This window comes from Stegostoma tigrinum, chromosome 5 (genome assembly GCF_030684315.1).
Source record: "Stegostoma tigrinum isolate sSteTig4 chromosome 5, sSteTig4.hap1, whole genome shotgun sequence".
Taxonomy (NCBI): Eukaryota; Metazoa; Chordata; class Chondrichthyes; order Orectolobiformes; family Stegostomatidae; genus Stegostoma; species Stegostoma tigrinum.
In genome coordinates, this window is record NC_081358.1 from 67,860,506 (window position 1) to 68,004,684 (window position 144,179).

The window sequence follows — 144,179 nt, forward strand, 5'->3', positions numbered from 1 at the left end:
CGTGGATACACATCTTGCGGTGGACTTGACACTGCGCACATTAATGCTCGCAACTCGTACCCCCATTGTGGGCAGCGACCGCAGTATCCTCCCCAAGTCCAAGGTCCAGCCCCTCCATCTGTCCCTTCATGCCCATTGCCCGGGCTAACTGCTGGACGCTCTCTGGGCTCAGGAAACCGTCCGCGCTGCCTTCCAGGTGGCATCCCCCCATCGTGGGTGCGGAGGCAGGACGGTCCGGCTCTGGGTCAGGGTGGGGACGCGCTGTCTTCTCCTTCCCACCTGGAAGTTCCGGGGGGTCCTCCAGTGCCCCAGCGGCACTTGACTGGGTGTCGGAGGGAGCCTCAGGACGCCTCCCGTCACCTGGAAGCGGGGTGCTGCTTTCCTTCTCCCTTGAGATCTTTAACTTCTGCTTCGGGCAGGCCCTCTCCAAATTCCCCTCGTCAGAGGAGCTCTTATAGACCCCTGTAGCTGCCTCTTCCCACCTGATGGTTGCGGTTCCTGGGGCCGTCGACGCACCTTCCTCCTCGCTTTCCAGACCGTCGTCCACTCCCCTGGGTCGCCTGTCGCTGTCTCCATCGACTCCGGGTTGTTGGGCAGGAGCGGAGCCTGCAGGGGCGCTTTGCTGGCCTCGGGCCCATCCTGTGGGCCTGGGCCCTCCTGCACGACCTGGCCCTCCTGCACATTAGTGGGGTCCTTGCTGGGCCCTGGTGCCTTCCTCTCCTCCGGGGGGGCTGGCCCCGCATTGCCCCTGCCGGCGACCTGGCCGTAGGTGGTCCCCCACCGCAGGCATGCCCTATAGAGGTGGCCCGCTTCCCCGCAAAGGTTGCAGCTTTTCTCTTGTGGGCAATCCTTTGCAAGGTGTCCCTCCTCCCTTCAGTTCCTGCAGATGGTCGCTTTGCAGTCGGCCGCCACGTGACCTGACCTACCACAGGCATGGCAGACTTTAAGTTGCCCTGCCTAGGTCAGGTAGCCCTTGCTACCGCCGATTGTAAAGCTGGACAGTGAGTATACGATGTTCCCGTCCGCGCCCATCCTCAGTGTCACCTTGACCTGCCTCTTACTGGTCCAGATGCCAAAGGGGTCCATGATGTCAGTTAGGTCCCCTTCCACCTTCACGTACCTTCCAAGGAAGGTCAGGACATCAACTGCTGGCACATGCGGGTTGTACATGTGTACAGTCACCATACGGCTCCTCTGCACTGGCATCACAAACAGCGGGACAGCGGTCAATACAGAGAGGGGGCCCTCACCTCCTTTCTCCTTGAAAACCTCCAGGAAGCGCTCGCAAAGCTTGGCACTCCTGAAGGTCACATCGTAAAAACCTCCTCCGGGGAAATCCTGCAGGCAGTAAATGTCCGCAGCAGCAAACACACAACAGTCCAACAGGACCCTCTTCACGAAGAAGGTGCGGTCTACAGGTACATCTACCTTCTTGACGGAAACACGGATGGTGTTCCGGATCCCCTGACCTGGGGCACGAGCACTTGCCGCAGCCATCGTTGCAGGTTGGCTGCTCCCCTGAACCAGCGTTAGGCCGAAGCCAGCATTAAGATCCACTGGTTGCAAGGGTGCACAGCCAACCCGACGTCCTCCTTTCACCTCCAACACAGCACTTTCCTCCTCTCGGTCCGCAGACGAGTGGGTCTTTATTTTGTTCCAGATGTAAGCTGGTTCACTGAGCTGGAAGGTTTGTTCCCAGATGTTTCATCACCATTCTAGGTAACATCAACAGTGAGCCTCTAGTGAAGCACTGGTGTTATGTCCCGCTTTCTATTTATCTGTTTAGGTTTCTTTGGGTTGGTGATGTCATTTCCTGTTCTTTTTCTCAGAGGATGGTAGATTGGCTCTAAATCAATGTGTTTGTTGATGGTGTTCCGGTTGGAATGCCATGCTTCTAGGAATTCTCGTGCGTGTCTCTGTTTGGCTTGTCCTAGGATGGATGTGTTGTACCAATCAAAGTGGTGTCCTTCCTCATCTGTATTTAAGGATACTAGTGATAGTGGGTCATGTCTTTTTGTGGCTAATTGATGTTCATGTGTCCTGGTGGCTAGTTTTCTGCCTGTTTGTCCAATATAGTGTTTGTCACAGTTCTTGCAAAGTATTTTGTAGATGACGTTTGTCTTCTCAAAACTCGCTAAATATGAAGGCAACACAACAAAATAGTCAGATAGATGATAGTGAAGACGATGCTGTCAGCTGTAGAATGATGTCAATAGTCTGAGTCGGCAGAAAAGTGACAAATGGAATTCAATTCTGTGAAGTGCAAGGTTACGCATTTCAGGAGTGCTAACAAGGCAAGGAAATACACTATAAATGTAGGTTATTGAGAAGAATAGAGGGTCTTAGAGACCTCAGAGTGCATGTCCACACACCACTGAAAATAGCACAACAGGTAAAAAGGTGGTATAGAAGGCAGAAAGATACATTCATTATGGGTAACATATAGAATATAACGGCTGGAGTGTAATGTTAGAACTACATAAAACATGGGTGAGGCTGCAGCTGGAGATTTATGTACATTCTGGTCACATTACCGGAAGGATGTAATTGTTCGTAAGAAAGAGTACAGAGGCGATTCACAAGCAAATTAGCAGGGCATAAAATTGCGACAATGAGGAAAGCCTGGATAGATGAAGGTTGCTTCTCTTCAGAAAACTGGAGACTCATTGGTGACTCGATTGTTGTTTATCAAATAAGGCAGAGCTTGGTTCTGACAGACAGGGAAGATCGATTTCTCCTCACAAGAGATCGATGGATACAGGACACAAATTTAAGGTGACTGGTAGAAAGTTTAGAAGGGTCATGAGAAAATATTCTTCACCTAGAGGGTGATGGGATCTGGAATTTGCTACCCAGTCTAATGGTTGTGTTGTGGCAGATATTCTCAACTCATTTTAAATGAGTCTGAAATGCTTTAACCTGCAAGGTTACAGACCGAGTGGAAGAAACTGGGATTCGAATGAGAACAAGTTCAGAAATGACATGCTGAATGGTATTTGTCTGTATTGTAATTGTATAGGTCTATATTCTCAACATTGGGGCTTAAATGGTTGAGGCTTAACTGATGGCTCATTCCTGGCTTGAAACTTGTGAAATGGTGTGCAGGTGTGCTTTAAAAATGGCACCAGAGGCAAGAACATTGTTGGCCTGACTGATGTTAGCAGTCCTGCTTTTTCATCCACACAGTTCCCCAAGAAAAGCTTCAAACAGCTCAACTGCATAACTAATGAGCTGGATTGCTCAAGAAGTCACTCTTAATCATGGCGGACCAGGCACAATGCGATAAGGTTAGCGTTCCAGTTAGCCCTATTCCCAACCAATGAATGTCCCTTGACCAAGCACTTTAACTGGAAATGGTAAAGTTTCACTTACAATCTAGGCTTTGCTGATTGTTACTTTGATTACTATAGTTGCTACAACAAGAATGCTACTGTAAGTGAGACACAGACCTTTATACAAAAATGACACCAGTTGTGATGATGTGGAGGGTCTGGAGTTGACTGGGGTGGTGGGGGCGGTGGGGGGAGGTGGTGGACGAGGTCAGAAATCACATGATACCAGGTTTTAGTCCAATAGATTTTCAAATAAACGTGTTGGACTATAACCTTGTGTCATGTGATTCTTAAGTTGTGACATCATCTGGCCATTTTGAAGACTCTGCAAATTTTGTTTGGAATTTATACAATTACACTCTTGCCCAAGCTAAAATCTCTTTTACCTTGCCAATGTCCTTCAATATGTTCTTTTAAACTATTGTAAAACAGATTTATTGTATGTGCAAATCTTAAGCTATTAAACAGCTCTAATGTCAATGAACCTAAGTTTTTGTTAAGTCATAACATAATCCAAAAAAAATCAACAATGCCACAGATAAAATTTATGAATGTAATTTTGACTTTTTGCTTTGGGGAAGGTTTCAGCCTGACAGCTATCCAAACATAGAAAAGTCAAGTTCAAAATGTCAAGTGAGACCTGAGGACATAGCCAAAATGTCTCTATGTCACTGAACGAGCAATGCTGATGCTCAGACTGATGATATTATATTACATGATTTGAACCCCAGCAGAACAGACGGTGCAACTTCAATTCAGTTTAAAAAATTGGGAATTAAAAATTAGCCTAAGCTTGACCATGAAACGACAGTTTGTTGTAATAAAAACTGTTGGTTAATTAACACCCTTTTGGAAAGGAAATTTGCCATTCTGACATAATTGTGACCCGAGATCAACAGCAGTGGGCTAGTAAGCCATTCAAGATAATAAAGTGTGAAGCTGGATGAACACAGCAGGCCAAGCAGCATCTCAGAAGCACAAAAGCTGACGTTTCGGGTCGAGACCCTGCATCAGAGAGGGGGATGGGGTGAGGGTTCTGGAATAAATAGGGAGAGAAGGGAGGCGGACTGAAGATGGAGAGAAAAGAAGATAGGTGGAGAGGAGAGTACAGATGGGGAGATAGGGAGGAGATAGATCAGTCCAGGGAACACGGACAGGTCAAGGAGGTGGGATGAGGTTAGTAGGTAGGAAATGGAGGTGCGGATTGGGGTGGAAGGAAGGGATGGGTGAGAGGAAGAACAGGTTAGGGAGGCAGAGACAGGCTGGGCTGGTTTTGGGATGCAGTAGGGGGAGGCGAAGAGCTGGGCTGGTTGTGTGGTGCAGTGGGGGGAGGGGAGGAACTGGGCTGGATTTGGGATGCGGTGGGGGAAGGGGAGATTTTGAAGCTGGTGAAGTCCACATTGATACCATTGGGCTGCAGGGTTCCCAAGCGGAATATGAGTTGCTGTTCCTGCAACCTTCGGGTGGCATCATTGTGGCACTGCAGGAGGCCCATGACGGACATGTCATCTAAAGAATGGGAGGGGGAGTGGAAATGGTTTGCGACGGGGAGGTGCAGTTGTTTATTGTGAACCGAGCGGAGGTGTTCTGTAAAGCGGTCCCCAAGCCTCCGCTTGGTTTCCCCAATGTAGAGGAAGCCACACCGGGTACAGTGGATGCAGTATACCACATTGGCAGATGTGCAGGTGAACCTCTGCTTAATATGGAAAGTCATCTTGGGGCCTGGGATGGGGTGAGGGAGGAGGTGTGGGGGCAAGTGTAGCATTTCCTGTGGTTGCAGGGGAAGGTGCTGGGTGTGGTGGGGTTGGAGGGCAGTGTTGAGAGAACAAGGGAGTCACGGAGAGAGTGGTCTCTCCGGAAAGCAGACAATGGTGGGGATGGAAAAATGTCTTCGGTGGTGCGGTCGGATTGTAGATGGCGGAAGTGTCGGAGGATGATGCGTTGTATCCGGAGGTTGGTGGGGTGGTGTGTGAGAACGAGGGGGATCTCTTTGGGCGGTTGTGGCGGGGGCGGGGTGTGAGGGATGTGTTGCGGGAAATGCGAGAGACACGGTCAAGGGCGTTCTCTACCACTGTGGGAGGAAAGTTGCGGTCCTTGAAGAACTTGGACATCTGGGATGTGCGGGAGTGGAATGCCTCATCCTGGGAGCAGATGCGGCGGAGGCAGAGGAATTGGGAATAGGGGATGGAATTTTTGCAGGTGGGTGGGTGGGAGGAGGTGTATTCTAGGTAGCTGTGGGAGTCGGTGGGCTTGAAATGGACATCAGTTACAAGCTGGTTGCCTGAGATGGAGACTGAGAGGTCCAGGAAGGTGAGGGACGTGCTGGAGATGGCCCAGGTGAACTGAAGGTTGGGGTGGAAGGTGTTGGTGAAGTGGATGAACTGTTCGAGCTCCTCTGGGGAGCAAGAGGTGGCACCGATACAGTCATCAATGTAACGGAGGAAGAGGTGGAGCTTGGTGCCTGCGTAGGTGCGGAAGAGGGACTGTTCCACGTAACCTACAAAGAGGCAGGCATAGCTGGGACCCATGTGGGTGCCTATGGCCACCCCCTTTGTCTGTAGGAAGTGGGAGGAATCGAAAGAGAAGTTGTTGAGGGTGAGGACGAGTTCAGCTAGGCGGATGAGGGTGTCAGTGGAGGGGGACTGGTTGGCCCTGCGCGACAGGAAGAAGCGGAGGGTCTTGAGGCCATCTGCATACAGAATATAGGTGTATAGGGACTGAACGTCCATGGTGAAAATGAGGTGTTGAGGGCCAGGGAATTGGAAGTTCTGGAGGAGGTAGAGGTTGTGTGTGGTGTCACGGACATAGGTAGGGAGTTCCTGGACTAAAGAGGAGAAAGTGGAGTCCAGATAGGTGGAGATGAGTTCGGTGGGGCAGGAACAGGCTGAGACAATAGATCGACCAGGGCAGGCAGGTTTGTGGACTTCTCTTTCGATTCCTCCCACTTCCTACAGACAAAGCGCGTGGCCGTGGGCACCTGCATGGGCCCCGGCTATGCCTGCCTTTTTGTAGGTTACGTGGAACAGTCCCTCTTCCGCACCTACGCAGGCACCAAACTCCACCTCTTCCTCCGTTACATTGATGACTGTATCGGTGCCACCTCTTGCTCCCCAGAGGAGCTCGAACAGTTCATCCACTTCACCAACACCTTCCACCCCAACCTTCAGTTCACCTGGGCTATCTCCAGCACATCCCTCACCTTCCTGGACCTCTCAGTCTCCATCTCAGGCAACCAGCTTGTAAATGATGTCCATTTCAAGCCCACCGACTCCCACAGCTACCTAGAATATACCTCCTCCCACCCACCCTCCTGCAAAAATTCCATCCCCTATTCCCAATTCCTCTGCCTCCGCTGCATCTGCTCCCAGGATGAGGCATTCCACTCCCGCACATCCCAGATGTCCAAGTTCTTCAAGGACCACAACTATCCCCCCACAGTGGTCGAGAACGCCTTTGACTGTGTCTCCCGCATTTCTCGCAACACATCCCTCGCACCCCGCCCCCGCCACAACCGCCCAAAGAGGATCCCCCTTGTTCTCACACACCACCCCACCAACCTCCGGATACAACGCATCATCCTCCGACACTTCTGCCATCTACAATCCGACCCAACCACCCAAGACATTTTTCCATCCCCACCCTTGTCTGCTTTCCGGAGAGACCACTCTCTCCGTGACTGCCTTGTTCGCTCCACACTTCCCTCCAACCCCACCACACCCAGCACCTTCCCCTGCAACCACAGGAAATGCTACAGTTGCCCCCACACCACCTCCCTCACCCCTATCTCAGGCCCCAAGATGACTTTCCATATTAAGCAGACGTTCACCTGCACATCTGCCAATGTGGTATACTGTATCCATTGTACCCGGTGTGGCTTCCTCTACATTGGGGAAAACAAGCGAAGGCTTGGGGACCGCTTTGCAGAACACCTCCACTCGGTTCGCAATAAACAACTGCACCTCCCAGTCGCAAACCATTTCAACTTCCCCTCCCACTCTTTAGATGACATGTACATCATGGGCCTCCTGCAGTGCCACAATGATCCCATCCGAACGTTGCAGGAACAGCAACTCATATTCCGCTTGGGAACCCTGCAGCCCAATGGTATCAATGTGGACTTCACCAGCTTCAAAATCTCCCCTTCCCCCACTGCATCCCAAATCCAGCCCAGTTCGTCCCCTCCCCCCACTGCACCACACAACCAGCCCAGCTCTTCCCCTCCCCCTACTGCATCCCAAAACCAGCCCAGCCTGTCTCTGCCTCCCTAACCTGTTCTTCCTCTCACCCATCCCTTCCTCCCACCCCAACCCGCACCTCCATTTCCTACCTACTAACCTCATCCGACCTCCTTGACCTGTCCGTGTTCCCTGGGCTGACCTATCCCCTCCCTACCTCCCTACCTATTCTCTCCTCTCCACCTATCTTCTTTTCTCTCCATCTTCAGTCTGCCTCCCCCTCTCTCCATATTTATTCCAGAACCCTCACCCCATCCCCCGCTCTGATGCAGGGTCTAGGCCCAAAACATCAGCTTTGTGCTCCTGAGATGCTGCTTGGCCTGCTGTGTTCATCCAGCTTCACACTTTATTATCTTGGATTCTCCAGCATCTGCAGTTCCCATTATCACTAGTAAGCCATTCAGTTGTATCAAACCACCATAAATTTGTATAAAGGAATCAAACTGGACAGATGACAGGGCAATGACCAAGATACCAGAAACACAGCAGCAAACAAAGCAATACTGACTCTATAAAGTTCTCTTTGTTAAAATCCTGAAACTTCTGCAAACGTTGCCCAATAAAATATTAATCAAAATCCCAATGTAGTTATACGCTTGCAGATGTTTTAAAGACAACATCCAAGACATATCAGCACTATCCCTGGGTAAATGCTGCCCAAGTAGCAGGACAGACCTTCAAAAGACAGTGACACAATGGTACAATGTCAGGAGGAAGATTCCCTAGGAGTCTTCAACACTGTCTCACGACTCTACAAAATCTCATAGTAAAAGGTCAATCATGGACAAAGAAATGTTCCATTGATCAGGCACTACACCCTCTCATTAATATTCATCCAGTGAATACTGTTGAACACCAATTAGACTAAGCATGGCGCATGGTGAAGACTTAGAATGAATTCTTGGTAGGATATTTTATTGTCCATCACAAAGTGTGACTCAGTAACAGTGCTGCTGATTGAGCTGGCCAAATTCCAAAGGATATAACTTCTAGGTGAGGCCTGTGGCAGTTATGAGGCAATCAACAAGAGGGAAAATCCCATTTGGTCCAGTTATCATCAATCTACTGATCGCAGATTCACCTATCTGTGATAATATTGATTAGATTGCCCCTGCACAGTCTTTGTGGAGAATAGGCCCTACGTTCACTGGCAGAATACTTTTTATTGTATTGCATGGTTGTACTGTGAAGAATTCTGGCTTAAACAAAAGGTTGATTGAGAAATAAGTGTAACTATTCAGGTAGGATGCAGATGCTGTTAAATAAATTATTACTGAGCACAGACATAAATAAAGGGCATAGACAATTAAAAAACAAGTATTTAGCTGAGTGTGTCCCCGCCAGTTTAAAAACAACCACATAACTGTTCCAATACCATTTCTGATACTTAGCCCATGACCTTGTGTGCCTTGGCATTGGAAGTGTGCATTGAAGTACTACTTAAACGTTATGAAGGCTCCTGACTTTACCACCGTTAAAGGCAATGAGTTTCAGATTTCCATCACCCTCTGAGTGAAAAAGTTTTCACATCTGTAAACCTCTGCATCTCACCTTAAATCTTTGACCCCTGGTCATTTATCCCTCCATCAAGTGCATAGGTTTCTTCTTGTCTACCCTATCAATGCTCCTCATAATTTTATACATCTCAATCTTCACTCCTCTAAATCTTCACTGCTCAAAGGAAAACAACCTCAGTCTGTCCAAAATGAAAACACAAATTGCTGCAGAAACTCAGCAGGTCTGGCATTATCTGTGGGAGAAAGCAGAGTTTAGCTGCCAGGTTTTGAGTCCAGTGACCCTCCTTCAGACCCTCAGTCTGTCCAATCTCTATAACTGAAATTTCCAGCCTAGGAAACATTCTTGTAAATCTCCTCTGTACCCACTCCCGTCCTATCATATTCTTCCTATAACGTAAATTGCCAGACCTACACACTCCAGCTGTGGTCTAAATGACATTGCGTATAAAATGTCCTTAATTTAAAATTCTGTGCCTTGGCTATTAAAGGCAAATATATTATGTTCCTTCTGAACCATTTTATCCACTTGACATTAAGAGACTATCCACTTGACATTAAGGGACGTACAATGATTCCTCTAATCCTCAGTGCTTCTCAGGGTCTTACTAGTTATCATATTAGTCCTGCCCAAGTGTGTTTCCTTCACTTATCCAGACTGTATTCCATTTACTACTGATCAGCCCATCTGGCTATCCTGTTTATATCCTCTTGCAGTCTAAGTTTACATCCACACGGTTTATCACCCCACCAAATTTTGTATCATCTGAAAAGTTTATTGATCAACCCTCACACAGTCAAGTCTAAATCATTTATACAAACCACAAATTGCAAGGCCCCCAACGCTGATGCCTGTTGACCCTCACTGTACATAGATTTAGTCAGAAAAAATACCCCTCAACCAAATTGCCCTACTTCCTGCTACTCAGCCAAGTGGAGATTGAATTTGTTAAATATCCTTGGATTTCATGGGGCTTATACCTTTGCTATCAGTCTCCCATGCGAGAAGTGATCAAAAGCCTTATTGAAGCTCAAGTACACCACATGAAAAGCATTACCCTCATCTCATCATCATCAGCAATCAATCACTAATGATTATGATTGTTCACCCAAGAAATTCTGTGTCATCAGTCATGGGCTTGCTTATGTGGCTGATGAGCCCAATCCAAGAGCCACAGCTCCAACCACATATTTGGCAGGTGTTTTGGGTGGCAGAGATTGTCCTTGACCCAGAGACTGTTGGCATATCTTTTCTGTAATTCCTCTTATTGCCAGTTGTTCTCAAAGAAATATATCCCTTTTTTCAGGAGTTTCCTCCATGTAGACTTCTTCTGAACAAGGACTCCCATGCACTGACAACTTTGTTGCAATTCTTGAGGAAAGCCTTCCAAGTAGACTTCTTCTGAACAAGGACTCCCATGCACTGACAACTTTGTTGCAATTCTTGAGGAAAGCCTTTAGGGAGTCTTTGAAATGCTTCTTTTGACCTCCTCTTGTTTGAGTGCCTTCCTTGAGCTGGGCAAAGAGGATTTGCTTTGGGACTTGGAACTTAGGCATCCTAAGCACATGAATTGCCCAGCAGAGTTGGTTTCAGATGATCATGGTCACAATACTCATGCTGGTGCTGGTAGCTGCTTCAAGGATGCCGATGTTAGCATGTTTGTTCTCCCAGTTGATTTTGAGAATCTGTCTCAAACAGTGTTGATGGCACTTCTCAAGGATTTTGAAGTTTTGGAGCTGCATAGAAGAGTTGGAAGCACGATTGCCCTATCATCAAAGATCTTGTTATCAGCATGGTTGTCACAGTCATTGAAGACCCTCTTATTTAGGCATCTGAAGGTGGCACTCACAGATTGAATACAATTTTAATATCCCACGTTTATGACAGCTTCAGTTGAGTGTCAACTTTTCAGGCAGGGAAAGTCCTCCCCATCTGTAAAGATTTCTCCATTGATCTTAATGACGGGATGGATCAGAATTTGACCCTGAACAGGTTGGTGAATGATTTGAATCTTTGCATAATCAGGAAGAGCAAACATATTCAGAGTGAGACATAGCCCAGTTTGAGGAATCTGGAGGCACATGGGAATTCAATGCAGAGGAGAAAGAGGTGCATTTTGCTTACTTTTTTGGTTAATAGTTTGTAAGAGCTTTTGCAGGTTAAATTGAAGCCAATGTTCTGGAGCCCAGCAAAAAGTAGTGACATCACAGGAAAACCATAAGTTCGATTGGTCGGTGGCAGCTGTTAATTTCTCTTTCTATTATATATTGAAGGCAAATAGGGGAAATACCTATAGGTTACAAATGAAAGACTAGCAAAAAAGACACTAACTTTTTTTATTTCAAAAAGTACTTTATTCATAAAAATGTCTTTATTGACTTAGTCCTGATATCAGTTTGATTGTGTATAGTAGCATATGAGGAAACAAACAAACATTGGAATTTGACACTATCTAACAAACAAACTAATGTCATTTCTGACTCGTACAAGTCTATATTTACATATGTTTAAGAAACAGAGGGTGGTATCCAATAAATTAATGGATCACCATTTACCTTCAGCAGAAAAAGCTTGAATGGTGGTCTTTTCCCACTGTGCCTTGGCAGCAACTGCTCCAAACTTTAGTGTGTCCTATAGCCCTTGGCCTTGGAATGTGCCAGTCTGCAACACTCAGTCAAGGTCAACTCCTTGCTTTGGAAGACCAACAAGCTTTGGGCAGACCAGAGTGTACTTCACCAAGTTGATGGTCCTCCAGGCAAAGTTGATGGTTGCCTTGGCATGCCTGTTTGGGAACAGACCATACAGCATAGAATCCTGCACTATGGAACTGTTCAGGATGAACCTCAAAAAAAAAATTGCATCTTTCTCCAGAATTCCTTTGCAAAGACATATTCCAGAGGGAGGTGTGTGACAGTCTCTATACACCCTCAAGCCCCCCACTCCACCCCTGCAACTACTTTGAGGGCAGCATGCAGTGGTGCAGACTGATCAGGCATTTATAAATGGTCTCACAGGTAGTGCCCTTCTCGGCACCCGCCAATCGATATATTAGTGTTTGTTGGAAAGTTCTCGTGATGAGGCTTTTTGACAAATGTGTTTCACAGTTTGCTCAGCAAACAACATGACAGGATTCATCCTTTCCTTTTCCCACAGCGTCTGAGGACATGACATGCTGACTACCTCCTAATGTATTTGTGGTTACTTCAGGGAGAAGGAGAGTTATCGGGATGCTGTTTCAGCAGACAGTCATACCTCTTAGATTAACTACCTTGAATTCAGTCAGGAACACGGGGGTGTGACTACCAGCTAAGCAGGTAGACAGATCCAGGAGCCTCAGCCCTTGGGTTTGTCTAATAGCCTATCGGTACTTGAGATACTCCTTCTATCTATGAATGAGAGTGAAGTCTGTAGGGAGCATGAGCAAACATATGGTATCACGATGGTCCAGGGAGCCATTCAGGAGGACAAGAGATAAGAGAACTTTAGTTGTAATTGGTGATAGTATAATCAGGAGAATAGAAACTGTACTGTGTGGCCAGGGTTGAGAGTCATAAGGGTTATGCTGCCTGCCTTCAGAACATCTCATCTGGGCTGCAGTGGAACTCAGAATGGGAGGATAAAGAGTAACTTATCATGGTCCACATATTGTGATGATGCTGACACATTAAAATGTTTATTTTGTCATCGGTTTTATTAGATTGGACTAGATTTGATTCACTACAGTGTGGAAACAGGCCCTTCGGCCCAACAAGTCTACGCTGCCCCTTGAAGCATCCCACCCAGACCCATCCCCCCTATAACCCACACATCCCTGAACACTATGGGCAATTTAGCATGGCCTATCCACCTAGTCTGCACATCTTTGGACTGTGGGAGGAAACCAGAGCACCCGGAGGATACCCACGCAAACACAGGTAGAATGTGCAAACTCTGCACAGACAGTCGCCCAAGGCTGGAATTGAACCCGGGTCCCTGGCACTGTGAGGCTGCAGCACTAAGCACTGAGCCACCATGCTGCCATTTTCTTGAAGATAGATTGTAAAGGCAGAGGTATAGAATTGGCTACGGAAGATGACCTAAGCAAACAACTTAGGAGTCTTTAGCTGATTTTTAAAATATCTTATGTCCAAAATGTTGGAACAATGGAAGCAGCTTGACTGGGAGTGGTCAGTTCTCACAGGCCAGTCATAGAGTCATAGAAATGTACAGTAAGGAATCACAACCCCCGGTCCAACTCGTCCTTGCTGACCAGATGTCCTAAATTAATCTTGCTCCATTTGCCAGAATTTGCCCCATATTCCTCTAAAACCTACCTATTCATATACCCATCCAGATGCCTTTAATATGTTTTGACTGTACTGGCCTACACCACTTCCTCTGGCAGTTCATTCCATACACGCACCACCTTCTGTCCCTTAGATCCTTCTTATATCTTCCAACTCTCACATTAAACCTATTCCTATCTTCTTTTGGATTCCCCCTACCCCAGGGAAAAGACCTTCTCTATTCACACTATCCTTGCTTTTAAACCTCTATAAGGTCACCCCTCAGCCTCAGGTGCTCCAGGGAAATAGTCCCAGCCTATTTAGCCTCTCCCTATAGCTCAAACCCTCCAACACTGGCAACATCCTTGTCAATGTTTTTTGAACCCTTTCAAATTTCACCACATCCTTCCTATAAAAGGAAGACCAGAGTTGCATGCAATATTCTAAAAATGGTATAACCAATGTCCTATGCAACCACAATATGACCTCCCAGCTCCTACACTCAAAGCACTGGCCAATAAAGACAAGCGTACCAAACGCCTTCTTCACTATCCCATCTATCTGCAACTCTGCTTTCAAGAAAATATGAACCTGCACTCCAAGGTCTCTTTGATCAGCAATACTCCCCAAGACCCTAGCATTAAGTGTATAAGATCTCCCCTGATTGTCCTTTCCAAAATGTAACACCTCACATTGACCTAAATTAAACCCCATCTGCCACTTCTTGGTCCATTGGCCCATCCGATCAAAATTCCATTGCAGCCTGAGGTAACCTTCTTCATTGTTCACGACACCTCCAATTTTGGTGTCATCTGTAAACTTATCCACCACGCCTCCTACATTCATATCCAAATCAGTTATATTAATGGTGAAGAGCATGGACTCTGCACTGATCCTTGTGGCACACTTCTGTTTAAAAACCTCCAGTCTGAAAATCAACTGTCTATTGCCACCGTCTGTTTTCCACCTTCAAACCAGTTATGTATCCAAACAGCTAGGTTTTCCTGTATTCCATATGATCTAACCTTGCTAACCAGTCTATCATGAGAAACACTGTCAAATGCCTTACTGAGGCTCACATAGATCATATCCACCACTCTGCCCTTGCCAACTCTCTTTCTAGGATTTTTAACTTTAGCAGTCAGAAGTTGTTCAGTGTCCCAGAAGAGATGGAGGCTTCAGTAAATGATTCCTAGCTGCTACTTTCTCTGAAATCTCTCTTGATGTTGTTTCCTCCTAGATTGGATAATTGCATGTCAGAATCTGTGTCTGCATTTACCGTTTACCTTTTGCCAAGGGTTTAATTTATGGAATGTTACTATATTGGAACAACTAATCAATAATAGGTACCGTATGTATTATTCGATTAAATCATTATCTCATTATAAATGATCTCATTTTAATAAATTATATAAATTAATAAAGTAATGAACTAAGTAGAAATGGCTGGACAGATGATGTGTTGTAGCTGTATGATGTGGGAGCTGGCTGATCCCATTGCGAACTGCAGTGACCACATCTACAGCAAGTGTTGATTGCTCGAGGAACTTTGGCTCAGAGATTCAAACACTGCGGCACATCTGGGAGGGGGAGAAGTACATGGACAATTTGTTTCAGGAGGCAGTCACACCTGGTAGATTAAGTAATTCAAATTTGGTCAGTGGCCACGGATAGCAGAGTGTGACTGTAAGTGACGCAGATAGAGGGATCCTGCCATCAGGAACAGAGGAGCCTCAGCTCTTGACCTTGTCCGACACGTATGAGGTACTTGCACCCTGTGTGGATGAGGAAAAGGGTTGCAGAGAGGATGAGCCAACTGACCACTGCAGTGTGGTACAGGAGGCTATTCAAGAGCGGGGAGCATAAAGACAGGTGGTAGTTGTAGGGGATTCTATAATTAGGGGGACTGATAGTACCCTTTGTAGGCAGGATTGAGAGTCTTGCATGGTATGTTGTCTGCCTGGTGTCAGGGCAAGGGATATCTCTGACCGGCTTGAAAAGACATTAGAGCAGGAGGGGGAAGATTCAGTTGTTGTGGTCTATGCTGGAATAAACAACATAGGCAAGACTAGGAAAGAGGATCTGTTCAGAAGTTATCAGGAACTAGGAACCAAATTAAAGAACAGGTCCTCAGGGTTATAATCTCCAGATTACTGCCTGAGGCATGTGCTAGTTAGCATAGGGATATGAGAATAAAGGAAGTAAACATGTGGCGAAAAGAGTGCTGCGGGAAAGAGGGGTTCCTTTTCATGGGGCACTGGCATCAGTACTGGAACAGGAGGGATCTGTACCGTTGGGATGGTTTCCACCTGAATCGAGCTGGGACCAATGTTCTAGTGGAAAGGGTAAACAGGCTGGTCAACAGGACTTTAAACTAGAAAGCTTGGGGTGAAGGGAATGGGGAAACTTGCCCCAGTGGGAAACTAAGCAGCAGGTTAACATCTGTAGTGGTCGATTCAACTAAGTGGAAAAATGTGAAAGAAATGACAGGGAAGGAGAATTCAGGACAGTTTATTAAAGGCTCCAAGACAGAGTGTTGGAAAAGCCGAGCAATCAAACACTGGAAAAACAAATGAAAATGAGAAGAGGGAGGGTAGGTGTTACATCTGAATGCACGCAGTATAAGGAATAAGGTAAATGAGCTTGTGGCGCAGATCGAAACTGACAGGTATGACATAGTAGGCATCTTGGAGATGTGGCTGCAAGGGGATCAGGATTGGGAACTGAATATCCAAGGATATACATTCTATCAAAAATATAGGCAGGTGGGCCGAGGGGGTGGCATTGCCTTATTAGTGAGAAATGAAATTAAATCAATAGGAAGAAACAAAGTAGGGTCAGATGGTGTAGAATTTGTGTGGGTAGAATTGAGGAATTGCAAAGGTAAAAAAATGTAGTTAGGGTTGTATACAGGCTTTCAAACATTAGGAGCTGTGGTGCAAGATACACCAGGCGAAAGAAAATGTGTGTGAGAAAAGCAAAGTCACAGTGATCATGGGGGATTTCAATATGCAGGTGAACTGGGAAAATCATGTTGGTAGTGGATTGCAAGAACAGGAGTTTGTGGAACGTCTACGAGATGGCTTTTTGGAGCAGCTCGTGGTGGAGCCCACAAGGGAACGGGCGATATTGGATTCAATGTTGTGTAATGAGGTAGACTTGATAAGTGAACTTAAGGTAAAGGAACCCTTAGGAAGCAGTAATTATAAGATGATAGAATTTACTCTGCAATTTGAGAGGGAGAAGATAGAATCAGAGGTAATAGTATTACAGCTGAATAAAGGTGACTGCAGAGATATGAGGGAGGAGCTGGGCAAAATTGACTGGAAGGTGAGCCAAGCAGGAAATACAGTGGAACAGTAATGGCAGGAGTTTCTGGGAGTAATTCAGGAGACACAGCAAAAATTCATCCCTAGACAAAAGAAGCATGGTTCAGGGAGGATGATGCAACCATGGTTGACTAAGGAAGTCAGGGATAGCATAAAATCAAGAGACAAAGCATATAATGTGGTGAAGGGCAGTGGGATACCAGAGGATTGGGAAACTTACAAAGGCCAACAGAGGGCAACAAAAAAAGAAATAAGGAGGAAGAAGATTAAATATGAGAGTAAGCTAGCCAGTAATATAAATGAAAAATATATAAATGAAATTGGGAGGAATAACAGGAAGGCAGAATACCGGGGCAATAGAAAGATTCTTGGTAGTGCAGATATGCAGAGGGATCTTGGTGTCCATGTACATAGACCCCTGAAAGTTGCCACTCAGGTTGATAGTGCTGTTAAGAAGGCTTACAGTGTTTTAGGGTTTATTGATAGAGGGACTGAGTTCCGGAGCCGTGTTGTCATGCTGCAACTGTACAAAATGCTAGTGCGGCCTCATTTGGAGTATTGCACGCAGTTCTGGTCGCCCCTTTACAGGAAGGATGTGGAAGCATTGGAAAAGGTGCAGAGGAGATTTACCAGGATGTTGCCTGGTCTGGAGTGCAGGACCTATGAAGAAAGGCTGAGGGACTTGGGTCTGTTCTCATTGGAGAGAAGGAGGCTAAGAGGTGATTTAATAGAGATATACAAGATGATCAGAGGATCAGATAGGTGGACAGTGAGAGTCTTTTTCCGAGGATGATGACTTCAGCTTGTACAAGGGGGCATAGCTACAAAGTGAGGGGTGGTAGTTTTAAGACAGATGTCAAAGGCAGGTTCTTTACTCAGAGAGTGGTAAGAGCGTGGAACGCCCTGCCTGCCAATGTAGTGAACTCAGCCACATTAGGGGCATTTAAACAGTCCTTGGATAAGCTTAAGGATAATGATGGGATAGTGTAGGGGGAGGGGCTTAGATTAGTTCACAGGTCGGCGCAACATCGAGGGCCGAAGGGCCTGTTCTGCACTGTATTGTTCTATGTCCTATGTTCTATGTTCTAAAACTGGAAGATTTCTTTAGGTATATAAAGGGCAAAAGAGAGGCAAAAGTGGACAAATTGACCAATGGAAAATGACAATCGAGAGATAGTAGTGGGGAACAAGGAAATGGCTAAGGAACAGAATAATTACTTCGCATCAGTCTTCACGATGGAAGACACGAGTAATATCCCAAAAATTCAAGACAGTCGGGGGAGAGCTGAGTATGGTGGCCATCACCAAGGAAAAGGTGCTAGGAAAACTGATTGGCCTGAAGGTAGACAAATAAACCTGCACCAGATGGACTATACCACAGGATTCTAAAGGAGAGAGCTGAAGAGATAGTGGAAGTGTTAGTGGTGATCGTTCAGGAATCGCTAGAGTCAGGGCAGCTCCCAGAGGACTGCAAAATCGCTAATGTAACACACCTGTTTAAAAAAAAAGGGAGTAAGGCAAAAGATGGAAAATTTCAGGCTGATTAGCCTAACTTGGTCAAGGGTAAGATTTTGGAGTTCATTGTAAAGGATGAGATTTCTGAATACTTGGAATATATAGTAAAATAGGGCAAAGTCAGTATGGTTTCAGGAAGAGGAGGTCATGTCTGACAAATCTGCTAGAATCCTATGAGGAAGTAATGAGCAGGGTAGACCAAGGAGAGCCAATGGATTCTATCAACATGGAATTCAAGAAGGCCTTTGATAAGGTGCTATACAGGAGGCTGAGTCAGATAAGGGCCCACGGTGTTACAGGCAAGGTGCTAGCACGGATAGAAGATAGGCTGCCTGGCAGAAAGCAGACAGTGGGGATAAGGAGGTCCTTCTGAGGATGGCAGCTGGTGACAAGTGGTGTTCACAAGGATCAGTGCTGGGACCACAACTATTCACTTTGTACATTAATGATCTAGATGAAGGAACTGTGGGCATTTTGGCTAAATTTACAGACGATACAAAGACAGGTGGAGGGACAGGTAGTATTGACGAGATGGCGAGGCTGCAGAAGGATTTAGACAGGTTAGGAGAGTGGACAAAGAAGTGGCAGATGGATTACAAGGTGGGAAAGTGTGAGGTCACGCACTTTGATAAGAAGAATAAAAGCATGGACTATTTTCTAAATGGGGAGAGAATTCAGAAGTCTGAAGTGCAAAGAGACTTGGGGTTTCTAGTCTAGGATTCTCTCAAGGTAAACTTGCAGTTTGAGTTAGTAGTCAGGAAGGCAAGTGCAATGTTGGCATTTATTTTGAGAGGACTTGAATATAAAAGCAGGGATGTATGACTGAGGCTTTATAGGCTCTGGTCAGGCCACATTTGGAGGATTGTGAGCAGTTTTGGGCCCCCTGTCTCAGAAAGGATGTACTGGCCCTGGAGCAGATTCAGAGAAGGTTCACAAGAATAGTCTCAGGAATGGAAAGCTTAACATATGAGGAACATTTGAGGATTTTGGGACTATACTCATTGGCGTTTAGAAGGATGAGGGGGGATCTAATTGAAACTTTCAGAATACTGAATGGCCTGGACAAAGTGAATGTTGGGAAGATGCTTCCATTGGTAGGAGAGTTTACGACCTGAGGGCACAGCCTTAGAGTAAAAGGAAGACTTTTTAGAACCGAGATAAGGAGAAACTTCTTCAGCCAGAGAGTGGTGAATCTATGGAACTCACTTCTACAGAAAGCTGTAGAGGCCAGGTCATTGAGTACATTTAAGACTGAGATAGATAGATTCTTGATTATCAAGGGTATCAAGGGTTAAGGGGAGGAAGGAGGAAAATAGAGTTGAGGAACTTATCAGCCACGATTGAATGGCAGAACAGACCCGATGGACCGAATGGCCTAACTTCTGGTCCAATGTCTTATAGTCTGAAGTTTTCTAATCATTACGCTATTCTAAATTCCTCTTTCTTTTGTTTGTATTTTAACTATAGTGTTTAAATAAATTTGTGTTTTACTTGATATCGAGTAGTTTAACTAGTCGCATCACATCTGGAACATACACTTTACATCTCCCTTTCAAATAAGAAAAAGTTAGGGTCTAGGCTACCTTCTTAAAATGTTTTGAGGAAGTCTGGTCTGGTCCATAACAATATGTACCAATGATTTGGTAAAAAGAGGAACAAGGTACTAATGATGGAATTTGAGCAGTGGGAGCTAAATTAAAAAGCTGAGCTGAACATTAAATCATCTCTAGATTACTACCTGTGCTGTGAGCAAATCGGGACAGGTTCAATGAGAGAAGCATACTTGTAGCTCAATGATTGGTGGGGAGAAATGAGTGTGAATTTATGGGACATTTGCACTAGTACTGGGGAAGGTGGCAGCTGTTCTGATAGGATGGGCTTTATCTGAATCAGGCCAGGGCCTTAGTCCTGGCAAATTGTGTAACAAGGGCAATAGATAGCACTTTAAATTAAATTGTGTTTAATTATATGGAACATTCTGAGAAACGGGCAAAGGCTCAGCTTATTAACATTTCCAGAACAAATAATAGGACAGAGAAAATGGAGAGGTTCAGAAATCTAACTTCAGGCACAGCAGATAAGGCAACAATTATGAGAAGGGCAACAGTCAACGCAGGACTGAGGGCATTATGCTTACATGCATGCAGTGTGTGAAACAAGGTAAATGAGCTTGAAGTGCAGATTGAAATTGGACTGTAGGAAGCTGTGGGTATCACGTAGATGTGGCAACAAAGGGACCAGGGCTGGGAACTAAATATCCAATGGTGGACAAATAGGCAGAGGTGGCAGGATTACCCTGTTAGGAAGAAATTAAATTAAACCAATAGCAAGAAGTGATATACATTAGAAATGAGTAGAATTTGTGTCTTTTTTATTCATTCATGGGATGTGGGTATCATTGAATGACCAGTGTTTTACTGCCTCTCCCTAGCTGCTTTTCACAAGGTTGTGGTGAGCTGCTTTCTTGAACCAATGCAGTCTATGAGCTGGAGGATGGCCCTCAATGCCCTTAGGGAGAGAATTCCAGGATTTTGACACAGTGACATTGAAGTTACAACAACATATTTCCAAGTTATGATAGTGAGTGGCTTGGACAGGAACATCCTTTCAACATATACTCTGTCACTTTCCTTAGGAATCTTTCAAGTCTAGATGACTCTTCATTAGAGCTGAAGTGGAGTGTGGAGGGGACAGCATTTATGCTATATTTTCGGGGAGAAAGATGCTGATAGTTCAGATTAAGTGGTCGGAATGTGAGAACGGCTGAACAATAGTGTGTCTCCTGTCAGACTTGGAAGGACAGACACTGGGCTGGGGGAGGGTAGAAAGGACATGATAACAAGCTGAAGAAAAGGGAAGAAATGGTTCATAATTTAAAGGTGTTGAACTCAATATTAAGCCCATAAGGCTATAAAATGCCTAGCCTAAAGATATGTTATTCATCCAGTTTGGGCTTTGATTCACTGGAGTACTGCAGCATGTCAAGAGCAGACATGTGGGCGTGCGAGCAGAACGCTGTGTTAAAATGATCAGTTCCAGTGTAGAGTAGGCCATATTGGGTTCAGCAAATACAATACACAAGATTGAGGGAGGTACAGGTGAAATGCTGCTTCAATCTGGAGAAACCAAATGCTGACTAGGTGACCGCTTTGCTGAACACCACGAGTCTGTGCGCAAACATGATCCCAACCTTCCCATAGTCAGTCATTTTAACAGTGTCTTTCTCACATGCCCACATGTCTGCCCTCAGCTTGCTGCAGTGCTCCAGTGATTACCAACCTAAAATGGAGGAGCAACATCTCAACCTCAGACTAGGCACTTTACAGCCTTCTGGACTTAATATTGAGTTCAACACCTTCAAATAGTGAACCCTGTCTTTTAGCTTGTTATGATGTCCTTTCTCTCTTGCTCCCAACCCAGTGTCTGTCCTTTTAAGTCTGGTGGGAGACAAACCATTGTTCTGCCATTCTCATATCAGATCACTTAATCTGAATTATCAGCTCCTTTCCTCCCCAGCACCCAACACCCACTAATCCCACTACCAGCAGCATCCATCCCCCTCCAAAATATAGAATAAATGCACTCCCTCTGCCCCTCATTTCTGATGAAAAGTCATCTAGTCTTGAAACATTGGCTTGCTGTCTCTCCATAGATGTTGTCTGACATGCTGTGATCTCTAACATCTGTTGTTTTCAATACAGATTCCAGCATATGCAGTAATTTGCTCCTACCCTTGGGAATCTTGTAGCTTTCAATGCGATCACCTCTTGTTCTTCTCAATTCCAATTAGTAGACTCTGAAACTGTTTAACTTCTGCTCATAAGACGATCCCTCCATGCCAGGGATCGCCCTAGTGAAACTTCCTTGAATTGCCTGAAATGGAATAACACCTGGGAAGATAAAGGCATAGTGGTATATAACTGGACTGTCAATCCAGAGAACCTGATAGTGTTATGGGGATTTGATAGGCACATGGTGGAATTTGAATTGAAACAAAAAAAAGTGGAATGAGGAGTCTAACGATGACCACAAATCCATTGTCAATTGTCAGGAAAAACCCCTTTGGTTCACAAATGCCCTTTAGGAAAGGAAATTGCCATCATTACCTGATTCGACTTACAGACTTACAGTAATGTAATTGAGTCTTAACCGTCCTCTGGGTAATTAAGCATAGGCATTAAATCCTGAAATAAGGGGATCAAAACTGCTCACAGTACTCCAGATGTGCTCTTACAGTACCTTGTACAGTTGTAGTAAGATTTTCCTCTTACACTTTAAATTATTTGAAATAAGGGCCAGCATTCCATTAGCCTCCCTGATTACATGTTGCACCTGTTTGCTAGTTTTCTGTGTTTCATGCACTGGTATACAAAGTCATGATGAGTTGCAGCTTTCTGCAATTTTTCTCCAGTCAAATAATACTCTTCATTTGTACTCCCTTCCAAAATGAATTTCAAATTTTCCTACATTATACTCCATTTGCTGACTATTTACCTACTTACATAATCTAACGATATCTATTTGTAAATGGTATCCCTCTTACAACTTGTTTTTCCAATTATTTTAGCATTGTCTGCAAATTTGGTCTTCCTTTTCCCCCCTTAATCCAATGCTGTATATTGTTTGTTATCCAAGGTTCACAAGATTTGATGCTCCCACTCATTTTCTTTATTAGAACATGTTGGTCCTGTGCTGTCCATATACTTTCTTGAATACATTCCACTGTTACACAATCATAGAGTCATATAGCAAGAAGACAGACCCTTCAGTCCAATTAATCAAAGCTGACTATAATCTCAAACTAAACCAGTCACACCGGTCTGTGCTTGGTCCATATCCCTCCAAAGATTTCTTATTCATGTACTTGCCTAAATATCTTTTAAACATTGTAACTATACCCAAATCTATCACTTTGTCTGGAACTTCATTCCACACACAAACTGCTGTCTGTGTAAAAGAAATAATTGTACCTCATATCTATTTTTTTTAATCTTTCTCCTCTCATTTTAAAAGTATGCCCTCTTGTCTTGAAATCTTGAAAAGACAGTGGCCATTCACCTAATCTATACCCCTCATGATGTTACCCCTCTAGAAGGTCATTCCTCAACCTCCTATACTCTTACAGTGAAAAAGTCCAACTGTATTCAGCCCATCCTTACAACTCAAACTGTCCATGTCAGGTAACATCCTGGTAAATCTCTTACAAACATTGTTCAATGTAATAATATCCTCCCTACAACAGGGCAACCCAAACTGGACACAGCACTCCAGAAGAAACCTCACCAATGTCCTTTACAACCTTGACATAATGTCCCAAATCCTGTACTCAAAGGTCTGGGCAACGAAAGCAAGCATGCTTAATGCCTATTTATCCACCCTATCTATAGGTGGTACAAACTGATGTCCCTGAACCCCTGGTCTCCCTGTTCTACCGTGCTGCCTTGCTTCTAATTGTATGAGTTCTATCTTTGTTTGTTTTACCAGAATACAAAATTCCGCATTTATTCAAATTGAACTTTATCTGCCACTCTTCAGCTTGTTGACCTAACTGATCAAGTTCTCTGTGTAATCTTAGATAACTTTCTTCACTGTCCTCTATACCACCAATCTTGATATAATCTGCAAACTTACTAATCATACTTTCTATACTCTCATCCAAAACATTTCTATGAATGACAAATAAAAGTGGGCCCAGCATTGATCTCTGTGGAACACTGATGGTCATAGATCAATTGAGACAGATTTGCATGAAAGTATCTGCTCTTAGTTCACCCTGGCCAAATTATACTTAATCATCTTAAAATCAGCCTTCCTGCGGTTGAGAGCTTTGATTTCAGGCTCATACATGACCCTTTCCATAACAGTCTTGAATTTAACTGAGTTATAACTGCTGTCTGCAATATGCTCCTCCATGGATAATTTGACCACTTGTTCAGCTTTGTTACCTAAAATTAAGTCTCAGACACTAAGCGTATTAGAAACCAAGATAAAACAACATTTGTAAAATCAGTGAAATTAAGCATCTTTACTGATAAACCTGGAAGGAAAGATTATTTTAAGTTTGAAAGAATAAGGGAGAGATTAAAAGACCATCCAGATATGCGTATTAAAAACTTAACAAATGTATTGACTTGATAAAAGCTTACAACTTCAAACAGGAATCTTAACGGAATAATTCAGGAATAATGTTAAATGTTACTGCATCATGAGAAAGTGAAAAAAACCTGTACAGAGTGTTAACATGTATATTTTCAGAGCATTTTAAGCAATATGAAAGAAGAAACTTTCACTAGAAGTCCAGAAGTATTTGAGTCCTTCATACAGTACAGCTCAAACTGTATTTTCCCTGACATAGAGAAAATAACTTACTAGCTCAGGGATTTAATGTAAGATCTAACTTTAGATATTAATAAATTTCCTATTCTTAAATATTGCTACATATTTTTACTCTTGAATCACTATAAATATCATTAAATTCATTTATGTTAGATGTGATATGTTACCTTTTTTTAGTTTTTGACACAGCAGCATATTTAGCAACTTAACCTATATTTCTTGTTAATTTCTGCTAAGAAGAACTGAAAAATTAATAAATAGTCTCATTATAGTTTTTCTGTTGTGACTAAAATGAGTTCTAATACCTTATAAACCTCTCTAAAGAGAGGGAACAGTGTGTTCTTGAGAGAAATCCTGGACACTTCAATTATCTAGGATGTTTAGGAATAGCTAAGGATTATGAAAACTAAATTAAACAAAGAAGTGCTAATGCTAGCAATCTGAAACTCAAAGAGAAATTGCTGGAGGAACTCAGTAGTTCTGCCAGCATCAGTGGAGATAAAATAGAGTTACATTTTGATCAGTGACCCTTCTTCAGAACTGATACAACTAACAAATAAAGGTAATTGTGTTGTTGGCAGGATGTGGAAGGGGGAAAAGGAGTGAGCAGACACGTGGAGACAGAGCTCAAGGAGGCTGAATGAAAAGTTAGGCAGACAAAGAAATTATTGATAGTAAGCCAGAGAAGAAGAAAAGCTAGATAGGTGAAAATAGGAACTATGAATGGGTGAGAAAGGGCTGGTTGTGCTGAAAACAACCCATGTCATTACAGAGCCTGGGGTGTGGGTGCAAGTGGGGAGAAGGAAGGTATTGAGGGTCTGAAATTTCTGAGCTTGATATTATGTTCTGAAGGCTACAGGGTCCCAAACAGAAGATGAAATACTGCTCTTCCAACTTGCGCTGAGCTTTGTTAGAGAACTATAGTAGAACTGTGACACAAATGTTGGTCAGGGAATATGGCAGTGTGCTGAAATGGCAGGAAATTAAAGTCATGGGGTCAGCTTTATAGACAGATTGTAGGTGTTCTCTGAAGCAGTAACCTAGTCTGTATTCTGTCTCCTGGAGTAGTGTTTTTATTAAAATTAACAGCCTGATAACATCCTCAGGCATCTTTCTCTTTTGTGGGATGGCCACTTAAATCATACATCTCCTGACTCCCCAAATCTAGTCCACCATCTTATGAAAAGGCATAAGTCTGGTGTATAATGGAACATTCCCACTTGTCTGGATGGGTGCAGCTCCAAGAACACACAAGAAGCTTGACAATATTAAGGACAAAGCAGCCTGCTTGATTGGCATCACACTGATAAGCATTTATTCCCTCCATCACTGACTGTCAGTTGCAGCTGTCTGTACCTTCTACAAAAAAGCAATGCAGAAATTCACCAGAGATCCTTATACAGTACCTTCCAAACCCACGACCATTTCCATCTAGAAGGACAAAAGCAACAAAGGGTGAACGCTGGGAAGTTGTTTCTGTTAGGCGGGGAGGCTAGGACCCGTGGGCACAGCCTTAGAATTAGAGGGGGTAAATTTAAAACGGAAATGAGGATACATTTCTTCAGCCAGAGAGTGGTGGGCCTGTGGAATTCATTGCCACGGGAGTGGAGAGGCAGAGATCGATAAATTCTTGATCGCACACGGAATCAATGGCTATGGGGAGAGTACAGGGAAGTGGAGTTAAAATGCCCAACAGCCATGATTTAAATGGCGGAGTGGGCTCGATGGGCCAAATGGCCTTACTTCCACTCCTATGTCTTATGGTCTTAAATACATGGGAACACTAGCACCTGCAACTTCCTGTCCAAGTCACTCACGATCCCGATTTGGAAATATACCACCATTCCTTCATTGTGGTTGGGTTAAAACCCTGGGAATTCCCTCCATAACAGCAGTGATTCAACCTACAGCACATGGACTGTAGCAGTTCAAGAAGGCAGTTCATGACCAGCTTTTGAAGGGTAGCTAGGGCCAGGCAATAAATGATGACTAGCCTGTGATGCCCTTGCCCCACAAGTGAATAAAAAATACAAACCCAAAAACTAACCATATGTGAAATTTACTAGCATGAACTCAGCAGACTGATGTTATCAGGAAATTAGCCCAGATCTAAACTCTAAAGAGGAGTCAAAAGCTATAGGTTTCTTCTCCACCATTGCGATAATTAGGATAGATTTTGAATAAATAGAGCAATTCAATACTGGACATCCACAAAACATAAGGACCATCAGCAGCAGAATTGTATGCAAACATATCTTAATTAGATTAGATTCCCTTCAGTGTGGAAACAGGCCCTTCGGTCCAACAAGTCCACACTGCCTCTTGGAGCATCCCACCCAGACCCATCCCCCGAGAACCCACACAACCCTGAACACTACGAGCAATTTAGCATGGCCAATCCACCTAACCTGCACATCTTTGGACTGTGGGAGGAAACCGGAGCACCTGGAGGAAACCCACACAGAATGTGCAAACTCCACACAGTCACCCGAGGCTGGAATCGAACCCAGGTCCCTGGTGCTATGAGGCTGCAGTGCTAACCACTGAGCCACCATGCCGAGATCTGTAATCTCATTGTCTGGTATACCCCCAGTCCATCATTACCATCAACCCATGGAATCAACTTTAATTGAATGGGTGTACATAAGTGTACCTAAAATGAAGTATCAAGGATGGAATACTTCTAGAATGTCAAACAATGTGAGTAACATGTTAGATGCAGAGCTAAATGATTCTGTAACCTTCAGATCTGATATAAGCTTTGCATTCCTGCCTTAACCAGTGGTGAATGGTGGTGGACGATTAAACAATAGGAGGAGGAAGCTCCACAATATCCTCTTTCTCAAAGATGGGGGAATCCAGCAGATCAGTAGACAAGACAAGGCACTGAAGCACTTGGAACCAGCTTCAGCCATGTGTCTATAGGAAGGTGGGCTTCCTCCTGACCTTCCCAGGAACATAGATATCACATTTCAACCAATTCGACAGAGTGGCTGAACAACACACTTGGACAGCACCAATTCAAGAACGTTACTCACTACTGTCTTCTCAAGGGTAACAAATGCTGGCCATGTCAACTATATTTATATCTCAAGAATGAGTTAAATCAAAAACTTTTGACTTTTCTCTTCCCTGTCAGGAGCATTATGATGTAATGCAAAGGAACTAATTCATTATAATGTGGGGTCAATCCATAGCATTACAAATGCATACTTTATCAACAAAGCTGTTCCACTTCATTGTTACAAGAACATATTATCAACAAATATACTGCATTACCAACTAGAGGCTGAATATAGTGACAAATGATAAATTGATTCAATTTCAAGGAAGTGATTGCATTCAGTTTAAAATATATGGCTTTATCTGTTGGTCATCACTGCATTTTGTATCTTCAGTATCCAGACTGAAGAGTTAACAATTGTGCTGAAGTCACTATGTACCCTGTTATTTCAAAATAATACACTTATCTTCATAACAAACCTATGAAAAATGATTTAGTCACTATCTAATCGATCTTTAATTTTTTTTCCATATTTTGTCTAGCCTGGTAAATTTGTCAGCTATACCTTGGGAAGTATTGTTTAATTTTCAGACAGCTTTCCATTTCCAAATTAAAATTACAGAATCTACAGCACAGAAAAGGCCTTTCAGACCATCAAAGTTACAAGACTCTGTGTCTACACATCTGGTTCTTTTGCCCATTAAGACTTTCCACATCAAGCAGATGTTCACCTGCACATCTGCCAGTGGTATATCTGCTGTACCCATTGTGGCCACCTTTCCATTGGGGAAACCAAGTGGAGGCTTGGGGACTGCTTTGCAGAACACCTACGCTCGGTTCGCAATAAACAACTTCACCTCCCAGTTGTGAACCATTTCAACTCCCCCTCTCATTCCTGAGACGACATGTCCATCCTGGGCCTCCTACAGTGCCACAACAATGCCACCCGAAGGTTTCAGGAGCAGCAACTCATATTCCGCTTGGGAACCCTGCAGCCCAATGGTATCAATGTGGATTGCACAAGATTCAATATCTCCCCTCCCTCCACCTAATCCCAAAACCAGCCCAGCTCGTCCCCACCTCCCTAACCTGTTCTTCCTCTCACCTATCCCCTCCTCCTACCTCAAGTCGTACCTCCATTTCCTACCTACAAACCCCATCCCGCCCCCCCTTGACCTGTCCGTCCTCCCCAGACTGACCTATCCCCTCCCTACCTCCCCACCTACACTCACTTCTACAGGCTCCATCCCTGCCCGTTTAACTTGTCTGTCTCCTCTCCAGCTGTCTTCTCCTCTATCCATCTTCGATCCGCCTCCCATCGCTCCCTATTTATTTCCAAACCCTCTCCCCCTCTCCCTTTTCTGATGAAGCGTCTTAGTAACAGCTTTTGAGTTACTAAGATGCTGCTTGGCCTGCTGTGCTCATCCAGCTCCACACTTTGTTATCTTGGATTCTCCAGCATCTGCAGTTCCCATTATCGCTGATACAAATTAAATATGTCTCTGACTACCAACTCTTCTGTCAACAGAAATATTTATCCTTGTCTACTTGATCAACACACTTCATAATTTTGAACACTTCTATTAAATCTGTTCCTAACTTTCTCTACTCTTAGAAGGGCACATCCAGCTTTTCTCATCTCTCCACTCAACTGAAGTTCCATATCTCTGTACAGTTGTAAATGCTGTTGTAGAACATCTTAACATAAAATGTTGACAGGGTGTAAACGTAGCTGCAATTTTCTTTTAATAAACCAATTGTGGTGAATGTATTCGTCAGTGTATTCCATGCCAATGCAGCCCGAAAGATTCCAAGTTCATACTGAATTGCCAGCATTCATCACACTAGACCTAGGTAAGAATCATCCCCTTCAGTGAAGGACAGAGAAAAGTGGCAAATCAAAACCATACAAGAGTCAAGATAATAAAATGTGAGGCTGGATGAACACAGCAGGCCAAGCAGCATCTCAGGAGCACAAAAGCTGACGTTTCGGGCCTAGACCCTTCATCAGAGAGGGGGATGGGGAGAGGGAACTGGAATAAAAAAGGAGAGAGGGGGAGGCGGACCGAAGATGGAGAGTAAAGAAGTTAGGTGGAGAGAGTATAGTCCACATTTCAGCCACCAGATCATCCCCAAGGGACTACAGTCCACATTTCAGCCTTCCCAATTTGGCCCCAACCGTGACCACCTCTACACCCGGAATATTCAGACCCTTCAGAAGCGTTTCTCCCTGCGAGTCCTGAAAGAGACACTTGCAGCCATGCGCCGGCACCTCCAGGCACTGCAATCCAGCCTGCCCCAGCTCAGAGCCTCCTTCTCCCAGACCTGCAAAGGACCCCTGCTGTTTTTCATCCTCCGCAGGATCCACAGACTGAACACCCAGTTCCACTCAGCTTTACTGGACACCAAACAGCCTGCTCCTGCCCCACCGAACTCATCTCCACCTATCTGGACTCCATTTTCTCCCCTTTGGTCCAGGAACTCCCCACCTACGTCCGTGACACCACCCACGCCCTCCACCTCCTCCAGGACTTCCAATTCCCTGGCCCCCAACACCTCATAATCACCATGGGTGTCCAGTCCCTGTACACCTGCATTCCGCATGGAGATGGTCTCAAGGCCCTCCGCTTCTTCCTGTCCCGTAGGCCCGACCAGTCCCCCTCCACCGACACTCTCATTCGCCTAGCTGAACTCGTCCTCACACTCAACAACTTCTCTTTTGACTCCTCCCACTTCCTACAGACTAAGGGGGTGGCCATGGGCACCCGCATGGGACCCAGCTATGCCTGCCTCTTTGTAGGTTACGTGGAACAGTCCCTCTTCCGCACCTACACAGGCCCCAAACCCCACCTCTTCCTCCGGTACATTGATGACTGTATCGGCACCGCCTCTTGCTCCCCAGAGGAGCTCGAACAGTTCATCCACTTCACCAACACCTTCCACCCCAACCTTCAGTTCACCTGGGCCATCTCCAGCACATCCCTCACCTTCCTGGACCTCTCAGTCTCCATCTCAGGCAACCAGCTTGTAACTCATGTCCATTTCAAGCCCACCAACTCCCACAGCTACCTAGAATACACCTCCTCCCACCCACCCTCCTGCAAAAATTCCATCCCCTATTCCCAATTCCTCCGCCTCCGCCGCATCTGCTCCCACGATAAGACATTCCACTCCCGCACATCCCAGATGTCCAAGTTCTTTAAGGACCGCAACTTTCCCCCCACAGTGATCGAGAACGCCCTTGACCGCGTCTCCCGTATTTCCCGCAACACATCCCTCACACCCCGCCCCCGCCACAACCGCCCAAAGAGGATCCCCCTCGTTCTCACACACCACCCTACCAACCTCCGGATACAACGCATCATCCTCCGACACTTCCGCCATTTACAATCCGACCCCACCACCCAAGACATTTTTCCATCCCCACCCCTGTCTGCTTTCCGGAGAGACCACTCTCTCCATGACTCCCTTGTTCGCTCCACACTGCCCTCCAACCCCACCACACCCGGCACCTTCCCCTGCAACCGCATGAAATGCTACACTTGTCCCCACACCTCCTCCCTCACCCCTATCCCAGGCCCCAAGATGACATTCCACATTAAGCAGAGGTTCACCTGCACATCTGCCAATGTGGTATACTGCATCCACTGTACCCGGTGCGGCTTCCTCTACATTTGGGAAACCAAGCGGAGGCTTGGGGACCGCTTTGCAGAACACCTCCGCTCAGTTCGCAACAAACAACTGCACCTCCCAGTCGCAAACCATTTCCACTCGCCCTCCCATTCTCTAGATGACATGTCCATCATGGGCCTCCTGCACCGCCACAATGATGCCACCCGAAGGTTGCAGGAACAGCAACTCATATTCCGCCGGGGAACCCTGCAGCCATATGGTATCAATGTGGACTTCACCAGTTTCAAAATCTCCCCTTCCCCTACTGCATCCCTAAACCAGCCCAGTTCGTCCCCTCCCCCCACTGCACCACACAACCAGCCCAGCTCTTCCCCCCACCCACTGCATCCGAAAACCAGTCCAACCTGTCTCTGCCTCCCTAACCGGTTCTTCCTCTCACCCATCCCTTCCTCCCACCCCAAGCCGCACCCCCAACTACCTACTAACCTCATCCCACCTCCTTGACCTGTCCGTCTTCCCTGGACTGACCTATCCCCTCCCTACCTCACCACCTATACTCTCTCCACCTATCTTCTTTACTCTCCATCTTCGGTCCGCCTCCCCCTCTCTCCCTATTTATTCCAGTTTCCTCTCCCCATCCCCCTCTCTGATGAAGGGTCTAGGCTCGAAACGTCAGCTTTTGTGCTCCTGAGATGCTGCTTGGCCTGCTGTGTTCATCCAGCCTCACATTTTATTATCTTGGAATTCTCCAGCATCTGCAGTTCCCATTATCTCCCTTACAAGAGTCAGCTTGATTTTAAATATGGAGTAATAAAACCAAAGTATAAAATACATTAAAGTTTTGAAATTACAATATAAATGTTAGCAAAAACAAAAAGAAAATCCAAAACTGCAGTAATCTAATGTGATCTAATAAGTAATTTTGAATGCACACTTATCTTGTGCTTACAGTTTTTCCATGTGCGCTTGCCTGCTTTACCATGTGAGCTGCACTCTCCAAGAAAATCCAGCTCCTGACCTCTAACCATTGCCCACACTAACATATCTAGAACTAGTTGCATTGAAGTACTTCCTCGATGTTTACCAGGATTCTATTTTCTACCACAGTTTCTATAGCTGATTGGCCAAATACCAGGATGTATGCACGCTTGGTGTTCCGTGCTCTATTCATGTTCTCCACCCTGCAGCCATGGGTCAGCATGAAAAGACCTTTGGTTCACATGTGAACCATAGACCAAAGTTTGTCCAGGTCTGTTTTAGCTGTTCTGGGCAGGTTCTGTGAATCAATAAAACAGATTAAATCAGAGATTACCCAATTCTGACAAACTGGGCACTAAATGGATATGCAATGTTTTTAGCAATTCGACTGCATGAATTATAGCATTAATTATGTCTCCATATCCTTGTATTAGAAAGACTGCCCTGGGCTCTTAATGTGTAGATATATTCAGCCAAGGCCTTGAGGCCATGCCAGATGTAAAGATTAGTTTGTGCTATAAACTAATAACAGTGATATTAAGCAAATAGCCTATTCTGGTCTTAAAAAACACAAAAATATACCAGAAGTGGTGAGTAACCAAGGGTCTAATGAGAATGAGGAACTTAAAATCTGAAGACCATTCTGAAGAAGTGAACCTAAAACCTTAGCTCTGCTTTCTGTCCACAGATGCTTCCAGACCTGACAAATTTTGCACTAATTTCTGTTTTTGTTCCTTTAGGAAATTCTGATGGGGCATCTTGCCTTTAGGTCTACAAGACACCAAAGTGAGATTACCCAAGTGCAGTGTGGAGCTCTTCCAAATTGTTGAGACCAATGTAACCCCAGTTATGCATGGACCACAGACAGCCCAACTCCACTTAATTATGGTACAAGAGTCAGGTCCCAGCCATTTGGCAAAGACTGGTTACAGAAATTCTGTTTGGATTGGTAACTAAAGTACCAGTGATCTATACAAAGTCATTGAGAAATATCCCAAAATGTTTCAACAGAGCTTTGAAAAGATAAAAAGTGCCTGAGCCAACATTTATGTAGACCAAGGGTCCTGATCTAAATGCTTCAATGCACACTATAGCAAAAGTCACACCTACCTCCAACGGGAGAGGCAGTATGAAATAATGGGTAGGGAGGCAGAGACAGGTTGGACTGGTTTTGGGATGCAGTGGGTGGAGGGGAAGAGCTGGGCTGGTTGTGTGGTGCAGTGGGGGGAGGGGACGAACTGGGCTGGTTTAGAGATGCGGTGGGGGAAGGGGAGATTTTGAAACTGGTGAAGCCCACATTGATACCATTAGGCTGCAGGGTTCCCAGGCGGAATATGAGTTGCTGTTCCTGCAACCTTCGGGTGGCATCATTGTGGCACTGCAGGAGGCCCATGATGGACATGTCATCTAAAAAATGGGAGGGGGAGTGGAAATGGTTTGCGACTGGGAGGTGCAGTTGTTTGTTGCGAACGGAGCGGAGGTGTTCTGCAAAGCGGTCCCCAAGCCTCCGCTTCGTTTCCCCAATGTAGAGGAAGCCACACCGGGTACAGTGGATGCAGTATACCACATTGGCAGATGTGCAGGTGAACCTCTGCTTAATGTGGAATGTCATCTTGGGGCCTGGGATAGGGGTGAGGGAGGAGGTGTGGGGGCAAGTGTAGCATTTCTTGAGGTTGCAGGGGAAGGTGCCGGGTGTGGTGGGGTTGGAAGGCAGTGTGGAGCGAACAAGGGAGTCACAGAGAGAGTGGTCTCTCCGGAAAGCAGACAAGGGTGGGGATGGAAAAATGTCTTGGGTGGTGGGGTCGGATTGTAGATGGCGGAAGTTTCGGAGGATGATGCGTTGTATCCGCAGGTTGGTGGGGTGGTGTGTGAGAACGAGGGAGATCCTCTTTGGGCGGTTGTGGCGGGGGCGGGGTGTGAGGGATGTGTTGCGGGAAATGCGGGAGACGCGGTCAAGGGCGTTCTCGACCACTGTGGGAGTCGGTGAGCTTGAAATGGACATCAGTTACAAGCTGGTTGCCTGAGATGGAGACTGAGAGGTCCAGGAAGGTGAGGGATGTGCTGGAGATGGCCCAGGTGAACTGAAGGTTGGGGTGGAAGGTGTTGGTGAAGTGGATGAACTGTTCGAGCTCCTCTGGGGAGCAAGAGGCGGCGCCGATACAGTCATCAATGTACCGGAGGAAGAGGTGGGGTTTGGGGCCTGTGTAGTTGCGGAAGAGGGACTGTTCCACGTAACCTACAAAGAAGCAGGCATAGCTGGGTCCCATGCGGGCGCCCATTGCCACTCCCTTAGTCTGTAGGAAGTGGGAGGAGTCAAAAGAGAAGTTGTTGAGGGTGAGGACGAGTTCGGCTAGGCGGATGAGCGTGTCGGTGGAGGGGGACTGGTCGGGCCTACGGGACAGGAAGAAGCGGAGGGCCTTGAGGCCATCTGCATGCGGAATGCAGGTGTATAGGGACTGGGCGTCCATGGTGAAGATGAGGTGTTGGGGGCCAGGGAATTGGAAGTCCTGGAGGAGGTGGAGGGCGTGGGTGGTGTCACGGACGTAGGTGGGGAGTTCCTGGACCAAAGGGGAGAAAATGGAGTCCAGATAGGTGGAGATGAGTTCGGTGGGGCAGGAGCAGGCTGAGACGATGGGTCGACCAGGGCAGGCAGGTTTGTGGATTTTGTGAAGGAGATAGAAACGGGCCATGCGGGGTTTGGGAACAATGAGGTTGGAGGCTGTGGGTGGGAGGTCCACTGAGGTGATGAGGTCATGAATGGTGTTGGAGATGATGGTTTGGTGCTCAGGTGTGGGGTCATGATCGAGGGGGCGGTAGGAGGTGGTGTCGGAGAGTTGGCGTCTGGCCTCGGCGATGTAGAGGTCAGTGCGCCATACTACCACTGCGCCACCCTTGTCTGCGGGTTTGATGGTGAGGTTGGGGTTGGAGCGGAGGGAGCGGAGGGCTGCCCGTTCTGCAGGGGAGAGGTTGGAGTGGGTGAGAGGGGTGGAGAGGTTGAGGCGGTTAATGTCTCGACGGCAGTTGGAGATGAAGAGGTCGAGGGAGGGTAGGAGGCCTGGGGGTGGTGTCCAGGAGGAGGACTTGTGTTGGAAGCGGGTGAAGGGGTCAGCGGAGTGGAATGTGCGACATGCTCTGTGGGGTGTCAACTGGAAAATGTAAGGCAAACAAATCCAGAGTTCCCTGGGCAAGAATGGAGACAGAAATAAACATTAGAAAGAAATTGTATGCTTTTGAGAGGTGTAAGGCAGAAAATACAATTGAGAACCAAATGGAATACTGAAGGTTTACAGAGGGAGTGAAAAAACAAATAAGAGAAGCAAGGAGAAGTTCTAAAAAAGACGACAAAATGTGAAGCTGGATGAACACAGCAGGCCAAGCAGCATCTCAGGAGCACAAAAGCTGACGTTTCGGGCCGAGACCCTTCATCAGAGAGGGGGATGGGGGAGAAACCTGCCTGCCCTGGTCGACCCATCGTCTCAGCCTGCTCCTGCCCCACCGAACTCATCTCCACCTATCTGGACTCCATTTTCTCCCCTTTGGTCCAGGAACTCCCCACCTACGTCCGTGACACCACCCACGCCCTCCACCTCCTCCAGGACTTCCAATTCCCTGGCCCCCAACACCTCATCTTCACCATGGACGCCCAGTCCCTATACACCTGCATTCCGCATGCAGATGGCCTCAAGGCCCTCCGCTTCTTCCTGTCCCGTAGGCCCGACCAGTCCCCCTCCACCGACACGCTCATCCGCCTAGCCGAACTCGTCCTCACCCTCAACAACTTCTCTTTTGACTCCTCCCACTTCCTACAGACTAAGGGAGTGGCAATGGGCGCCCGCATGGGACCCAGCTATGCCTGCTTCTTTGTAGGTTACGTGGAACAGTCCCTCTTCCGCAACTACACAGGCCCCAAACCCCACCTCTTCCTCCGGTACATTGATGACTGTATCGGCGCCGCCTCTTGCTCCCCATTGTCTTGGAGTCTCCAGCATCTGCAGTTCCCATTATCTCTGATTCTAAAAAAGACGAGTAGCTTTCATAATGGAGAGCCTCCAAGTCTTTGATAGGCATATAAATAATAAAAGAATGGCTGGAGGAGGAATAGTACTAATTAGAGATCATAAAACGGGGTTAACATGTGGAGGTAGAGGGAAGAGATGACATATTAAATTAATAAATTGTACTTCTCTTTAGGAAAGAGGAGAATATTGCCCTGGTTATGATAACAGAGAGGGAACTCTTTCTTGAGAAGGGTTCAAAATTAATAAGAAAGAAGCCTCAGAAATATTATTGGCATAGAAATTCAGCAAGGCACTGGGAATGAATGAGATGCATCCAAGTATTTTAAAGAAAGTGAGGGTAGAATTTGTGGCGGTGCCAGCTATAATCTTTTAGTCTTCCCTGGAATTGCGGGAGTTACCAGAAGACTAAAGAACAGCAAACATTAAGGCCACTTTCAAGAAAGTTTGGAAAGATGATTCCAACAATTATAGACCAATCAGATTAAATTCAGTGATTGTAGGAACTGCCAATGTTGGAGAGTGTGAGATAACACGTTGTGAAGCTGGATGAACACAGCAGGCCAAGCAGCATCAGAGGAACGGGAAAGTTTGATGTTTCGTGTTGGGACTCTTCTTCAGTGGGATCCTGATCTGAAACGTCAAACTTTTCTGCTCCTCTGATGCTGCTTGGCCTGCTGTGTTCATCTAGATTAAATTCAGTGCTGGATAAGATTCTTGAAACAGTTACTTGGGACAGAATCAGTAGTGACATGGAAAAAGGTGAGTTAATTATGAAGAGTCAGTTTGCATTTCTAAAGGGGAAATTATTTAACCTAACTTTCTTGAAGAGATAACAGGAAAGGTTGACAAGGTCTAAGCTATTGATGTGGTACACACGGATTTACAGAATGTGTTTGATGTAGTGCCACAAAATAGACTTATGAGAAAAGGTACAGGTTATGGTATAAAAGGGACAATAGCAATATGCATACAAAATTGATTGAGTGATAGGAAACAGAATAATGGCCAATAGATATTTTTCAGGTAGGAGGAGAGTTTGTCGTAGACATCCCCAGGCTTCGATATTGGAATCCTTGCTTGTCCTACTATATTAATAATCTAGATCTTGGAGTGCAACAGATAGTGTTAAAGTTTGCAGACAACATGAAGCTTGGAAGAATTGTGAATTCTAAGGAGGACAGTGTGGAACTCTGAAATGACACTGTCAAATTGGTGGAGTGAGTGGATAGATGGCTGGTGAGTGTGAAGCAATGTATTTTAGTAGGAATAACATTGAAAGACAATACAAAATAGGGGGTACACTTGTAACCAAGGTGAAGCAGCAGAGGAACCTGGGTGTGTATGAGCACTGATCATTGAAAGTCAGGTGGACAGCGCAATAAATGAAGTATACAATGTTCTCAACTTTATTGATAAGGGATTAGCGTGCAAAGCAAAGAGGTGATGCTGAATTTACATTAGTCACTGGTTATTGTATTGGAGTATTGTATGGAGTTGTGAGTTCCACACTTTAGGAACAGGAAAGATGTGATTACATTGAAGAGAGTGCAAAAGCAACTTTCTGGAATAGGTCCAGGAATGAGAAACTTCAGTTATGAGGATAGGTTGAAGAAGTTTGGACTCTTCTCACTGAAGAGAAGAAGGTTGAGAGGATATTTTATAGAGGTTTTTAAGTGTGAGGGGTGATTGATAGAGTAGATAGAATGAAGCTGTTTCCACTTGTAAAATAAGCAAGGCTGAGAGGGCATAGATTTTAAGTGATGTGCAAATGAAGCAATGGAGATGTCAGACAAAATGTCCTCACACAATGAGGAATTAGATTATGGAATGCACTGCCTGGAAATGCGGTGCAGGGAATTTACATTGAGGCATTCAAGAGGGCATTGGATAATTATTTGGATAGAAATAGTGTGTAAAGGTTGAGAGCAAAAGCAGGAGATTGTCACCATATAATGATGCTCAATTGAAGACCCAATACAGGCACTATTGGCAAGATAAACTCCTTCTACACCATTACAATTCTATGTTCCTTGTGATAACTCTTCCTCTTCACTCTCCTTTCTATAATTCTTTGACTGCTGTCAGACAATCTGCTGAACGTTTGCTTCAAGAATGTTTCTCCTTCCACCTGGTGTCGTTTCTCTATCTCCAAATTTGGACATGAAATCATCTGTATGCAATGTATTATGAAAAACGTGATTTACATGTAGCTATTAAATGTAACTGCTAACTTTAGCTTTTGAAATAAATCAAATTGAAATTACATTATTTAGCAATAGGGCAAAGATAAAAATTATTTTTAGTTGAGGTCTTCAGTTCTGTCAAAAATTAATATCAAATTCTATTTGCCTGATTATTAAGATCTAAGGTCCTCCCCCACCTTTCATTACTTACTTAAGGCAGCCAAAAAAAGTATTACATTGTTTTTCTGTTTAATTATATGTGGGCAGAAGACACATGGATAATACTTTAAAACTGTAAGCAACAAATCACAGACAAATGAGAAGTTTCAGATGGAATTTTAAATGGAGAAATGTGAATGGTGCATTCTGATGGATGGAGCATGGAATTGAGACTGATTGGATTGCTTCACAGAATGCTTTAATGACTCCTTGAATCTAATTTAGTTAGTGTTGTACTTTTCCCAACGGTGGAACTAGAAAAGAGTGCCACCACACTTTTATGTTGGCAGCTGGTACCCATGCAAATTATATGATTATTTAAAGGGCGTAAATGAAGCGTGGCTTCATTGGATGATCCTAGATCTGGTGCTGCTGCCTGAAAAAGCAGTGAGATTCCACATCACGGCCATAGGTTCCATATATATTTCCATTCGTTCTGCAGTTCGGTCAATATATATTTGTAAACTTGCATATTTGTAGTGCAGCCTCCAATTTATCCTTCTATCTTTTCCCTTTTAACTCCACCTATTTTCTCCTCTATCCATCTTCGGTCCGCCTCCCCCCTCCCTATTTATTTTAGAACCCTCTCCCCTTCCCCCTCTCTGATGAAGGGCCTAGGCCCGAAACATCAGCTTTTGTGCTCCTGAGGTGCTGCTTGGCCTGCTGTGTTCATCCAGCTCCACACTTTGTTATCTCGGATTCTCCAGCATCTGCGGTTCCCTTTATTTCTGCTCTAGCATTCTGACTGTCCATATCACATCTGTTACTTTTACAAGCAATTTGAGCTGTTAGAATCCAGATTTAGACAGGCCCCCAGGCTGTCAGAAAATGGTGGGATGCACTTTCCCCAAGTATTGCCAACAGAAGAGTCTGTTACATAGGTGGTGATCGTAAAACAATTCAAAATTTAATTTAAAAATTCAAATATTACACTGCTCCCAACTGCTTTTTGGTGAGTTGAAGAACTTTTTTCTCTTTTCTCCTTCCAATCTACAGCCAAATTATTTCTAATTTTGTTTTTAACCATTGGAACTCTTCCTTTGGCACTTGATACTTTTTTGTTTCCTCTTCGAAACACTTTAGTTCCAGATGTTGCCACATTGATTTTGCAATTTGTTTTGTTTTCTGATTCACATGTAGGAGATCTTTATTATCTCCTAAATGGTCATGCACTTGTGCGTACATTTTAACACTAAACTTTAACTTACAAATCAACACTATCAATAGTAATCAATCTACGCAAGCTTAAAATGTCTCTTCAGTGAGAACAGTCTCCAGCTCTTTTTTCATTATGTGAAGAAAAATCCACACTACATAATGCTCCCTCGGGCTTATGCTGTTAAACTATTAATCTACAGAAAGGGCTTAATTGCCAGTGAAACAAAGATAAAAGATCTGCTACAGGTGATCAATTGTCTTTCATTGTGAAACATTTGATGCCATTGTATGAGTTTCACATAACTGTTGCCATTTTTTAATCAGTGCATTCAAGTACAACTTACCAAAGGAATTTGAATGGAATTTTCATGTCAAATCCTGTAAAATTGGGCTGGACTGGACAGAAGTTTCAGTCAAGCAGAAGAATTTTTTCCTGAGATAAAGGGACCCTAAATGCCACATCGTATTCCAGGTATGGCGTAGTCAATCTCCTGTACAATCGACGCAATTCACTGCTGCTATACTCAAATCCTTTTGCAAAAAAGACTAACATTCCATTAGCGTTCTTTTGGTCTGCTGTATCTGCATGTTAGCCTTCTGAGACTAATTGGCTAAGATATCTCTACTCTTTTGTCCATCTACACATTCCAATGTTTTGCCATTTAACCAATACTCTGTACATCTGTTTCTCCTACTAAAGTGGATAATCTGCCATTTCTCCCCACTATGCTCTTCCTGCCGCATTTTTCCCAATTACTAAGCCTGTTTAATCCTTCTGAAGCCACTATGCCTCTTCCTCATAAATCTTAGCTTTTAACTTTGTGTCATCCACAAATTTAGAGGTATTACATTTGGTCCCCACCTCCAAATCAATGATTTTTTATTGTGAGCAGCTGGACCCCAAATGCTAATCCTTGTAGTACCTCAATAGTCACAGCCTGCTATTGCAAAAGTGACCAGTTTATTCCTACTCTCAATTTTCTTTCAGTTAACCAATTATTAAACCATGCCATCCGTCCTCTTATCACATGTGCTTTAATTTTTCTAATCAAACTTCTGTGGTGGACTTTATCAAAAGCCTTTGAAAATCTAAATATTCAGCATCAATCAGGGGACTACCTCTAAGTCAACAGACTCTAGTTCAAATCCCACCTGTTGCAATGACGCATTGTAGCACATCTGAAGAGATTGAGTAAAAATAACTACCGTATCCATCAGATCTCCTTTATAAATTTTACAAGTAACTTCAAAAAAGTCCAACAAGTTCATCAAACATGATCTTGCACGTGAAAATCCATGCTGACTGTGCCCAAGTGGATCGTTATTATCCAAGTATCTATTGTAGCATTCAGCTTGCTTTATGTTACTGGTATACATCAGGAATTTTTGCACATTGTTCCGCTCTGCAACCAGATCTATATTTAGTTTTATAAACCTTTGCTCGACAAAAAAATAAAATTGGAACTGAAAATACAAATTGTTAAGAATGGATTGCCGAACGTTACTAAAAGGGATGATGATGGATTAGCAACTGTTCATATTTAAAGATTCTGTGCATGAATTACAACATTTGTTCATTCCGGTCTGGCACAAAAATAAAAGAGGAAAGGTGGCTAACCTATGGATTATGAAAAACGTTAAGGATCATATTAGATCCAAAAGAGGAGGCATGTAAAATTGCCAGTAAAAAAGTAGCGAGCCTGAGGACTGTGAGCATTCAGAATTCAGCATAGGAAAACAAAAGGTTTGATCAAGAGGGGGAAATAGACTGTGAGAGTAAAATTGCAGAGGACATAGAAACTAGCCATAAATATGTGCAGAGAAAAGGATTAGTAAAGGCAAAGGTAATTTCTTTACAGTCAGAAGCCATGGATATTATATTAGAGAAAAAAGAAATGGTAGGTGAATTAAAGACATACTTTATTTCTTTCTTCACGAAACAGGACACAAATAGCTTCCCATAAATGTTTGGAAGCCAAGGGAGAGGATAGAATTGAAATATTAGTAAGAAAATTATGCTGAGGAACTGGATGGTATTAAAGGCTGACAAACCACTAGGCATGATAATCTACATCCCACAGTACAATTGGAATTTGTTCTGGAAATACTGATTTGCTGGTGGTCGTCTTCCAAAATTATATAGACAATGGAGCAGTTCTTCCAGATTGAAGTGTGACAAATGTAACCACACTGTTTAAAAAGGAAGGGAGAAAAAACACAGACCAGCTGCTGAGAAGTGAAATACTGGAGTCTATTATAAAAGACGTAATAACAGAACACATGAAAAGCATCAATGGGATTTGACAAAACCAGCATAAGGTTATGGAAGGCAAATCATGCTTAACAAACATACTATAGAAATTTGAAGGCAAAACTCAAAGAATAGATCAGGGTGAATCGATGATTGTGTGTATTTGGATTTTCAAATGACTTTTGATAAGATTCCTCATTAGAGGTTAGTGGACGTTGTGTATTGGCATGGATCATGAATAATTGATGCAGAGTGTGAAACAAATGAATCTTTTTCTGAGCAGCAAGCAGTTACTGATGGGGACACATGGGAAGGTGATGGTCCAGTAGCATTAGCGCTAGACGATTAATCCAGGAACTCAGCTAATGTTCTGGGGATTCTATTTTACATGTTTCCATTCAGAGCAATAAAATGGTTGCTTCTCACTTGGTCTTTTCCCATGGTACTCACAATTCTTTACCTATGTCTTTTGGAATAAGAATATTGAATACCTGTCTATTGGTCCTTGGTAGATGGTACAACTTGAATTCAATAATAATCTGGAATTAAGTATTTACAGATGACAATTTTCAGAAAATCCCATCTGTTTCACTAATGTCCTTCAGGGAAGTAAATCTGCCATCCTTATCTGGTCTGGGTCCAGACCCACAACAATGTTTTTGACTTTCAACTGCCCTCTGAAATAGATTAGCAAGCCAGTCCATTCAAAGGCGACTAGGGACAAACAATAAATGCTGGTCAGTCAGCGCCATCCCCATTCGACAGGTGAATAAAAAAACTGCATAGATCAGTGGTTGAGCCCCAGCCATATAGATAATATGTATATGACATACACAAACGATTTGGATGAGTGAACAATTTTGCTGATGACACAAAATCAGGTGGTATTGTGAGTTTGTAAAAAGGTAGCAAGTAGGATTCAAGATGATTTAGACGAGTTGAGTGAGAGGACAAATACATGGCAGAAAAACATGGCTAAATGTGAATTTATACACTTTAGTATAAAAACCAGAAGTGAACACTATAATCTAAATGGTGATATGCATGAATTGTGGATGTACAGCAGAATCCAGGTGTCTGTGTACACCAGTCAATGAAATTAGACAGGCAGGTACTGAAAGCAGTAAGGAAGGTAATAAATATGTTGGTCTTCGTTGCAAGAGGACTTTAATTTTGAAGTAGGGATTTTATAGGGTTATTGAGAACTGTCGTAAGAACAAACATGGAGTGTGATGTGCATTTTTGGGCTCCTTACCTAAGAAGGGACATATTTGCTACAGAGAAAATGCAGCTGATACTGGGAATGGCAGGTCTGTCATATGAGGAAATAATGGTTTGACTTGTACAGAAGTCATTCAAGTTTAAAAAGAGGAGCAGGGATCTAACTGAAATATGTAAAATTCTAATAGGGCTGGACAATCTAGATGCAGGGAGAATGTTTTCCCTAGCTGGGGAGTTTAGAACCAAACGGTGCAATCAGGGATGTGGAGTCGACCATTTCGAGCTAATATGAAGCAACATGTCTTCTTTCAGAGACTAGTGAACCAGTGAAATTTTCTACCACAGATGATTGTGGAGGCCATATCACTGGATATATTTAAGAAAGAGATGGATAATTTCATTTAGGAGGATGGGGAGAAAACAAGAGTGTTGGATTGAGGTAGAAGATCAGCAGCCATAATCACATTGAATTGTGGAGCAGGCTCAAAGGGTTGAATGAGAGATAATGGGAACTGCAGATGCTGGAGATTCCAAGATAATAAAATGTGAGGCTGGATGAACACAGCAGGCCAAGCAGCATCTCAGGAGCACAAAAGCTGACGTTTCGGGCCTAGACCCTTCATCAGAGAGGGGGATGGGGGGAGGGAACTGGAATAAATAGGGAGAGAGGGGGAGGCGGACCGAAGATGGAGAGTGAAGAAGATAGGTGGAGAGGGTGTAGGTGGGGAGGTAGGGAGGGGATAGGTCAGTCCAGGGAAGACGGACAGGTCAAGGAGGTGGGATGAGGTTAGTAGGTAGCTGGGGGTGCGGCTTGGGGTGGGAGGAAGGGATGGGTGAGAGGAAGAACCGGTTAGGGAGGCAGAGACAGGTTGGACTGGTTTTGGGATGCAGTGGGTGGGGGGGAAGAGCTGGGCTGGTTGTGTGGTGCAGTGGGGGGAGGGGATGAACTGGGCTGGTTTAGGGATGCAGTAGGGGAAGGGGAGATTTTGAAACTGGTGAAGTCCACATTGATACCATATGGCTGCAGGGTTCCCAGGCGGAATATGAGTTGCTGTTTCTGCAACCTTTGGGTGGCATCATTGTGGCAGTGCAGGAGGCCCATGATGGACATGTCATCAAGAGAATGGGTGGGGGAGTGGAAATGGTTTGCGACTGGGAGGTGCAGTTGTTTGTTGCGAACTGAGCGGAGGTGTTCTGCAAAGCGGTCCCCAAGCCTCCGCTTGGTTTCCCCAATGTAGAGGAAGCCGCACCGGGTACAGTGGATGCAGTATACCACATTGGCAGATGTGCAGGTGAACCTCTGCTTAATGTGGAATGTCATCTTGGGGCCTGGGATGGGGGTGAGGGAGGAGGTGTGGGGACAAGTGTAGCATTTCCTGCGGTTGCAGGGGAAGGTGCCGGGTGTGGTGGGGTTGGAGGGCAGTGTGGAGCGAACAAGGGAGTCACGGAGAGAGTGGTCTCTCCGGAAAGCAGACAGGGGAGGGGATGGAAAAATGTCTTGGGTGGTGGGGTCGGATTGTAAATGGCGGAAGTGTCGGAGGATAATGCGTTGTATCCGGAGGTTGGTAGGGTGGTGTGTGAGAACGAGGGGGATCCTCTTGGGGCGGTTGTGGCGGGGGCGGGGTGTGAGGGATGTGTCGCGGGAAATGCGGGAGACGCGGTCAAGGGCGTTCTTGATCACCGTGGGGGGAAAGTGGCGGTCCTTAAAGAACTTGGACATCTGGGATGTGCGGGAGTGGAATGTCTTATCGTGGGAGCAGATGCGGCGGAGGCGGAGGAATTGGGAATAGGGGCCCATTCTCTTGATGACATGTCCATCATGGGCCTCCTGCACTGCCACAATGATGCCACCCGAAGGTTGCAGGAACAGCAACTCATATTCCGCCTGGGAACCCTGCAGCCATATGGTATCAATGTGGACTTCACCAGTTTCAAAATCTCCCCTTCCCCTACTGCATCCCTAAACCAGCCCAGTTCATCCCCTCCCCGCACTGCACCACACAACCAGCCCAGCTCTTCCCCCCCACCCACTGCATCCCAAAACCAGTCCAACCTGTCTCTGCCTCCCTAACCGGTTCTTCCTCTCACCCATCCCTTCCTCCCACCCCAAGCCGCACCCCCAGCTACCTACTAACCTCATCCCACCTCCTTGACCTGTCCGTCTTCCCTGGACTGACCTATCCCCTCCCTACCTCCCCACCTACACCCTCTCCACCTATCTTCTTCACTCTCCATCTTCGGTCCGCCTCCCCCTCTCTCCCTATTTATTCCAGTTCCCTCCCCCCATCCCCCTCTCTGATGAAGGGTCTAGGCCCGAAACGTCAGCTTTTGTGCTCCTGAGATGCTGCTTGGCCTGCTGTGTTCATCCAGCCTCACATTTTATTATCAAAGGGTTGAATGGCCTACTTCTGTTCCTGGTTTCTGTATTTCTTTGTTTCTATGTTTACGCTTACCTAGACAGAATTTATTTTTAATTTTACTTTATTTGTAAAGCATATCACGTGCAGTGAACATAATGTGTTTGCCAATTTGCTATTACATGTTTCACACTGTTGCTAAAGACCATAATCATCTTCATTGTACCTGAAATGGGAAATATTCCCAGTACTGACAACTGTCACCCAATAAGCTCACAAATCATATGCTCACATTCCTTACTGTCTGCTGACACTTATCTGTTTCCTTGCTTTTCTGTTTTTACTTGCTTCTCTCAGAGCAATCATGATTGCTTGTCTCCTGGTTTTTTCCCATGGTACTCACAATTCTTTATCCGTGTCTTTATCAATAGGGACATTGAATACTCTGTTCTGATGAAGGGTCCTGATCCTGACCGTCAACTTTCCTGTTCCTCTAATGCTGTGTTCCTCCACCTCCACACTGTGTTGAATACTTCCCTATTGGCCCTTGAGTTTTGTTACATAGCTTCCTGAAATGTTTTACTGAAGTCTCAAACATAATTTTCAGAAAGCCACATGGTTTGGTTTTAACATTCTATGTCTAGGCACCTCCACCACTCTCAGCTCTTCCCATCATTGATGCCAGATTCATCTGCTTTAGTGTCTCAGATATAGCTTATGGCCATTTAACAAACTGCAACTCGGCATGATGCTGGAGTTCCATATGATTTTTCTGTAATGAAATCTGTAGTAATCTGGTAAAAAGGTAAACCTGACATGACAACTATGCCACTTAGCTGTTGACTTCAACTCGATCATTCAGATTGTGTTGTCGTGGAAATTGATCAATAAGTGCTGGTAGCTTGTCGTTAAATTACTGCCACCAACCCCTCCATTTTCTATTTATTCTTTTTAATAGAACAATTGGCCAAATGAATCAAATTAAACTTGGCTGTGTCTAAGAAACACTAACAAAAATCAAAGGATAAATGAAACTTTTCAAATTTATTTTAAAGTATCACTTTGGAAGTTTGACAATGAACCTTAACACCACCCCCCAAAAAAATCACCAGCCCAATGAGGCCAATAGTATACCAGCAGACATCAAGTGCTCCTTGTCTGAAGATACTTGAGCATGGATGTAAACACAGAGGACAGCCAGCACTCAGGTGCCAAAATCTCCTCTACAGCTTGCTGTCTGGGTCTGTTAATAGCCAACTTGACTAAACCTGCAGTAGACCAATAAGAAGGCCCTCTGTTTTGCCTGCTTTTCTGCACTAGATACTGAAGATCAGGAATGTGGGGCTGAAGTACAACAAAACCTTTGGGTAGTCCCTTTGAGTAACAGAAAGAGGCTACAGCCTTATATGATTTATATCTCTGTGGTCCTCAACATCCTAAAGGCCACAAATATTATAACATTAGTCCTGGAAAATGTGTTGGTGAGCCTTTTCCTTAGCCACTGCTGCCCATGTGGTGTATCGGCACCCACATTTCTGTTAGGGAAGGAGTGTCCAGAGTTTTGATGTCGTGACAATGAGGAAGCAGCCATAAAGTTCCAAGTCCAAATGGTGTGTGTGTTGGAGAGGAAGTTACAGGCAATGATGTTTCCATGCGTCTGTTTCTCTTGATCATCTAGGCTGTAGATGTTGTGGGTTTGCAATGTTTTCTTAGGGGTGCTATAATGAATTTCTGCACTGCATTTCAAACATACTGCTGCCTCTGTGAGCTGCTTGTGAAAAGAGGCAATGTTAAAAGTAATGGAAGGGGTGCCAATCAAGTAGACTGTTTCTTTCCTTAATTTTGACAAGTTTTGTGAATGTTGCTAGAGTTGTACTCGTCCAGGTAAGTAAACAGTATTTCATCACACACCTAACTTGTGCCATATAGTTGGTGGATAGGCCTAACTGCTAACCTGCTCTTGTCACCACAGTTTGTGTATGTTGGACCAGTTCAGTTTCTGGCCAACAATAACGTGTACAGTGCTGATAATAAGGGATTCAGTGACGGCGATGCCATAGAATGTCAAGAGGTGATGGTTAGACTCTCTCTTTTTGATGAGTCATTATCTGACACTTGTGTGTGGTGAATGTTACCTGCCATTCATCACATCAAGTCTGGATATTGTCTGGGAGTGTAAGAACATTAATTGCTTCAGTATCTGAAGAATCATGAATGATGCTAAATGTTATGCAGTCATCAGCAAACATCTCAACCTCTAACCTAAGACTGGCATGAAGGTCATTGATGACACAGATGAAGATAGTTAAGGCTAGGAAATTACCCTGAGTTGATGGCATTGTAATTTCTGTGACACAGTAAATATGCAGGTCCATGTTACATTAATGGTGAATGGTGAAGAAGATAATGTACTGAATGATGTATTTTCACTTGGTTCATGTTTCTGTGAGCAGCTAAATAGTTAATACTGGACTTTGGACATAGCCCATAATGATCCTGTCGCGTATAAGTTGAAAGCAGTGATGACCTTTCCACACACTGACATTATATTGACCGTGATTAATGTAATTTCTAGGTCTGGAATGAACATGAGGTAATTCTTGTATTATTTTAAGGTGAAGTGCAGCTTCAGGAAACCATTCATACAAAAACTAAACACCGAAAGTCTTAACTCTTTATTCCTCATCACAAAACATGAGCTCTGTTGTGGTTTTCCAAAACTGTTTCAGGAAATTATTGTTCAAGAAGTGACAGAAATGCTGGTGATACACGATAAACCTTTTATCATCTGAATTTCTGCTTGTTACTTTCTTGATAACAACGATAAAAGAGCACACCTAATGAAGAGGCATCTGTTCAATAATGGGGAAGAAACAAGAAATTAGAGACAAGTTGAAGCACTTACAAAAGTTCAAAATTGTTGTCAACACAACATTTATTCTAAATAAAAGCCAAAAGAACTACATATGCTGTAAATCAGAAACAAAAACAGAAATTGCTGGAAAAGCTCAGCACGTTTGGCAGCATCAGTGGAGATGAATCAGAGTTTAATGTTTTGGGTCAAGTGACCCTTCCTCAGAACTTTTCCAGCAATTTCTGTTTTTTGTTTCTGATTTACAGCATATGTAGTTCTTTTGGGTTTTATTTAGAATAAATGTTGTCTTGACAACAATTTTGAACTTTTGTAAGTCACTTTTGTAAATGCTTCGCCTTGTCTCTAATTTCTTGTTTCTTCCCCATTATTGAACAGAAGTTGGTCGAAAGGGATTGTTCCATGATACTACAAATTGCTACATGTTTGCCTTAGATTAAATATTATAAATAAAAACAGAAATTGCTGGAAAAGTTCTGAGGAAGGGTCACTTGACCCAAAACATTAAACTCTGATTTATCTCCACTGATGCTGCCAAACCTGCTGAGATTTTCCAGCAATTTCTGTTTTTATTTTTAATATTTAATCTAAGGCAAACATGTAACAATTTGTAGTATCATTGAACAATTCCTTTCAACCAACTTCTACCCATTAGCAGTACTGAATGCCTCTTATTAACCAACATTCCTCACCAAGGGTAGTCCAGAAGTGCACATATCAGGGCATACGTCCCGATGGAATGGCATGGTGGATCAACAGCTTTTGCTGCTGCCTCATGGTGCCAGAGACCTGGGTTTGATTCCACCCTTGGGAAACTGTCTTTGTGGAGTTTGCATATTTCCACCCCCACCCCCTTGTCTTTGTGGACTTCCTCTAGGTTCTATGCTTTCTTCTCACAGTACAAAGATTTGCAGGTTAGGTGATTAACCATGCTAAATTTCCCATAGTACCAGGGATATGCTGGATAGTTTAGCCATGGGAAGGGTGGGTCTGGGTGGGATGCTCTTCAGAGAGTCAGTGTGGACTTGATGGGCAGAATGGCTTGCCTCCACACCAAAGATTCTATGTACTGAGTTTGTTCAACAATTTCTGTTTTTGTTTCAGACATCCGGCATCCACAGTACTTTATTTCATATTATTATGATGTCAGGACATCTGATAATTAATAAAAATCAACATTTAAGTATAATGTTATATGAGGGCCAATTTTTGGGTGAACATTTCCAACTATTGCTCTCACTGTAAGCAGAATATTTTTAATTCTGTTATTAGGATAAAAATGTAGTATTATGTATGACTTCTAAACCAAAGTTCTAACTTTGAAATTGTCTGGAATTATAAACTGTAATAGATGGAATTGTATCTGTGAAACTGCAAGCAGATGAGTGCTTTGCTAAGGAGAAAATCAAAAGTTGCACCTTCAGAGTCATAATTGATAGCTGCATATTACATAAGGAGAAATGTACCAGGGTCATTGCAAAAGAGGTCGACTGATTTAAATATCCTGAAGTTTCATTATTTTGATGGCATTGGTCTGTGAGTGATGAGCCATTCCAGTTATGGAGATTGTAATTTGAAGGCGCACATACAATACCAGACAGAGGCGCAACATGCTGCCCACCTTGGGTAGTATCAGCCAATTGAATACCAGTCAGCTAGATTACTATGTGAGGCCAATATTGCATTTTAGGAAGTTTACAGCGTCAGACTTTCAGTTGTTTGTCACATCTTGAATTTGTGCCTTCTTGAAATATGGATGTACTTGGCAGGGAAAAAAAGGTTTTTAAAGTTGTCCACAAATCTGGATTGCACCATTAATAAAGGTTTATCAGCTAAAATTTCACAGCTTACATTTTTTAAAAGGTTTATTCATGGAACTTGGCCATTGTTGAATAATTTATTGCTCTTTGTCTTTGTATTGGCTTATTTAAAATCTAATTTATAGCTGCTATTAAATTTGATTTGACTGTTAACTCATGTTTAACTTATCTTGAGTTTGGTTTGATTGTTGAAGTAAGAGTTATAAAAAGTTACATTATGTACATTGGTTTCCTCCATTGGCTTGTTTGGTAAGTTTAGTTCTTATAGCTTATACTTCTCCACAGGGATCAGAACATTATATTCAGCCATATATTTAAATCCTCACAGTAGTACTTTACACACAGGTGTAGTGAGAGATATGGCATCTTTTCATCACCTTGCCAGTCGCCTAGTAAAATCTAGTGGGAGCATTATGCCTGTTCTTGCTGGTCCAAAGCTATTATGAATAAATCCACAGAAATATCACCAGAATTAGACAATGTACATTTCTATTTGAATCAAAGTTCTTTTAAATTGTCTTAGGTTCCTCAAAGTTTAATGTTTAAGTTGCAGCCCCAGCTCATGAAAAAATGGTCAAGTCATTTATGATGCCATAAGGACAAATGCATAGAATTTTCTCTAAGGTACGCTTAACACGCTAGGCATGAATTTGCTCAGCTTTTTCCCTCATGTCCTTGCCTGAGATCATCTTGCTTCAGAGATCACTTTCACTTATTTGGTGCTATTCTTAATAAAGTATTGATCATTTAACATCCTCCTCTAGAAAAGTTAGCTGATATTTATTAATGGTTCATTCTCATTATGTCCTGTTATGTCCTCCTTAGAATTTGCTACTCTCCCCATTTTCCCAAAAATGCAATACTTAATTCCTCTGCCACATCATTCCAACCTTGTTTTTCCCTCTAAAATTATTGAATATGTTATTGCTTCTCGTATCTGTGTTCAATTTTCCTAGAACTGCGTTTGAATCACTTCGATCAGATTTCTGCCCCACCACAGTATAAAAGTGATGCTTTCCATAGTCATGGGTATCACCCTACATGACTGTGCCAATAGCACGCTATCCTTGCTCACCCTCCTTGACCTGGCTATGAGTTTTTAGAAGGTTGACCTCACAATCCTTCTACATTTCACCACTATTATTCAAAATGGTGAGCCAACTCTTATCTGACTGCATTATATATCTCACTGTATCCTGCATGGCTTGCTTACTCCTCCTGAATTTAACTTCAAGTGTCCCAAAAAATCTATCCACAGTCTTTCATCATCTACATATTTCACCTCAACAACCAAACTAGGATTTCAATTTTAACATGGATTCTGACAGTTTCCAGTTGTGGAACACCAATAACTCTTTCAAAATTATCACACTGCTTGTCTGACCTCTAGTTGCTGGATCGGCAAAACTTTCCTTGACCTAACTATTGAGAAGATCAAAACCATTTTCTTCAGACTCTTCTGCAAAATACGTTCAACAGTCATCAACTCTATTTTTCTTCTGGTCAACTATTTAAGGCAGAACCAGGCTGTTTGCAAAATTGAGAGTGTATTTGGTACTGAGATGATCTGACTCCATTTCCATCACGGGTATATCCTTTCCCCCTTCCCAAATATCATCTGATACAGCCTTGTCTTCATTTAACTACTGCTAGAATTCTCTGAACTTGACTATTGCAATGCGCTTATGGCCAGCTCTACCCTTCTTAAACTCGAGTACTCGAGTTACTGTAAAACTGTGCTGCCCATGTCTTTACTCACATTGAATCCCTTTCCTCAATTGTCCTTTGGTAATGTGTATTATCTCTCAGTTAAGCAACACCTTGATTTTAAAATTTTTATTTTGTTTCCCATTCTTCCCTGGCTCTTACAATGCCAACTTGTCCAACTCCAATACTTCTGACACATGTGTTTCCCCAACTGTGACCTCAAGTTAGCATTCTCAACGTTAATCACTTCATAATTGGCAGGTCTGCCTTCATTTTATAAAGTCTGCAACCCTGCAATTCATCTCTTAGGCTTCAATGCATATTTTTTTCTTTCTCCTCATTTAAGATATAGCTTAAAGCCTTCAAATTTGATTTAGGTTTTGCCATGTGTTCCAATGTCATTTAATGTGATTCAATGCTAAACTTAATTTTATCATGCTCCTGGAGAGTGTCTTAGAACATTTTGTTACATTGAAGGCACTAGATGAATAAAAGTTGTTGTTGCTTTTTAATTCACATTCAATAATTATCTACTAGGTAATCTGGTGATTACTAAAATGTAAGGTGCATTTGCAGTCAGCATCAGTGACCTTTCATGCAGTACTCTAAATGGCCTCTTGAGAGATGTTCTTCATTTAATTAATGTAACGTCATGCACACATAAGACATAGGAGTGCAAGTAAGGCCATTCAGCCCATCGAGTCCACTCCTATAGTGCAACTCATATGGTGCATTGGATATATTCAACGAACGGTTTTCTTTGGAGAAGAAAATTGGAGGGGAAAATATAGCAACATCTTTAAGCATGGGAACTAAAATAGCAAAATAAAATTGATTACCGCATTTTGCATGCAATGTTTTTTTTCTGATCACTCAAACTGCAAACTTGGAAAAGGTGATTTTTCATATTTGGCAATAAATTTTATGAAGTAACACATTGTTATGTATACACACAGACAGGATTCTACACTTCCTTGGAAAAAATACCAAAGTACTGAATGCTAAACAAATGTGCTGATTGAAGGAAATGCAAAAATTTTCATGGAGAAATTAATTTTTTAAGTGTAAAAATTAAATAGTTTTCTGAGTGCTTGCTAGATTATCGTAGGTCACATGATAATAGTTTTGAAAAGATGTCAGGCTAGTATAGGTACAGTAAATGTGGATGGGATCCAACAAAAGGTAGCAGGTTGAATTTGAAATTGACATGATGACCGGAAGCAAATATTGTTGCTGATGAGGGATTTTGCAATATGCACTTTGTTTGCAGTGCATTAGAAGCATAGTGTATGTTTGGTGAGAATAAAATCTCTCAGCTAAAGAATGATATTAAAGAGCCTGTTCAGAAAAGTGACAAATAAAATTCAGTCTGGAAAAATATTAGATTCTATCTAATATAGGTGGCATATTGGCTCAGTGGTTAGCACTGCTGTGTCACAGCACCAAAGGTTGGGTTTCAATTCCACCCTCAGGAGACTGCGTGGAGTTTGTACATTTTCCCCATGTCTGTGTGGGTTTTCTCTGGGTACTCCAGTTTCCTCCGACTGTCCAAAGATGTGCAGGTTAGATGGATTGACCATGCTAAATTTCCCATATTGTCCAGGAAAGTGCAGGCTAAGGTGGGTTAGCCATGGGAAATGCAGGGTTACAGGCTAGAGGGGTTGGTCTGGGCTGGATACTTTTTGGAGGGTTGGTGTGGATCCAGTGGGCTAAGTGGCCTGCTTCCACACTGTAGGGTTTCTATACTTGGGAAAGGCAAATAAGGTAAGAGGATGTAGAATAATTGGTAGTATATTGACAAATTTAGACATGGCTACTGATGCTTGAAGCTAGAGGACTAGAGGACAGACAACTGTTATAGTTAAGTAAACTTACAAACCATTTTCCAACTTTGCTTTAGATGCTGAATGAAGGGATCGAGAGGTTATATGAAAGCTTCAATTTCAGCCACAGTCAAAGCCCTACACACAGTTCTGGACACCACCTTATTGAAAATAAATAATAACATAAGATAACGTGCAAAAGAATATCGCTAAGACTTACATTATTTAACTTTGAGGAAAGATGGAATAGACTGGGCTTGTCTTTGCTGGAACAGAGACAGTTGAAAGGTGATTTAATTGATTAATAAAATGGTGAGTATGGAGACAGGATAGAAAAAGCTTTTACCGCTCTTCAGAGGGTTCGATAATCAGGGACATTATTTATAGCCAAAATAACTGCGGATCCTGTAAATCAGGAACAAAAAAAAGTTGCTGGAAAAGCTCAACAGGTCTGACGGCATCTGTGAATGAGAAAACAGTTAACGTTTCGGGTCAGGTGATCCTCCCAGAGCATTTGGTAGAAGGTTTAAATGAAGGTTGAAGAGGTATTTTCGGTTCAGACGACAGTGAGGGTCTCAAACTCAATCGCTGGACAGATGGAAGCACGAATCACATTTTAAAATTATTTGATATGCATTGAAATCTACCAAGATGTTGAAAAACTGGAAAATATGATTAGGTTGGACAGCGAGATTTGAGTAAAACGGCTGTAAATGCTTCTAGTCCTGTTAGCATAGCTTCCATCGTATAATGTAACATTGCCACGGTGAACTCTGAAAAGAGGTGTTGGTTTTTATACGTACTGAATGCTCCCGCCTCCATCGAGCTGCGTTTGGTCTGAGCGTCATCAAGTGGATGCTACGTTAGAAGTGTAGCGCTGCAGCAGCGACTCCAACGTTTGTACGCTGGCAGATCCAGCTGCAAGGGGTTCCGGCTGTTCACACCTCACCTTGCATACAAGGAAAAGTTCACGTCGGTGATCTTTGCTCTGCACTTATCGACTGTTACACAGAAGTTTTCAATCTCATCTGTTCGATAAACCTGGGTAAGAATTGCTTCATGTCCCTAATAATGCCTCTGTACCTGGTCCTACTTGTTCAATATTTTAAGATTTTCTTCAAGCACTTGTTTTAGTCTTTATTATACATATATAGATTATGTTGTATTTTTATGTTAAAAATTTTCTGTTTTATTCTTTTTATAGATGAGACTATGGGCACTTCAGTGGTAATTACTAGAGAAGGCATGGGTTCCAAATGTATGTTGCACTTCTCTGATGAATGTACCCCTGGCATTATCCCAAACAGCACTTTCCCAACCACTTCATATTATTTGGAAAACAGCACGGATTTTTTTGACTTTCACACGAACACAGTGAACACCCTTATCCCCATCAGTATTACCGCTGTCTACTCGCTCATTTTTGTGGTGGGTACGGTGGGCAACTGCCTAGTTATGTATGGGATCGTAAGGTAAGAAAATTCATTTCATTTGTCCCTTCAATCTGGCATGTTCACCATTCCCGAGAACGATCGTGAAGTCAAACTTTCGGGATAAGACCAATAGAATGAAGAAAGCATGAGTGCGAGAAAAAAAAATCTGGCGACTGCGACCAGTGTTGAAATAAAATAATTTGATGGAAAATTCTTAATGCAAAATACGGACAATTGGACCTTTTTGTGAAGTGGTGTGAATGGTTAATAACAGTTTGTAGATTAATAGTTGTTACAGCACCGAACAGCCGGAATATTCAGGGTCAACGTAATTTGTACAGTTCTTTTATTACTTGTTACTTATCAGACAAAGATTATTGGGATTTATTCAGCCAGGTCCCCTCTATTACTCTCTAGTTAATGGCTAATTTAAAATAACATGTTTCTAACACAATTAGACAAACACAAGTGCATTAGCAGTGGTAATGAAATCCTGAACTCTTTTAGACAACGGTTTGATTTATAATTATAACGCCCCCAAATGGGAGCAATAGGCACTGACTTTGGATTGACAGATTAATCTAAAGCATTCTCTCAAGAACAATAAATACGTTTTCGACGGAACTGGGAAAATACCTTAGTTGGGGGCTAATGTTGGAATATGGTAATTTTTTTACACAGAGAAATGTCAAGTATATTAACAAACATAAAATACAGCGCACTGCAGGAAAATACTGGAAACACTGAGCACGACATATGGTTTCTGAAGAAAGGTCATCGGTCCAAAATGTTAATCTGACCTCCGTTTTGACGCCAGTGCTGCCTAATTCGTTAAATGTTTCTGTATTTTTTGTTTGAATTTCAGATGTAATAATTTGTGTTTCAAGTTGGTACGTGAGCCAAATCTGTTTTAATGTTCTGAACACATAGAAGCACAAACATGCTGATGCAGTTTTCAAAAAAAATTGTCAATGGTGCATGTAAATTTGTTTCCTCACAATAAATACCGACTTCTCCATTAAGTGGAAGGCATAGTCGTCAGTTCCTGGTGTGTGCAGTAACCCGTTTTCTTAACAATTTAGCTAACACTGAAATACTGTTGAAATTAACCATCTATGAACTTTGGTGCAAAATAATAATTTGGTGATGGGTGTAGGGTGGGCATTGTCAACTGCTACCCATGCTATACTTAGCTGGAAAACAAGATTTCAGCAGTCAAAAATTGAGAGGATTAATACTGCCGTCACCCTAGAGACATCTGTCCAAGGGCTCCCTACTGCAATTTTTAAATATAACCATAAAAGGTAATACTGCACATAAAAATAACAAAGGACTGTGGATGCTGGAAATCATGAACAAAAACAGAAGTTGCTGGAGAAACTCAACAGGTCTGACAGCAGATGTGGAGAGGAAGTGGAGTTAATATTTTGAGTCCAGTAACCAATCTTCAGAGGTGATAGTAGCTGGCAAAAGATGGCATATATAATATATATGTGTGTGTGTGTATACACAACACACAAACTGGGTAACTGCTTTGTAGAATACCTGCATTCTGTCTTAGAAATGACCCCGAACTTTCAGTTGCCTGCTACTTCATCACAACATCATGCTCCCTAGCCAACAATTCTATCTTGAGCCTACTGCAAAGCTCCAGTGATTCTTAGCACAGACTGGAAAAACAGCATCTCATTTTCCACTTGAGGAACCTACAGTCTTCAGGACTTATTATTGAGTTCAATAATTTTAAAACTTGAACGCCTTTACTCATCTATAGATCTAAGCCCAATCATGACATGAGCTGCTTTCAGCACAGTCAGCATATTTTCATCTACTTACGATGCCCATTATCAGTTTTTCTTTGCCCTGGCGCAATATCAATCCCTATATCTACCTAAATGTAATTCCTTCTCAGCTCCATCTCCATCTCTGCCTATCCCCTCATTCCTTTCTTCTTTCTTCACACCACTGCGCCATCTCTAACCCCCTCTCATCCCCTGTTTTCAGCATATATATCATCTTTTCCTAGATACAATCAGTTCTGAAAATGGGTCACTTAAATATTAACTCTGCTTTCTCTTCACAGAAACTATCAGACCTGCTGATTTTCTCCCCAATTTCTGTTTTTGTTGCAATGTTACACCTTGCTGTTTGAGGTGAGAATATACTTAAATATGAAATTTAACTTTCTATTTTGTGAGTTTCTGGCTCACAACCAGCTTTTCAAAGATAACTAAGGATGCACACTAAATTTTGGTAAAGCACACATCCTGTGAATTAATAAACAACAAATTGTTTGTGTTCTTCCCATTTGCACAGACAGAATTACTGGGGCTCTGCATAAAATACTATAGTTCTCTGCTGATGAATGCTCACTGTCTCTCCTTGTGTCACAAGAATCCTGAGATAGGAGTGCCCCTGCTTGAGCCACCAGGCTCAGTTCAAAAAGTTGTTTATGTCTTAATCTTCCACAACTATCAAACTATAGTGTAGTTGCGTTTAGCACCTGCAGCCGTATCATTACATTCAAATAATGTCTGAACCCCAAAATATTTTTGTCTATATTTCCACGTGCAGACAGGCTGTCCACAATTTCGATGTCAGCTCAAAAATTACCCGCCTAAGAATATCTGCCAGGATATCAATCCAAATTGGATTTTACACGGTTTATTAAATTAAATGATTCACCCACAGCATACTATACTATATGCTATATGTCTTTAAGGCTGATACTGTTCTTTTATTCATGTTAGGGGATGTGGGCATTTTTAGCAAGATCAGCATTATTTTCCAAATCTGATTGCTTTCAGAAGTTCAGATAACAAGGTGTACAGCTGCATGAACACAGCAGGCCAAGCAGCATCAGAGGAGCAGGAAGGCTGACGTTTTGGGCCAAGACCCTTCTTCAGAAATGGGGGAGGGGAAGGGAGTTCTGAAATAAATAGGGAGAGATGGGCAGGTGGATAGAAGATGGATAGAGGAGAAGATAGGTGGAGAGGAGTGCAGACAGGTCAAAGAGGCAGGGATGGAGCCAGTAAAGGTGAGTGTAGGTGGGGAGTTAGGGAGGAGATAGCTCAGTACAGGGAGGACGGACAGGTCAAAGGGGCGGGAAGAGTTTAGTAGATAGGAGATGGGGGTGGGGCTTGAGGTGGGAAGAGGGAATAGGTGGGAGGAAGTGCTGCTTGATGCGAAAGTCTTCTTGGGGCCTGGGATGGGGGTGAGGAGGGAGGTGCAGAGGCAGGTGTAACACTTCCTGCAGTTGCAGGGAAATGTGCTGGGTGTTGTGGGGCTGGAGGGAAGTGTGGAGCGGACAAGGGAGCCCCAGAGAGAGTGGTCCTTCAGGAAAGCAGATAAGGGTGTGGAGGGAAATGCGCAGGTGTTCACCTGCACATCTACTAATATGGTGTACTGTATCCGCTGTTCCCGTTGTGGGCTCCTCTACATTGGGGAAACCAAGTGGAGACTTGGGGACTGCTTTGCAGAACATTTACACTCAATTAGCACTAAACAACTGCTCGTCCCAGTCGCAAACCATTTCAACTCCCCCTCCCATTCCTCAGATGACATGTCCATCCTGGGCCTCCTGCAGTGCCACAACGATGCCACCCGAAGTTTGCAGGAACAGCATCTCATATTCTGCTTGGGAACCCTGCAGCCCAATGGTATCAATGTGTACTTCACAAGCTTCAAAACTCCCCTCCCCCGACTGCACCCCAAAACCAGCCCAACTTGTCCCCCCCTCCCTAACTTGATCTTCCTCCTACTTACCACCTCCTCCCACCTCAAGCCCCACCCCCATCTCCTATCTACTAACCTCATCCCGTCCCCTTGACCTGTCCGTCCTCCCTGTACTGAGCTATCTCCTCCCTAACTCCCCACCTCCACTCACCTTTACAGGCTCCATCCCCGCCTCTTTGACCTGTCTGACTCCTCTCCACCTATCTTCTCCTTTATCCATCTTGTATCCGCCTCCTCCCTCTCCCTGTTTATTGCAGAACCCCCTTCCCCTCCCCCATTTCCGAAGAAGGAAACATCAGCCTTCCTGCTCCTCTGATGCTGCTTGGCCTGCTGTGCTCATCCAGCTCTACATCTTGTTATCTCAAATTGTCCAGCATCTGCAGTTCTTACTATCTCTGCTTTCAGAAGTTGTTGATGGTGAGGCTCCTTCTTGAATTTGTTGAGTAACTTACTAGATAATTTCAGAGGACAGTTAAGAGTCAATCATATTGATGCAGACCCAGAGTTACGTATAGTCCAGAACAGATCACAACAGGAGATTTTCTTCCCTGCAGGACCATGATGAACTGGATGAGATTTTACAACAATCTAGAAGTGAGGAAAGATTTTTATTCCCGACTTAGTTACCAAATTGAATTTAAACTTCCCAGGTGGCTTAATGGCAGTTAAACTTACCAGATAACAAAATCATCAGTTCATGTCTCTGGAAATGTTTGGTAGAGTAACATAAACACTGTTGCATACAAGAAGAAAGCATATGATCTACACACCTAAATGCCCACTGCATAAACCGTATTTTGCTTTTGATACTCAATTGACCCAGATGGTATATTGCAAGGATGGTTATAACATTGAGTATTATGTCAACTGAATGGAGCATGCTGTTATAGCTTAGAAATTTAAACTTTGAATTTGTGTTTTATTCTTTAAAAAACGATTTTGGTTTTACATTGTCATAATTACATGCAAACACATAGTGGGCAAACCTCAACAAACCCCGAAAAGAACGCGAGACATGCTGTGTGATTAACCTATCACAGTTATCACATGTACTGGGGAACTGCACGATACCCAAGTGTGTGCGTGCGCACGCGCGCCACCACTCAGAAAAAGCTTACGTTACCTAAAACCAGCTGGCAACTCTCAATGTGGAAGTGCTTTTAAACTGGAGCAGCTGCTGAAACCTTTTCTGGAAGTGAGTTTGAACTCTCTGAATTCAGTAAAGTGAATTTCAGTGCAACAATGGAGAACATTCCATGATTCTCAGACACTGTACTGGAGACCTTTAAGGAGGGGATGGAGAGGGAGAGAAATGGTCTGTTGCAATTATATTATCATCTGTGGTGCTGCTATACCACATTGCTGTTGTCATACCCTTCTTGCACTACACCACCTCCACACTGCCATGGATCTCTATGCTACATAGTACCAACCTGGTGCATTTTGAACTGGGCCTGTAGATCTGAACTGCTTGGAGCTCTCCTGCAGTACTACCTGCAGTCTCCATTAATTAAACTATTTTATTATTCAGATTGCAGTAGCTAAAACAAACTGCACAGAAGAAATAAAGCAGGAAGATGTGCACAGGAGGGCTTGATTAATCAACCTTTGCATGCAATATGGCGATGTGAATGTTAAGTTGTGAGACTATTGATGAATGAACTTGCATGGGTTTTAAATTTCCGAAGTCTCATACATTTGGGGAGGGTTGATTAAGTTGGAAATTAATTAATGTAACTACTTTATTCAATGTAGAAACAGGTAAGGAGAAGGAAACCACAGGCAGATTAGTTTAAGGAACAAAAGCAGAAGTTGCTGGAAAATTTCAGCAGGTCAGGCAGCATCTGTGAAGAAAAAATCTGAGTTAACATTTCGGGTCCAGTGCCCCTTCCTCAGACCTCACAAGACCCGAAAAGTTAACTCTAATTTTTACTTCACAGATGCTGCCAGTCCTGCTGAGCTTCTCCAGTAACTTCTGTTTTTGTCCCTGATTTACAACATCCACAGTTCTTTCAGTTTCTATTCAGATTAGTTTGTTTGGTTATGATAAAAATAATAGAAACTATTATTAAAGATGTTACAACAGGGTAATTTGAAAGGTTTATAGTAATCAGGTTGAACCAGTAATGGTTTTGAGAAATAGAAATTATGTTTGACCAACTTATTGGGTTTCTTTAATGTAAAACATATGCAATGGATAAGGCGGAGCTGGTAAAAGTACTGCACTCAGTTTTCCAGAGAACATTTGATAAGATGCCACATCAAAGGTTATTGCAGAAAATAAGAGCTCTTCATATCAAGGCTAACATTGGCACAGAAAGAAGACATATTAGCCAAGACGAAACAAAGATCAGGCATAAATGGATGTTTGCTCTTTGGTTGGCAAGAAGAAATGAGTGTTGTACCACAAGGATCAGAGTTGGGTTGAACTTTTGCAATTTATGTGAAATACTTTGATGAAGGGACTGAAGGTATCATTGCTAAATTTGTTGATGACACAAGGATAATTAGGAAAGTAAGTGGTGAAGAGGGCTCAAGGAGGTTTCAAAGAAATATAGAATCCTTTAAGTAATTGGGCAAATGAGTATAATGTGGGAAATGTGAACTTCTTCATTTTGGCAGAAAGGATATAAAATAAAAAGAAGCATCCTATCTGAACAGTGAAAGATCACAGAGCTCTGAAATACAGATGGAGCTGAATGTCTTGGTGCATGGATTACAGAAGGTTAATATGCAGGATCAGCAAGTAACTAGGAAAGCCAATAGATTGGAAGCTGAATGTCTGAGGATGAGGACTAGCAGCTAAATGTCCCAGAATTTAAATGTTTCAGGTGTGACAGAAGGGAATGTAAAAGGGGTGGGCGAGTAGTAATGGAGTATCTTACAGGTCCAATGAGGACGAATAAAACAGAGGACTTCTACAACGAGGCAATATGGGTTCAGCTCAGAAACAGAAAGGTTGAAAGTATAATGCTGGGGTATACCACAGGCGTCCCAACAGACGGTGGGAGATGGAGAAGAGAATATGGAAAGGTTTAAAAACAGCAGGGTTGTTGTGGTGGGTAATTTTAACTTCCTCTATTATGACTGGGACTCGCTTCTTGTTAGGGGCTTGGATGGGCCAGAATTTGTCAGGACCATTCATGAAGGTTTCTTGACGCAGTATGTAAACAGTGCAACCTGGATAGACTGAGTTTGTTTTCACTGGAACGCAAGAGGTTGAGGGATGACCTGATAGAAGCTTATAAGATTGTGATTGGCATGGATAGAGGGATATCGATCCTGTAAGTGAAGACAGTTTTGGTGTGGAAGGGCTAAATGTATCTATGTAGGCTTGGAGGGCCGAAGGCCCTGTTCCTGTGCTATATTGTTCTTTGTTCTTTGTTTATTGCAAAGGGCATTGAATCCAAAAGTGGGGAGGTTATACTTTAGTCATACAGAGCATTGGTGAGACCACATTTGCTGCACAATGTGCTGCATTTTCTCACAGAAGATTGAGACTCTTTAGAATTATTTTCCTTGAAAGGAAGTATAAACAGGGTCATTGAATATTTTTAAAGCTCAGAAGATTGATTCTCAATAATCAAGTGAACATGAAATGATCAGATATTGTTGAATGACAGAGCATATTAAAAAGTTGAATGGCCTATTTCTGCTCAAAATTTGTACGCAAAAATACGCTCACTGGTATTATTATCAGATCATATACCGGAGTCATGAGTCATGTGATCACCAGATAGCCCTTGCCCACAACTAGCTGCCCTCTGCTTTGTTGTGGTAGCTCAAATGAAAATGGTAAAAAGCAGTGCTGCATAATTCAAACATGTTAGCTGCCGCCAAGATACATTGACTGTGTTGGGTGTCACACCAGCTAGTTATAATGGGAGCCAAATTCGTGCCTGTTGCAGTCCTTCTCTGAATTGATGTACGGTAGCCACAACACGTTGTTTGCCAACAATGACAACAATGTACATGGAAGCCTGTAGTCATTATGAGGGTCAGGTTCTTGCTCTATTTCCCTGACAGAAGAGAATAAAATGCCTTTAACAATCTTTGCGTGCAGAGCCTCAGGGTCCTCCCTTATCCAATCATGGGCAGCCAGATTAGAGATGTTGCAAAAGTTACCTGGTGCAACTTAGAAAGTGGCAGGTATATAAAGATTCACGATCTTGGTCACTTTCACAGCCATTTGTGATTTCATTCATAGCTTCAAAGCAGACTTCAGTCAGTTGGTGATATCTAACACACTGTTTTTCACTGAGGTCCATCAAGGAGAATTGCACTATGAATATGTCTCAGGAATACATATTTATGTTTATGGATTATGTGGGAAAAACTGGAAGATATTAAACGGTTTGGATGCTTTCTAGAATAGCAAAGGGAGCCTCACACTTAATTGCCAGAACACGGAATTTGGAAATTTGGAAGTGAGCATGGAGCTTCTGTACCTGATGGTTGCCAAATAACACAAGCAGGATCTAACTTTTGCTTCAATCATCTGAGGAGTCAGAAAGAAAAAGAAGAAAAGATAATAAAGCAGTACTAAGGAGCAGTGAGGCTGCATGATTTTTCTGTCTCTTTCTCCTGGTTGGACTGTGGGAACCTGATAAAGTCAACACTTCAGTACTTCAAAGTTCTTTCAAACCCTAAGAAGCTGAGCTGTGATTACAATCCAAAACCTCAATCTAGATGGATTTCTAATAATATTGGGCTTTGATTAAGAGACCTTGCGTCAGTACATTACAATTAAATTTTGTCAACAAGAAGCCTGGAGGATGATGAGAATTCATCAGCCTCTGTACATGGTTTTACAGATTGTCGATCAATGAGGGTGTTATTTTCTTCTGCAGTTTAAAACATCATATATGCAGAAATGCAGAAATCTTGTGTGTGTGTGTGTGTGTGTGTGTGTGTGTGTGTGTGTGTGTGTGTGTGTGTGTGTGTGTGGTTTATATGTGTGAATTGAAAGGGCATGTAATTCAAATTCTGGATGATGGTTAAGATATTATCACTTTTGCCACTTGTTTTCAGAATAAATTTTATGTTATGATAAATTAATTATTTCGAGTTTATTGATGAAATCTGGTGAAAGTTCCTACCAATTTAGATAGCAAAAGGAAACCAATTGTCCATTTTACTGATTAGATTTAAACATTTATACTAATGATGTGATTATAGATTAATAGGACTTGATTATCAGTACATTCTTTCTGTCATGGTAGTAACACATGCTATGCAGATATAACCCCTGAAAGAGCTCTTCTGCTTCTTTTCCAAAAAATTGTCATGCTTTTTTGTAGCTTAGCTCATTCTCGTAGTCATACTGCATTGCATAAGAAGTTTATACTACTGCCCTTGTGGCTGGAAGCAAGTATTATGTACAGCAGCCCTCACATGACAACACATTTCTTCAAGTTGTCACACTAGTCGCTGTAGACTTCAGCATTTCAAAAGCACTCTGGAAATCACTTGTGCAGCCACTGGAAGAACTGGTAGAAATCAATAAGCAAATAACCATCATTTTAAATGTTGCTGATAGAATCATAGAATCCCTACAGTGTGGAAACAGGCCCTTTGGCCCAACAAGTCCGCACCAACTCCTGGAGCATCCCACCCAGACCCATCTCCCTATAACCCACCTATGCTACACACTCCTGAACACTATGGGCAGCTAAGCATGGCCAGTCAACCCAACCTGCACATCTTTGGACTGTGGGAGGAAACCCATGCAGACACGGGGAGAACGTGCAAATTCCACACAGTAAACCAAGGGTGGAATTGAACCTGAGTCCCTGGCGCTGTGAGGCAGCAGTGCTGACCACTGAGCCACCGTGCCACCCCACAGGAGATCCACCACGTTGCTGAATACTTGTTCAAATGATCAAGATTATAAGAAGCCTTTTTTTTGAAGCCTGAAGTTCCATGTTGAACAGGTGTATCAATGGTACATGTTGATTGACATCATGATCTTACCACTGTACATAAGTCTGACGGATGGTCCCTCTGTCAGTGTTAATACCCTCACCCTATAGGTATTCAGCATAACCTTTGAGGCAAGTTGATACACTCAGCACAAGAAAAGTTGGGTGCCATGTGAGTTTTAAAGCTTGTGTATTTCATATATTTCTCAGAATGCACACTCACATATTCTTAGATTCATTTGTCAACTCCACTTGGTTAAGTGATGATGATATTGAAATGTATGAATCAATACTCGAAGAGCTTTAACACTTCTGAAGAAAAAAACTTGAGGACTCTCAAAAATAATCAATTATGAATAATCAATCAACTAAACTTACAAACAGAAAAATAAGCATGAATAATCAAATTATTGAATATTTGAGAATATTATGGTTATTTCCTTGAGTTTTGATGTCTAAACCAACACTTGCGACCTTACATAGATGGAAAAATGGACCACACATGAAATAGATCTCATGAGAAATTAAGAAAATTCGTTGAAAGCAACCATAATTGTTTTTGTTCAAGGCCAAGAATAATGATTAAGTCTAAGAGACCTGCTGGTAAGCTAGGTGCAATATAAACAATTCATCAAGGCACACCACTCGCACTGTATCAGCTTAATGGTGAAAATGTTTATCTTCATCTCTAAAGACAGGGTTTTACCACATAATTGGGAGAAAGGTCAGAAGATATAATGTCAGGGATTCATTCCAGTGAAGGTTATACTAAATGATAGCTTACCTGAGTCTTCAAGAGTCTATGGCACATTCACCCTGCTTCAACAATGTTGAAAGGTTGTGATGTTTCTCTCTTTTTTTTATTTACACCTGCAATATCTTTTAAAATAGAACCTGATGTGTACTATGCTTTAAGTTTTGTATCCTTGAAAATTACTTAAATACAGGGAATGTAATAATGTAGTGCTTAGAAATGCACAGTATAATCAAGTGAAGTAATATGACTTCATGAAGGAGAAATCATGTCTGATAATATATACAAAATATATTTAAATGACTGGGATGGGGGAAGTGATTGTATCATCCGGAAGTTTATAGATAACAAAAAAATGGATATGAATACAAGTGATGAGGATGACACAAGGAGTCTACAGGGGGATATAGGTAGTTTAAGTGAATTGACCATTGGAATATAATGTAGGAAAATGTGAGGTTGTGCAACTGAGAAGCTAAATGTTATCAGACTCATGAACGGGTCCTACATAGGTTAATGATGGTCTTTTTCTGCACTTTCTCTAGAGCTGTAACACTATGTTATGCATTCTGACCTATTACCCTAATGTACTTATGTACTTTTTCTCGCTAGCATGCAAAACAATATTTTTTGCCTTTTCTTTGTACATGTGACAACAATAAATCAAATCAAAACAGGAAAAGACTGCAGAAGTCAACAACATAGGGATTTTGGGATCCTCAAGCATGAAATACAAATAGCCAGTATATAAATTCAGCAGGTAATAGAGATGTCAAATGGTCTACTGGTCTTTATTTCAAAGGAAATGGAGTATAAAAATAGGGAAGTCTTGCTAACATTAAACAATACACAGGTCAGATCACGCCGAGGAAACTGCGAACAGTTTTGGACCCATTTTCTAAGGAATGATACAATGGTCTCAGTGGCAATCGAGAGAAGTTTCACTCGATTGATCCTAGGCATAATGGGATTTACGTATGAGGACGGGTTGAGTAAATTGGTCCACTATTTTTTGGTGTTGAGAAGAATGGCAAATGACCTTCCTGAAACTTAAAAGTTCTTAGCAGACTTGACGCAGTAGAAGTCGAGAGAATTTTTCTCCTTGTGGGAGAATCTAGGGCATAATCTTAGGGGTTGTTCATTTAAGCCACAGGTGAGTGGGAATTTCTTCTCTCTGAGAGTAGTGGATCTATAGAATTCTTTTACTGCAGAAGGCAATAGAACCTCCGTTGCTGGGAATATTCAAGTTTGGGACAGGTACATTCTTAAACAGTGTGAGCTGTCAGGGATTTTGAAGTAGAGGCAGGAAAATGGAGTTAAGGATTACCAGATCAGTCATCATCTCATTAAATGGAGAGCAGATACAATGGCCTGAACAGCCTACCTCTGCTCCTATACCTTATGGTATTACAGTTCATAGTTTAGTGTGCTAGTTACCAATTTAGTAATGTTGAGTCTATTTTGATTTTCATTTGTTTCTTACTGCAATAAATTTAAAAGGTGAATGTTTGTCAGGTGATTCCTTCTGTCAATTGCTGCAAAATTCTATACTTTTAAAGTTATTGATCCCAGAAGAGATTTAAACAAATTGGAGACACTTGTACAATTCAAATCTAGAATCTATAAAATGGGATGGCTACAGTGGAATTTTTTCAGAGTGTAAATAAACAAGATTTTGCATGTACTTTTCCTGTATTCATCGATAATATAAAATGCCGACATTCAAAGCTTGGACATTTCTGGGAGGAGATGACCTGTCCATTAATGCCTTGTTATATTAACATGGTTTTATCCAATGGCTGTGGAAGAGAAGGTGGGAATTGCCTTGAAAGTAGGGATGAAAAAAGCAGAAATTGTTGAAGGGTTGGTTCAGCACTTCAACCTTGAGGACAAATTATGTGATCCTTACAGTATGCAAGTTGAGTGAAGTAGAATTCAGTTACAAATTAAGTAAGTTGAATTGGAAAAAGACCAAAAAGAAAAATAAGTTAAATGCCAAACCTTCAAGTAGACTTCCAAAGAGCAAGATAAAAGAGACAGATAAGAAAAATTGGAAAGCAAGAAAATGCTAAAGGAAAAGAATAGATTTCCAGAGAGAAAATGCCGCAAGAAAATTTAAACTCAATGAAGAAAGTCTTCAATTATACAAACAAGATGACAGGAAATCTTGAGAATCATTCAGATTTAACAATTGTGTTTAGTTATTTTGATTCTTTCGCAGGATGTGGGTGTCATTAAATAAGCCAACATTTATTGTCTATTCCTTATTGCTCTTGAACAACTGAGCGAAGCATACACGATGGATTTTTCCACATTGTTATTAGAAACTAAGTCGGATATTTTATCCCAGTAATAGTAGAAGAAAAGCAATAAACTTTCAAATCATAACAAAGTGTGTCTTGGAGGAGAATTTAGAGATGGGCGGTGTTACTAAGCAATTGAATTAGATTACTGTCTTGCTGATGTAATAAACACTAATGTGCATGTGATTTGCTGCAGTGTATCTTGTAGATGGTGCACTACTGACACTGTGCATTACTGGTACAGTGAGTGTAGTTTAAGATAGCTGGTTGGGTGCTAATCAAATGGCTGCTTTGACCTGGATAGCATCAAACTTCTTGAGTGTTATTGGAACTGCAGTAACCTACATAAGTGGACAGTATTCCATTTCTTTTGATTTATGCATTGCAGTGGTCAGGAGGTGAGTTGTTTGCTGCAGAATTCTCGGCCTCTGATTTGGTCTTGCAACCATATATATTCATATCGCAGGTAATGTTCAGTTTCTGCTAAACAGTAACCCCCAAGATGCTGATTGTGCAGGATTTATAATATCATTGAATTTAACAAACTTTATTTTCTTCACAACTAACTTCAATAAGGAAGCAGTTCAAATACATTTTGAATAATTTGGGAAAACATCTATGAAATATCAATGGTCAAAAGAATTTTGGACAATTTTATTGCAGTATTGTGTTTGCGGGGAGGCTTTGAAGGTGTACTTATCTCTCTCAAAACTACCCTGGTGACTACTGCAGAGTGTAAATTATTGTTCTCAATGCACATGAGTTAGTGCCCACAGATTGGAAAAATATTCAGACTTTCTAAGATTTTCTGGAGAAAAGGAAATAATATTTGGTAGGTATATAGCACAGTGAAAGATTAACTAGACTTTGAAAAATTTAGTGAGGTGTGTTAATGGAAGAATTTAACATAAGGTCTTTGAAAATAAATTCCATCTGGAAGTTCATAATGTTTCTAAGCAAGAAAGCAAAGTAATGTCAGATGACAATGAGTTAGCTCATAAGTGGGTTAGTAAATTTGCAGATGGGTTAGTAAATTTGCAAATTTGCAGATGACATTAAGGTCGGTGGAGTTGTGGTTAGTGACTAAGGATGCTGTAGGTTGCAGAGAGACACAGATAAGCTGCAGAGCTGGGCTGAGAGGTGGCAAATGGAGTTTAATGCAGACAAGTGTGAGGTGATGCACTTTGATAGGAGTAACCGGAAGGCAAAGTACTGGGCTAATGGTAAGATTCTTAGTAGTGTAGATGAGCAGAGAGATCTCGGTGTCCATGTACACAGATCCTTGAAAGTTGCCACCCAGGTTGACAGGGCTGTTAAGAAGGCATACAGTGTTTTAGCTTTTATTAATAGAGGGATCGAGTTCCAGAACCGAGAGGTTATGCTGCAGCTGCACAAAGCTCTGGTGCGGCCGCACTTGGAGTATTGCGTACAGTTCTGGTCACCGCATTATAAGAAGGATGTGGAAGCTTTGGAAAGGGTGCAGAGGAGATTTACTAGGATGTTGCCTGGTATGGAGGGAAGGTCTTACGAGGAAAGGCTGAGGGACTTGAGGCTGCTTTCATTAGAGAGAAGAAGATTGAGAGGTGACTTAATTGAAACATATAAAATAATCAGAAGGTTAGATAGGGTGGATAGGGAGAGCCTTTTTCCTAGGATGGTGACGGTGAGCACGAGGGCGCATAGCTTTAAATGGAGGGGTGAAAGATATAGGACAGATGTCAGAGGTAGTTACTTTACTCAGAGAGTAGTAAGGGAATGAAACGCTTTGCCTGCAATGGTTGTAGATTCGCCAACTTTAGGTACATTTAAGTCGTCATTGGATAAGCACATGGACGTACATGGAATAGTGTAGGTTAGATGGGCTTCAGATTGGTATGACAGGTCGGCACAACATCGAGGGCTGAAGGGCCTGTACTGTGCTGTAATGTTCGATGTTCTATGTTCTATAAGTCTTGCAGTACAAAGTTATAGTTTGTGAAACAGAAACTGGGAAGATAAAAGATTAGATCGAAAGGGCAGCACGGTGGCTCAGTGGTTAGCACTGCAGCCTCACAGCGCCAGGGAGCTGGGTCAATTTCAGCCTCAGGTCACTGTCTGTGTGGAGTTTGCACATTCTCCCTGTGTCTGCGTGGGTTTCCTCCGAGTGCTCCGGTTTCCTCCCACAGTCCAAAGATGTGCTGGCTAGGTGGATCGGCCATGCTAAATTACCTGTAATGTAGAGGGGTGTGTGGTTTATAGGGGGATGGATTTGGGTGGGATGCTGCAAAGGGGCGGTGTGGACTTGTTGGGCCGAAGGGTCTGTTTCCACACTGCAGGGAATCTAATCTAAAAAAGAGAAGAAACAGACGCCACTCAGAGTAAGACCATATGAAACTCACCTTCCTGGACCTCTCAGTCTCCATCTCAGGTAACCAGCTCGAAACCAATGTCCGTTTCAAGCCCACTGACTCCCACAGCTACCTAGAATACACCTCCTCCCACCCACCCTCCTGCAAAAATTCCATCCCCTATTCCCAATTCCTCCGCCTCCGCCGCATCTGCTCCCAGGATGAGGCATCGACTCCCGCACATCCCAGATGTCCACGTTCTTCCAGGGCCGCAACTTTCCCCCCGCAGTGGTCGAGAACACCCTTGACCGCGTCTCCCGCATTTCCCGCAACACATCCCTCACACCCCACCCCCGCCACAACCGCCCCCAGAGGATCCCCCTTGGTCTCACATACCACCCCACCAACCTCCGGATACAACGCATCATCGTCCTACACTTCCGCCATCTACAATCCGACCCCACCACCCAAGACATTTTTCCATCCCCACCCTTGTCTGCCTTCCGGAGAGACCACTCTGTCTGTGACTGTCTTGTCTGCTCCACACTCCCCTCCAACCCCACCACACCCAGCACTTTTCCTGCAACCGCAGGAAGTGCTACAGTTGCCCCTACACCTCCTCCCTCACCCCTATCCCAGGCCCCAAGATGATTTTCCATATCAAGCAGATGTTCACCTGCACATCTACTAATGTGGTATATTGCATCCATTGTACCCGATGTGGCTTCCTCTACATTGGGGAAACCAAGCGGAGGCTTGGGGACCGCTTTGCAGAACACCTCCACTCGGTTCGCAACAAACAACTGCACCTCCCATTCGCGAACCATTTTAACTCCCCCTCCCATTCCTCAGACGACATGTCCATCATGGGCCTCCTGCAGTGCCACAATGATGTCACCCGAAGGTTGCAAGAACAGCAACTCATATTCCGCTTGGGAACCCTGCAGCCCAATGGTATCAATGTGGATTTCATTACCTTCAAAATCTCCCCTTACCCCACTGCATCCCAAAACCAGCCCAGTTCTTCCCCTCCCCCCACTGCATCCCAAAACCAGCCCAGCCTGTCTCCGCTTCCCTAACCTGTTCTTCCTCTCACCCATCCCTTCCTCCCACCTCAAGCCGCACCTCCATTTCCTACCTAATACCTCATCCTGCCTCCTTGACCTGTCCGTCTTCCCTGGACTGACCTATCCCCTCCCTACCTCCTCACCTATTCTCTCCTCTCTACCTACCTTCTTTTCTCTCTATCTTCAGTCTGCCTCCCCCTCTCTCCCTATTTATTCCAGTTCCCTCTGCCCATCCCCCTCGCTGATGAAGGGTCTAGGCCCGAAACATCAGCTTTTGTGCTCCTGAGATGCTGCTTGGCCTGCTGTGTTCATTCAGCTCCACACTTTGAAACTGGAGAAAGCCGTTCAGCCCCACCATTCAACAGGATCATGACTGATGCAACATTCATGGAATCCATACAGTGTCGAAAGAGGCCATTCAGTCCACTGTGAATGCATCGACCCTCTGAAAAGCATTCCACCCAAACAAAGCACCCCCAGTCTATCCCTGTATACCTTGCCTGCAAATTCCTGGACATTACAGTTGCAGGTGATCCCATTGTTTGTATAGTTTTAGTCCGTTTTGGCGACATAGATGGAGTCCAGGGCATATATCAGTTGCGTGCCATAGCCCTTGACCCATGCAATATCATAGTTCTCATAACGATGCAGGCCACAGACAAGGGTGATGCTAACAGCATCTTTGAGGTGCAGGACGATGTCTTGATGATTGCTGCAGAGCTAATGTCAATGCCAGTGTCTGATCATGTTAATGAATGGAGAGTTGCTTGGAGTGTTCCATTTCAAAGGCCCATATCATGGATGTTCAGTACGCTGTAAGTTTCTTGCATGTTGTGTGGAATGTGCAAAATTAAGGTGATGATCTTCTTTTGGTTTAAAAGACCGTCCCATAGCCAGAAACATGAGAAATGTTCTGAGGCTTTGAATGCTCTTCATATTCAGCCAATTAGCCAAATGTTGATTGATTATCTACGTGGGGACCAAATTATTGCAAAGTGCTGGAAGTTACAGCTGGATATCAGCTGAGACCTGTGAAGCAATCAGGGAAGCGTAGCTCAGGTGCCAGATTGCTTCAGTGTTGTCGTTGACTTGGTCAATTAGCTGGTTGACAGACTGCCGCACAGGTTTGATCAGAGTAATGGTGCTGATGTTAATTCCTCCTCCCTGTGTTCTGAGGTTTGTGGTGGCTTGCTGAAGACTAAGGTTGTCTTGTAGCAGGTTACAGATGTTTTCTCAAATTTGGTTAAGTTGCTCATTGAGGGCTGCTAGATCAAGGGAGTTAACAGACACCACTGCAGAGACATGTCCTGCCATTTCAGCAAGTCCTCTTTTAGTTCATTTATTTTTTTCAGTTGAACTGACCAAAGGGTCTTCACTGAAGAATATCTGTTAACAGAGAGTCCAAAACTGTTCTTTGATCTTTTGGGCAAGGAGTGGGCAGCATCAGGTTGACCTGGATCAAGAGATGAATCTTCTTTTATCTGAGGTTTTAAAAACACTTGGGCTTCTACTTTTTCTAAGACAAGGGCATTACCCAGTACATAGGTTATATTTTCATCACAAGTGGAGCTAGTGGGGGGTGATTCAGGTATGGATGGTTTCAGCCTTTGTCCTACTCGGATCTGGTACTGCCTTGTATCAGTACAGGAGTGCCTGTTTTCTTGTTTGGTGCATTTCCCATAATGAACGGTAGGGTGTATGATGACAGAGCACACTCCACATTCAAAGGTACAATTGGTACTAACAGTCTGCCCTGTGGTTTACTCATCTCTCCTGCATTTTGGGTTTGGGACTATACAATAGTTTCATTTATTTTTCTGATCTGCATTCCTTAGTATTCCGGCTGGTTACTTTGCTTTGCAAGGGTAAAGAGGTTACAGTCACAATGACCCTAAATATCAGAGATTATGTTATAACATACTGCTGTGCCAATCCCTCCAAAAGTCTCGGTAATGGGTTTTCAGTACGCATCAATGCAGTTTAACAGGGGAATACGTAGCACACACGGAAATTGGATAGTGTCTTCCCTCCTTATTCACTATTCGCCATTTTGGCAGTGTCAGTATTGCCAGTATATTTTGCTATTCTGTGGTATATGGGTGGTGTAGTTGCAGTTATGTTGGCAGGCCTGCGAGTGCATGGAGTAAGCTTCTATGGTCACAATAGTGAGATCACTGGTCTGAATTATCACCAGCACATCATTGTTTTAGCTGACGACATGGACCCACTGGATAATGTGGGACACACAAGTGCAAAATCTTGCCAATGCTGTTAGTATTCATATATTTTCAACTGGGATGGATGGTGCCATCTCCCTATGCTGGCTTCATTAACAAACACCCTACAATTACCAGTTATAATTACCTCGAAAAATCCATACCATTTTGATGCCGATCGCTCTTTAGGTGGTATTCCTTGTACGAGAACCCTGTCTCCTGTCTTAACAGCGGGACCATGGGAGGAAGTGTGTTCAGTTATGAATCTATTGTATTTGGGTCACTTGACCCTTCAACTGTTGTAGGTGGGCGTATGGGTATTGCATACATTCCTAAACATCCCCTTCTGCATTTATTATCTCTGCTGTCCAGGTGAACAGGTCTCACGGCAATTTCATAGCGCCTGCTGTCATCAGTTCAAACGGTGTCAGTCCATTGCGTCTACAAAGTGTCCCTTTCTGTGCCTTTAATATATTGGGGGGGGAGCATTTGACCCCTTCCTCCTGACATCCCTTTGTCAAGGCCTGTTTTAAAGTTCTATTTGTCCTTTTTACCATTCCTGACCTCTGGAGTTGATAAGGGATGTGAAATCGCTGGGAGATCCCTAATAGTTTACATGCCTCCTTGAGGCACTTGCCAGTGAAATGGATCCCCTAGTCTCAGTCTAATTACTGCAGGACTCCCCATCTCAGAATTATTTCAGTGGCCAATTTTCGGGCCACAGTTTCTGCTGTACAATCACGGGTGGGAAAAGCCTCCACCCACTGGGTGAATTTATCAATCAGGACCAGGCAATATAGCTTATTCTGGCTTTGTGACAATGGCCCAATGCAATCCATTTATGTATTTTCCCATGGTCACTTAGGTTGAGATTGCAGGCTCTGTACGAGCACAGGGGATGCATCACTGGCAATGTTTAGCTATATCTATTCCTGTTCCCTTCCACCACCGTATTTTGGACATCAAATGTGCATGTGCCATGATGTGGTATATATCAGGTAATGTCTATTGGGTACACTGTGGGGGAATTACTGCATCCTGTTTTCTCCACACCTTGTCTGAGTCTTCCCTATCTTCTCCTCACCTCCAACATGTTTACGGTGTCTTTTCTTCCCACAGTTGCTACACCCATTCACTGCAGGCCCACTATTCTGGTGGGCATATCCAGATGCTCTGTTGGGGCACTGATTGGCAAAATGCCCCTTGCACCCACATGCAAAACGTGTGAAGATGTCTCGTCCTTCTGGGTTGCCCCTGTGGCACACTTCATGTGTTGTTGATCTCTGGGAGACAAACTTGTTGCCCCTGTTACATTAACTTGGTGAGATTTGCTATTGTACTGATCGGCCTGTGCTGTCATTGCTAATTGATAACGGCATTATATGCGTCTCCTATCAGAAGCCCCAACTGGATTACTTGTTTAAGGTGGTTGCCTACCCCTGTCCTTTAAAGGTTTGCAGGAATATATAACAACCTGTCTTGTCTATCAACTCCTCTGTACTCAAAATAAGCCTTAAACTTTCTTTCTTCATTGTCTTCAAAGGGTTCGAGGGCCTTCTGGACCATAAGGGTAATACAGGTACAGTCATTTTGAGGAGCTCCTAGTACTCCTTCTATTTGTATTCTGAAGTTGGCAATCCTCTCAGCTTTAGTTCCCCGTTGGTTTGTTATCTAGCTCTGGTCTGATACTGCTGGGTCAATTGAGCCCAAATGGGTCACGAGACCTTAGCCTTTACTAGGACCCAAAGATTGTCTAATATCAAATCATGACCATCCTTGAGTTCTTGAAATTTTTTCCCAAAAATCTGCATTTTTAGCATTCCATTTGGGTTTAGAGAATGTGTCTAAAAACTTACTGTTTCTCCCCTAGTGTCAGGGCCATTTGTACTATCTTGGTGGTAGGTCCTCCTTTGGGGGCCTTGGGTTGTTTGGGTGCAAATGAGTCTAAGATGGTATTGAGATCCCCCAGTGTGTCCCTTATCACTTGACCAGTGGTTTTCATCTTTATGACGCTCATATTTGGCATGTTTGGTATTGAAATCCTAATCATCGGGTCCCTCGTTAATTATTTTACTTCCTTGATCCACACCAGAATCATCTGATCCAGTACTGATATTAGCAGTGGTAAGGTGGTGGGGCCGAAGAACAGGGGCTGTAAGATGACGAATTCCTAAAGAAGGCACCATGTGGGACTTCAGGAGTCAGGCACAGTCCCCCACAAAACTCATTTCCTTCTGGGCCATAGCTATCCAAAATTGTTTTTGTTTGTGAGCTGCATTAGTACTTTGTTTTTATAACATAGCTACAACAATCAGTCCTTTCTGATCTTTGTCCTTGACTTTTTTGGCAGATTGACGTCCATCCCAACCATTATCATAATTTTGTTAATAAGTTTCTTGTTTGCTTCAAATGGTGTCTGCAAAATGGAGCCTTCTGGCCTTCAATTTTCAGGGGGTTTAGGATCTAAGGCAGTCATTGTTGTAACCTGCACCGTTAACTTTGTTGAGTATTACAATTTCTCGGCTTCTCAATCCCTTTCTTGCTTCAACTGATGATTTCTACGTCCATTTCACCAAGCCGTCACGTAACCCACCTGGACTCTTAATTCCGCCTCAGTCTGGGTGTTTGAGAGCTTTGTTGGATGCAACCTGCTTGTTTCTGAGTGATCAAGGTCTGAGATCTTCTCAACCAATTTGTGTCAATGTTGTCAGTGTTAAGTGCTTTTAATCAAGAGACTTATGCTCTATCAAATGCGAACAATTCTCAGACGGTTGTTCACTCCTACAGTTTGAGTTCCTTAATTCACTCTATCCGTGGAGTCCGTCTTACATTATGTATTATTTTGTTTCCCTTTATCCTCTTCAAATAATGCCCTACCTGCCTGTCTGTTGGAGGTTTTTATTAGGGCTTACAGTGGCTCTAGACAGTCAGTGCAGTCCTTCTATTTGAGCTCGCTGTAGTGCTCGTCTGTCAGCATCCCATTGGATTTGCACTTTACCCCTCCTTTGCGCTCTGGTTCATTCATTTGTTTTATAAAATGAATGTCATGTTTTACAGAGACTATTGACAGGGGCTTGCTGTATCTACAGGGTGGTAATATATAACGTACTTACCATCTTAGCGATCCTGCTTACCATCTTAGGACACCCTGCTAACAGCACCAATCTGTAAGAGCGACCTTCCTGGTGGCAGTAACAACTTGGAGGTGGAGGACTTCATTTAAGTGAATTGAGCGATTTATTAAAGCAGTTACCGGTAAATACAGGGAGAGGAGTTCTAGGTGGACACACAGGGATACCGAACTCACTTTAATTCATTGACAATGGGAACTGCAGATGCTGGAGAATCCAAGATAACAAAGTGTGAAGCTGGATGAACACAGCAGGCCAAGCAGCATCTCAGGAGCACAAAAGCTGACGTTTCGGGCCTAGATCAGTGATAATGGGAACTGGAGATGCTGGAGAATCCAAGATAGCAAAGTTTGAAGCTGAATAGTCGCAAACCATTTTAACTTCGCCTCCCATTCCTCAGAAACAACTGCACCTCCCAGTCCCGAACCATTTTAACTCCCCCTCCCATTCCACAGACGACATGTCCATCATGGGCCTCCTGCAGTGCCACAATGATGTCACCCGAAGGTTGCAGGAACAGCAACTCATATTCCGCTTGGGAACCCTGCAGCCCAATGGTATCAATGTGGACTTCACAAGCTTCAAAATCTCCCCTTCCCCCACTGCATCCCAAAACCAGCCCAGTTCTTCCCCTCCCCCCACTGCAAACAACTGCAACTCCCAGTCCCGAACCATTTTAACTCCCCCTCCCATTCCACAGACGACATGTCCATCATGGGCCTCCTGCAGTGCCACAATGATGTCACCCGAAGGTTGCAGGAACAGCAACTCATATTCCGCTCGGGAACCCTGCAGCCCAATGGTATCAAGGTGGACTTCACAAGCTTCAAAATCTCCCCTTCCCCCACTGCATCCCAAAACCAGCCCAGCCTGTCTCTGCTTCCCTAACCTGTTCTTCCTCTCACCCATCCCTTCCTCCCACCTCAAGCCACACCTCCATTTCCTACCTACTTCCTCATCCCGCCTCCTTGACCTGTCCGTCTTCCCTGGACTGACCTTTCCCCTCCCTACCTCCCCACCTATACTCTCCTCTCCACCTATCTTCTTTTCTCTCCATCTTTGGTCCGCCTCCCCCGCTCGCCCTATTTATTCCAGCACCCTCTCCCCATACCCCTCTCTGATGAAGGGTCTAGGCCTGAAACGTCAGCTTTTGTGCTCCTGAGATGCTGCTTGGCCTGCTGTGTTCATCCAGCTTCACACTTTGTTCACTTTAATTCATTAGCGTGAATTACAGCATTTTATACACAGAAATTCTAGCATTCAACAGCAGTTTATCTCCACCACCGCCCCCCCCCCCCCCCCCCCCCCCCCCCCGCCGCCTTTCTGGTGTGTTCACTCCCTAGGGCACATCATAAACTCTCATTTTAGTTTGATAATTTAATCAAAGTTTGATAATTTAATCGGCTGTCTACTTTGTCAGCTATTCCTGTCCTATTGCCTGTCTAATCTCATAACCAGCTATGTGCATGGTCCTCTGGCCTAACTGAATGTCACAGAGGTGTCAGCCATTTCAACACAGTCAGTAGACCACATTATTCCCCAGGAGAAAGCCTTGCTTAAACACTTCCAGTCAGCTATTTTATGTCTATTCTACCATACTGACATGAATGTGTGTGTTAGTGTCTGTGTGTGTGTGTGTGCGTCTATATGTGTGTGGTAGAGTCTTCCCTTTCACAAGACTGTTGCACCACTGTATTTTGAAAGCAGACAATTGAGAAAGTGAGGTTGACATCTCACTTCATGAACAGGAATGTAAGGCCCATGGCATAGAGGAAGACTGTTCTTTTCCCTAAGTGCAAAGACCCAATCATCAAATCTTGTGAGCCTGTAAGACATTGCCACCTGGGTGATTCACTTGTGGGGTTCGAATATAGCTGGCTGGTCAGCGCTTCTATCGCCCAACCCTTTTTGCCCTTGAGAAGATGGTGGTGAGCTGCATTCTAGAACCGCTATAGTCCATATGCTGTAAGTTGACCCACAATACCTTTAGAGAGGGAATCCTAGGATTTTGACACAGTGCAATAAAGGAATGACAATACATTTACAACACAGGATGGCGAGTGGCTTGCAAGGGAACTTGAAGTTGGGTGCTTTCATGTATCTGATGTCCTTGTCATTCTAGATGGAAGTGGTTATGGGTTTGGAATGTCTGTCCAAGGATCTTTGGTGAATTTCTGTAGTGCATCTTGTAGGTAGTACATACTACTGCCACTGAGTGTTGGTGAATACTGTCACATCAGAAGGAATGCAACTGTTCCAGAAGCAGATCAACGATCATCTGTAGTCTGAAAATTGAAGAGTCACAATCTCCTCTCTGCTACTTCAAACCCAATGTCACCCTGTCATTGCACAATCTCCCAAATAAGAACAGCAAGAACAACCCTTTTCTGATGAAGGGTCAGCCCAAAATGTCAGCTCTTGTGCTCATAAGAAGCTGCTTGGCCTGCTGTGTTCATCCAGCTCCACACTTTGTTATCTCAGATTCTCCAGCATCTGCAGTTCCCATTATCTAAGAACAGCAGTGTACCACTTTCAATATTGCATGCAGCAACTTCCTTCAGTAGCTCTCACCCACCTCATGCTCCTAAACTATGAAGTCTTCCTAACATCTGCAATTATTACTCACTCACCATCCATCATGTTCTTGCATCACAAATAAAAGCTCTTCCAACCACTTTCCTCTCACTAAATCCTTGCCTTTGTTTCATTTCAGGAGAAACTGTCTCATGATAGGTCAGAAATAGCGAAGACAGATTAGGTAGAAGCCAACATTCATCTCCTCAACCACTAAACATAGAGACATAGAAACTATGAGCGGAAGGAGGCTATTCGTCCCTGCTCCATCTTTCAAATGATGATGGCTGATGCTGTATCTCAATGCTACAATACTGCTTTCTCCTCATATGCCTTGAAGCTTCCAGAGTCTAAAAAACAGTCTCAGATATTTACTGACTTAGCCACCACATCAAGCTATGGTAGAGAATTCCATATATCCACTACTATTTCAGTGAAGAACTTTTTTTCTGTCCTGAATGGTCTACACCACATTCTAAGACTGTGTCCCCGGGTTCTAGACTCCCCAGCCAGGGAAAATTTCCTCCCTGCATCTAAACTGTCCAAACCTGTTAGAATTTTATACAATTAAATCAAATCCTTTCTCATTCTTCCAAGCTCTAGTGAAATAAAAGCTCTATCAAGCCAATCTCTTCATAAGACAGTCCTACCATCTCTGGTATTAGCCAAGTGAAACTACTGCACTCCAAGTATGGCAAGAATATCCTTTCTTAGGGAGGGACACCAAAACTGTAAGCAATGCTCCAGGTTTAGTCTCAACAAGGCCCTGTTTAACTGCAGTAAGACATCCCTAATTCTGAACTTTAATCGTCTTGCAGTGAAGTTCAATTTACTATTTGCCTTCATAATTGCTTGCCGCACCCACCTGGCTACTTTCATGGATCGGAGGAATTGCAGATGCTGGAGAATCTGAGACAACAAGATGTAGAGCTGGATGAACACAGCAGGCCAAGCAGCATCAGAGGAGCAGGGGAGTTGATGTTTTGGGCCTAGACCCTTTTTGACCCATTTCTGAAGAAGGGTCTAGGCCTGAAACGTCGGCTTTCCTGCTCCTATGATGCTGCTTGGCCTGCTGTGTTCACCCAGCTCTAGTTGTCTCCGGCTACATTCATGAACTGTTTATAAGTAAAGCCAGATTCTTTTTCACATTCATGCTTTCTAATGTATCACCATTTAAATAATACTCTTCTGAATTTCATACTGAAATGTATACCTTTATATTTAACCACATTGTACTGCATCTGCTCTGTGTTTGTTGGCTCACTAAGCTCATATAAATCACCTTAGAGCTCACAATTCCACCCAGATTTGTGTCTTCTGCAAACTTGAAAATGTTGCATTTGGTTCCCTCATCCAGATTATTTGTATATAGTATGAGTACCTAGGGCCAAAGCACTAATCCTTGCAGTACCTCACTAGTCACTGCCTGCCACTTGGAAAAAGACTCATTTATTCCTACTGTCTGTTTCCTGCCTGTTAAGCAATTTTCATCCATGCCAACATATTACCCCATTCTTTGTGATTTAATATTACTCACTAATGTCTTAAGAGGAGCCTTATGTTAAGCATGATTTACAGAGACGTCTCCACGTCTATCATGTCACGTCATATTAGAAACCTGTATATTTCAAAAGTTTAACATCCTCATTCTTCTAAACTCGAATGAATAAATTTCCACTCTGTTTAGCTGTTCATAATAACTCAACCCTTTCATACAAGGGATCAAATGAATGAATTTCCCTTGAATTGTCTGCAATGCCAATACTTGGTTTCTTAAATAAGGGGATCAAAACTGTACACAACAATCCAGATGTGGCCTCACCAACACCCTGTAAAATTGTAATGAGGCTTCCCATTTTTAAAAACCCCAACCACTTTGCAATAAATGCCAAAATTCCATTTACCTTCTTAATTACTCACCGCGTCTGGATGCAAACATTTTCTGTTTCATGCACAAAAACACTCAGATCTGGCTATACTGCTTGTTTGGAGTTTTTCTCCACTTTGATTCTTCCCACCAAAGTGCATGGCCTCACACTTTGCTAGTTAGACTCCACCTGCAAGTGTTTATCCACTCATTCAACCTGTTAATGTGCCCTTGCGTATTCCTTATATCCTCCTCACCACTTGTCTTCCCACCTATTTTTGCATTGTCAGCAAATTTGAATACATTATTCTCTGGCCCCTCATTCAAGTTATTAATATAGATAGTAAACAATTGAGATCTTTGTGGAACTCCATTAGTTATGTCTTTCCAACCTGTTTTTATCTTTCCTCAGAGGATTCTTTCAAGCTTCTTACTATTGCCCACATCACTTATGGGGTCAGAGAATTCCACTAATTAACTTCCAAGGATGAGTAAACACAAATTGTTAATTTTTGCAAAAGGAGACAATAAGATTTATGAGGTTGCAACATGTTTCTCCAGACAATTCTCCAGACAATGGGTAAGGCTGATGACAGATATGTAGGGTTTTCTTCGTTCACTTCTAAAGCAGGGCAGCAACTTAAATGTTTTAAAATTTAAAAACTTTTAAATTTGAAGTGCCTTCAGCATTGTTTGGTGAAGCAGGCAAGCAAATTACCGAATTGGGTCAGTGCAGTCTCTGATGTTGACAAGACCTCACACGTTTAATAATTGTCTTCACGTAGAAAATATGATTGCCCCTTCAAAATGTATTTAAATTGTTATTTTTTAACGTGTAGAATAGAGAATAGGGCCACCATTTGAGTCAACCATTTTGTTTCAAGGATGCAACAATAATATGAGTGATACGCAGTTTTACTTCTGTGCTCATTCTGTCGGAATTGGAGACATTAAAAAATGTGAAGCTATCTTTCTAGATTTGATAATTTGCTGCTAATAAACACAATGAACAGGTAAGAACCTCTGTAATAATATAAAGTGCCTACATGATACAATCAAAATAACAAAGTGCTTCCATTTGCTACTTGAGTTCTAAATCTAAAGGAGACTTAAAAAAAGAAATCACTTTTATTATAATAAAAGCAAAATACACGGATGCTGGAAATCTGAAACAAACACAGAGAATGTTGGGGAAGCTCAGCAGGTTTGGCAGTATTTGTGAGCAGAGAATCAACAGTAAAATTTTGAGTCAGCTATGACCCCCACCATTTTCTCCAACTCCAGCAGGTTACCACCAACTGCATCATCTCCTGATCCTAATGCTTCCTCACTCCTGTGCTTCATCCTTTGCATTTTCCTATGTAATTCCTGAAGGTCTAACACTTGCCTCCTCCCTGCCCAGTGTCCATAAAGAGTCATACCAGACTTGAATTGTTAACTCTGGCTCACTTTTCACAGATTCTGTCAGACCTGCTGATCACTTCTATTAATAATTGTGAGTATGGCCTGATCTAAAATGGACATATTAAGCTTTAAGGATATTGCTATTGCTATTATAATTCATTCCCCTTGAATGTTAAACATAATTCTACATTCCCAATTCTTTGGGTTTCCTGTAGGAAAGCATTTATCAATCATCAATGTTCCATTATCAGAGTAAGTTATTGACTCAATATTAAACTAATAGGGACCTGAACATTAAAGCATATTTTAGTAAAGTGGAAAAATAAAATTCAGACTATTAACTCAGATCAAATTGTTGACAAATTATTCATCATTATATACCGTTAAATATGAGATTTGTCTTTGATGAGATACATAGATGCTGTAAAATCATTAGATTAATTTTTGTATTAATAGTAAGTCCTGCAATAATTTATCCAATATAGAGTAGAAATAAAAATCTTAGTTTCTTACATTTCACTGAAAAAACAAAACATATTTTGTAATCTGGATGGAAAACATTTGAAAATGTATTCTAAATTGTCCACATAACTATTGATAAGGTAATTATTTGAACATTGTCTTTTGTGCATTTAAATTAGTAAGGGGAATGAATGTTAACCAAAACAGAAACCTGATTTGGAAAACCATGCCAATTTCCAGGCAGATTGACGTAAATGATATTGAGGGAATGTATTCTAAGTTCCTAATGATACATTAAAGGTATCATCCAAAATAACCAACCCTTAGGGAAGAATTAAATGAACAAACAAGAGAAAAGTCCATAAAAACAGTATTTTATTGAATAGAACTGGCTAACTTCCTTCAGCACTGCATGCTAATTAATTTCAAGTTTTTCTTAGTCAAGTAGAATAGCAATACTGGGTTAATAGAACAAAGTTGGGGATTGTGGGAAAAATAATAAAAGTAACAGGAGAATATAGATGTGGTACAGGCAGAGGAAGAGGAGAAGATGGGTGGGTAAACAGAAATGAACAAGAGAAAAGGGCAAATGAAGATGAGGAAGAAAACTATTAAAATCAAGAAGAAAAGGGAGCATGAAGAAGGTGAAAAATTAGATCAAAGTGGATGGTAGAACTTAAGCATTGGACAATGAGAAACTGGGATAAGAAGTCAACTGGGGAGGTTGCCATGAATAAAGAAATCATTAAGGAGAATTACTACAAAAATCGACATGAAGCAAGACTACAACTAATGTGTAAAGGAGAAAACAAAATCCAGACCCTAGATCGAAAGGGATTGGAAGCCAATGATTTGTGTCGGAACATGAAATATAGCTTGAAAGGTGGGACTAGTTGGGAGCTGCAGCCAACAGTGAACAAAACTAGATACTTAGCGAAAGAATTGCAACCTATGGCTTACTATGCAGTCGGTAGGAGGTGTGAGGGTGGACTAAGTCCAATAGGAGGCAGGGAGGGAGGCAACGCAGATCTGTGAATCCTATTTGACTTTGTTTAGGTGCTGAAATTTGCATTGGCACTTATTGGCACTTGAGACTTCTGATATTTGCTGGCTATTCAGAGTCACTGTCATAGAATTATAGAATCCCTACAGTATGGAAACAAGCCATTTTGAGTCATCAAGACCACAACAACCCTCCAAAGAGCATCCCACCCAGACCCAAACCCCTACCCTATCCCTGTAACCCTGCATTGCCCATGCCTAATTCATCTAACCATCACATTCCTGGATAGTCTGGACAATTTAGCATGGCTAGCAACTGAGCCACCATGCTTCCCTCTTCCAGTTATTATTCCAAAACACTTTATGAGGATCCTCTGTTATCTTTCTTCATCATTTTTTTTGGGATGCAAGTGTTATGCCTCACTGGCGGAATGCACTGGAATCAAGCTCTGCTATTCCCAGCGTCATCACAAAAAGTTAAAGATTTTATAAAAATATGCAAAATTCTCCAAGTTACCTGTCTTTTACTCTCGTGTTGACAGAAAGCATGGACTATGTTTCTGCACGGAATAAGGATGCTATGCATTACAAATAAATTGATTCAGGATAAAGATAAACAATTATGAACTATCAACAAATAACTCTGCCAGTTAAAACTCTAACCCCTTTAAGTTCTTGTACACATATACAGGTAGACACAGTAGACACAATAAACCATGGCTGACAGCAAGGCCTGGGAAAGCATTGATTCCTGCCTGCGGAGTTCTCTGAGGTGATACTTTTGGCTTGTTAGGACCTGCTGCTCTTTGATCTTCCTTCTTGAGATACATTCACTTGCTTGCAGCTGGCACTGGGTAACTGTTTCACAACTTATAAAGTCTATGATTAGTTGCTAAAAAGCCACACCTTACAACAACTGATAAGGAGAACTAAACTGGCTTTCTTCAGATATGGGCATTGCTTCTGAGACCATTATTTATTGCCAATCCTTAATTGTCCTGAGGACAATTAAGAGTTAACCACATTTCTGTGGGCCTGAAGTCATGTGTAGACCAGACCAGGCAATGACGGTGTATTTCCTTCCCTAAAGGATGTGTTTTTGTGACAATCAATAATGGTGTCATGGTCACTATTTGGCTGGCTTTTATTCCAGATTTTTATTGAAATCAAATTTTACCAAATGACATAACAGGATTCAAACACATGTCCCCAGAATATTAGTTCTCCAGTTCTGATGAAGGGTCATCGGACCCGAATATTAACGCTGATTTCTCTTCACAGATGCTGCCAAACCTGCTAAGCTTTTCAGCAACTTCTGCTTTTGTCCCCAGAACATAAAACAGTCTTTACACAAGTCTTTCTTTAATACATGCATGACAGCTTAGGGCATGAGACAGTGCATCAAATGGGCTCAAAGTGAAACATTAGGGAGGTGCGTAGTGGAAGAGATTGCATCTAGCTTAGAAAAAAAAAGTGAGATTGTGCTTAGCAGGGCAAGGAAGTATAGCAGTTTGAAATATTGCTTAAAAAGAAAAAGAAACATTGGTTCCATTACTTTTGCTCAATACTAGAAGTGACTGATTCCATCTTTAACATTATTCGTTGGTAAACAAATTCAATCTACGCAGTCAAGAAGATGGTACACAGAGTCTGCTCTTCTCAGTTATTGATTTTTCTGTTATATGTAGAGTCTGCTGATTTCTGGAGTTTTAGTCTGGTCAATACATTTAGTTCAGCCCTAAGGAGGTTTCTGCAACCTCACTGCATACATGTCATTGTCTCATCTTTGTTCTTTTCACTCAGTGATTTTTTTTTCATTTATGTTTCTATCTCTAAAGACATATTATGGTAAACAGATGTTGAACTTCTATACAAAGCTTCTTGGTTCTCAGTATTCCATTTTATTTATTTATATTACAGGTATTTCTCTTCCTGGCAGATGTAAATTGCGAACAATTACACTGCTCATTTGGAAATTCAGTGGATTCTCAATTGAATGATTTTTATGCAGAAGTCTAATGCACCTTGTAATCAATTAGTCACATTTAGTGTTTGGTGTTTTATCATAATTTTAGAAGCAGTCATTACTTTTAATGTAAGTTGTGCCAAAGTAAGTTGCAAAATGCAATAAAATTCTCTGGGAATAATTGGAGGCCTTAATGTAATTAATGGGAATTGGCTATGATCTGCTTTTGGTGCTGGAGAGCTGGGAAGATCTGCCCTTGAGGCACAATGATAATGTTCCTATCTCTGAACCAGGAGGCCAAAGCCAAATCCCATCTGCTCCAGAGATGTGTAATAACATCTGTAAACAGTTTGATTCTAAACTAACTTGAACTGGGAAGTTAGAGAGCCTTCATAGTGCTGTGTTGTGTCCCTGCTTCTGACCCACAAGGTCTGGGTACAAATTTTGCCTCCCTCTAGAGATATATAAGGTCATCTTTGAACAGGTTGATTAGAAAATATCTAGGCCTGAGAAAAATACTCCCAGCCCCACATCAAACTGAAAAATAATGTTTTTCTAACATTCATTTATAAGCCATATCCAGGAAAACCTCACGAGAAAAAAATCAGGAGGCGGAAACATATGGTTTTGCCAGGCAGTTTAGCAAGATTCCCTCCACAGCACCATTCCTTTGAGAAGAACAAGGGCAGCAGATGCAAGGGAATACCACCACTGCAGGTTCCTTTCCAAGACATATGCCATCCTGACTTGAAACAGTATCATTATTCCTTCACTATTGCAGGGACAAAGTTATGGAACTCTCTCTACAAAGCATTATATGTATACCTAAACTCCAGGGACTGCTGAAATTCACCACCACTTGCTCAAGAGTACTTAGGAATGAGCAATAAATTATGATCTAGCCACATCACATGAACATCCACCTCTTCAATGATGCTGGGTGCCATTAACAGCATGTGCAGGCCTCTGTGAGCTCAGCATATTGACAGGGAAATGTTCTGTAAGTGTACAGGAAATACTCCATCATGATCAATTACCATGTGAATGTGATCAGATGATCCTGACAGTGAATGCCAGCTTTGAGGCAGCAGCCATGATCCATTCATCCTGCACAATTCAACCATACCCGGCATCTTTGGTCCACCATGAAGACCCACAGGGCACTGGTACTCTTGTTATATTTACCAAGTTCAGGTCTCACCTATGTGACTGAACCACTTGAGAGCAGTGCATCTGTATGATAGCCATGCACTCAAAACTGTCAAAACTGTCTGTCTGCTTTGAACTGATATGTCTGTTTTTGTATCCTTGTCATTCTGTGTCTCTCTGTCTTTGTGTCTTTCTCCAAAAAAAAGCTGCTTTTTTTTTACTTTAAGGTGTAATAATGTACCTCTTGATCTTCTGTAGAATTTGGTAACAGATTACATGGGCCTGTCTCCAGGCAGAATTGGCATGATCGCAATATTCAGAAACTGTCGTTTTACTTTAAAGTAAAAGAAGGAAGTTTAAAACCCAACCATCATAAAAAGTTTTACATTGTAACAAGAATAATTTCTTAATCAGCTATTACCTGGTACTGTGTAGAAATTCTGGTTATCAAAATAGATGCCTTTAACATTAACTGCAAAGTTCAGACAAATTATGGCTGCTTTAGAACAATATAATAATGGATAATATACTACAAATAGCAACCCAAATGATGAAGTTTCTGCCCACTCACTTGTCAATCATAAAGGGTTCCAAACAACTAAAGGTCTGCCCTTTTATCGAAGGAGTTAGAAAATGTCATCATTCAAGGTGGGCTAAGATCTATTTTTTGATTTGTAATAAGGGGCCTTAAAGGTTGACCTGTTTATGTGTCATGCTGTTTGAATGAAATAGAATGGCACTTTAACTAACAAGATGCCATAATGCTATTTTGATAGGACATAAGATTATCTCCAAAAAGACTCTAATATTTGTGATTGTAAATTTCATCCTTAGAACCATCTGTTGTAGGAATGCAAGTGAAATAGTACAATGAGAACATTCAAAAATCCATTTTCAACATTCCTTTCTCTCTAACCTCCTTAAATGTGTTCCCCATGCCGATCTCTGCCATCACTTCTTGATTTCCTTCAAACCAATTTCTGTACTGCTCAAAACTCCCAGATGATTCTTGCCAAATTTGCCAAAAAGGTTCTTTATAATTACCAATACAAATGTTATCTAACATTTAAGTCTATAGTTTCTCCTTTGTGGTCCTTTATTTTTTTTTACCTCCAGCAAGTCCAGCACATCTCCAGCAATGATCATGTGTCCAATCTCAATACTACCGTGCATCAACAGTCATTCCAAATGTATCATTAGGTTCCATTCTTGCTCTTCCTCTTCTTCCTTAAACATATGTCATCCTTTGGTGATACAGTTATAGCTAATGGGTCACCTTTCACATGTATGGAGGCAATATACAACTCTTATTCTATCTTTATTCTTGATTCCTCAAACACCAGCTGTCCAACTGTTATAATAATATTATTATTTCCCATATATGCAATAATTCCCTTCAATTCAACATTCACAAGGTTAGATCCATGTTGATGAAATTAATTTTGGTCTGACAAAATTAATAATGGTCTCATTTAAATCTCTTTCTATTATTGTTGTAACTTTATTAGATATTAGAAAATTCTTGTTATACATTACAATTCTTATTAAATCTGAGGAAAAGCCTAATTAATTTAACAAAATGACTGTTCAGAAGAACTTTGTGAATCATGATTGTATTTTATTACTGTCAGAAAATATTAGTTAACCAATGGAGCCTAGCAGCATATTGTCTGCATCTGACTAAACTCATTAGATTTATAACTGACATTCCTTACAATTTTGTTTGATACGGCTTCAATTTCCCAATGTTGAAATTTTCACTTATAATCTCTGAATTGGACATTATATTTCCACCACAGGAAGTAAATTTATGTGTGACAGTATGACCCAGTGACCAGAATTTTCTTAGGCCCATTGGAGATTGGAACAATGAAATTTACAAAAGACAGCATTGAGCTCACCCCATGAGATATTCCTTTTGCCTCTCACTTTTCCCAGAGGGAGAAGCACACTGGCAAGTGAAATGCAGTTGGTGGTGGACAGAAGGTAAACTAATTGGTGGGCATTTCATAAGCAGACTACAATCTTGCTGGCATCACAAGAGCCACCACCACCTTTCCCACCCACAACCTATCAAATAAGATGAGATTGATGAATAATGGGCGGTAGAGGCTGTATTACAGACTTTAGAGGTTTAAATCGTCCTGCTAGAAAATTGCAAGACTGCTCTCTTTCCATCTCATAGACTTATCATTGAGTGCAGAAGTTCTGCAGACAGATCCTCGTGAAGGTTCATAATGTCTTAGTGCCTCCTATCATGTTGATCATGGCTGTACTGCTTCCCTGCTACTCTAGATACTTGAGCCTCAGCAGGGTTCCATGCTTGGGCTATCAACTTTCCTTGCTCAGGGCTATACCAACCCGAGCTTTGGAAATTTTTGAACCTTGACAGGATAGCAAACAGGGAGACAGTCTGTTAATTAATCATCTCCCATAAAATTGCTATTGAAAAAAATGTGATCAAGGCCCAGAAATAGTTATTTGTAGAACCGCTACAGTGTGAAAACAAGCTGTTCAGCCCAACAAGTCCACACGGCCCCTCTGAAGAGGATCCCACCCAGACTCATTCCCCTAATTTCCCATGTTTAACCCACCTAACCTAAACATCCCTAGGCAGTATGGGCAATTTAGCATGGCCAATCCACCTACCCTGCACATCTTCGGACAATGAGCAGAAACTGGAGCATCCGGAGGAAACCCACGCAAACACGGGGAGAATGTGTAAACTTCACACAGACAATTGTTCAAGGCTAGAATCAAACCTAGGTCCTTGGCAATGTGAGGCAGCAGTGCTAACCACTGAGCCACAATGCTGCCCAACATATGGCTTCATAAGTTTCCTGACACCTTCAGGAATATTCAAGCCAATCTTTTGGTGTTAGATATGAGTATCTCTGATAAAATTGGGCAGCAGGATGACACAGTGGTTAGTACTACTGCCTCACAGTATCAGAGGCTTGGATTCAATTCTAACCTTGGGTAATTTTCTGTATAGAGTTTGTACATTCTCCCTGTATCTGCTGGGTTTCCGCTGGGACCTCTGGTCTCCAGAGTCCAAAGATATTCAATTTAGGTGGATTGGGTATGCTAAACTGCCTTGTAATGTCCAAGGATGTGGAATTCTTGGTGGAATGTGCCATGATAAATGCAGGGTTATGGGGATAGGGAGGTGGAATACTCTTTGGAGGTTCAGTGCAGACATTACAGGCCAAATAGCATCTATCTGCACTATACAGATTCTAAGGTAAGACACAGTAACTCTATATGTGAATATATCAAACAAACAAATGGATGTAACTTCTGAATGATAAGTATATAAATAATAGAATTAGTTTTTATTGCATTTGTGATTTTGTATGGCAGCATATGGTGATGATAACTAAGACAGGCTTCTGTATTTCCTGTTTTAGGCACACCAAGATGAAGACAGCTACCAATATTTACATTTTTAATCTTGCTGCAGCAGATGCTCTAGCAACAAGCACAATGCCTTTCCAGAGTGCTGATTATTTGTTGGGATCTTGGCCATTTGGAGATACATTGTGTAAAATAGTTGTCTCCATTGATTATTACAATATGTTTACGAGCATTTTCACATTGACAATGATGAGTGTTGACCGATATATTGCTGTGTGCCATCCAGTGAAGGCATTGGATTTTCGTACCCCTCTGAAGGCAAAAGTGATAAACGTTTGCATCTGGATCCTTGCCTCAGTTATTGGCATACCCGTTACAGTGCTGGGGGGCACTGGGACAAGGAATGGTGAGTATTAAAACCACTTCAAAGTCATTTTAATTCAGTTAAGAAATATTAGTAAAGTCTGATTTTTTTCTCAAAAGTATTTAATTTTTATGTTAAATTTTTTGCTAATTTTGTTTAATTTTTTTCCTACATTTTAAAGAAGTGGAAACATTTATTGAATAAGCAAAATATGCTTTTAAGAGTAAATTATAAGTGATGAAGTAACCTGGATGGTGTCAAATATAAGAAAAGGTTTTGAGAAGTTTGAAATGTTTCCATGTAACTGTGCCTTTCAGAGCAGATTATGTTTGAACTTTTCAAGCAACTGGTTTTCTAAATGTTAATTATATATTATATACAACTTAACAACAGCATTAATATGTGAACTTTACGGTCTTGAACCATCACAAAGTACTTCATTGTGAATAGACAAAAATCTTTATTAAAGAGGTGAATGTCAGGCAGATCTTATAAAGTACAAAAAGTGAGTAGAAATATGAAAATATTTATTGAGGAAAGTTGAGAACTTAGAGCCTAGAAAGCTGACGTTAGTGCTCCAGTGGTGGATTAATTAAAATGGATTTTCACAAGAAGTTAGAATTTAAAAAAACTGAGAATTCATATTATCATAAAATTATAGAGAACTGACGGATAGAGCCTGTACTATGTAATGGTAAAGTTATTCAATTAATTCCACTTTACTTTTTGTTTCTCCAGAGCCCTGAAAATTACTATTTCTTTTATTTTTTTATAAGATGTGAGAATTTCTGGCAACACTTCCGGCATTTCTTGCCCATCTCTAAGTGTTTCTGAGCTCAGGGCATGACCAGGATCATTTCAGAGGGCAGTTAATCACGTTACTAAGTGTCAGGAGTCACAGGTAGGCTAGACCATGTATTGTAGCAAGATTTCCTCCCCTGAAGGATAGTAGTTGAAAGTTTCAGTAAAATCTGATTTTTTTTAACTAGATGTCTGTTTTGCATCAATGGATGATAATCTCAGTAATGATGACCATGAGCTATCTTTCAATTTGAGTTTTTATTAATTACATTCACCGCCTTTGTAAGAATGCATTCTAGATCGCACCAAAGTTTTGTATAAAAGAAAGTGATCCTCATGTTGCCACATACAGGTGATCAAGATACATTGGGGTAGCATTTCAGTGAAAGCACAATTTAAGTTTATTCCAGAGAAGGAAAAAGATGGTCTGAGAAAACGGTTTTAGGTTAAGGGGGGCAGATTTTATTAAAATAAGGCAGAATCTAGCCAAAGTAGACTGGGAACAGCCACCAGTGGAAAAATCTACAGCAGAATGGTTGGGTGCAGGGAAGTTTGGTGCTGATGTGGGGGGAGCGTGTGGGACATTCAAAGAGAAAATGGGCAGAGTACAGGGCCCAACATGTTACCTTTCAAGTGAAATTTAGTAGCAAAATTCTGTAGAACCCTAGATGACTGGGAATATTTGGGACATATAAGAAGGAAGAGAGGTGTTTAGCAAAGGGAGCAAATTAATGGAGGCCCTGGGGGATTATAGAAGGTGCAGGTGGAAACATAAGGAAACAACCAGGAGAGTTGTAAGGGACAAGAAAAAACATTGGTAGGCATATTTAGTAAGAATCCCAAGAAACTCCATTAGAAAATGTAGAGGAAGAGGATAACCAGGGAAAGAGTAAGGCCCATAGATACCAAGGGAGCAATCTGTGCATGGAGCTGGAGAACTTAGTAGGGTATTGAACTTCACTTCTGTCTTCACTCAGAAAAGGAGGAGGTTAGCAAGAAGAGTAGAACAGAGTTTGGTAACAGGGTCAATGAGGTTATTGAGTCGTGAGACTTAAGAAGTGAGGAATTGGATGACTTGGCAGGTTTAAAATTGAACAAATTCCAAGGTCGGGATGTGTCATATGCCAGGCTGCTGTGGGAGGCAAAGTCAAAAATTATAGGGACTCTGACCCAAATTTTTAATTCCTATCTGGCCACAGGGAAGTTGCCAGAAGACTGGAGAACAGCTAATATGTTCCACTTGTCAAAAACAATGGGAGGAATAAGCCAGGGAATTACAGATGAATGTATTTCAGATGTCACTGGTAGGGAAACTATTGGAGATAATTCTGAAGTGCTTGGAGAGGCAAGGTTTGATCGGGGATAGTCAGCATGGCTTTTTCAGAGGGAGGTCATGTAAAACAAATTTGATTGAATTTTTCAAAGAGGTAATTAGGCGCACAGATGAAGGTATGCCAACTGATATCTTTTTTTATGGATTTTAGCAAAACCTTTGTCAAGGTCCTACATAGGAGACTGATAAATAAGGTACAAGTACATGGGATCCAAAGTAACTTGGCAAGAATTTATCCAAAATTAGTTACTGGGAGGTGACAGAGGCTGATGTTAGAAGGCTGACTCTGTACTGGAGTCCAGTGTGCAGTAGATCAGTGCTGGATCCCTTATTATTCATATGTGTAAACAATGCCAATAAGAACACTGGGGGCAAGGAATGCATAAGTAAGTTTGTGGATAACATGAAGATTAGTCAGCTGGTTAACAGTGAAGTCTTTGGTCACACGATAATATAGACAGATGGTCAGATGGGCATATCTGTGACAGATAAAATTTAACAAAGAAGGCGGTGAGGTGGAAGAAATAACAAGACAAGAGAATACTCAAAGAATGGCAGGACACTAGGATTTGGGTTGCTTGCCCACAGATTCTTGTAGGCAGCAGGACCACTTAATAATAGTTAAGAAGGTATACTGGACACTTGCCTTTGTCAATTAGTTTCTGCTTAATAGTAAGTCTGCAGAATGCTGATAATGGGGACTCGGTAATGGTAACACATTGAATGTCAAGGGGCATTGATTAGAGATGGTCATTGCCTGGCCTTAGTGTGATGCCAGTATTCTGGTTATCGTTTTCTGGGAATAATGTGAATGCACCAGAATCGATTAAACAGGATATTGCTTGGGATGAAGGATTTTAACTATGTAAGGAAGCTGGGTAGCTTGGTTATTTTTTGAAACAGAGAAGTATGAGGGGGTACCTTATTTAAGTGTATAAAGCTATGAGGGCCATATACAGAATACATAAGAAGCAGCTATTCCACTTAGTTGAAGAGTCTTTAACAAGGCATCATATTTTAAAGTGAAGTGTAGAAGGTTTAGAGAGTGTTTACTTTAAAAGGCTTGGATGAATATCGGCAATAGTTAGTCTTCAAAGAACATTACTAAGAGAAATGAGACACTCCCTCGAGGTACTAAAACTCAAAAAATGCCACTTTGCCATGGCTAACAAAGGAAGTTCAGGATTGTACAAGATGTAATTTAAACTAACAAAATATATAAATGTATAGACAAGATTAATGCAGCTAGAATGATTTTTTTTCCATATTGGAGTGTCCAGAGCTAGGGTATTATGTAAAAATATGAGAAATGTATCATAGCTTTGAGATGAAGCGAAGTGATTTTTCTTAACTCAGAGAGTTAGGAATCTTTGGAATTCTCTAATGGAGAGGACCGTGGAAGATCTTTATGTATGCTTAAGAAGAGTTTAGTAGATTTCTGATTATCTGCAGTGCACAGGAGGGTGGCATGAGTGAACAAAAGGCATTGAAATGCTCAATCAACCAGGATTGCTTTGAATGGTGGGCAGACTCGATTGCCTAAATGGCCTATTCCTGCTCCTATGTTTCTATGCTCCTACGTTCTTTGATGATAAATAGAAACTTAACTTAGAAGGATTGCTCACTCAAAGTTTGAATTAATATCTTGAATATCTGATGTTAAAAACATCCACTTGGCATTTTCAAGCGCATCATTAAATCAAAAATAAAATCTCAATTAGACAAATCATGTTATAAGATTATAGTAGTTATTTGCTTTAGACAAGATTAGCACACATCGTCTTGCTGCAGTTTTTATGCCTTTATCCCCATAAAACTGTGTGGCGCTGATGGTTATATAAAATCCTTTCTTATGGAGTTAACATTGGTATTATAGCCATTAAGATTTAGTTAGCATTAAAACTGATTTTCCTAAGAAATTGCTGCATGAAGCATCAATAATTTCCAGTCTAAGCTAATATATTCATAAGTGCAAGTCACAGTGAAAATTATTCAGCTACAATTGATGTAAAAAAATTACCTATCCGAGTAGTTTAACTAAAAGTATTGAACCATTAATTCCAATATATACATTGCATTGTAAAAGTTATATTAAATATGATGCACGAGCTCATGAGCTGCTGGTGTACAAATGCTGAAGGATTCAATTTACAAAATGGCATTCTGTTTAAAAAGCCATGTCCAATGGCACTGCATCTTCAGAATTTGAGCACATGCTTGCTCAGTTTAATCAATATTTCATAATAACTTACTAGAGGATGCATTTTCCCCTGTTTGCTAATTTTGATGAAAATGTAGATTGCAGATTCAATGTGGAAGACTGTGCTGTGGAGCAGACACTCATATCTATGCTTTCTTTTGTTTGCTGAAGTAGTAAGATGTACTCCTAAATCAATTGTTAGGAGCTGTAAACCAGAGAACTGATTTAATTGCTCATAGAAGTAAACAGGAAAACACAAACTATTTTTACTCCTTATGAAAATATAAAAAACATGAGTCACTCTTTTAGTGACAAAAACAGTGAGAGTATAAACAGCTAGATTCAGACACTTGTGACATTACAGGCACTGGTCTGTAAGTCTAAATGTCTAAATCTATTCCAGTTTCCATGGCAACAGGATCTGAAACACAATGTTTTGAAATTGACTGGTTGATACATTTTAGGTAGGTAGCTCAATTTCAATATACATTATTTGCAATTTAGCAACAAAAGTCAACCATCTATTTGGGAAAAAATAAATAGGAGAAAGATACCAGTTTTTCATGTTGTCACCTCCATATATTGTAGTATATCAAATAGTATTTCTGGAGGTAAATTTTAAACAAATGTCCACTTTACATCTGCACACCAAAAACATACCTCCATTCAATTTTTTTGCAGCCAAATAATCATGATGCTCACTGGAGTCCCAGTCACTTTCAACTGTTTGTAACTTGCACCAGATGAGTTCTTTCATGCAAAGCTGAAGGTCAAGCAGAAATGCTGTATATATTATTTGCATATATTCAATAACCAAGCCTGGCGTATGAAACGTGACCACTATTATGTATCCATTGAATACCTTGGCTGCTTTTTTTTAGTTGAAGATTTTTAATATAATTTACTACAATACGTAAATATGCTGCTCAATGATCTTCTTATATTTTCTATTAATATTCCACTTTGTTAATTAAGACAAAATTAAATGTGCATTCGGTTATTTAGGGTTGACTGGTATTTTTATTGGCTAATTAAATTGTCAATTTCATTAAGTGTCATGGAGATTTTCTCTCCATGAGGGCTAGCATGTTTACTCATGCTATAGTCCCAGAATCACCTCATTAACAACTCACCCACTCCTCACATCTGAAGCTAATTCATTTCTTCCCCTCTGTGTCTGGAGAATTCTGAGATTCCAGAACAGATTGGTATTCTTTTGCACCCTTCTGTGCACCTGGACAGGCACTGCCAGCCTGGTATTGCACTGCATGGGTTGTGAAATTTGCCCTGGACATGGAAAATAAGGGCAAATTAGTGGCTTATTTTGAGAACAAGTACATGGAAGTACAGATAAGGGATGTCCTTTCCACTCGGTCAGGACCCTTCACCAACTTTCCCCCACCAACACCGGTGCTAACAGGTGTGTAACCCTCTTTTCTCTCCATCAATCTCTCCCTTTCTCTCATTCAGAAGTAAACAGCCCACAATAGGGTCAGAAAGAGCCAAGATTAGTGTTGGATATTCAGAATGTCACCTCTTACGATGAAATGACCTGACCCTGACTGCTCCAAGTAGCTGTCTGATCATGCCCACACCTCTGGATTGATTTCGAAGTTGGGACTTGACTTACTGTGGTGACACTATCTGATTGAAAGCCATCTCCCTTGACTTCACTGAGGACTACTAAAAACCAGGACAACCTTTATGTCTGTGCTACATAACAAATAAAGACAAAAGTACTGTGAGCCTGACGTCTCTGGCATTGGGAGGGAGAAGGGCAAAAATAGGTAAGTTATGGGAAGCGGTGATGTTATGAGCATTCAGGTAGGCTTAAGGTGAGGTGAGTGATAAGAGAGCAAGTGAACAGCCCTAAAATTCAGCCTTGTCCAATCCATGAGCCAGCTATTCCTGCATGCAAAATTTCCTTGCAGCAGCATGACAGTTCCAGTGCTGGTGCACTTTGAAGTACAACTTTAAAGCATATAAACATCCAGTGAGTAGATCAAAGAAATGCTATGAGGGATCCTGAGAGACTGGTAGGTGCCAGATGCTGATGTACGTTGATGGTGCAGACAGGTGTATCTGGTTCCCTTGAGTATGCCCTGGTATGTTTTCTGGTAGGTGTACAAAATGGTAGTCCAAAGGACCAAATGGTGAGTTGATGTCACTGGCTACCTGCTTAGACTTTCAAGCCAAGAGTTATTGATGTCTAGTTTCCTCATGCTGGGTGGTAGGAAGGACAATATACGTTAATGAGGTGAAATGTGCAGGTAATGGGGCCAATATAAGAAACAATCCCACTTAATAGACAACATCAGAGATCTCCACATTTGCTGTGGCTTTAGGCCTATGAATTTCAATTTAAAATCCGGCTTTTCGATCTTTGGTCCTGAGATACTGAAACCTGATATTTCAAGTTTATGGCCTTTGATTTTTTAACAGATCCTTTGCCAATGTCAACATCCACATCAAGTACTTCATCGTCTATCCTTAGGCCAGTGAGCCTGTCATCTCCATTGGGAAGAATGCCATCAATATTCAAATTGGGACCTTCTACTTTCCCTCCACCCATTCCAAGCATAGGCAGTCGAAGATTAAACATTTGGAACCTTCCACTGGGAGTTTTAATATGAGCTTCAGAAACATCAATATCTAACTTGGGTTCTTTGAACAGGTCCTCAACATTGGCAGAGGGAAATCAATATCATGGTCATCTTTCATCTCTGGGTCTTAGAGATTCAACTCAAACTCTGGTGCCTTAATTGTGGGCTGTCCTATGGAAGGCATTAAAAAATGCTTAAGGCTGCTTTCTGGGGCATTAGATTCCTCAATATCAACTTTAGGTTTTTAATGTTCACATCTGGACCTTTGAGATCATCCTCCAGATCAACATCAGGAACATCCACATACAGTCATAGAGTTGTTCAGCACAGAAACAGACCCTTCTGTCCAACTCATCCATGCTGACATAAACTATTCTAAATTAATATCTTAAATCAATTTGGTCCAATTTGTCAGCATTTAGCCCATTTCCCTCTATAGCTTTCATGTACCCACCCAGATGCCTTTTAAATGTTGTAATTGTACTAGCCTCCACCACTTCCTCTGGCAGCTCATTCCATTCACACACTACCCTATGCACGAAAACATTGCCCTTTAGGTAACTTTATATCATGTCCCTCTCACCTTACATCTATACCCTCTAGTTTTGGACTGCCTTATCCTGGAAAAAAGACCATGGATATGACTATTCACCCTATCCGTGTCCCTCATGAATTTATAAACCTCCATAAGGTCACCCCTCAACATCTGTTGCTCCATGGAAAATAGTCCCAGTCTATTTAGTCTCTCCCTATATCCCAAACCCTCCATCCTCAACAACGTCCTTGTCAATCTTTTCTGCACACTTGCAAGTTTAACAACATCTGTTCCATAGCAAAGCGACCTAAACTGAAAGCAATATTCCAGAAATGGCCTAATAAATTACCTGTACAGCTGCAAGATGACATCTCAACTCCTATACTCAATGCTCTGGCCAATAAAGGCTAGTGTACCAAAGGTCCTCTTCATGAATATCTACCCGTGACTCCACATTCAAGGTACTATGTACCTGCACTCCAAGGAAACTTTGTTTAGCAACATTCCCCAGGACTCTACTGTTAAGTGTATAATTCTTACCCTGATGTGTCCTACCAAAACATAATACCTATATTTATCTAAATTAAACTGCCTCTGTCATTGCACAGCCCATTAGCCCATCTGATCAAGAACCCTTTATATTTTGGGATAATCTCACCACCAAGGGAATGCTAGATGATGAGAGAAATAGAGGCTCTGGAGACTCACCATCTTTGTGTCATCAACAAACTTACGAGCCATTCCTCCTATATTCACATCCAAATCATTTCTATGAATGGCAAAAAGCTATGGATCCAATAACAATTCTTATGGCTCAATGCTGGTTACAGTCCTCCAATCTGAAAAACAACTGTCCATTACCACCCTGTCTCCTACCTTCAAGCCAAAGTTGTATCCAAATGGCTAATTCTTCCTGTATCCCATGTGACCTAACCTTGTCAATCAGTCTACCATGCAGAACCTTGTTGAAATCTAACATCCACCTTCGTGCCTTCATCAATCTTCTTTATCACTTCCTCAAAAAACTCAGTCAAGGTAGTGAGAAATTATTTCCCATGCACAAAGCCATGTTTACTGTGCCTAATCAGTTCTTGCCTTTCCAAACGCAGATAGATCACATCTTCACAATACCCTCCAACAACTTCACTCCCACTGACATCAGGCTCACCAGTCTCTAGTTCCCTATATTTTCCTTGCAGGCTTTCTTAAATAATGGCACTACATTAGCTACCCCCCCCCCCCGCAAGTCTTCTGGCACCTCCTTCATGGCTATCAATAATACAAATATCTCAGCAAGGGGCTCAGCAATCACTTCCCGAGTTTACCACAAAGTTATGGGATATAGCTAAGATAACAAAGTTTGAAGTTGGATGAACACAGCAGGCCAAGCAGCATCTCAGGAGCGCAAAAGCTGATGTTTCGGGCCTAGACTCTTCATCAGAGAGGGGGATGGGGAGAGGGTTCTGGAATAAATAGGGAGAGAGGGGGAGGCGGACCAAAGATAGAGAGAAAAGAAGATAGGTGGAGAGGAGAGTATAGGTGGGGGTGTGGGGAGGGGTTAGGTAAGTCCAGGGAAGACGGACAGGTCAAGGAGGCGGGATGAGGAAGTATGTAGGAAATGGAGGTGCGGCTTGAGGTGGGAGGAAGGGATGGGTGGGAGGAAGAACAGGTTAGGGAAGCGGAGACAGGCTGGGCTGGTTTTGGGATGCAGTGGGGGAAGGTGACGAGCTGGGCTGGTTTTGTGATGCAGTGGAGAGTGGGGAAGAACTGGGCTGGTTTTGGGATGCAGTGGGGCAAGGGGAGATTTTGAAGCTTGTGAAGTCCATATTGATACCATTGGGCTGCAGGGTTCCCAAGCGGAATATGAGTTGCTGTTCCTGCAACCTTCGGGTGGCATCATTGTGGCACTGCAGGAGGCCCATGATGGACATGTCATCTGAGGAATGGGAGGGGGAGTTAAAATAGTTCGGGACTGGGAGGTGCAGTTGTTTATTGTGACCCGAGCGGAGGTGTTCTGCAAAGCGGTCCCCAAGCCTCCGCTTGTTTTCCCCAATGTAGAGGAAGCCACACCGGGTACAATGGATACAGTATACCACATTGGCAGATGTGCAGGTGAACATCTGCTTAATATGGAACGTCATCTTGGGGCCTGGGATGGGGGTGAGGGAGGAGTTGTGGGGGCAAGTGTAGCACTTCCTGCAGTTGCAGGGGAAGGTGCTGGGTGTGGTGGGGTTGGAGGGCAGTGTGGAGCAGACAAGGGAGTCATGGAGAGAGTGGTCTTTCCAGAAGGCAGACAAGGGTGGAGATGGAAAAATGTCTTGGGTGGTGGGGTCGGATTGTAGATGGCGGAAGTGTCAGAGGATGATGCATTGTATCTGGAGGTTGGTGGGGTGGTATGTGAGAACAAGGGGGTGCCTCTGGGGGCGGTTGTGGCCGGGGCAGGGTGTGAGCGATGTGTTACGGAAGACGCAGTCAAGGGCGTTCTCGACCACTGCTGGGGGAAAGTTGTGGTCCTTGAAGAACGTGGATGTCTGGGATGTGCGGGAGTGGAATGCCTCATCCTGGGAGCAGATGCGGTGGAGGCAGAGGAATTGGGAATAGTGGATGGAATTTTTGCAGGAGGGTGTGTGGGAGGAGGTGTAGTCTAGGTAGCTGTGGGAGTCGGTGGGCTTGAAATGGAAATCAGTTTCTAGCTGGTTAGCTGAGATGGAGACTAAGAGGTCCAGGAAAGTGAGGGATGTGTAGGAGATGGCCCAGGTGAACTTGAGGTTAGGGTGGAAGGTGTTGGTGAGGTGGATGTACTGTTCGACTTCCTCTGGGGAGTAAGAGGCAGCGCTGATACAGTCATCAATGTAACGGAGGAAGAGGTGGGGTTTGGGGCCTGTGTAGGTGCGGAAGAGGGACTGTTCCACGTAACCTACAAAGAGGCAGACATAGCTTGGGCCCATGCGGGTACCCTTGGCCACCCGCTTTGTCTGGAGGAAGCGAAAGAGAAGTTGTTGAGGGTGACGACTAGTTCAGTTAAGTGGATGAGGGTGTCGGAGGAGGGTGACTGGTCAGGCCTGTGGGACAGGAAGAAGCGGAGGGTCTTGAGGCCATCTGCATGAGGAATACAGGTGTAGAGGGACTGGACATCCATGGTGAAAATGAGGTGTTGGGTTCCAGGAAATTGGAAGTTCTGGAGGAGGTGGAGGGCATGGGTGGTGTTACGGACGTAGGTGGGGAGTTCCTGGACCAAAGGGGAGAAAATGGAATTCAGATAGGTGGAGATGAGTTCAGTGGGGCAGGAACAGGCTGAGACAATAGATCGACCAGTGCAGGCGGGTTTGTGTATTTTGTGAAGGAGATAGAAACGGGCCTTGCGGGGTTGGGGAAGAATAAGTTTGGAGGCTGTGGGTGGGAGGGATATACCTGGTCAGGTTCTAGGGATTTAACCATCTTTATGTGTTTTAAGAAGTCAAGCACCTCCTCATCTGTATAATGGACCCTTTTCTGGATATCACTGTTTATTTCTCCAAGTTCTTTAGCTTCCATATCCTTCCCTATAATTACTGACACAAAATATTCATTCAGTATCTCACCCGTCTCCTGTAGTTCCACACTTAGACTATGTTATTGATCTTTAAGGGGCCCTATTCTCTCCCTAATTACTCATTCGACCTTAATGTGTTTGTGGAATTTCTTTGGATTCTCCTTAATCCTATCTGCCAAAGCTATTTCTTTATTTCCCTCTTGTCTATACCTCTACTGTCCTTATACTCCTTGATCGATTCACTCAATCCCAGATGCCTGCCTCCTTTGTTTTGACCAGAGCCTCTATTTCTCTCATCATCTAGCATTCCCTGATCTACCAGCCTTACCCTTCACACTCATAGGAACATATTGCTTCTGGATTCTGGCTATCTCAATTTTTAAGGCCTCCTACTTTCCAACCACTCCTTTACCTGCAAATAGCCTTTTCAAGTCTGCTTTTGTAAGTTTTTTTCCTAATACCATCAATATTGGCCTTCCTCCAGTTTAGAACTGTAACTTTTAGATCTGGTCTGTCCTTTTCCATAACTATTTTAAAATCAGTAGAATTGATATCACTGGACCCACAGTGCTCCCCCATTGACACCTCAGTCACATGCCCTGCCTAATTCCTAAGAGAAGGTCATGTTTTGCTCTTTTTCTAATAAGTTCATCCACATACTGAGTAAGAAAATTAATAAATTCCACTCCATCCAAGCCCTTAACACTATGGCAGTCCTAATATGTTTGGAAAGCTAGAATCCCCTACCTCTACAATCCTATCATTCCTATACATAAATAAGATCTCCTGATAAATGTACTTCTCAACTTCCTATTGGCTATAGGGTGATCTATAATATAATTTCAATAAGGTAATTATCCCTTGCTTATTTCTCAGTTAACCCAATAATAACTTCACTGGATGTACTCCCAGGAATATCCCCCTTAAGTACAACTGTAATGTTATCCTTAACCAAAAATGTCACTCTTCCTCCTTTCTTGTCATCCTTTCTATCCTCCAATAGCATCTATATCCTGGAACATTAAGCTACTAGTCTTGCCTTCCCATGAGCCACATTTCTATAATAGCTATGATGTGCCAGTCCCATCTTCCCAACCATGCCCTGAGCTCATCTGGTAAAATCAAAGGCCCTAATTGAGAGATGCAAGACTTAAGCAACTCAAAGCAAAAGTTCAAAATCCAGATATCAATCTGAACTTCCAAGGCCCAAGAAACCACAAATGATGTTGATGTCCCTAATATTAACCTGGAGATGATCTCAAAGGTCAAATGTGAGCATTAAAGGTCCCAAACTTGATATTGAAGGATGTGAGTCTAAAGACTTTCTATGCCTTCAGTAGATAAGGGCTCCTGGCACTCATTTGAGTCTCAAAGACTCGAGAGTGAAAGATGACTATGGCATTGGACTTTTTTCTACCATCTTAAGAATGGATTATAGTAAAATAGTCACAGCAGATGTGAATGCCCCGATGTTGATCTAGACGGCTATATCAAAGGCCCAGATGTGCTTTGAATTTCAGGCTAAGATTTGGCTTTTCTATCTTGAGTCTTGAAATATTCAAGTTTGACATTTATAATTTCAGACATTTGATTTTACCAGAACCTCGTCCAATGTCTACATAAGACACATCAACACCACCTTCTGTCTTTGGATGACAGAAGGTGGTGTTGATGTGCCTTATGTAGACATTGAATTGCATTGAAATAAATGCAGTTTGATTGATCAGTCTTTCCTTGTTTTCTGCATCGCTCTTGCCTGCCTTGACTATTCGACTGCTCATACTCTTAACTGTATAAGCCTCAGATTTATCTGTTTTCTCATTATCACCTTTGGTCCCTCACAACCCCTCCCCCCACCCTTTACTATTTTAATTCATCCTGAGTATCACCAGCAAATCTCACTGCCAGGATATGGACCCCTCCCAATTCAAATGCAACCTTACTTCTTATACAGGTCACCTCTACACTAGAAGAGATTCCAATGATCCAGAAATGTGAATCTCTACCCACTACACCAACTCCTCAATCATACATGCATCTACTCTATCTTCCCATTCCTACTCTCACTAGCAAATGGCATGGGATTAATCCAAATATTACTACCCTTCAGGACGTACTTTTTAACCTCCCTCCCTTCAAAACCTCATTCCTTTCTCTTCTTTGGTCATTCGTACCAACTCATACAATAACTTCCTTCTGGTCACGCTCTGCTTTGAGAATATTTTGCACACTCTCCAAGACTTCTTTGACTCTGGCCCCAGGGTGGCAACACACCATTCTGATGTCTCATTGTCGGCCGTAGAAATGTCTATCTCTGCTGCGGCTTTTGGGCCTTTGAATTTCAGGTTGACATTTGGATTTTCTATCTTGAGTCTTGAAATATTCAAGCCTGGCATATATAATTTCAGACCTTTGATTTTACCAGAACCTCCACCAATGTCTACATAAGGCACATCAATATCACCTTCTGTCTTTAGACCAGTTAGACTGACATTGGCAATGGGAAGATTAGGATCAAAACTTCTGTGTGGCTGATCTCCTTTCCCTCCATCTATTCCAAACGTGGGCATTTTGAATTAGGCATGTTGAATGTTCCACTGGGACCTTTACTGTCAGGCTCAGGAACATCTATGTCCACCATGGGATTTTTTGATCTCACCCTCAAAATTGGCAGATGGAATGTCATTGTCATTGTCACCTTTCATTTGTGGGCCATTGAGACTCAAATCAAAGTCTGGTGCCTTTGTCTTGGGCAAAGTTATTAAATGCTAGAGCAACTTAAGGCCACGACTTCTAGCATCCGGTCCCTTCATGTCAACTATCAGACCTTCTAGTGTTCACATCTGGCCCTTTGATATAACCATCTAGATCAACATCAGGGACATTCACATCTGCTGTGGCTATTTTACTATCACCCATTCTTAAGTTGGTAGAACAACGTCCAATGTCATAGTCATCTTTCACTCTCAAGTCTTTGAGACTCAGATGAATGACAGGAGCCCTTATCTACTGAAGGCAAAGAAAGTCTTCAGCCTCACACCCTTCAGTATCAAGTTTGGGACCTTTAATGTTCACATTTGAGCCTTTGAGATCATCTCCAAGTTAACACTAGGGACATCAACATCTTTTGTGATTTCTTGGCCTTAGAAGTTCAGATTGATATCTGGATTTTTGAACTTTTGCTTTGAGTTGCTTAAGTCTTGCATCTCTCAATTAGGGCCTTTGATTTTACCAGACCCTCCTCTAACATTTAAACCTACATCAGGTACATGAGCCTCACCTTCTGTCTTTAGTCCCTTTAAGTTTGACTTTGTAATGTGGTATCTAATGTGTGTATCTGGTACAACTATATCTATATCTACTTTGGGTTCTATGATCTCTCCCTTTATATTTGCTGTGGGGAGGTCTTACCATGGTCACCTTTTCCTGTTGAGCCTTTAAGATTTAAGTTGATGTCTGCAGTTTTTAACAATGGGCGAATTCATAGAAGGCAGTGAAAGCTTAAGCCCCTTTCCTTTGCTGTCAGGTTCTTTGATGTCAACTTTGGGATCACTGGTATTCAGATCCAGACCCTTGATAAGATCCTGATTGATGTCAGGTAATTCAACATTACCTGCCTCTTTTGGACCTTTCTGCTCTAAATAAATATCAGGCATTGTCATCTTGGGCCCAGAAATAGTTAATCCTGTCTTGTTAAATGTAGAGCTTTTGATGCCACAGGCCAATTTACTATCATTCACATTAACATTCACTGTTGCTTTTGTGCCTTTGCCTTCCAGGTTAAAATAAGACTAATGCGTTTTGATCCTGCTTTCTGGCAAGTTAAAATTCCGAATTATGATTTCACTAGCACCCCCTCCAAAATTCATATCTATTGCAGGTATTGCAATCTCATCTTCCATCCTTGGTCCAGATATTTTAATGACTACCTCAGGAGCGCTCATACCAATGTCCAGATCTGGTGTTTCTATTTTCGTCCATGTATTTTCATTTACATGTGAATTCGGTGTCTTCATTTTGATATTTATCTTCCTGTCTTGTGTGTTGAAACCTGGACCACCAACTTTTAACTTTTGACTATCAGTTGTTGGACATTTTAAGTCATCACAATTTCCAGATACGTTAAGATCAGCATCAGTCTTTGGTGAAGTAATGACTGATTGTTTTTGCTCCACTTCTATTAATATTAATAACTGGTACTTTCATATTTGCCATTGCAATTTTGCACTCAAAATCTGTTGTTTGCATTATTCTTCCTCCTCCTGCTATATTAACCTGTGGTATATGGAAAGTAGCTTGGCCATATTCCATATCTGGTCCAATTACCTCTATAACTTTTGTTTTCACAATGTGCATTGTACGTGCGGTCTGTTGGCTGTCTCCCATTTAAAATTACAGGCCTTCAGAGACTGGGAGATTAACATTTCCATCTCTAATGTTTCCAGTTTTGGTCCTGATCTCTCAGTGGTGACTTGAAACTTTTATTTGAATTTCTGGATTCCGATTTTCTATGTCTGTCTTGACTGTGGCATCAGAAATATGAACAGTATGTATACCTTTCTGATGATATGTAAATTGGAAGTTGTTTTGTCTTGATCTGATTCCTCTGAGCCATCTTCTGACTTCAGACGAGACTTGATTTTCATTCTGCAAATCCTCTGATAGTCTTCATCATCTCCAGTCCAGTAGAAACATGAAATCTTGTGTTAATTCCAGCTTCATGCTTTTCTTTTTACTTCAGCGAATTTGTCAAGCTTGCATCCAAAACAGCTCAATCCTACTATCGGGCCTTTGGTGACTTAGTCAATCTCAGCTAATGTGGCAGCAGGAGAACTGGGAAGGAAATAAAATATCAACCGGGATGCCCACTCCAATACCTATCCACTGACTCTTTTAGAAAGAAGTTTTACATTGACATTCAATGATGATAAATCAAACTTAACTGTGATATATTCCTTTGCCCATGATTGATATGTCTATAATTATATATGATTATATACCTCTTTCAGTCTGTTCCTTCCTTACTAGTAACATTCGCATGTGCAATGTGACCCTTTTGGGGTTATCAGGAGATACATCAGTTATTGTGCTTATTTGCATTCAGCTTCATGTTTTTTTACTGGCAAAACCCACAAAGTGTGCATGTGCAGAACTTTCTGTAATGCACAATGTGAAACTTCCAGGATGTCAGGACACACAGCCTAAGTTAAATGCTTGAGATTTGGAGGGCTTCAAGCTGCAGGAAGAGATAGCTCATTTAAAAAGAGGAAGATTTAGAGAATTATATGTTCAAGGATATAGAAAAAAAAATTAGAGTGTTTACTGGTTGCCTATGATACTGCAAAGACTTCAATATTGGGAGGGTGTCATTGCAATATGATAAATTTACATTGGCAGCTTTGATTAAAGTGGAAATTGGAAATTATAATGAATAATTTTGATGAATTATGCTTGGATGTTAGAGGTGTTAATGACAGATGTTATAAGCAAGGTGAAAGTTGTCATGAATTTTGTTTCCACAGAGAAAGTTGAGCATTATTTTGGAGTAGTAAGAACTGCTGATGCTGGAGTCAGAGATAACACAGTGTGGAGCTGGAGGAACACAGCAGGTCAAGCCACATCAGAGAAGCAGGAAAGCTGATGTTTTGTGTTGGGACCCTTCTTCAGAAATGACATTATTTTGTTATTTTTAACTTAAAACTTGCCATCTCAGGCGCCACCGTGGGGTAAATACAGAGGTTCAATTAACTCATCTTCCACATTGAAACCTGACTGAAGAAATGCTTTTCATCAGTGTCTTTAGAAGGCAGGTATAACATCGACAAAACAACAATTTTTGGAAAGATTCAGGCTTTTGTTCTGTGAACTGCATCCTTTGGTTCCTTTATTGGTGTTCTCTACAACATTATCCTCTCCTTTTGTCTCCAATTGCATCCTTGACTGGGTGACCATCTGATACCCTATTTAAGTAATCCATTATTGTACATATGAGTATGCACATGGACATGTAAATTAGGAGCAAGATTGGGCTATTTGACCCCTCTAGTCTGCTTAATTATCTGTTATGATTATGGCTGACCTATTCATGGACCAACTCCATATTCCTACTTATTCTCAAAATGGATCCTACTTCCCACTCATATTCAGGCCATGGGTGAACAGACTATTCAATTGAGGGAGCTAACACAAAAAACTCCCGTCCTGTCCACATGCACTGATTATTAATTTCAATCAGAAGCAAGAACCCTAGATAGTGTTCCTTTCATTACTCAGAGACAATGAGGCCAACGGTAGCGACCCTACCTTTGGACTGCAGGCCTGCGACCAGCGGTATGCCACAAGGATTGGTGCTGGGCTTGTTGCTTTCCGTCATTTATATATATTATTTGGATGTGAATAATAGGAAGCATAGTTAATAAGTTTGCTGTGTTAGTAAGTTTGGTACAGTGGGCAGTGAAGGAGATTACCTCAGAGAACAATGGGACTTTGATCAGATGAGCCAATAGACTGAGGAGTGGCAGATGGAGTTTAGTTTAAATAAATGAGAGACGTTGCATTTTGGCAAGGCAAACCAGGGTAGGACTTATACAGTTAATAGTAGTGTCATTGCAAGTATTGCTGAACAAAGAAACCTGGGGCGCAGGTGCATAGATCCTTGAAAGTGGAATCGCAGATGGACGGGGTAGTGAAGAAGACATTTTGTATGCTTGCCTTTGTTGGTCAGAACATTGAGTATAGAAGTTGGGATATCATGTTGTGGTGTACAGGACACTGGTGAGACCACTTTTGGAATACTGCCTACAGTTCTGATCGGCCTTCTAAAGGAAGTATGTTGTTAAACTTGAGAGGGTTCAAAAAAGATTTACAAGGGTATTGCCAGGACTGGAGGGTTTGAGTTATAGGGAAAGGCTGATGGGGTGGTGCCTTTTTCCCGGTAGAGTCGGAAGCTGAGGTGTAACCTTGTACAGGTTTACAAAATTATGTCGGGTATGGATAGGGTGAATAGCCAACGTCTTTTTCTTAGGATGGGGATGTCCAAAACTAGAGGACCAGGTTTAAGATTAAAGGGGAAAGATTTAAAGGGAGTCAACAGATAGCCTTTCTCTGCAGAAGGTGGTATGTGTATAGAATGAGCTGCAAGAGGAAGTGGTGGAGGCAGGTACAATTACAACATTTAAAAAGCATCTATATGGGCATGTGAATAGGAAAAGTTTAGAGGGATATTAGCCAAATGCTGCCAAATGGAATTAGGTCAGATTGGGATGCCTGGTCGCCGCAGATGAGTTGAACAAAAGGGTCTATTTGATTCTATATAACTCTATGACTGTATATGGTGAGAATCGCATCACAATGTCCAGAACTTGGTAGGTGAATACAGTTAGGTGCTCCTGACTTCAAGAAAGGCCTCTCTGGACTTTTCATGTGATTCTCACAGATCTTTCACCACAGCTCACATCATTCAGGACCATAAAAGATTCTGTACATAGATAGTATATGTGATATAGCATGACTCCTGAGGATAATCCTAAGCAAATGCTGTTTGGCCCAGATGCACTACAGTAAATAAAACTTATACATTCACTAAAGTTTTGAGAAATCTGTAATTACATTATTAATTGATAGTAAAGACCATATGTATTGCTAAAAAAAATGATATTTTATTGAAAGCTTTTCAGCATCAGGGCAATTACAAGAAATACCAATCTTCAGGAGAATTTTTTTTAATATTGTTTGAATAGAAAGCAATGGAAGTCACATGTATTATTATGCAGAAACATAATATTTTGCAGACAGACAGAACATATACACATCTGGCACTTGTTTCAACTTGACAAAGTAGGTGCTAGCCATTCTCAGATTCATTCTTCAGGCCTTGACCTCAACCTGCCTGGCTTGAATTTAGCAAGGCTTGGTATTTAGCTGTCAGTTATCAGCTAACTGGTGCTTTCTCCATAGCAATGCCTCTAACAATCAGGATTCACTTACCAATTGGTCAGCAGTGTCTTCTCATAAAGTAAAAAGGTTGCTTTCCCTTTATATTGTTATTTCCTGTGAATGGCCCTGAAAGTCAAAAGCATTAACAAAATGAGACGTTTTTGACAAGAAGAATGCTCAAGAACCTGTAATGGTTTTAAAGTACATTTGAAAATAACTTTTAATAGTTTGTGTCCATCGGAAACGGATCAATTGTAATTCTTTCGGGGGGTCAGAGTTTAGAAAAAGTGAATAATAAGAAGTGGCAATATTACTTGGTGATCCCTAATGTAGCTGGATGCATTACAAATAGAAAGGAGGTTAAGAAAGAGTCATGTGGCTGCCACATATAAAGGAGAGTTGCTGACACAAAGGAAAGCTAGAAGAGAGGACTAGAGAGTGAAGACAACAGAGAACTGATGCAGACACAAAGAGGATACAGAAAGAAAAAGAGAAACATGGAAAATTCTCGTGAGGAGAAGATGAAAACTATTAGGAAGATGTTAATTTTCCTTTTGGCAGCAAAGGAGACAGAGATAGGCAATGTGTGCTAAAAAGGTCCAAAATCTGGAAAACAAATGAAAATTTGCACATGTTAAAGGGCAAGGTGTTTTCCCATTGGTGGCCAAATGATGAACTGAGGTGTTTTTGATTGTTCGTTTGAAAAGGAACTTTTGAAACTACACTATCAAGACTGCTGTGACCCAAGGCACAGGATTTGCGTAAGTGTGCTCTGCTGGTGATAACTATACCTATGAAACCTGAAAGTTCAAATCTGTTGCTGAATGTTATTACAAGACATGAATAAATATCAGCATAGTGTGAAACTGTAAACCTATAACAAGTATCTTGTTAGTTTGGTAGTAAGGCAAGGTCTTCACACTATGGACTATTTTAAGTGAGACTTACCTTTGTATTTGCTCATTGTTTTCCTGTTATGCATTTGTAACCTGTGTTTATTTTGATTCCCATTAAACAAAGGATATTTATCATTGTGTAGCTGGATGCCACACAATGAGTTTGGGTTCAAGTGAGACATGTTGCGGAAAAGGCAGTCAGAAACTGTCTTCAGGCTTTGACTTGCACATTAATACTAAATAATGCTACTCATGATTATCCTAAATATACCAGGCTTTGATTTTCTAACTACTTTAGGAAAGGACTAAGCTATGTTCTAAATGTGCTCGTGTACATGTGCTCATCTGATTCTTTCAGAATCTAGATTAGGCTGACTCTGCCCACTCTGCTAATTATGACGAGTGATGTGTAGTTCATAACATTATTGCAAAGTTGCTCCAGGGTCCTGAGGTCCTTGCATGCATATAGGAATAGAAGTAGGTTAATCAGCCCCTTGAGTCTGTTACACCATTCAGTGAGATCATGGCTGATCTATAGCCTAACTCCATAATATAACTGCCATTGGCTCCTATCCCTTATTACCTTTGTTTAACAAAAAGATTATCTATCTCAGATTTAAAGTTAACAACTCACCTAGTACCAACTATCATTTGTGGAAGAGAGTTCCAAATCTCTCCCAACCTTTGAATGTAGAAATGTTTCCTAACATTTCTATTGAGCAGTCTGGCTCCAATTTTAGACAATGCCCTCTCGTTCTAGAATCCCCAACTAGTGGAAATAGTTTATCAAACTGTGTTTTCCTGTTAATATCTTGAAAAAGCCAATCAGATCACTCCTTAACCTTCTAAATTCTAAAGAAAACAGGCCTAATTTGTATAAATTAACCCCTGAAGTCAGGTGACATTCTTGTAAACCCATGGTGTACTCCCTCCAAAGCCAATATATCCTTCAAAGTTTGGTGCCAAGATCTGCTCACAGTACTCCAGAATTTTGTACAATTGCAGTAAAACTTCTCCATTCTTATAATTCAGTCATCTAGGTATAAATGCCAACATTTCATTAGCTTTGTTTGATTATTTTCTGCACCTACTCATGCCATTTTCAAGAACTGTGCACCTAAACCCTCAAACCTCTTTAGACAGCCATTGCATATAACTTCATATCATCTAGAAAGTACTTTCAGCTATCCTTTATCAGTCCAAAATGAATAATCTCATTCTTGCTTACATTGAAGTCCGCTATGATTTTGCTCATTTTATCCTTTTTGGTGTTTATGCTATCACCTACACTGCCTATAAAGTCACCTAACTTTGTGTCATCAGCAAATTTGAAGATATGACTTTCTATGCCGTCCTCCAAGTCATGAATAAATAATGTAAATTACTGAGGTCATAATACAGCTCCTCATGGGACACCACTAGTCGCATCCTGACAATTTGATAATTTTGCATTATTCCAAATTTCTGGTGCCTGTCAATCAACCAATTTACTAGCCATGCCAGTAATTTGCCCTCAATTCCATGGGGTTCAACTTTAGGTTAAGTCTTTATATGGGACATTTTCTGGAATTCTCTGTAAAGAACATCCAGAAACATTCTTCTGTCCATCATCTTTGTTATCTCTTCCTAAAAAATTAACAAGGTTTGTCAGGAATAACTTACATACCGTGAGTCCCTGCTGGCTCTCCCTGACTAAATGAAAATTTTCAAGATGTTTCGTTATCCAATCCTTAATTACAGGCTCCAACAATATTCCTACCATATATGTTACACTAATTGATCTGTAATTCCTAGTTTTCCTCTTTCACCTTTCTTTAAAAAAAATGTGACAGGTGCAATTTTCCAATTTAAAGGGACAACTCCTGTAACCTGGGAAAGATTTTCATTAGGCCATCTGCACCATGCTTCCTACTCCCTTTAATACTCATGGATAGAAGCTATCAGGTTCTGGGGATTTGTCATTCTTTAGTTTTATTAATTTCCTCACTGTTAATATTTTACTTACATTAGTTTTATGAGTGTCTGTCCCCGACTACTATTAATTTCCTCAGGACTTCTGGCAAGTTATTCTCCTTTTCTATTGTAAATATTGAAGCAACATAATTATTTAACCTGACTCCATTTCCTGACAGTCATCAATAATATCCTCACATTCAACCTTCAGTGGGCCAACTTTGCTCCTAAACACCCGCTTTATGTTACTATAAAATTTATTTTATTAGTTTTGATGGCCTTTGCAAATTTCTTTTCATATAATCCCTTTTAGTAGCTCATTTGATGCTGCTTTGTGGCACATTGCTGGTCTTTGAATCTTTCCCATTAGGCAACACCTGTGCTGTTCTTTGCACCTTCGTAAACCCTTTCTTTTAGTTTTATGCTGTCCCTTTTATCTAGTTGTCCATGGCTGTTTCTTTCTATGATTTGGAACTATTCTCTCTCAACAGCAACAAAAACAAAGGGATCTTGTTGATAATTTCTTCATTTGAGTGGACTATTCAGTAAATTGATTATATTGATATAAAAATTCCTCAAGGAAATTAAATTTACCATTTAAAATAAAATAACAGTCTCAGTTAAGAAGGTTTGGTTGTAATAGTTATGACTCCAGATGTCATCATAACTGCAGACTTTTGTTTTTCTTATTCAACAGGGAGTGTCGAATGTGAGTTGAAATTCCCACAACCCTACTGGTACTGGGACACCATACTGAAAATCTGTGTTTTTATCTTTGCCTTTGTTATCCCTGTTCTCATCATCTCTGCATGCTACAGCCTGATGATTCTGCGTTTAAAGAGTGTGAGGCTACTTTCTGGTTCCAGAGAGAAAGACAGAAACTTGCGTCGAATCACTCATATGGTCCTCATTGTTGTAGCAGTTTTCATCATCTGTTGGACTCCCATTCACATTTTTGTATTAGTCAAAGCTTTGACAGATGTGCCTGAAACTACAGTAGTATCTGCCTGCTATTATTTCTCAGTAGCACTTGGTTATACCAATAGCAGCCTTAATCCCATTCTCTATGCTTTTTTGGACGAAAATTTTAAAAGGTGCTTCAAAGATTTTTGCTGTTCCTCAGGGATGAAGCTCGAGTGGCAGACCAGCAGCAGAGTAAGGAATACCACACATAATACATTGTTCCACAATAGTGTAGGGAATGCACACCGGGAAGTATGACTAGCAGTGGAAATGTCATCTTTAGCACTCCAAGCAAGGGATGACTTTCAGGACTTAGGTGTGACTCAAATTACTTCTGAACTTTAATTCTTCTTCTAATGAGGAAAATGAGGCCTATTTATCATTACAATACATACAATGATTTGGCCTTCCAGTGCTCATCGCCCACAGAGCAAATGATCAGTATGCATGGGAAAATGAATTCCACTTTAGGTTTCTTTGGCACAAAATGACATATCTAGCATCCAAGCTAGGTAATTGGCATTGATTCTAAAACAGTGCTGTTTTTACATTCCCATTTCATTGGGAGATCAAGCACGTCAAATTAATGTGGCAGGCCTATCATAGACTGTGCTACATTGGATATATTTGGTTATATAATTCCAAAGTTCTGTTTTCAAACTAATGCTTTCATTGTAAAATAGCAACAGACATTCTGCAACTTAAAGAATTTCAAACCTGTAGTGAAAATCTCAAATCCGGTGAAAAGAAGCTGTCTACAGTCAATCATACACAAAATTATATGTCAAAAAGTGAGCTGTTACTGATTTATGTAAAAAATGTTGAGTATTTCCATTATATAAAGTAAATAGTGTCAAATAGCAGTAAGTAGAATGTCATTTTAGAAAAATTGTTTATTTACAAACCAAGGCCAAAATGAAAATAAAACAAAATTGCATACAAAAGTTTTAAGAGCAAAAGATTTTGTTGGTGAGCTGTGGTTTAGGTGTAAAATTTCATTTAACAAGCCTATGGCTCAAAGTTAAGTCTGAGTGTAAGTAACTATATTCTAGAACTGAGACTGAGGCAATGAAGTGAGGTTTGGAAGAGGCAATCAAGTCTGAATCAAGAAGCCAAAAGCCCTTCTTTTATAATGCAGTGTGCAATAGAAAGATTAAATAAGATGCAACAGAAAGCTCACTGGAACGAATTTTTCAACCATGTACTCACCATCTTCACTTGCCAGTCAGAAATATTGGTCTTTATTAAAGTGTTATTAGTTGTTGTTTTCAATGTGACTGTGAATTTAAAAAGCAAATAGAACATGTATAAGTGTTTTACCTTTGCCACTGAAATATTGTAAAATGTTTACATAATTAACATATTTCTATTGTAATTGAAGAAAATGAGTTAAAGTGTCGTACATAATCTTCTTGACCATGCTGTTGCTGGCTATTTTCCAAAACTCAGAACTGTACCTGTGCTGCATTTAAAATTGTCAGATTATTTTTCTCTGGTGTTGCAAACTGTTCAGTATTTTGGCGTATGTAACATTTTTAGATATGTTACCAGTCATGTACTGGAATTGGGGTTGTCTTGATTTTGAATGTTTATGAAATTGAGATTAAATAAAAAGAGAGTTTGGAATAATTTAGAGGTTTTTTTCCTCGAATATATAATTCTGATACATAACTTGAATACGAAGAGCCACATGAAATGTTTATTTTGCTGGAGACTGGAGAAATTTTTTTTAAACAATCAGAAATTCAAGTTCTTAAAGTTTTTTATTCTCACTGACCTCGCATGGCAAAAAAAAATTAAATTGATCAGTAGCAGAGGAAAGTATAGAGGAGATGTCAGAGGTAGGTTCTTCACCCAGAGAGTTGTGAGCGCATGGAATACTTTGTCAGTGGTAGTCGTGGAAGCAGAGTCATTAGTGACATTTAAGCGACTGCTGGACATGCACATGGACAGCAGTGAATTGAGGGGAATGTAGGTTAGGTTATTTTGTTTTTGGATTAGGATTATTCCACGGCGCAACATCGTGGGCCGAAGGGCCTGTACTGTGCTGTACTTTTCTATGTTCTATGTTCTAAATTATTAGCAGTCGATCACAATACTGAAGGCTTACATTTAAAAACCAAATAGAATGCTTCGCTTTTTCATCGCAGCGAAAAAGGCAAGACCTCCGCACACAAGTAGAATAATATTCTGAAACATCAAATTCTTCTAATTATCCATACTTCCATCTCATGGCTGTTGAGAAGAGGACTAATAGTGAGTATGATTCTAACTACTACTTAAGGCAATTTCATTTATATGCTGACCAGGGTGCATTTAAACTCCTGTTGTGACAATTTATATGTAAGATTAAACCTACAAAGAAATGAAGAAATATTCAGTGTATCCCAAAAACATGGTAGTTGAAGAAGACTTTTGACAAAATTTCCAGGTGTGCAAATGGTTTGGATGTGACATTTCACGATCAGAATATTGATTAGAATACAAATAATTCCTGGTGATTAACATTAAACATAGTAAAATTTCCTGCAATAGCCAAATAGTTGGTGTTGATCTTTACAAAACAGCAAGTTCTGCAATTCTATTGTTGTTCTGATCCCTGGTCTGTGCAAAACTAACTGTTCTCAACTGAGGTTGGGCTGATGGGAGCATCTTCAGGGAGTGGTGGGAATGCCTGTTAGGAAGTCAGTTAAATCTCTAGAGGCTACTTAATGCTTGCTTAGAAATAGACCTGAGAAATTAACAGGCAAGAGTAAGTTCAGGGTCAACTACAATGGCAGTCACATTTGTATGCTCAGCCACATTCTGTGTATGGACATACAAGCTGCATCCACAAAATAAGCAATAAAGGAACAACATTTCAGCAAGGTGATAGAAAATCTTCTTGACTAATACTTTTATCATATTTATATTCCTAAACATCATTTAAAAAATTATGGAAAATATTTTACTCCCATTGGGACACACACATGTATCTTCATTCAATTAACAGTCTTCCCTTTTTCAATGTAATTATTGAAAATGTCACAACAGTTTTGGAGCATGTGATGGTTAAATAAATTTTCACCTTCATAATTCTTGCCATGTGCTTTCTATAAATATAGTGAACTGATGCAGTCACTGCATCATTATTGGCTATCTGATTTTTAGATGTAACCAATGGAATTAGATCTGGTTCTGATTGCACTGGCCAAGACTTGAAGGCTTGTTCTGTATCTAAGGAGGTTTGTCACCTTTCTTTCACACCCCCAGTGAGAATACAAGAAAGGTAACTTAGTGGAAAGAACTATTTTGTCACATAGAATAAAATTAAACACAGTGAATGCTGGAATGCTGAAGAAACAGTAGGTCCTGTAAATACTCAAAAGAGCATGCCTAGAAGGCCTAGTACCATCTGTTGAGTGAGAAACAAAGTTAACATGTTGATTAATGCAACTTTTTCTTGGCAGTTTCAAAAGTATTATTTATTAAGGTTGCTGCCACAAGGCTTAACTAAAAATATAAAAGGGTATTTAGACTATGAAAGATGGGAAAATATCATTTTGTTTCTGAAGAGACAGGAAACCTCCATTTTGGCTGCTGAAGGAGGTAAACTAAACCTTTAGAAGTTGAAAAAAATACCATTTTGTGTTTTTTTTTAAATGGATTAATTCCCAGTGTGTACAATATTGTTCTAATGCAGAATTTAGAACTTTATATATTACACAGCATTGCTATAAAATACTTAAAAGTACTGCTAAATTGCTATTAAAGAATGTAAAACCGGATGGAAATTTAAGACAAAAGAATTAAAGCAGAATAATAAAATGTGAGGCTGGATGAACACAGCAGGCCAAGCAGCATCTCAGGAGCACAAAAGCTGACGTTTCGGGCCTAGACCCTTCATCATTAAAGCAGCATTGTTTTAATGCAAGAGTACAAGCTTTAAAACAATCAGCATTTATTACAGTAGAATTGTCAAATATTTGAAATAAACAGAATAATATTTAAATATTGCAGAATTTAAAACTAATCAATGCAACTTGTATCTATTGCCATTATGAAATGGCATACATCGTGTTTTTAAGACAAGTGTCTGTCCTCGGAAGGGCTCAATAATTGTTCATCTTTCTTTCAGAAATAGGAGATGAAGAGAAGCAATGTATAAATGAACAGATGTGTCAGCTAAAAATCAGCTATGTGGGTTTTTTGGTCTTCAGCTTCAGACATATATTAATTTTGGGGTTGAGGAAGTTAAGGATTGTTTTGGTTAACAATTATTTCCTGAGCCATACCACTATCTTGCCACGCCTATGAGAAAGCACTTGCCTGAATCTACAGAGAACTTTCTTTGTATTCTCCTGTTTTCTTTTTACCCGTGCTTTACATCATTTCTTCTTTCTCTCAAGACTATCTGTATATTCAAACTAGCTAACTATTTTTGAGTGCTTTAAGAATACTTCCTGTCTCTGAGATACCAGTGCCTTCCAGTGCGTGGAATGTGGAAGTGGAGAAGGTATCAGTGTTAAAGATGTAAAATTAGAATGTGAGACTTCTGGAAGAGGGAGAAAGAAAATCTGAGACTCGGGGTTGAGCTGCATGGCACGTTTGCTTGAAAGAGGATGAGCCGTTTAAATAACTAAAGAAGAAAGGAGCAGAAGAACAACAAATAAACAGCAACAGCACAAGAACTTTGGGAAACAAATAAGTGAAGCTCTACACTTTGTTCACTATGGTGAAATATGCCCGTACCTGTATTTGTGGGAGAGGGAAAGAAGAGTACCTGATCTCGGAAGGAAAGCAAAACATTTCCCTTCCCCACATCGAGCACCAATATCACCACTAAATCAGTCAGGAAAAGATACTTACCCATCCTGACTGTTTAACATTGTCCTCTATCTCTTGCTGGATCCCTACTCACATTGTATTTTGTCTCTTTCTCTAGTTTCTTTTGTTAAATCAGGGAAGACATTATAGAAGTATCCATGGGTATATCCCCTCCTCCACATTTATCAGCCTTGAAAATGTGTCAGTGTGATCTGGAGAGAAATAAAAAAAACAAGAAAACATTAGACAACCTCAGTCACCAAGGGAGATACTCAACCCCATGTATGCAAGGGTAGCTGCCTCCAGCAACTCTGATGGTTTTGTGATCCCATCCCATTCCAGCTCATCAGCAAGAGACATGGGATAAAGTTTATATTGATCCCAATATGATATTTGAGACAGGTAGAAAATCTGTAGCCAATTTTGTTAATGCAGCTACCATTGTGATCACCTCAAAAATGTTTGGTAGAGTTGTCATTTTCAGGAGTTCAGAGCAGGTAGTGAATCTTGCCATTGAGGCTGGTGTCAATCCTTAAAATGGGATTGATACAATGGCAATTTTAACCTGTGATCCAAGGCCAGCACCCACATTCAATGTCAGGAGCAATTTGAAGTCAGAGCAAAGATCTGGAGAAGGATGAGATCTCACTGATGATAGCCAAAATTTAGTAGAAGCGATAAGTGAGCTGGTGCTCGTGGATGATGTTTCCCTCATCTCTATTAGGGAACTATGGGTGACTTTGCAGTTTGTCAGCATAATACAGTCCAGTTGGACTGTACCAATGGACATCTGTACTACATTTATTTCTTTTGCTCAGAAATTGAAAACACCGCCGGGAGTGGGCAGGAAACCAAAGTGGTGATGTCAAGGCTTTGTGAAGAAGAGTCATGCTAGTCTCACAATGTTAACTCTGTTTCTCTCTCCATAGATGTTGCCTACTGAGTTTCTGCAGTACTTTCTGCTTTTATTTCAGATTTCCAACATCCACAGTATTTTGCTTTTATTTGAGTATTTACTTGGGATTCTACAAGTTTTAGCTGTCCATTTTGCTTCTCTGAAATATTTATTTAAAGTCCCTGACAGTGCCCTTCATTTAGAGAGAGGAGTGCATCTATTCTGCCTCCTGTCCAGCCGGTTACATTCAATTTGTGTAGAGCTATTCCTGTATCTTTTGTGAAGGAGATTAATGTATTTGAGTCTATGTAGAAATAAGAAGTACCTATGGGTATATCCCCTCTTCCACATTTATCAACCTTGAAAATGAGTCAGTGTGATCTGGAGATCTTATGTTCTTATGTTCACAAACACATAGAACATGGAACATAGAACAGTACAGCACAGAACAGGCCCTTCAGCCCACAATGTTGTGCCAACCATTGATCCTCATGTATGCACCCTCAAATTTCTGTGACCATATGCATGTCCAGCAGTCTCTTAAATGACCCCAATGACCTTGCTTCCACAACTGCTGCTGGCAACGCATTCCATGCTCTCACAACTCTCTGTGTGAAGAACCCGCCTCTGACATCCCCTCTATACTTTCCACCAACCAGCTTAAAACTATGACCCCTCGTGCTAGCCATTTCTGCCCTGGGAAATAGTCTCTGGCTATCAACTCTATCTATGCCACTCATTATCTTGTATACCTCAATTAGGTCCCCTCTCCTCCTCCTTTTCTCCAATGAAAAGAGACCAAGCTCAGTCAACCTCTCTTCATAAGATAAGCCCTCCAGTCCAGGCAGCATCCTGGTAAACCTCCTCTGAACCCTCTCCAAAGCATCCACATCTTTCCTATAATACGGCGACCAGAACTGGACGCAGTATTCCAAGTGCGGTCTAACCAAAGCTTTATAGAGCTGCAACAAGATCTCACGACTCTTAAACTCAATCCCCCTGTTAATGAAAGCCAAAACACCATATGCTTTCTTAACAACCCTGTCCACTTGGGTGGCCATTTTAAGGGATCTATGTATCTGCACACCAAGATCCCTCTGTTCCTCCACACTGCCAAGAATCCTATCCTTAATCCTGTACTCAGCTTTCAAATTCGACCTTCCAAAATGCATCACCTCGCATTTATCCAGGTTGAACTCCATCTGCCACCTCTCAGCCCATCTCTGCATCCTGTCAATGTCCCGCTGCAGCCTACAACAGCCCTCTATACTGTCAACGACACCTCCGACCTTTGTGTCGTCTGCAAACTTGCTGACCCATCCTTCAATCCCCTCATCCAAGTCATTAATAAAAATTACAAACAGTAGAGGCCCAAGGACAGAGCCCTGTGGAACCCCACTCACCACTGACTTCCAGGCAGAATATTTTCCTTCTACTACCACTCGCTGTCTTCTGTTTGCCAGCCAATTCTGTATCCAAGCAGCTAAGTTCCCCTGTATCCCATTCCTCCTGACCTTCTGAATGAGCCTACCATGGGGAACCTTATCAAATGCCTTACTGAAGTCCATATACACCACATCCACAGCTTGACCCTCATCAACTTTTCAAGTCACATCCTCAAAAAACTCGATAAGGTTTGTGAGGCATGACCTACCCCTCACAAAGCCGTGTTGACTGTATTTGATCAAGCCATGCTCCTCCAGATGGTCATAAATCCTATCCCTCAGAATCCTTTCTAACACCTTGCAGACAACAGACGTGAGACTTACTGGTCTGTAATTGCCTAGGATTTCCCTATTTCCTTTCTTGAAGAGACGAATTACATTTGCCTCTCTCCAGTCCTCAGGTACGACTCCAGTGGAGAGCGAGGATGCAAAGATCTTCACAAGTGGCGAAGCAATTTCATTTCTCACTTCCCAAAGCAGCCGAGGACAAATCTGGTCCGGGCCTGGCGACTTGTCAATCTTAATGTTTGACAAAATTTTCAGCACGTCAGCTTCCTCTATCTCTATCCATTCCAGCATGCGGTCACTGGAGGATGTGTGAGTACCAAGAAGATTACTCTGTAGCTTCTGTCACAGGAATCTCATAGAGTAAATGTTCTAGACTTTTGGTTGGTCTGCAGAGGAACTTAGGTACTTTATGTGGAGTGCCATCCACCTCCTCCATCTGGTAGTCTGTCTGTGCACTGATGAGGAATCCTATCCAGTGAATTGGCATGAGCTGGAAACCAAAGTGACCATCCACTTAGGACTTTTAACAGGATAACTCTGAGCATTGTATTACCGGGTTCAGTGTTGGTTATTGCTGCCATGTTGTGCTACCAACTGGTCACTTTGACCCTTACTCTGAGTTTGTTGCAAACGTACAAGAAAAGATCAGAGTCTTCTGGAACAAAAAAGCAGCACTGTGTGACTGCCAAGATACTGAATTGCTTAGAGATGATGCGAAATATTGATAGTTCAGGTAAATTGGTTGGCTGTTGGTTTGTTCACTGAGCTTGGCAAATGAATTGCAAACATTTCGTCTCCAGTCAAGAAGATATCATCAGTACGTAGGTGGGTGAGTCCTCTGGTGCTCGCATTTATATAAGTTGCCTAAGAGTAGCTAATGTTCTCGATTTTGATTAGTGGATATTTTTGGTAGTTAATGTTCTCGATTTTGATTGGTAGATATTTTAGTAGTTAATGTTCTTGAGATCTGCAAATGTGGAATACTGCATCTGCTGTTCCCGTTGTGGCCTCCTCTACACTGGGGAGGCTTGGGGATTGCTTTGCAGAACACCTACGCTCAGTTCGCACTAAACAACTGCACCTCCCAGCCGTGAACCATTTCAAATACCCCTCCCATTCCTCAGATGGCATGTCCATCTTGGGCCTCCTGCAGTGCCACAACGATGCCATCCAAAGGTTGCAGGAACAGCAACTCATATTCTGCTTATGAACCCTGCAGCCCAATTGTTTCAATGTGGACTTCACAAACTTCAAAATCTCCCGTCCCCCTACCGCATCCCAAAACCAGCCAGCTCGTCCCCTCCTCCCTAACCTGTCCTTCCTCCCACCTATCCCCGCCTCCCACTTCAAGCCCCACCCCCATCTCCTACCTACTAATTTCACCCTGCTCCCTTGACCTAACCATCCTCCCTGGACTGACCTATCTCCTCCCTACCTCCCCACCTACACTCACCTTTACTGGCTCCAACCCCGCCTCTTTGACCTGTCTGTTTCCTCTCCATCTATCTTCTCCTGTATCTATTTTCTATCCACTTGCCCCTCTTTCCCTATTTATTTCAAAACCCCCTTGCCCTCCCCATTTCTAAAGAAAGGTCTAGGCCCAAAATGTCAGCCTTCCTGCTCCTCTGACGCTGCTTGGCCTGCTGTGTTCATCCAGCTCTACAGCTTGTTCATTCTGAGAGCTGGTTCTGAGGAAGTTGGGTCAGTGTCAAAGACACTCCAATGTAAATGAAGGGTGACTTTGAGACAGCATTCTGATCTCAGTGGATAGTGATAATGGGAACTGCAGATGCTGGAGAATCCACGATAACGAAAGTGTGGAGCTGGATGAACACAGCAGGCCAAGCAGCATCTCAGGAGCACAAAAGCTGACGTTTTGGGCCTAGACCCGGGTCTAGGCCCAAAACGTCAGCTTTTGTGCTCCTGAGATGCTGCTTGGCCTGCTGTGTTCATCCAGCTCACACTTTGTTATCTCTGATCTCAGTGGAGTTATTTTAGTGGGATTAAAGAAAAGCATGCTCCCAAAGAAACTCACTTGCATCAGTTTTCCTTGATTTAGGCTAAGCATTTCTGCCATCATGCCATTATTTGGGAAGCTTGACTGATTTGATTTTGCCATCAAAGACTGGGCCCAATATGTGAAAGATCAGTTGCAGGGTATTCCAATGGAAGTGGACACTCTCACCAGTCTGAACAGAGGGATGCTAGGTCAGTCCACAGCAAAAAGCCAAAACAAAGCCATCATTAGCAAAATGGTTAAAATTTTCTTCAGAATCCAGGCCTGCAAGCCATTATAGATGCTGGTGATATGCAGATTCGAGACAACAAAAGACTCCCACTAGACCCAAATTGGTTAAGAGAACGCATCGGACTATATTCGGAGAATTCACACCCTGGAAAGTTCACCTACAATTAGTCTGGAACAGTTAAATTAATTATCAACATTCAATCAGAGCCAATCAAAGTAAATGCTTGGTTAAATAGCCACCTGGTTCTAATGGAGGATAATACCAGTGTAGCCTTTTCTGTGATCGCAAAACCAAACTTTAACAAAATTTGCTCTGGACTCTAACCCTTAAGTTTGCACAAAACCTCAGCTAGACTGAGAACCTATACCAGGGAGCCTTTACAGATTAAAGGTACAACTTCGGTTTTGGTCTCTTAGAGAAGCAGCTGGTTCAGTTACCACTGATTGCAGTAAAAGGCTTGGGCCCAAACTTGACCGGGGAGAAAATTGTGTTTTTTAGAGTAGAAAATGGCTGGCTGCGTGAAGTCCTAATTAATTACAAAAAAGATATTCAGGAAGATCTAGGAGCTACCAAGGAGTCTAAGGCAGGTTGTCCAAGAAGCGATTCCATGATTCTGCAAGGCCTAACGGACAAAAAGTAGAGACAGAAATCAGGAGGCTGGAAAGCAAAGGAATAATCAAACAGCTTCAATTTGTAGAATGCGCAGTACCAGAGGTACTGATTGTGAAGCCTAATGGGTAGGTTCACCTTTGTTGCAATCTTAAACGAAACGTGAACTGTTTTCACAGCTGAATAAATAACCAATCCCTCGCATAGAGGATTTATATGTAAATCTGGCAGCGGACCTGTCCTTCACGAAGTTGGACATGAGGCATATGCACTTGTGATTGTGGTTAGATGTGGATTCCCAGAAGTACACTACAATTAATACCCATAAGATAATAAAATGTGAGGCTGGATGAACACAGCAGGCCAAGCAGCATCTCAGGAGCACAAAAGCTGACGTTTCGGGCCTAGACCCTTCATCAGAGAGGGGGATGGGGGGAGGGAACTGGAATAAATAGGGAGAGAGGGGGAGGCGGACCGAAGATGGAGAGTAAAGAAGATAGGTGGAGAGAGTGTAGGTGGGGAGGTAGGGAGGGGATAGGTCAGTCCAGGGAAGACGGACAGGTCAAGGAGGTGGGATGAGGTTAGTAGGTAGCGGGGGGTGCGGCTTGGGGTGGGAGGAAGGGATGGGTGAGAGGAAGAACCGGTTAGGGAGGCAGAGACAGGTTGGACTGGTTTTGGGATGCAGTGGGTGGGGGGGAAGAGCTGGGCTGGTTGTGTGGTGCAGTGGGGGGAGGGGACGAACTGGGCTGGTTGAGGGATGCAGTAGGGGAAGGGGAGATTTTGAAACTGGTGAAGTCCACATTGATACCATATGGCTGCAGGGTTCCCAGGCGGAATATGAGTTGCTGTTCTTGCAACAGGTTGCAGGAACAGCAACTCATATTCCGCCTGGGAACCCTGCAGCCATATGGTATCAATGTGGACTTCACCAGTTTCAAAATCTCCCCTTCCCCTACTGCATCCCTCAACCAGCCCAGTTCGTCCCCTCCCCCCACTGCACCACACAACCAGCCCAGCTCTTCCCCCCCACCCACTGCATCCCAAAACCAGTCCAACCTGTCTCTGCCTCCCTAACCGGTTCTTCCTCTCACCCATCCCTTCCTCCCACCCCAAGCCGCACCCCCCGCTACCTACTAACCTCATCCCACCTCCTTGACCTGTCCGTCTTCCCTGGACTGACCTATCCCCTCCCTACCTCCCCACCTACACTCTCTCCACCTATCTTCTTTACTCTCCATCTTCGGTCCGCCTCCCCCTCTCTCCCTATTTATTCCAGTTCCCTCCCCCCATCCCCCTCTCTGATGAAGGGTCTAGGCCCGAAACGTCAGCTTTTGTGCTCCTGAGATGCTGCTTGGCCTGCTGTGTTCATCCAGCCTCACATTTTATTATCTTGGAATCTCCAGCATCTGCAGTTCCCATTATCTCTAATACCCATAAGAGCTTGTTCCAATATACAAGACTGCCATCTGGGATATTATCAGCCTGTGGAATTTTTCAGTGGATGGTGGGTGCATTTTAAAAGACTTACTCTAGGTTGCCATTATCTAGATGACATGCTAATAACAGGGAAGACCAATAAGTAGCGCCTAGAGAGCTTGGGCATAGCCCTTAACCAGGAGAGCGTATGCTTTAGAAGGCAAAAATGTGTGTTTAGGCACTCAAAGTGACCTATTTGGGCTACAGAGTTGACAAGACTGGGTTACACCCCCGGAAGATACAGTGAGAGCCATCAATGGTGCCCTGGATCGTAGATCTGTGCAGGAGCTCAGGGTCTTTCATTGGGCTGGAGAATTATAATGGAAAGTTCATACATAACCTGGCCTCCATCTGGTATCTTTGCATCAATTCTTAAAAAAGGGTCAGCCTGGGAAATGGGTATGTAGCTGTGGTTTTCAGGGAAGTGAAGAAACAGCTGCCATTCTTTAAGGTGTTAGCACACCATGATCCCAAGTGAGACAGAAGATTGACATGCAATGCTTCCCCATCTGGCATAGGGGAAGTATTAGGTCATGGGTGGCACAGTTGAGAGGAACACCCAACAGTGTATGCACCTAAGACTTTGGCCGATGCAGAGCATGATTACACCCAGATAAAGAAGAAAGTTTTGGCAGTCATATTTAGAGTCAGCAAGTTCCAGCAATACCCTTACAGATGTAAATTTGTCGTAATAATGGACCACAAAGCCCTGTTAGATCCATTTAAAGAGGTGAGGGTAGGTCAATGCATAGTTTCAGGCTGAAATCAGCAATAAGCCCTGACACCTAGTGCATATGATTACAAGTTGGAATACTGCCTGGGAGGCTAAGTAGCAAATGTGGATGCATTGAGCAGCCTCCCACTGGCACATGCACCACTAGTGGTGCCACCACTGGAACAGTCTGTAATGGTTTTAAATTTTCTGGGTGCACTTGTAGACATAGCTGACAATATTAGCCTTTGGATGTAGAAAAATCTGGTCCTGGCAAAACTGAAACAGCTGGTGGTGATGGGGGAAAGGACTGTCACAACCAGAATTTAAATCTTTTTGAGCCCAGAGAGACCAGATCACAGTGGAGGATGGCATATTATTATGTGGAACGGAAGTGACTGTGTCAAGAAAAGGCCACCCCCACCAGATACTGGCTGAAATTCAGCAGGGTCATCCACAGTTTTCCAAAATGAAGATGTTGGCGAGGTAGCCAGGATGAGATGCAGACAAAATCACATGGGTGGGGCAGTGCCCAGAGTGCCAACAAGGATATAGTTTACCGCCAGCAGCTGCCCCACGTTTGTGGGAATAGCGGGGTAAACCCTTGATGCAGTTACCTGTTGACTATGCAGTCTTCTCGAGGGCTCAATGGTCTTAGTCATTGTGGATGCCCACTCAAAGTGATTGGACATGCATAGAGTTATTTTGTCAAACACTAGGTCAACAATAGAAAATCTGCGCACATCTTTTGTACTACACTGACTCCTGGGAGTGTTGGTCACAGATGATGGGCCAGCAGGAAATGTCAATATTTCCTAAAGTCAAATGGTATTACTCATATAAGGACAGCTCCATAACATCCATCATGCACTGGCCTGGCAGAAAGAGCAATCCAAACTTTGAAAGCAGTCTTAAAGGAACAGCCTGCCGCTTCGCTGGATACCAGACTATCCCATTCCTATTTGATTATTGAACTACCCCTCCTGCAGCTAAAGGAACAGCTCCAGCAGTGTTGCTAATCAGGAGAAGACTCCGCACAAGTTAAATCTGATCTTCCCTGACATACGGGGATGGGTGAAATGGCATCAGGAACACCAGTGCCAGCCACAAGACTCTGGTAAGTGTGAGTGACAGGGATAAAGTTTGGTATTGGAACCACGGGAATGGCTCTGCATGGGTAAGAGGCAAGGTTGGTGCAAGGTCAGGTCTAGTGATGTATAAAGCTTGTGTTGGTGCAACAGTTCTGACGAAGAACATGGACCATATGAAAGTTGCAAACTTAAAAATGGTGTGGGAGCAAAACATGTCCAGCTCTTCTACAGCCTTTCCAACTGCTCTGGAACCTATTGTTTCTCACTGTCTATCAAGTGTTGGAGACACCTTGGAAGCTGAGAATGGCACAGCTGACGTTGCCACCTTGAAGCCTTTGCTGCCTGAAGAAGAGAATGAGTTTCTTCCAAGGCATTCTGGGTGCAAGAGGTGAGAAACTTCCACGCTAATCAATCTTGAATGAGGCTCTAATCTTGAGCAGCCACTATCTGGCTTAATAAAAAGTCTTGTCTTGCTTTCCATCTCTTCCCTCTTTTGTTTTATACCCATCAAAGAATACAAACACAAAGTTCGATTCCGGTGTCAGACAATTGGAGTTTGCGTGTTGTCCCTGTGTATGGATAAGTTTTCTCCATGTGCTCTGGTTTTCTCCCACAGTCCAAAGATGTGCAGGTTAGGTGGGTTAGCCATGGCAAATGTAGCATTAAGGGGTATGGTTGGGGGCTGGGTCTGGGTGGATGTTCTTTAGAGGGTCAGTGCAAATTGATGGACTGAATGGCCTCCCTCTGCACTGTAGGCTTTGATTCTAACAGAAACACAGAAATTGTTACCAAAGTGAACAAGTAGATGAAATTACTGTTGCATTGGCCTCCACTTGCAATATTACTTAATGCACTCCTTGTGTTGCTGGATATGAGCTAAGGGGATAGCATTCTCTTCACTAATTTGTTCTTGTAGCTGAAATGCTGGTGATGATCACCCTCAGTGTGGAGGTGCCACTAACTTGCTGGACTTGTGATAAAACTTCTGTCATAGTACTTTGTTGTACAAATAGTTCCTCAATTAGGGGAGCCAGTGGTACTGATAATGGCGATAGTGTTCCATAAAGTGGTTGGTGAGTGCAGGGAGCTCACTCATTATTGTTATCATCTGTGGTTGCCTGAATCCTTTCATGATGCTTGTGATAATTAGAGGACAGGACACCAACTGGAGTCCTAAATCTTTCTATACAACTTTGTGTTACATGAATTCCGCCCATCTCAACATGCAGTTCCTACATCCACTCAGAGTAGTGCCCCATTTGCCTCTCTATGAGGCTGACCACTTTTTCAAAACAGAGGTGCTCCTGTGCTTAAACTCAGAGAGTTAGAAGAACACTTGTAATGAATTGATTCCTCTATTCTCAACATGTCACTGAGGAAAATCCATCATGTGTATGACTCCTGAGAATATGCGTGGCTTTGTCTGTCATGCATCATCTGTGGAGATGGTTGCTCCTCAGTCCTCAACCCCTGGTATTCACTCATGTAATGTGATTTGCCCTGTGCTGTTGCTCTGAGCTAGATTGAGGATTCCTTGAATGTGTGTATCTATGCTTGTGGAAGATGTGCTTGAATGATAGAACACTGCAGACCCTGATACTTCATCCTCTGCATGCAATGCCAAGAGTGTCCATCTTGCAGTCAGTCATAGACTCCCCCTCCACAATTGCTTGTAAGTGAGATAAAACGAGGGTTCATGTGAATGTGCCTCCATCAGCAGATGTTTCTGCAGAGTTGAATTGCAACATTATGGTTTAATAATTGGCATGGTGTAGAACAGGGACTCTACTCAACTACCTAGAGATTTTGAAACAATTTCACCCTGTCTTTGACAGATTTCCATTTCTTCATTGTATACTTCTTTATGTGACTCACTGAAGTAATGGCCAAGTTCTTATCAATGGATGAAAAGATAGCAAACTGGGTTACTCAACCTTCTGTCTCTTGCATTGTGCGTTATTTTGTTCTGACAGGCTGGGAGAAGGAGAAATAGCATCTGTTTATGTGTTAGGAGAAAGCTGCTCTCCTTCACTCCAAGCAGAACTGTCATACGAGATCTAGAGTCTTTGCCACGCCCACAATAAAGTTACGTTTGTGAGCTTTGCACAGGATTTAGTACTACTTCTGGCACATGTCTTTGCCATGCTTATTAGCATCATGTTCCTTCAGGCTCTTCAGCTCGTGTGAATATTGGTGAATAGTTGTTTACGTGCCTCTCACCTGCCTGGTATGTTACATTCATCTAATTTGACTTAGGAAGATGATTGTTTTGATGCTGCAAGTATTTTACTGACTTCCTCACAATGCCAGAGTTATTCACAGAATTACCCACTTCAGACATGGGTGGATGATGTAGACATACTGTAGGTTACTACAGCTCTCTGCTGCAATATTTAGATGGAAGTAAAGAATGTTCCAGTACTGAAGGAGCAAAAGAGCATTACTTGAGATTAAAGAGCCAGCCGTCTTCAATAGTGTATGTGTAGGCACCCACAATACACTGATCCAAAGGAAAAGTATGTTGGTAGCAGTGTTAGCCTAAGGCATAGAACATGATTCTGGAAGTTGCTGCTGCACATGGGCCTTGGAGGGAGCATAGGTCTGTTGTAGACTTTAACACGAGATAATGCAGCAAAGGGCATGAGGGGGATTTCCCTGAAGAAAAGTTAACAAAGAGGATAACTGAGTTAGTAATATCCTCTATTCATATCAAATATGCAGAAAAGATGTCTTGAGCAAGGATAAAATGTTACCCCATTGACACTTTGCTGGAATTTGCAGGCTAACATTAATCTGTGATCTTTATCCTTTCCTATGAGCTCAAAGATCCTCTCCTTATTGGGGTTGAGGAGACAAATATTGGGCACTTATCTCAGCTCTTCCTGCCCTAATATAGATTGTTTTCTCCTGCAATGGGTTAAGTAAGAGGATGAGCGAGATGGAAGTGCCTGGCATAGCTGTTGTATTTGGGCAGGCGGTGGAAAATGCTGAGTGTCCTGAGTAGGTGAGTAGGATCTAGAAAGGGCAGGAAGGGGTAGTGATTTGGATGAGTAGGATAGATGAGCATTCTTGAGAGAAGATGCTGCAAGCAATGATGAAAATGGTGGACGATGAGCCTTGCTGGAATGTGGGTGTAGTAGTTATGTTAGAATAAGTGTGAGGTAGTAGATAGAAGAGATCTTTGAAGAGCCATTGTAGGCATGATGGCCTGAATAGCCTCTTACTGTATTGCAATGATTCTGTGGTTCAGTGAGGATGGTGACACTTAATGCTTGCAGAGCACAGAAGGTCATTAAACTTCCTGCTGTACTGATGGGCATTCCTTTGGACAGTGTACACTGCACTGACTCAGCTGGCAACTTCAGATGAGGCTGGTCAGGTCTGATTTCTTGGTTTCCTTTCCATGTTTTTAGGAAAGTCGACAGCCATCCTCTTCAGCACCCCAGCCACTAGGACCTCCAGGCTAGAGAATTAGGGTGCCAACTTATCTCTGTCAGTAACTGTGAAGGGTTAGTCTTGTAAAGTTTTAACAGCAATTTAAAAATGGTGGTAACAGCACAAACCCTGGAAATCCCAGCAGCAATGAGCATGATATTGTGAGCACAGCACCAGAGATTCATGGTGCTTATATAATGAAGTGCGTAACAGAGAAATATGTGTGTAGCCCACTTGTGCTCGTAGAGATAAACCCTCCGTGAAACGCTGTAAAATTGATACTGGGGCAGTATTACAATTAAAAAAATCAGCAGAGACTAAACCTGAATACTTGTTGTTCAGAAGGAAAGTGGGAGTGGAGTATTCAGATGCTCTTTCAATCCTGGCTGCTGTGAGATTAGGATTGAACTATTCTCCTAAAGTAATACCCTGGACTTCATGGAAGCTTCTTCATTTATAAGTTGATCTCCACATATTCTTTCTGCACTGGGTTAAAGCTTCTGCTTCCTTCCATTTATGTATGGTTTTGATGTTAGCATCATTAATCTTCAAATCTGCCCAAATCTTTACTGCTATTACATTGATATTCTTAAGATCTCACCCTAAAGTCTCAAACTGCATGGAGGCCCTGAAATATAACTCAGAGATGTAGAATTTAGGAGCAGGGAGGTAATTCTGGAACTACATAACAAATTGATTAGGTCATAACTACAACAATATGTTCCAGAATTCAAATTATAGAACAGATGTGGTGCACTAGACAGCATGCAGGGGCGATTTTCAGGATATTGCCTGGACTGAGAATGGACCAACTGGTGTTGTCTTCCATTGTTTCCTTGGGTCAGTGAAGACTGAGGGACTCCATAATTAAGATGTATAAACATATGAGGGGCATAGACAGGGTAGACAGGAAGACACTCTTCCCCTTTGTGAAGGGATCAGTGACTGGGGTCATTGGTTTAAGGTAAAAGGCAAAAGGATTAGAGAAGAAGTGACAAAAAAACATTTTTACCTAGACAGTTGTGGGAACCTTGAACTCACCATCCGTAGTGGTAGAAGGGTGGTAGACACAGAAACCTTCATAACATTTAACTATTTATAGATATATAACTGGAATGAAAAGCATACAAGGCTACAGGTTAAGTGCTAGATTAACAGATCAGAATAGTTAAGTGGTTGTTTCTGATTGACACAGACTTGATGGGCTGAAGTGCCTTTTTCTGGACTATAGACTTCTATCACTCTACAAAAATCAAGAGAGCGGTCACACAGATTCCTCAAGTAACAGCTTGTTGTTAACTGTCATGTATGATTCCATGAGTACGACTACGTGCACAACATCACAACGTCCCAGCAGCAGCAAGATGGTATAGAATCAGGAGGAAGTTGTCCCTGAGAATCCTCAACATTGACTCTGAACCCATGAAGTCTCATGGCATCAGGTTAAATATGGGAAGAAGCCACCTGTTGATTAACACTCACTAACTCCATTGGCTGCTAAATAAATATTTCTATATGTTGAACACTTAACATGAGGGTGCTGCTAAATAAGTATTTCTATATGTTGAACACGTAACATGAGGGTGGCAAAGGTGTAGAACATCCTCTGGATGGAAGGTTCAAAATACAGCAGCAGGTTGCATTTTGATGATTGAGTTGGCCAAGTCCTAAAAGACATAATGGCTATAATGGGTCTGTAGCAGTTAGTGAGGGAAACAACAAGAGGCAAAAATTCTCATGACTTCAGCCTTATCCAAATATTTATCACCGATGCATTTGGCTTTGTCACTATTGGTAAGACTACAGGCCCTCTGATGGAATTAAGTCCTATCTTTGCAAAAGGAATACCTTCCATTGGGTTGTGCAGCACTGCAATTGTGCAAATTGCCTTGGATTTCAAACTGATATAGCAACTCAAAACTCAGCATCCAAGGTGTGCTGTGGATCACCATTAGCAACAGAATCATAGTCAACTACAATCTGGAACATTATGGATTTCTTTTCTCATTTTTCAATTCATTTCAAACTCATTTCCACCACTCTGCCATTACCATCAAGCGAGGAGATCAAACCTGGTTCAGTGAACAGTACGGGAGGGCATGCAAGCAGTGACATCTGTCATAACTAAAAATGAGGTGTCAAACTGGTGAAACTACCAAACTGGACTACTTGCATGCCAAATAGCAGGAACAGTTTGGAATGGACAGCGCTAAGCAAGCTTATATTTAATGGATCAGAGCTAAGAGCTGCATCCATGCCATAACATTTTATGAATGGTGGTGGGCATTTAAACAACTAGTAGCACATGGAGGCACCACAAATATCCGCATCCTCAACAATGAGGGAAGCTCAACATATCAGTGCAAGAGGTGAGGCTAAAGACACGTATCCATCCTGACAACCTCCTGAGAATGCCAGGCTTACAGAATCTCAGATAATAACTGTTTGTACTCATTTTTTTCAGTTGGAGAAGAGAAACAGTTTTCTACCACATAGTGCCTGACTGAATTATAGAATAAAAATAGTATTGAAAGGTTAAATTTCTTCTTGGGCACTTTATCTATCAGCACTGTAATAGTTTGAGAAGGGACTCATTACCAACTTCTCAAGAAATTAGGGATGGACAATAAATTATGGCCTTATTAGTGACACACATATTGCATGAACAAAAGTACTAATTCTGCTGCCAAAGGGAAGTTTGTCAATTTAATCTAAATTACGATGGGATGGGGCCCAATTCAGTTCATTGGATGGCACATGGCTCATCCACTTATAATCTACATGATTCAGACTGGAGGTGAAAATTGGCCCCACTGCATGAACTACATTAAAGTGGAGTGCCAAACAACAAAATGAGGGAGGGAAACTAGGAACTTGGAGTTATTGCATAGCAAAGTTACTGTTGTGTATTTTAGCTGCTAAATTTTTCTTGTCTTGGCAAGATGGGAAAATGTTTCTGGCTAGATAATGGTAAATTGGGAACTTGATTGAAGCTGAGTTAAAACTTTGCTACAACCATTTTTTGTTACTTAATGGGGTTCTTTAGTGATTAATTGAAAATGTCAATCCCAAATGCTGCTGATGTCCTGAAATCTGCAGAAACTGAAGTGTTTTTACATTTATGATGTTCATTTGAATCGTGTTTACTGGGATCTGGAAGAAATCTAAGCTTAATGCTGCAATGGGTAAGAGGTGTCAGTGAAAGTGCATTTGCTGATGTTGAGCATTCATGTGGGCTGATTAAACTTCCTTCCAGCATGCTTCCACCTCAGATACTATGTTCTAAGCCATGTTCTATCTGCTTTCATTCCCTTTTGTAGTTGTTCTTTGATGACCCCTGGTTCACTAGTCACCCTCTCACCTTCATGATATATTGGTCTCTTCCCTCCTATCTCTGTGCACCAGTAAAACCTCTACCATTGATCGGAGGGCCTAGAACCCTGGCTCTGGTACATTATGTTTTGAGCTGCAGAAGACCAGCTGCTATGTCCTTAAACTTTGAGACAGCTCCACTTCGAATGGCAGGACCAGTGACTGGAGGCAGCCAATTAAATGGCTGTTGTAAAGATGCCCAGTTAAGGATGGTGCCCATCACTTGTGGTGACCAGTGCTGAGGCTGTAGCACCAGGATGAGAGTGTAACAATGGCTATGTAACTTCAAAGAATTGTATTTAGATGGTGCAGTCCAAGTGCCTACTATTGAAAAGAAAGGAAGTCTCATTTGACAGGAAGTGTTATCATCACAAGATGGTCATTGTCAACATCTGGATCTCCCATGAGCCAAGAAACTCTCATAACTTACTTTAGTAATATCTCATATTCCAATTATCATACAGCATAAAAAAAACTTCTCACTGGAAGTCAATTAAGTATATTCATGGAAATTAATTAACTTAATGACTGGGAAAGATAAATTATTACAGTTATAAGTATTAATAATTAAACAGCTATGAAAAATTGTTGACAAAGCCTTCAGGTCATTAATCTACACTATATAATAGTTGTGTTTCAGTTATTGAAAATGTGTAAGCATCTTTATAATGCATTATTTAGGTAGACACTGCTGGGACGCTCTCATAATTTTCCTGTGCTGGTATGGGACAAACATGGAAGCTGCATCACCATTTCTGGCAGGAGAAGTGGGACAAATCTTAAACCCACATGCAGCTGTCTGAAATCTGCCGACTCCATTGCAGGGTGAGATTTCATCCCTTTTGATGGTGTTGTTCTAGCTTTAAAGTAATGTGGTCATACCAACTCAGAGATGTTATGAGACATGGGACAGCTCAAGTCTGGTGTTATTGTTGCTATGATGGATATTAGGGCTCTTTTTACAGAATTTAAGAGATAATTAAATTACCCAATGTTGTGAAGGTGGAAAAGAGTTAAGATGTGTTCGATTTCATCATCTACATTTTAAAAAGTAATATTTAGAATTAACTGTGTCGATGTCCCTCGTAATTGAATCTTTTTGTTGATTGACAGCTTCATTGATTGAACACATAACCAGATGGTTGAACACTTTGGCAGCTCAACAGTCTGTTTAATGCTTAAAGGGATGAACAGAAGGTGCACTCTTTCAATAACAAAAAAACAGAAATTGCTGGAGAAACTCAGCAATCTGGCACATCTTGAGCGCAGTGATCCTTCTTCAGACCCCTTTTCTTTCAGTGACTTCAAAGGCTTGAACATATTAAGATCTGAAGGTTTTGTTGGTATAATTGTGCAATGAAATCCCAGATGAATTCAACTCAGCTGCTGTTGTTGATAGAGTTGTCAAAGAGTCCAGTTGTGAGTATTGGAGTTCCATATGGAAGAAGACTTTCTAAACTAACTATCACTACATTTGTCTACCTCTGTTTTTGTGTCTGTATTACTTCAAAAGGCAGTTGAAGTCCAACCCGTCCCCCCACTTTGTGGGAGTGCAGAATGAAATTTCAAAGAATGGTGAAGAGAAGACTCATTCTGAGTCAACACTGTATGCTGATGCTTAGGCCATCAAGGATTACTTGTATGGATGATGGGAAACCAAATGCTCATCCATTTGAAACAAAGATATGATAGGGACATCTATTAGTGCATATTTTGACAGTTTAGTTCAATACGTTTTGGTAATGAAGGGACTCGGATGGAAAGGATTATGCTTATAATCTCTAACATGTGGAATTGGACTTGCCGTTTACCTAGTGAGTTGAAAGACCAAGGCAGACCTTCACTTCAACCACTTGACTACATAGTAAATGGGACAAAGGCTTAAATGTGACACTAGAAGAAATAAGCTGCCACAATTCATTGTTGGAAGGTGTGCGTGTGCTTGTGTGTGTGAATTATATTCAGATATCAACAAATAAAAATTATTCTCCTGTATGTTTTAACTTCAGAGACAATCTATCTTATAGCCATTCTTGTGGCTCACGATATTCAAGAAGTTAAAACTTTTCTTCTTTAAAACATGTTGATCAGTCGAGTGGTAGAAATCATCTTTCATTGTATATAACATAATTTTGCCAAGAGCAGATGAACCACAGCTGTAGCAAATGAATCAACCAAGTCCTAGAATTGCTCTAACCAAAACTTGACGGCTGCTGACCTAGAAATAACAAAGATATGGTTGTGTGAATAGTCATTAGATTCAAACTTATACAGTTGATTAGAAAGGATACATAATTACTACTGAGGTTATTTTACCCTGAAACTGAACTTGTAATGTGATAATGTACACTATTCTTATCTGGAAGGATGGATTTGAAAGCACAAGAAAGAGGATAGAAAATATTTATGAGAATAGTACAAGTGTGAGGGTAGATTGAAGAAATTCGGACTGTTTTCTTTGGTGGAGTTGAGTCTTTGTTTTGAAGAGTGGAGGTTGAGAGGAGATTTGATTGACGTTTTAGGATCACTGAGGTTCTGGACAAAGTTGATAGGAAAAATTGCTTTCATTGGTTGAATGAGCAAGAACAAATGGACTGACATTTTAAAGTAAATAGTAATGGCAACCTGAGAGCAAAACATATTCACGCAGCGTGTTGTTAGGATTTGGAATGCACAGCCTGAGGTTGTGGTGGAGGCAGATTCAATGGAAACATTAAAGACAGAATTGGGTTAACATCCAGAAAAGGACAGTACATTTCAGAGAGAAAGTAGATGGTAACAAAAGATAATTTGCTTCTTTGAAGAAGCAACACAGACACGATGGGCTGAATGGCCTCCTGTGCTGTGATCATTCCATGATTTCTATATTCTACTATAGTGAACATGACAATGACCATAAGACACAATATGTTAAAGGGGAAGAAACAGATATTCAGCTCGTTGAGTCTTTTCCAACGTTCAAAGAGATTGGTGGCTGATCTGATAATCCTCAACTCGGACTTTTCTCTCTGGAGAGAAGGAGGAAGAGAGGTGACCTTCTTGAGGTGTACACGGTAATGAGAGGCATGGATAGAGTCAATAGCCAGAGACTTTTCCCCAGGGCAGGAATGACTGCCACGAGGGGTCATAGTTTTAAGGTGTTAGGAGGAAGGTACAGAGGAGACGTCAGAGGGAGGTTCTTCACCCACAGAGTTGTGAGCGCATGGAATACTTTGCCAGTGGTAGCCGTGGAAGCAGAGTCATTAGTGACATTTAAGCAACTGCTGGACATGCACATGGACAGCAGTGAATTGAGGGGAATGTAGGTTAGGTTATTTTATTTTTGGATTAGGATTACTCCACGGCACAACATTGTGGGCCGAAGGGCCTGTACTGTGCTGTACTTTTCTATGTTCTCTATGTTCAACTCCACTTGTTTTGCCCTTTCCTTGAAACATTTGATTCCTTTTATTAATAAAAAAAACTATCTCAAACCTGAAGATTCTGAATGAGCCAACCTTTTCTACAGCACTCTGTGGTAAAGAATTCCACAAATTCACCACCCTCTGAAATTTCTCCTTATGTGAGACTTAAAGACTGTAAGCCTTCTGGTCCTAGATTTTCTTACAAGGGGAAAACTATGTTTTTTTTTAAATCTTCCCTGGCAAGTCCCCTTAGAAACTTATATGTTTCACTAAGGCTACCTTTCATTCTTCTAAATTTCAATGAGTATCAGTCCAATCTCTCCTCATGAGACAGTCCCTGCATATTCGAGATATGCTTAGAAAAAACTACTCTGGATCATCTCCAGTGCCAACAAATCTTTCCTTAGGAACAAAACACAGTTGCTGGAAAAGCTCAGCAGGTCTGGCAGCAACTGCGGAGGAGAAAACAGAGTTAACGTTTCAGGTCCGGTGACCCTTCCTCAGAGCCTGATTTACAGCATCCGCAGTTCTTTTGGCTTTTAAATCTTAGATGAGGGGACTAAAACTGTTTGGAGTTTTCCAGTTGTGGTCTGACTGGTTTCCCTATTTTTCTACATTGTTACTGAAATAAAGGTCAACATTTTATTTGCTTTCCCACTGAACATGTACACTGGCTTTTTGAGATTTATACATGAGGACTTCCAAATTCCTATGTTCTGCAGATTTGCACAGTCTTTCCTCATTTAAATAACATTTAACTCTCCATTTGTCCTGTCAAAATGCATAACCTCCCATTTCCTCACATTATATTCCATTGCCAAATTATTGCCCACTCTCTTCACCTGTCTACGCACCTTTGTAGACTTTGTATCATCCCTATTATTCAGAAGGAAAATGTGTGACAAATGATAGAGGCTTAGGAGAGAGTAATGAAGCATAATTAAACAAGAATGGTGAAAGGTACACTCTAAGAGAAGCTTCAAGAACTAGGTTAAGTGTTAAAAAAAGCATGAAATTTAACAGTAAATATGTCAGGTGCCATATTTCTTATTCTTTCACTGGATTTAGATATCATTGGCCAGCATTTATTGCACATCCTTCACTGCCCTTGAGAAGATGGTGGTGAGCCACTTGCCTAAATGTCTGCAGTCCATTTGGTGTAGGTATACCCACAGTGCTGAATGGAAGGGAGATCTACGACAGCAATATCATTCCAAGTCAAGCCAACTTGTAGATGGTGGTGTTCTATGTATCTACTTCCCTTGTCCTGCACATTTAGAAAGTGCTGTCCATGGAACCCAGGTGAGTTGCTGCAGTGCATCTTGTAAATGGCACACACTGCTGGCAGTGTGGATCAGTGGTGGAGAGAAAGAATGTTTAAACTGGTAAATGGGATGCCTATCAAGCAGGCTGCTTTGACCTGCAGGTTGTTGAGCTTCTAAAATCTTGTTGCAGCTGTTATCCTTCCTGGCAAGTAGACAGTATTGCTCATTTGAGTTTTGTAGCTGGTTGACATGGATATAAGGTGACATGGTTAATCAGGATATAACCAAGGATAGTGATAATCATCTCTGGTGCATTGAAAGTTATGCTTCAGTGAGTATGACCAGATCAAGTTTTTACTTAACTTAAGTTTTACAATTCTACCTTGTTATGTGCGATGATGCTGCCACTTTAGAAATGTTATTTTGTCCTGGCTGGCTTTGAAGGGAGGTTGTAAAGGCAGAAAGTGGCTATGCGAGATGATCGAAGTTAACAATCAGAGGAGGCTTTTGGGGTTTTTTTTGATTGAACAATGGAAGGGAATGTCCAGTTCTCACAGATCAAGCTTTTTAGGCTGTTTTAATCTGTAGCAGTCAGAAGCTGTTTGGGTCCCAGAAAAGGTGGAGCTTCACTAAAATGATTCCTAGCTGCTATGTTCTCTGAACTCTCACATAATGTTGTTTCCTCCTGGATTGGAAAATTGCAAGTAAGATTCTATGTTAATAAAGTGTGAAGCTGGATGAACACAGCAGGCCAAGCAGCATCTCAGGAGCACAAAAGCTGACGTTTCGGGCCTAGACCCTTCATGCTCTCTGATGAAGGGTCTAGGCCCGAAATGTCAGCTTTTGTGCTCCTGAGATGCTGCTTGGCCTGCTGTGTTCATCCAGCTTCACACTTTATTATCTTGGATTCTCCAGCATCTGCAGTTCCCATTATCAAAATAAGATTCTATGTCTAAATTTACCTTTTTGCTAAGGGGCGTGTTTATAGGATGTTACTATATTGGAACAGTTAATTAACAGTCGGTTAAGTTTTCCAGTAGTTGAGTTATTCTAAATTCCTCTTTCTTTTGTTTATATTTTAACTATAGCAATTAAATAGAGTGTATTTTGTTAAATGTCGAGTGGTTTGATCAGTGCATCACATCTGGAACATGTGCTTCACATCTTTCTTTAAAATAAGAAAAAGTTAGGGTTTAGGTTGCCTCCTTAAAATGTTTTGAGGGATCCTGGCCTAGTCTATAACATATAGAACAAATGATGATAATAATTGGAATTTGGGAGTAAAGGAAATTTAATATTGCAACTAGCTTCATCCAGGAAGTTATTTGGAAAGTTCTTAATGTATAAACAACAAAGGAGTTAAGTCTTAGCCATATTTTTAATTTAATCACCTAACAGATCAGAACATTCAAGTCAGAAAACTATTTACAGCCCTTCTGATTTTATACTCCATTGACATAATCCATTTTAGAACAGAATAGGTCAAAATCAAAGCTACTTCATTAAACAGAAGCTTTTTTTGTCCTTTATAATAGACATTTATTGCAATGCAAAACTCAGCACACTCCTCACAATTGTAAATATTTTTAGGAATGCACATCTGAGAGGCCATTTCAAATGTCCCCCGAGAATAATGTTTAACTGGCTATGATTAACAATTTGGATGAAGAAACTGAGGGCATTGTTGTTAAGTTTGCTGATGGCATAAAGGCCAGGTAGAATTGAGAAAGCAGGGAGGCTTCAGAAGGAAACCTGAAAGCTCAAAGGGTCTTTGGACACCTAGTTCAAGAATCAAGCTTAATGTGCAGGTTCAGTTGGCACTTCAGAAGGCAAATAAAATGTTCACATTCATTTCAAGAGTGCTAGAATACAAGAGTGAAGATGTGTTGCTGAGGCTGTATAAGGCTCTGGTCAGGCTGCATTTGGAATATTATGAACAGTTTTGGGATCTGTATCTATGGAGTGTTGTGCTAACATTGGGGTGGGCGGGGGGGGGGTGCAAGAGGAGGTTTACAGAAATGATCCGGGGATGAAGGGTTTGACTCATAAAGAGTGGTTGAGAATTCTGGCTTTGTGCACAATGGGATTTAGAAGGATGAAACTTATAGAATAGTGAGAGGCCTGCATAGACCAGACACGGAGAAGATGTTCCCACTAGTAGAAAAGACTAGGACCTGAGGGCACAAAGTCAGAGAGAAGGCATGAAGCTTTAGAATTGAGATGAGGAGAAATTCTTCAGCCAGAGGGTGGTTAATTTGTTGAACTCATTTCCAGAGGGGTCTGTGGGGGCCAAGTCATTGTGTGTATTTGAGACAGAGGTAGATGGGTTCTTGATTGATAAGGAGATCAAGAGTTACTGGGAGAAGGTAGAAGAATGAGACTGTGAAACCCATTATCTATGATTGAATACAGAGATGAATCGATGAGCCAAATGGCCTACTTCTGCTCATTTATCTTGTCGTGTTATGATCTTACTTAAGTTCCCCACATAGTACACTTTAGTTCAATGCAAATCTACACTCCTCAATTCCTGGGAGAAATAGACACACCATACAAACACATTGATAATAAGATTTACAGATGAAAGTCACAATAAATCATGTAAGGGTCAGGTCTATATAACGCAGAATGTAAACTGTGACATATAGTCTGCAGCCAACATTGGATCTCATATTCATAGTTGCTGGAGGGTATTGTCTGTAATTTTAAAAATGCCATAGGTAAAAATGTGGATAATTATGGAAAAAAGCTCACCATGTACGAAGGTATCCACAGACGGCAACCAAAGTAAATTACAGTTGCTAGGCAACACAGTTTATCAATAATTAAAACAGAATATGTTAGGAATATTCAGCAGGTCTAGCGGTATTTGTGAAGAAAGAGAATCAATGTTTCAGGTCAGTGATCTTTCTTTAGAACTGGGTAAATTCTGTTTCTCCTTTATATCTGCTGGCAGATCTGCTCTGTATTTCAGGCATTTCCTGTTTTCTTTCACATGTTCAGCATCTGTAGTATTTCAGTTTCATATAATGATTTATTAGCTTCTTTTATTTAGCCTTGTCACCATCCCTGTAGAGTTCACAGAAATTCAAACAGCTAGTCATTTACTGAAAGAACAGGTAGTACTCCTGTAAGGTGATAGTTACGTTCTTGTGCGACCTCGCACTATAGAAAATCACCATTGAAAAATCACATTAGAGGGAAACTGCTCCACAAAATCATTATATCTGTAAAGCAGAAAGTTCATGTTATCCAAGCAGCATCCGCTATTTATCAATTGTGTTACAGCCAATTTGCGTTAATGAAACATGCATTATAACAGAACTACCTGAATTTACAAGATCCCACGGTTCAAAATAAATAAACTTTGCTGCAAATACTGAAAAATAAAGATTCTCTTAGATAGTTATGTATATGTTACTTCAAAACGCATATTAAACATGGTCATGGATACTCTTGACTGAAATTCTCAACTTTTTGATTCTTTTTCACAATAACCTTTCTCACAAAGTCTTTGATTACTTGTTGATGGTTATCAACATAACTGGGGCTAAATTTCAAGCTTTTCACAGCTGCCTGATAAAAGATGGAAGTGGTTCTGGCATTGGAAGGTTCTCTCTAAGGATCTTTGTTGTACTTCTGCTTTACATCTTGTAGATGGTACACATTGCTGCTAACGTACATCACTGATGGGGGGAAATGGGTGTCTGTGATGTTCAGCCAATCAAGTAGGCTGATTCGTATTGGATAGTATCAAGCTTGCTGGAGCTGTACTCACCCACATAATTGAAGAGTATTCCATCATTCTCCTGACTTGTGTCTTGTAGATCGCTCATAGACTTTGAGGAGCCAGGAGGTAAGTTACTCACTACATTCCTAGCCTTTGACTTGCCCTTGTAGCCATTGTATTTATATGCCTGGCCCAGTTTATTTCTTGGTCGACAGTAACCACCAGGATATCAGGAGTGGGGAATTACGCAATGGTAATGTCAAAAGGTGATCATTAATTTTTTTTATTCACGCAATGGACATGGGTGTCACTGGCTATGTAATTACTTTATAAGATTGTCTCCTATTGCAGATAGTGACTACCTGGTATTTGTGTGACATGAATGTTACTTACCACTTGTCAGCCCAAACCTGGATATTCTGTATGATTTGTAGCATTTGGGCATGGACAGTTTCAGTGTCTGAGGAGTCACAAATGGTGCTGAACATTGTATAATTATCATCTTGATTTCAACTTTGATCTTAGATGAAGGGAAGGTCATTTATGAAGCAACTGAAAATGGTTAGGCCTAGGACACTACTTTGAGGAACAGCTGCAGAGATGTTCATGAGTTGACATTTCGGAGCTCCAATAATCATAACCATGTTCCAATCTATCAGGTATGATTCCAATTAGCAAAGTGTTTTCCACTTGATTCCCATTGATTTCAGTTTGCAAGGGCTCCTTGATGCCACAGCCAATCAAATGCAACCTCTGTAAGTCAGCTCTTTTGTCCGCATTTGAGCCGAGGTTGTAATAAAGTCAGCAGCTGATGGCCCTGGCGGAGGCTAAACTGACCTTCAGTGAGTGAGTTATTGCTAAGCATGGCACTGTTTGATAGTCCTGTTGGTGACACTTCCCATCACTGTATAAATAATTGAGAATAAACTGATGGGACAATAATTGACCAAGTTGATTTGTCCTCCTTTTTATTTACAGGACATAGCTTTTCTGTACTTTGTGAAGATGCCAGTGATGTCGCTGTACTGTCACAAGTTGGTTGGAAATACAATGAGTTCTAGAGCATAAGCCTTCAGTACTATGGTCAGAATGTTGTTAGTGTGCCTAGCCTTTGCAATATCCAGTGCCTCGTTTCTTGATATCACATGGAATGAATTGAATTGAAGCCTGACATTTTTGATGCTGGGGACTTCCACTCAGCAAATCTGACTGAAGATTATTTCAATGCTTCAGCCTTGAGTTTTACGCTGAAGAAATGGGTTCTTCCATCATTGAGGATGGAGGTTTTTTTGGATCTTTCTCCTCCAGTCGTTTGTTTAATTCTCCACCACCACTCACAACTAGATGTGGTAGGACTGCAGAGCTTAGGTCTGATTTGTTGATTATGGAATCTCTTAGCTCTGCCTATCACTTGTTGTTTGGTGCAAAGCTTGTCCTGTTTTATATCTTTACCAGATTGATACCTAATTTTAGGTATTACTAGTGCTGCCTCTGGCATGCCCTCCTGCACTCTTCATTGAATTAGGGTTCATCTCTGGATTGATGGTAGTAGTAGAGTGATGAATATGCCAGTCTATGAGTTTGTAGATTGTATTCAAGTATGATTCTGTTGCTGTTCATGGCACAGCTAGATCTGTTTAAACTCTTTACTATTTATCACAGTGGTAGTGTCACATAAGACAATGTATGGTCCTTTCACTGTGAATGTGGGGCTTTGACTCCACAAAGCCTGTGAGATGGTGACTCTCACCGATACTGTCATGGACAGATGTAACTGGGCATGTAGATTTGTAAGAATGTGATGAAGTTTGTTTTTCCCTCTTGGTTTCTTTACCACCTACCACAGA

At 41.9% G+C, this 144,179-nt stretch overlaps 1 protein-coding gene across 1 annotated transcript; it reads left to right on the forward strand.

The window, feature by feature from the left end:
• Nucleotides 1–54,667: 54,667 nt before the first annotated feature.
• On the forward strand, nt 54,668–115,118 carry oprk1 (opioid receptor, kappa 1). Its single transcript, XM_048528518.1, has 4 exons — nt 54,668–54,817; nt 54,977–55,244; nt 90,494–90,846; nt 113,290–115,118. The coding sequence occupies exons 2-4, from the start codon at nt 54,985–54,987 to the stop codon at nt 113,811–113,813; spliced, it is 1,137 nt and encodes a 378-aa protein (XP_048384475.1). The 5' UTR covers nt 54,668–54,817; nt 54,977–54,984; the 3' UTR covers nt 113,814–115,118.
• Nucleotides 115,119–144,179: the final 29,061 nt, after the last annotated feature.

What these genes read in the sequence shown, in the direction of transcription:
- oprk1 (XM_048528518.1), top strand. Translation starts at nt 54,985, where the DNA reads ATGGGCACTTCAGTGGTAATTACTAGAGAAGGCATGGGTTCCAAATGT. An exon ending in GTTATGTATGGGATCGTAAG is followed by an intron (nt 55,245 to 90,493) that starts GTAAGAAAATTC and finishes TTCCTGTTTTAG; the next exon opens with GCACACCAAGATGAAGACAG. An exon ending in GGGCACTGGGACAAGGAATG is followed by an intron (nt 90,847 to 113,289) that starts GTGAGTATTAAA and finishes CTTATTCAACAG; the next exon opens with GGAGTGTCGAATGTGAGTTG.